The sequence below is a fragment of the Somniosus microcephalus genome, chromosome 2, assembly GCF_052327205.1.
Source record: "Somniosus microcephalus isolate GS21.2 chromosome 2, FLI_Smic_1.0, whole genome shotgun sequence".
Taxonomy (NCBI): domain Eukaryota; kingdom Metazoa; phylum Chordata; class Chondrichthyes; order Squaliformes; family Somniosidae; genus Somniosus; species Somniosus microcephalus.
Genome location: NC_140988.1, coordinates 182,450,060 through 182,594,238, shown reverse-complemented (window position 1 = coordinate 182,594,238; position 144,179 = coordinate 182,450,060).

Below are 144,179 nucleotides of genomic sequence, written 5' to 3'. Positions count from 1 at the left end.
GGATGACGACGTCACACCTGGACGACTGTCAAAAATGCTAACTGATGCAAAAGAAATGTTCCAGGAGGGACTAGGAACACTAAAAGGAATAACAGCAACAATCAAAATAGAGGATAATGCAAGCCCAAAGTTTCTGAAGGCCAAACCAGTGCCTTATGCGATCAGACCAGCGGTTGAAGCAGAGCTGGAAGGGTTGGAACGTTCAGGAGTACTGTCCAAAGTGGACTGGAGCGAGTGGGCTACACCCATCGTCCCTGTAATGAAGAGGTCATTGAGTAATACGCCTGGGGAACCAAAGAAGATCCGCATCTTTGGGGATTTTAAGGTGACAGTGAACCCAGTCCTTCACACGGTGCAATATCCGCTTCCACGAATTGAGGATATTTTCGCCTTGCTATCTGGTGGTAAACGCTTCACCAAAATTGATCTAGCCCAGGCGTACTTGCAAATGGAGGTAGAAGAAACTTCGAAACATTACCTTACGATCAACACCCATAAAGGTCTCTATCAATACAACCAGCTGATGTTTGGAGTAGCCTCGGCTCCGGCTATCTGGCAAAGGGCGATGGATCAGGTCCTGCAAGGGATTCCAGGGACCCAGTGTTATTTGGACGACATCTTGGTTACGGGCGAAAATGACGGTGATCAGCTCGCTAACTTGGAGAAGGTGCTCGCCAGATTAAAGGAATATGGGCTTCGAGCTAATCGCCACAAGTGCGAGTTTTTCCAGAAACAGATCTCATATTGCGGCCATGTCATCGATGAAGAGGGGTTACATAAGTCCTGTGACAAGATTGAGGCAGTCGTCAAGGCTCCAGCACCGGAAAATGTGTCACAACTGAGGTCGTTCCTCGGGCTGGTAAACTATTACCACAAGTTCTTACCAAATTTGTCTACGGTACTACACCCACTGAACACCCTACTGCAAACAGGGGTGCCATGGAAGTGGAATGACGAACGTAGACGAGCTTTCCAGAAGTGTAAAGAATTGATCACATCAAAAGAGGTGTTGGCCCATTCAACCCAGCACTACCAATTCGTTTGGCATGTGATGCATCACCCTACGGCATTGGAGCGGTGCTGTCGCAGAAATTCCCAGACGGGTTGGAGAGGCCAGTGGCCTTTGCGTCTCGGTCACTAACCTCAGCCGAGCGCAACTACGCCCAGATTGACAGGGAGGCCCTCAGCCTAGTATGGGGAGTAAAAAAATTCAACCATTATCTGCATGGGCAGAAGTTCACCTTGCTGACTGACCACCAACCACTTGTCTCCATCTTTAATCCTAAGAAGGGCGTGCCAGTAATGACTGCACAGCAGTTACAAAGATGGTCCCTGTTTCTAGGGGCGAATCAATATGAAATAGAATATAAGGGCACGAAACAGCATGGGAACGCTGATGGGCTATCGCGCCTGCCACTGCCTACGGTGGAGGAAGCACCAGCAGTGGACCCTATCGAGATATTTGATTCATCGATAATTGAACGATTGCCAGTAACAAACGCGGATATAGAGAAGGAGACCCGCAATGATCCGACGCTGTCACGGGTATATGAATTGACGGTGAGGGGATGGCCAACACATGGCGACTCACTGTTGCCAGCATTCTCATCCAGAAGAGAACAGCTGTCAGTATGCCAGGGGACAGTGATGTGTGGATCCAGAGTGGTGATTCCACCCAAGTTAAGGGAGAGAGTGCTAAAGGAGCTACATGAAGGTCATCTGGGGGGAGTGAAAATGAAAAGCCTTGCTAGGGCTTATGTGTGGTGGCCGGGAATCGATCAACAAATCGAAGACCTAACTAAGAGCTGCTTAGGATGACAGAAGGTCCAAAATGCACCACCACATGCCCCTCTACACCCATGGGAGTGGCTCTCCTCTCCATGGCAATGGGTGCACATTGATTTCGCTGGTCCATTCATGGACTCAATGTTCTTAATAGCAGTGGATGCTCATTCAAAGTGGCCTGAGGTGATAAAGATGTCTTCAACCACTACAGAGAAAACGATTGCAGTCCTATGGACCATTTGCCAGAAACGGTTTGCCGGAGCAGATCTGCTCTGATAATGGACCACAGTTTGTGTCCGACGAGTTCCAAAAATTCATGAAAAGGAATGGGGTAAGGCATTACACATCCGCCCCGTATCATCCAGCCACCAATGGATTGGCTGAGAGGTTCGTACAAACCTTTAAGAAGGCGATAAAGGCCATGTGCGATGAGGAAATTCCACTACAGCATAAGATGGACAATTTCTTATTAGCCTACCGAAACGCGACACATGCAGTTACCAACCAGACCCCGGCCATGATGTTCTTTAACAGAAGGTTGAAATCTCGTCTGGATTTGCTCAGACCAAATGTGCGAAGAAATGTTGAGGACAAACAATTCCAGCACATCAACGAGAAGCCGACAAGGAGCTTCAATGTAGGGCAACCAGTCTTGGCCCGTGACTATCAAACAGAGACGTGGCAACCCGGAACGATATGTACAAGGCAGGGGCCATTAATGTACACAGTGGATGCCGGGGAGAACATTGTGAGACGCCACGTCGATCAGATCTTAGCGTCATAGGAAGGCGTCAACCCATGTCTCGAGTACCTGGGGATGAACCCGACATACCGGTAGCATCTACTTCAGACCCAGTAGCAGTGGAACCCGATGAACTACCTGATGAAAAGGGGTCAGAATCGCCTCTGCACCAAGAACAAGAACCTCTGGAAAGGCGCTATCCCGAAAGGGTCAGGAAGCCGCCCCAAAGATTGAATCTATAAATGGACTTTTTGTTATTGAATGTACATGTAAAAATGTAATTGTTATTTGAATATTAAGGGGGTATTATTAATCTAAAAAGGGAGGAATTGTAGTGTATGTGCTTTAAGTCAGAACTACTTTTTACAGCCCCTGTATACTGTAGTACCGGCAATAACCACACCAGTATATAAGCTGTGCGCATGCCTCTGTACTCCAGTCTAGAGATGACCCTCCTCCAGTAAAGACCTGGGCCTAGAAATTCAGTATAGCCACTTTTGGGGCGGTAAAGTCGGGCGGCCGCTAAAGTTTGCGCCCGCCGGAAAGTGGAGGGCAGTTCGCCGAAATTCAGTAGCTTTGGCCAAGGAGTTTGCTCGAGCGCTAAAACTGGCGATGCACGGCTATCCTTAGGCACTAAGCTGGCGGTGCAGACTGATACCGCCGAGGCCGGGCGCAGCGCAGGTGCGGTCATGATTTGATTGACAGCAGACACCCTGGCGCCGGCCAGCTCTTAAAGGGGGAAGGGTCGACTTGGTCTGCTGCCACGCCCTGGATCCTGCAGCCCTCCAGCTAGGCCTGAACACTGCTGCTGGAGAGAAATAGCGCCAGGAAGGATGGAGAGGGCCCGTGAGCGAGCGCAGCGCTTCTCTGGCCATGATTTAAAGGTGCTGGTTAGGGCTTTGGAGAAGAGAAGCCATATCTTGTTCCCGGACAGTGGCAAGAAGCCTCCCAACAGGGTGTACAGGAGAGCCTGGAGGGAAATCGCCCAGAGGGTCACAGCCACCTGCGATGTCCCCCGGACTGTTGTCCAATGCCGGAAGAAGTTTAACGACCTCACTTGGATTGTCAGGGTGAGTACCCTTTCCAGTGTCCTCCTCATCCTTGCATGTGCACCTCACATTATGGGCAAAGGGACCTCAAAGGCCTAATGGCCAGCCCTCATCCAGCAGCTATGGCACTGGCATGAACATCATTTGCACTTTCTGCACTTTACACACTGGCCAAGCTATTCGACCATGGGAGGCAGTGCACACAACAACAGGGCACCACACTGGGCAAGCTATTCGACCATGGGAGGCAGTGCACACAACAACAGGGCACCACACCGGCCAAGCTATTCGACCATGGGAGGCAGTGCACACAACAACAGGGCACCACACTGTACTTAGAAGCCGTCCTTTCTCTTGCAGGCCAAGCTGGCCCAGAATCTGAAGAGCCGGACTGACACCGGGGGAGGCCGTACCCAGTTCCAGGAGCTCAGTGACCTGGAGGAGCGCGTGGGTCGGCTCATGGGTGCCCGGGTGATTGGCCCCGTTGCAATTGGAGATGCCGACCCTGTGCTGGGCCCCAATGGTAAGAACATGACCTTTTGGACCTCTCTCGTTCCCCTTGCGCTTCAGATCTACATCCTTTGCCACTGTTCGACCAATGCGCAGAATACCACCACTCATGCCTCCCTCGCTGACGCCCTGTCCTCACTCTAAAGCTACTCTTGTGCCTTCCTGCTTTCAGCTGGTGAGGAGGAGGTCCCTGAAGCTGCGAGTGTCAGTCCCTCGGAACAGGAGGACGAGGAGGAGCAAGAGGAAGGCGGCCCATCGGGGGAACCCTCATCCACACCAGGGGATGGCAATGGAGGGGACACGCCTTCCCTGGAGGAGAGCCAGGGGGAAGTGTTGCAGGGGAGTGTAGCTCCTGTGCCCAGTGGCGTCCAGCCACGCGGGAAGGGTCAGGCAGCATGGCTGCCTTCTCCCCAGAGGGGGGAAGTGTTGCAGGGGAGTGTAGCTCCTGGGCCCAGTGGCGTGCAGCCACGCGGGAAGGGTCGGGCAGCTCGGCGGCCTTCTCCCCAGAGGGAGAGTCCGGCCTCCAGTCCGGAGACGGTCCTCGCCCAGGAGGTGCGCCTCCTTGATCAAATGTCCGCGGACTCGGATCGTCGGCACACCGAGTTCATGGGGGTTGTGGCATGGTTGCCTGAGGCCATCGAGTCCCTGGCTCATAGTGTGTCCGATTTTGGGGCCTCACAGGCCAGGGGTTTCGAACAACTCGTGGCAGCACAGGCCAGGGATCTGGAACAATTCGGGGCATCACAGGACGCGATTCGGGAGCAATTCGGGGCATCACAGGACGCAAGTCGGGCACAATTCGGGGCATCACAGGACGCGAGTCGGGCCGAATTCGGGGCATCACAGGACGCGAGTCGGGCCGAATTCAGGGCAGCACAGGACGCGAGTCGGGACGACTTCAGGGCAGCACAGGCAGCGAGTGGACAGTTGATCAGTGGTGCCGTGCAGTCACTGGCTGGTCTGATGCGGGCACAGACCAGGGCAGTATGGGCACTCACTGCTGCCACACTCGCTGTGTCACGCAGGCATCGCCAGGGCTCCCGCCGCGCTGCTGCAGCACAGTGGTCTGGCCTTCACCAGATTGCTGTGCTTGCTGCAGTGCCAGCCCGGCCGAGTGCCAGTGTCTCTGGCGAGCAGCGAGCGCCTGGCATCAGCCAGCTTGCCCCCATTCCTGCAGCCGCCACTGCCACTCCCCCAGCAAAGCTGCGACGAGCTACTGGAGAGACTGATGCTGCCCAGCCACAGCTGCAGCAGTCAGCAGCCGGCCCCTCGAGGGCCAGAGCTCGTCTAGGCCGACCCCCAAGGGCATCTGCCGTCACGCAGTGTGCCCCTCAGGAGCCTTCCCCCAGCCTTGCAACACCCACAGGGCCCAGGTTGAGGCGGAGCAGCAGGTCGGCCAGGGGCCGGAAAAGGCTGGACAAGGACTCGCCCTCTCAGCACACAAAGTAGAGTGTGTTGGCAAATGCTTTTTTATATGGGGGTGCTTGTGTCGTCTATCGGGGGAGGTTCTTTTGGTAAGGCCGAGGATGAGGGCCATTTGGATGGACAAGTTTTGTTATTCCTCCCCAGGTTGTGGGAGTGAGATATGTATTTGAGTGTTTTTTGGGGGTGTTGTCTGTTTTTGGGTTTCATGTGGGAAGGGCCCTGAGTTTGTTCAATAAAGCTTTTTCTTTATTCAGCTTGTCCATGTGTGATGTTTCAAGTGTTTGTTGCGTTAACCGGCTGAGGGCTTGCGGAGCGGCTGCATTCATGTGCCTTCATTGCCACAAGCCATTCCCTGACAGGGGGCCTAGAAGTGTCATTGAATAAGCCGCCGGCGGACGGCCCTTGGACCTTGTGGCTCCCTCCTGGGCTGGTACTCCTCCTCCTCCTCCTCCTCCTCCTCCTGGTCCTCCTGCTCCTCCTCCTGAGGTGGTGGTCCAACGTGAGGTGGCAGTGCCTGAGTCCTGCGGATAGCCAGGTTGTGCAGCATGCAGCAAACGACGACGAACTGGGAGACTCTATCCGGCGAATACTGCAGAGATCCGCCGGAGCGATCCAGGCAGCGGAACCGTTGCTTGAGGATGCCAATCGTTTGCTCTATGATGTTTCTTGTGGCTTGATGGCTTTCGTTGTATGCCTCCTCAGCAGGGGTCCTGGGCGCGCGGAGCGGGGTCATGAGCCATGTACACAAAGGATAGCCTTTGTCCCCGATAAGCCATCCTCTTGGGGGAGGCTGTGCCTGGAACATGTCAGCCACAGTAGTCTGGCGCAGGATAAATGCATCGTGGCTGCTGCCTGGGAAGCGGGCATTGACAGCTAGGATGCGCTGCCTGTGGTCACACACCAGCTGTACATTGAGGGAATGGTAGCCCTTCCGGTTGCGGTAATCCTCGGCATTGTGGATAGGTGCCCGCAAAGCCACATGCGTGCAGTCAATGGCGCCCTGCACCATGGGGAAGCCCGCTGTTCTCGCAAATCCGACTGCACGCTGCTCCTGCCTCTCTAGGGTCATGGGGAAGGAGATTAATTGGTGTCTCCTTGTGAAAAGGGCATCGGTGACCTGCCGGATGCAGCGATGCACGGCGAACTGGGATATGTTCGCTATGTCCCCAGCAGCGGCTTGGAAGGAGCCGCTTGCATAGAAGTTCAGAGCCACCGTGACCTTCACTTCCACCGACAGAGACGTTTGGCACATCAGCTGTGGACGCAGATCTCTGTGAAGCAGCTGGCAGATCTCTGCAACCACCTCCCTTCTGAAGCGCAGCCTCTTAACACACTGCGCGGCAGTCATGGTGAGATAGGACACCTGCTGGCGGTATTCCCTGAGTGGGTAAGGCCTACATTGCCGACGCCTGATGGCCCCTCTGCGTCTAGGCATGGCTGCCCCTCTCACATAGCGTCTGCGAGCCCTTCGCACATAATGCTGGAACTGAGGGTTGGAACCCCATGCAGCCCCCATAATATACTTGCAAACAGTGAAATCACAATGAGTCAAATTTCCAAGCTCTGGCCAGAAGCCAAAAATACCTCTCCTATGTTGGCCCAAATCAGTAAGGTCTCTTCCTTGGTCTCTGTCCAGAAATCCGTTGCACTAAAGTCATTGGAGCAAAATGGCTGGCCTTTATAGTTCAGTGTAAGTGCCCTTTAATTAGCGCTCCCCGAGGCCCGCAGGGCCTCTGCTGCGTTCCACTTCACAGTTCTTAACAGCGCCACGCCCACATTGGGCGGGCGCGACTGAAGTTCCGGTTTGGGGCGCACAAAGGGCGTTGCACGACGAAATGACGTCATAAGTTGCGCGCGCAGCTGAGCGTGCGCAAACACTTTGCGCCGGCGCTAAATGTCTACTGAAGTTGGGCGTAGGCGCAGATCATTCTGCGCCCGGGCGCTAAGTGCCTAGCGCTCGAAATCTACTCCTCCTATGGCGCTAACGGCTGGCAAACGCAACTGAATTTCTAGGCCCTGTTGTTTGTTATATACAACATCCATGTAATTCTTTATCCACTGAACCACGGATCTAACATAACCTCTTATATTTTATTGCTCCATTCTTGGTTCTTCCTCATCAATAGACACTCTGAGCCTCACTGTATCCTTTACTTTCAAATGTGACTCCCAAATTTAATTTATTTCCACGGCTGCATCTAACATGCTCATTATCTTTTGTTTGTGTCAAATTATTCCTTTCCCTTCAACAACTCATTATTCCCTATAAATCCCAAGTCCACCCAAGACTGCAATACATTTTCCATATTTGGGAAGCCTCTCCTAACAGCGTTTTTAAACTTCGGCACCGGATTCAAGATGAAACTTGTCATCTGCTATGCAGACCCTTTTCCCTCTAACTTTCAACATATCTCAATCTGAAGCTTTCTTTTCTCTTTCTATTTTAGTAATATCACTATGGTCAGTGGTCCACTGGATTTTCCTCATTCTCTTTCCTCTGAGCAGCAAATATGCTGCCCTACACACTCTTCCACTTCCCGCCATCCTTACTATGTTAAAATCAGGACTTGTCACACTGTCTCCTACTTGAATTCATTCTCTCTCAGGGCCTCAAAACTGTGAGGCTCTTTACCTCCCTCAGTTTTCCTTTCTTCCTATAGTCAACAAGCTTTTAAAATCCAAATGTGCTGTCAACTAATTGTTTATCAATCTCATTTTGTGTTGTACTTTTTTCAAGCCTTGTGATACACTATAGAGCTTGTCCCCTCATCTAGGTTTCTCTGTAAAGAAGCATGTGGTTCTATGTGTATGAGGTGCTGTCAAGAAAGTTTGTGAAATTGTGTGTGCTTTTTTATAAAGCAACGAATGGTGCAGTCACAAAATTGTTATGCATGTAAATAATTAATTGCATTAACACCCTTCAATCAACATTATCTTCAATTGACAAATGTCATATAAATTCTCTTTGTACAATAATAAAATTTGTAATCATTTGCAGAGCTGGGAGAGAAGGAATGTTATTCTGGTTAATATGATTTTTATTTTGTCTGAGGTTGTACAGCTATAGACTAGCTGATAAATTAGGAAAAAGAGGTGTTACTCTGAGTTATCAAGGAGTCTTTGAATTGTACAGAGAAAGAAAAACTTGCGTAAAGCAAAGAAGAACGGGTGTTGGGGTAAATAAAGATTAAGAACAGTGGGGTAAAAATATAAAGTAAGAAAACAGGAAGTTAGTACAGTGGGCATGTACAACCCATCCGCTATATCATGAAACAGCATGATTCCTCCCCAGACATTGAGTTTTTGATCTTTTCCCATGGGACAGAGTAGATTGTTGGGTGGGTTTATTTATTCCAGATATTAATAGGCCAGTACAAAGTCCACAACATTAATTCCTCACCTCAGACTGCTTAGTATATCCCACTCCCCAACATTGCCCACTCCACTGCACTGCACTCCATCAGTTTGGTTAAGAGTGCCAGTGGGAGCTTTCCTGCCTGCTTGGCTATTTAAAGTTGCTTTCCACTGGACAATTTGAAAGAAGGTAAGTACCACTTAAAAAAATCAGTGGCAGGAATGGACTGGAAAATTAGAGATTATTCAAAAAACATGAGAAAGAAAGGACGAAATAAGAAACAAATAGAAAAAATTGTTAACAAATTAAAAAATTGCAACAAAATGTGTACAAGAAAAGAACAAAGGGGGAAAAATTTGTGTGTAACAATTCGTGTCACCGGCAACTTGAGTTAACGGCCACCAAAAATGGCTGCAGCGCTACCATAGCAAAATTGGCTCTGGGGGTTGGCGATGTGGAGCGCAGCGCTAACTTACCATGCAAAGCCCTCCTGGTGGCGTTAATGGAGGCCTCCGACCAAAAGTTCCCATCCACAGTCGGCGTTGCTGCTTCTTACAGCCTGTGGAAGCGAGGCTGTGGAGTTCGAAAGGCATTGTGGGCAATTAAAATGGCTATGAATTAAAGGGGCAATGCATTCAAAACTAATAAAAATTTAAAATCAAAAGAAAAATGCATTTTTCAGCCCTTACTGCCTTTCAAAAAAAAAATACATTTAAAGTAATTCCCAAATGACAGTCTTCAGCTCTTAAAGCTGAATTGTCTTCCACACCTACAAAAATGGTAAAAGTGCTTCAGCACTAAAAAAAAATGGCTCAGCAAACCAGGGAAGGGGCACCCAGGGTCTCGCATGCAGCACTCCAGCTTTATGCAGGGGATCAACACTACAAGAGAGGTCCTCTACCCACAGAGGCCAGGAGGCCCTTCAGAAAGAATGATGTGGGACCAGATCACCGAGGCCGTTACTACCAGCAGTATCGCCCCACCACTTGACTCCAGTGCCCAAAGAAGCTTCATGACCTCAGACCACTGGTCAAGGTCAGGTAATGCACCTTCAAAAGCCATCTCCTACCAACAGTATCACTAGCCTCACATACTGTTCAATGCATGACTCTCCCACCCTCCCTCACCTACCAACAATCTGTATCAATCATGAGGCACATCTCCCATTCCTAGCCTCACCTTACCCTCTTGGAGGAGATGCTACAGGCCATTCTTGGCAGGGGCATGGCTGAGCCCTTGGCCAGTGGCGAGGCTGAAAGGATACAAGATGCTGGTATCCTCATATGTTACCCTCCTTCTTGCATATACCTCTTGCTTTCCCGCCCTCCCCTCACCACAACTGCACCCTTGTACCTTCCTCATTTCACACACCCAAGAAATGCAGCCAGTGGGTGACCAAGAGGAGGGAGAGGAGAGTGAAGAAGAATAAGAAGAAGAAGATTGATTTCACACTCCCAGCCACCAGCACCTCAAGGTCTACCAGCAAGGCCATTTGCAGTGTTTCCACTGAAAGGCAGCAGTCTCCCACTAGCCATGCTGCAGCCACTGGGATAGCACTGTGTGACATCAGTAGGATAGGCAAAGGCACACATAAGACAGTCACTAAGGGTAATGAGTTGATTTCTTGATGTCATATTGGATGGATAGATATATAAACTTGGGTTGGAAAGTTTGCTTTGTGGTGGCTTTTATTTCAGCATCATGACCAAGAGGACACTGTGATGGTCAGTAACAGAGGGAAGGTAAGGTATGGGACAAATGTTGAAAGGGGAATTGGGGTTGTGGTCACTGGAACCGCAGGCGGATGATTCCATCCCGGATATCCCAGCCACAAAGGGGCTGTCTGGGATGCATCCTTCCATCTGCTTCCTCCTCTTTTGCTTCCTCCTCTTTGGCTTCCTCCTCTTCTGCTTCTTCCTCTTCTGTGTCTTCCTCTTTCTTCTGTGAGCAGGTGCTATAAATCTGAAATGCCAGTATAAAATGCTGGAAATATTCAGCAGCTCAGGCAACATCTCAACCTGAGACTTGAACTCTGTTTCTCTCTCTATGGATGTTGCCTGACCTGTTGAGTATTTGCAGCATTTCTGTTTTCTCAGATGCCTTCCTTTACCATCCGAGGCCTTGAAAGCATCCAGCAGCACTCCCTACGCTCCTGTACTTAAAAAACTTGTAACATTTATTGCAGCAAGCCAGTACTTAAATAACATTTTTTTTAAAGCAGTCCAAAAGTTTAAATGCAAACTTACCTGAAAATGTATGTGCTGCTCTTTTGCTATTTTTTGCCGGTTATGGGCAGTGTTAAGCCCCTGAATTTTTAGCCCATAATGCTAAAAAAAAACAACAAAGGCACAAAGAAAACTAAATTAAGACATTTTTAAAATATTGGTCAGGAAGAAAAAACAAACAGATAAATTGAGAGATAATTGCAAAATACTGCGGATGCTGGAAATCTGAAATAACAACAGAAAATGCTGGAAATACTCAGCAGGCCAGGCAGCATCCGTGGAGAGTATTGCAGGAGAAACAACTATTAGAATTGAAATGCATGTCTTAGTTAACCATTGCTACCATAATAATCCAGTTGAAAATGCTTTTGTGTGGAGTACAGTGTTCAATTGTTTCAGTAGAAATTTCAGGCAAAAGTGACATATGGACAAGGGATTCCCTTCCTATTACAACGTATTACAAAGTATTTACAGCACAAAAACAGGCCTTTTGGCCCAACAGGTCTATGCCGGTGTTTATGCTCCATATGAGCCTCCTCCCACTCTTCTTCATCTAACCCCACCAATATACCCTTCTATTCCTTTCTCCCTCATGTGCTTATCCAGCTTCCCCTTAAATGCATCTATGCTATTCACCTTAACTACCCATTGTGGTAGCGAGTTCCACATTCTAAGCACGCTCTGGGTAAAGAAGCTTCTGCTGAATTCCCTATTGGATTTATTAGTGACTATCTTACATTTATGGTCCCTAGTTCTGGTCTTGCCCACAAGTGGAAATATCTTCTCTACATCTACCCTATCAAACTCTTTCATAATCTTAAAGACCTCCATCAGTGCACCCCTCAGTCTTCCCTTTTCTAGAGAAAAGAGATCCAGCCTGTTCAATCTTTCCTGATAGGTATATCCTCTCACCTCTGGTATCATTCTAGTAAATCATTTTTGTACCTTCTCCAGTGCCTCTATGTCCTTTTTATAACATGGAGACCAGAACAATCACAGTACTCCAAGTGTGGTCTAAACAATGTTCTATACAAGTTCAATATAATTTCGCTGCTTTTCAAACACAACTTCTCTGCTTTTCAACAACAACAACAACTGGTATTTATATAGCACCTATAACATAGTAAAACATCCCAAGGCTTTTCACAGGAGCGTTATCAAACAAAATTTGACACTGAGCCACATACAGAGATATTAGGGCAGTGGCGGGAAATTGACGGCCTGCGGGCCATATCCGGCCCACCAATGTATTCAATCTGGCTTTGAGGCCGAATGTCCACTGTACCTAACCCCTAGCCTGCCCCTGCCCCACATAATGTCAGGAGGTGGGTCATTGTATCCGAGGCAGCAGGGGACTCATAACCACAAACAGAGGCGGGCAAATCGAATCTGCCGTTCGTGCATCAATGTATCTGGCTCTGTTCCATGGAGGAGTCACCAGATTTCCAGTTTCACCCCCCACCTGCCCTTTGATCTGCAAGCTACCTGTGAGCCCTGGTTTAGTGGTTGTAGCTGGAAATTACACGGATGAGGCCCGGCCATCAAAATGGCTCGGTCCTCTTGGCGAGGGCATTGGACAGGCAGCACATTGCACCGGTCACCTGATGTCCACCCAGAATGAAAATCGGCCCCAAGAAGTCTAAGCTCAGCAATCTCACAGCAATGTCAAGCATATCCAAGATCCCAAATCAGCTGCAAGAGAAGTATATACATTCCATTCTTGCTGGTGTGGCAGTTACAATTGAACCTTTCTTTGAAAATGAGCATGACTGCATGATATGATCTGTGGGCCTAGAAATTGAGTTTGCGCTGCGCCAGGGCTTTAGCGCTGGAAGTTAGCGCCGGCGCTAAAGCCCTTTGCGCGTGCCAAAAATTCAGTAGCGCCGCGCCCAAATGGCTGCCGGCGCTACTGAAGGGTTTTAGCGCCTGAAAACTGGCGCAACACGCCGCATTGCGGCGCTATTCCGGTGCTGCGGCGCCCGCTGCGGTGCAGCAGGCTCAGGAAGTGCAGGCCTCCTCCTTCCGTTAAGGAGGAGCTGCCTGCACCCGGCCGCGGCCCGCGCAAATCTCATCAAAAATGAGCCCGGCACCTCGGACAAGTGCCGGGCTTGCATCTGTTCCGGGGGGGGGGGGAGTAGTCCGGGGAGGGAGCTGCGGGCAGGCGGCCGGCGGGAAAGCGGCCGGCCGCCGCGCCTCCTTAAAGCGCCGGCGCAGACTCCGGCAACACTCATTTGCCGGAGTCTTAGTTGCGGCTGCCACTGGTGAGGCGGCCGCAACTGAATTTCGGCTTGGGGCCGGGTTACCACGGCAACCAGGACGCTGCGCACACCGATGACGTCATCGGTGCTGGCGCAGCGCTACCGGTCTACCGCCGCGGAAGGGCGCCAGGCAATTTAGGAACCGGCGCCAATTGCAGCGCTAGGCCCTCTAGCGCCGCAAAATCGGTGCTAAGGGCACTGAATTTCTAGGCCGTGGTGTTTAATGTGCTTGGGAAGCCAATCATATTTGGAAATATGCAACTGAAACCTGTATTTATTGAAAATATCAAATCTACCTTATTCAGCTTACTGATGCATCTCAATGGCAAGAGCATTGTAATAATAAAGGTCTGCAAATCAGTGCTGAATTTGAGATTTCCAATAAAATCAACCTAAATGTTTCACAAATCCAAGATGTTTCAAGAGTTTTCAGTGCGGCGGACCATACTGGATTATGATAAATATATTTGGACAACATCTTCAAGCACATTGCCTGACCCTGACGCAAGATTGTCTTCCACATTACAAGTTGTCTTAGCCTCTTCAGCAATGCACATCTTAAATTGAGAGAAAAGGTAATCACGTGTATAGGTTTCTTCATGCACAATGCACCTCCAGTTTATTCCCATTTGGTCACTGCATGTGCAGAGATTACTGCTTTGCTATCAGATCACATGAAATAAGTCAGAATTAAAGCAATTGCGGTGTTAAGCGTAGCTCTAACAATATTAAGGATCAGAACAAAACTATTGTAAGGAGAAATCAGCTTGTGTTGTGTTTGGAAACAGCAGGGGGTAATTTTAATCTAACGCACCGACGGGAAACTAGTGAGATCAGATCGGCCACTTGTTTTACACCCCACCCGATTTCACTTTCTATTGAAATTAATGGACAGTAACTTCAAGGAAGGTGTAAAACAGGCAGTCAATGCAATTCTGTCAAATGGGTGAGATTCAAATTACCCCCAGCATACCTGAACTAGAAGGACAACTACCAAAAATGGACAAAAGGAAAATAAAATAATATGGAAACAGCTTGAGCAGTTCTGCAGCAACATGAATGCCCAAATGGGATGCTATATGCTTTTTAATCTCCCACACTATTAATCTACAAAGTACATCTCTAATTATCATCAACAGCAAGCTGCAGTATCACTTATTGGAATATGATTGTTTGAATAAATAAGAGTTTAGCTGAAGAACTACCTACATTTATTTTACAAATATAGTATTTTCTTACATTAAGCAAACCCTTTTAGGTTTTCTCTTTTGACTTTAACGTTTTGTTGTGTGTGCTTTTTTCTCCTTCGTTCCCTGCACATAACTAATGCTGAAGAGGTAATTACAGCCCTAACCCTTTTGGGCTATCCCAGATCAGGCGTATTCCCCAGACATTCACCCTCAACTTAAGTTAGACATAGCCAAATTCCATAAGACGCTTAAATGGGTCTAAAGGTTCAGACTATCTCTCCCTAAAGGAAAGGAATGACTGAAGATGTTACCGTCCTCCAGATAGTACTTTTAATAAGTTGAACTAGACTGTAACCTTCCAGATATTATGAGGGTCCGGAATACTCCCCCAGAATTCTGCAATTCCTTACAAAAGAGTGTACAGAATTTGGGTTCATGAGTTTATACAGAATTACTCTTTGAGACAATTCTAAAAATATATAGTTTTATTTAAGAGCCGACATTCAGTTAACAGCTGTTGAATCAGTCGCAACATTAACAATTCAAAATACAATTAGTTTACATTTCTTATTTCTCAGAGATCCTTATTCTCAAATCTTTACTTTGTTACATTTCTTATTTCTTACTTATTTCTAAATCCAGAATATCCACCAAAATCAATTACTTTGACTTCCCGAGACTTATAGTTGAAGACTTACAGAGATGCCTCTGAAGAGTTGAGAAACGCTTTGCCCATTCAGCGAGTTCGGACTTTCTGTTGAAAAGGTCTATGTTTTATACTCCTTTGGCAGTGGTTTCTTCTTTGAAGTTCTCTGCTGATGTCAGCTAATTGTCTTATTCATACCTCTTTTGAATGCTTTCTATTCTTACTGTCAATTCACCTATTGCATGCATAATTATGTCTCTACCATTAGGTGTTCCAAAAACCATCGTAAAAACAACATGACAGCTATCTTTATTTGATGTCATTCTTACAAAATGCTTTCATTCAATTCGTAATATTGGCTTTACTGGTTTTTTAGCAGATATTGTGACTCCTTACTGCTCCAAGTTCAATACAAACACAATGGGCAGGATTTTCATTGAGCCGTGGAGGCAGGATTGGTGGCGTGTGGGGGATTAAAATCGCGAAAACTGGCGGGTGTGACCATCCCCGCCTCCATCCCACCTCCGAGCAATTTTAATTCATTCGTGTCTAATGGTCCCGTCTCCGTCCCAATCCAAGAGGCGGGATAGGCCGTTAAGGCCCTTAACAAGCACTAAATTGCCTCTATAATGCCATTTTGAAAGGCCTTTGCCATTTTAACCCTTTTCCCACATGAAACACGCCTGGTGTGAAACATGCCGGTGAAACCTGGCGGGAGCATAATTGGATTGCTGTGGGTCAACAATTAAAGAGGAGATTTGATCAGCCATCATTTGCAGGTGGCAGGACTTTGTTGTCTCAGGTCTGGAGGAACTTTTAGAAGGCTTAACCACAGCTGTGGAAGTTTGGAGCCTGACACCCATCTCCAGTGTGACCTCCTGGGAAACCGCTCTCACCACATTCACTGAGTGCTTCCTCAACTGAGGCATATGCCAGAAGCATGGGAGCCATTTATTTCCTTCCCTTCTGGGCATTAGATGAGCTCGAGCACCAGCCGTGGCACCAGCAGAACCAGGAACAACAGCAGCACCAACAGCAGCAGCAGCAACAGGCGCGCCAGGCTGCTGCTCACCCACCTGAAGCTGCACAGGCCAGAAGGGGCCAGCGCATGGAAGCTCGTCGGCGCAGGAGATACCCCCCAAACAGGGTCTACAGACACAGGGTCAGCTACCTCAACATGTCTGAGCAGCAGTGCTGCTCCGACTTTCGCGAGAGGTAGTGGGTAACATCTGTGCAATGCTACAGCAACACCCGCAGGCCAGAGGACCAGGTGGACAACCCTTACCAGTGGCCATCAAAGTTACCACTGCACTCAACTTTTTTGCCTCAGGCTCATTCCAGGGATCAGCAGCAGACATCAGCAGTGTCTCCCAGGCAGTCGCACATACTTGCATCATGCAGGTAACCAATGCCCTCTTTGCCATCGCGCACAATCACATCCATTTCACCAAGGATCAAGCAAGTGTCACGGCATGTGCGGTTGGATTAGCTAATCTGGCAGGCTTTCCAAGGGTGCAGGGCATCGTGACTGCACACATGTGGCCCTTAAGGCACCCCATGGCAATCCAGGTATTTTTGTCAACCGCAAGGGCTTCCACTCCCTTAACATTCAGCTGGTGTGTGACCACAAGAAGGAAATTTTGCATGTTTGTGCCAAGTACCATGGCAGTTGCCATGACTCCTTCATACTGCGCCAGTCTAGTGTGCCTCCACTATTCAGTCCGCCAGACCAACTTAACGGATGGCTACTTGGAGACAAGGGATAGCCACTGAGGACGTGGCTAATGACGCCATTGAGGAGACCATCCAACAAAGCAGAGGAGAGCTACAACTCCAGCTACATGTCCACCAGAGCCATAACCGAGCAAACCATCAGTTTGCTGAAGATACGCTTCAGATGCCTGGATAGATCCGGTGGAGCCCTGCAGTACTCAGCAGCCAGGGTCTCCAGAATCGTCGTGGTTTGCTGTGCACTTCACAACATGGCACAGCGTTGTGGCTTGCAGATTCTTGAGGACCAAGTGGCTCCTCACATATCCTCCTCAGATGATGATGATGATGACGATGATGATGATGAGGAGGAGGAGGAGGAGGAAAGTGAAAACGAGCATGCTGCAGAGGCCCATCAACCAGCAGCAGCATTACATGAGAACATTGCTGCCCGGGATGCAAGGAACGCACTCATCTTGGCCAGATTTGCTGAGCCTAGCCGATCAAGTACTTTTGCCGCGCAGCTTCTTACTAAGCATCGACAATGGCCAAGACCCTACGGATTCCTAGCTATTTGACCAGCATACTGACAATTGCAAGTAATCCTAAGCCCTCAATGTGAAAGTTCCATTCGCGAAATGACACATGCCACAACTACTATTAACATTATTAATCTGATGGCTTTTTCTAACAATACATCAAATTTCACCCAAGTGACTACCCTTGTGACTATTTGTGCAGAATCTTTCCCTTACGTGTGCTCCTACGTGGTGCTTCCCCTGTGGCTTCAGCAGGTGTGGAGGGCCCTTGCTCACTTTCCTGCTGCTCCTGTCTCGACAACTTTGGTGGGCGACCTCTGGGGTTGCGAGCCTGTGAGGGCTCGTCAACAGTCTGCTGCTCCTGTGGCTGTGCAGGGGTTGAGACGCCGCTCTCAGTTGGGTGTGGACTCTGGTGGGGCTTTGACCGAGGGCTCTGCAGTGGCATGGAAGTGTGAGCGCTTGGAGAGGAACCCCCACTTCCTTGATGTCTGCCACCAACTTCCCTCTCATGGGTCAGGTCCCCCTCAGCACCTGCAAGTGGCTTGAGAGCATCTTGCTGCACATCAGGGGGGCCATGGGAACCTGTATCTGCACTGGCAGTCCTACTCAGAAGGACTTCCATGAAGGTCTGGTTTCTCTGTTCAATAGATGACCATTGCTCCTCCAGAGATGTCATTCTATTCTGAACACTCACCATGTTTTCTGCACTCTGGCGACTTATCACCTCCATGGCCGCAGCCATCCTCTCATCTACTGTAACCATCCTTTCGACGGAGGTTGCCATCATTTTCACGGAGGTTGCCATCCTTTCCATGGTGATGCGTTCATGCGCCAATGACTCCACAAAGGCTCTGCTCATGTTCTCGATGGACTCCTCCATTCGCTCCACACTCGCAGCGACCCTGGAGACAAAACCTGCCAGAGACTCCTGCATCTGTTCCTGGAGTTCCATCACCTCTGATCTTACGGATGGACCCAGAGGCAGAGGGTCGACATGCAGCTGAGCCGAGCTGGCAGAGTCCTGCGCCCTCCGACAAGCACTCTCCACTGCTGTCCCTGTCTGCACAATCTGCTGATGCTCACTTGTGAGCTGTGATACACCAGGTGACAACACTACTCTATGTCCCGAATGCCCCACCAAGGTGTGAGTGTCTGTGCTGGTGCCGGGTACTCTGAATTCTGCTGATGCTGCGCCCTCAGAGGTTGCAGCTTCCTCTGAGGAGTCTGGCTGCTCAGGCTGTTCCTCCTGATTAGTGGGGACGGCTGCTTGTGATGGTCCTGTGGGGGAGTAAAGAAAAGAGTCAGAGATGTGATGCCAAGGTTACATGCACATTGCATATTGCAGATGCTCATAAGTCCATCTGTTAGAGCGTCAGAATCATTATCAGTGACTCATGCAATGTCAATGAGAGAGATTGTAAACTATTCTGTCACCAGCTTGCTGTGTTGCACCCGTCTTTCTGTCCCCCACTTATGCATCTTCCTCAACTCCAATGATTTCCAAGACCGCCTACTCCCAGGGGGTGAGGTGGGCTAGTGAGGGTGTCCCTCCTCCTGTCTTCGCTCTTTCTCTTTTGTTGTGAGCTCTCTTTTCCTGCAATGAGGGAGACAAGTGGAGGTTGAGTGAGAATGAAAGAGTGAGAGTAGAGATTCCGTAGCATAGATACTTAGAAGGAGACAAAGATGGAGTGAGGTGGCAAGACAAAGGGCCCTCCCTGTGTGTTGTCAGTTGTCTGCATAGGGAGTGTGAGGGCTGCATAGTCGAATAGTTAGGTGAATGTGACCATAGAGAGAAAGGGAATGTGTAAGTGTGCATGGATGTCAGTGTCAAGTGGGATGTGGAGGAAGAGATTGCTAAAGCTGTGTGCTGGTGAGGAAAGGCAATGGGGATCAGATTGAGGGTGATGGGAAAATCATACTCACTTTTCCAGTGCGCTGAAGGTCATGAAATCTCTTCCTACACTGTATCCAGGTTCTGCGGGTCATTGTTAAGGAGTTGACCTCCTCTGCCACCTGTATCCACACGGACTTGGTCTGCTGGGGAGGCTTCTTCCTCCCTGTAGACGGGAAGAGCACCTCCTTATGTGCTCTAGCTCCATCAACTAATGCCTGCAGGGCCACATCATCGAATCTGGGAGCAAACTTAGCTCTCCCGCTGCTCATGTGCCTCCAGGTCCCTCCCACACCAAAGGCCAAAAGGTTGGCAGTCTGCAGAAGATGCAAGGCTTGCTGTAGGCCTTAAATGCAGCAGCAATGATGACGTCATTGGAGGCGACTTTCAGACTGGATAAACTCATTTGCCAAGGGTTCCCACATGTTGGAACTCAATTGGGCAATTAAGTTAAATTCGCATCAATCTCCCACATCGATTTACATTCATGTGGATAACACGAAATGCGGATTACATGACCCCAACCCGCCCCTGAATTAAAATCCAGCCCAATGTAATTGCTTGGTGTCATCTATTGAAGTTATATCTTCAAAGTCTCCTTGTTGGTATGGTTTTTACTACATATAAATCAAAGCCACTTTAACTGAATGTTTCATGCTTTTCTAGCTATCTCAATTGGTTGCATATTTAATCGTGTTTCCTGTCATCCAAATTTAACATAAAAACTATTTGACCAGCAGGTGTTTCTTTTACTTGATGTCATCTTTTCAAAGGCACTTGCCTCTTTTAATGTTTGTGTTTCTGTTTTACGTGTTAGTTTGTAACACCTTAAACTGGGCCTTCTCATTGTGTTGGTTGGAAACCGTAAACCTTTCGGAAGCACCAATGGTTTGCTTCAATCTTTCATTGTTTTAGTATTTTTAACTAATTCCCATTTCAAAGCTTGTTTACAACTTTGTTATCAACTGATCTTTATCTCAGAAGCCTGTATCTCTGTTTACAGCCTTTAGATTTTTAAACCCATGTTCCTTATGTATTAATAATGTCAAAATTCTGTTCATATTATGGTGTATCTTTCTGAAATATGGCGCATTCCCTCACAATGCATTCTCAGCTGAAAGAAAAGGTAGGCTACTTGCCCGCAGATCTCTGACAGTGCCATTCTACTGTGACGCATGGTATCTCACCCTCTAAAATTACTTCCTTGTGGGGACATGCTCATTTTCTGTTGACCCCTTCTTTCTTCCTGATAGTCCAGTGGAGATTAAGGACTTGCTGTGTGAGGGACAATGGGCATAAACCCACATCCCACCATTCTTTGGTGCCATTTGTTGAACTGGCATGCTATGCCATCAGTCTCCATTAATTAATTCTTCAGTTCTTCAGTTTTTTGAAGCAGGAACAGTGGCCAGCAAGAGCTACTTGCGCTTCAAAAGACTCGAGCTGCTCTGCTAAACAGCCACATAGACTTTCAGTACAACATATGATCATTTGTAACGGAAGATTTTACTCTTTTACACTACATTTTGTGTATTTAGGATAGTATCTGACTACTATCTGAATGTATGTTTATAAATTATTGGGAGGGTAGAAGTGGGAGTGATGTTCAACTCTATGAGTTAGCCTGTTTCAAATTTATCAATTTAACACTTTGCTTTCATCAACGTATGCGGTCCCTTTAAATATGCTGTGCAGTATCTCTTCTAGCGGTAGGAGTAGGTGAGTGGCCTGCGCGGGACCTTGCGATTGGTGCACGACCATGCGGCCACACACCTTACGGGGAACATTGGTGTGTGGCCCTCAACAGCTTACCAAAACATGTTAAATGGCCCTCCAGCCCAAATAATTGCTCACCACTGTATTAAGGCAGATGACCAAAAGCTTGGTCAAAGAGGTAGGTTTTAAGGAGTGTCTTAAAGGAGGAATGAGAGGTAGAGAGGCGGAGAGGTTTAGGGAGGGAATTCCAGAGTTTAGGGCGTTGGCAGCTGCAGGCATGGCCACCAATAGTGGAATGATTAAAAACGGGGATGCTCAAGAGACCAGAATTAAAGGAGCACAGATATCTCAGGGGATTGTAGGGCTGGAGGAGATTACAGAGATAGGGAGGGGTGAGGCCATGGATGGATTTGAAAACAAGAATGAGAATTTTAAAATCATGGCATTGCTTACCCAGGAACCAATGTAGGTCAGCTAGCACATGTGTGATGGGTGAACGGGACCTGGTGCGAGTTAGGACATGGGCAGCAGAGTTTTGGATGGCCTCATGTTTATGAAGGGTAGAACGTGGGAGGCCAGCCAGGAGTGTGTTGGAATAGTCAAGTCCAGACATAACAAAGGCATGGATAAGGGTTTCAGCAGCATATGAGCTTCGGCAGGGACGGAGTCGGGTGATGTTCCGGAGGTGAAAATAGGCAGTCTTAGTGATGGTGCGGATATGTGGTCAGAAGCTCATCTCGAGGTCAAATAGGACATCAAGGTTGGGAACAGTCTGGTTCAGCCTCAGACAGTTGCCAGGGAGAGGGATGGATTCAGTGGCTAGAGAACGAAGTTTGTGGCAGGGACCGAAGACAATGGCTTCAGTCTTCCCAATATTCAGTTGGAGGAAATTTCTGCTCATCCAGCACTGGATGTCAGACAAGCAGTGTGACAATTTAGATACAATGGCGGTGTCAAGAGAGGTGGTGGTGAGGTAGAGCTGGGTGTCGTCAGTGTACATTTGGAAACTGACGCTGTGTTTTCGGATGATGTCACCGAGGGGCAGAATGTAGATGAGAAATAGGAGAGGGCCAAGGATAGATCCTTGAGGGACACCAGATGTTACGGTGCAGGAGCGGGAAGAGAAGCCATTGCAGGTCATTCTCTGGCTACAACTAGATAGATAAGAATGGAACCAGGCTAGTGCAGTCCCACCCAGCTGGACGACGGTGGAGAGGCGTTGGAGGAGGATTATGTTGTTAACCGTGTCAAAGGCTGCAGACAGGTCGAGAAGGACAAAGAGTGATAGTTTACCTTTGTCACAGTCACATAGGATGTCATTTGTGACATTGATAAGAGCCATTTTGGTACGGTGGCTGAGGTGGAAACCTGATTGGAGGGATTCAAACATGGCATTCTGGGAAACATGGGAATGGATTTAGGAGGCGACAACACCTTCAAGAACTTTGGAGAGGAAAGGGAGGTTGGAGATGGGGCTGTAGTTTGCAAGGATGGTGGGGTCAAGGGTTGTTTTTTTAAGGAGAGGGGTGATGACAGCAGATTTAGGACAGTACCTGCGGAGAGAGAACTGTTAACAATATCAGCTAACATGGAAGCCAGGAAGGAAAGCTGGGTGGTCAGTAGTTTAATGGGAATAGGATCGAGGGAGCAGGAAGTGGGTCTCATGGACAAGATGAACGTGGAGAGGGCATGAGCGGAGGTAGGAGAGAAACTGGAGAAATATGTGAGTTCAGGACTTGCCAGGGGGGAACCTTAGAGGAAGTTTGGCCCGGTGAGCAAGGGGAGGGAGGGAAGTGGCAGAGGCAGCTGAACGGATGGTCTCAATCTTAGAGACAAAGAAGTCCATGAGCTCCTCGCACTTGCTGTTGGAGGTGAGGGTGCGAGAGACAGGGGAGAGGGGTTTAAGTGTAACTTCTCTGCTTTTCAAACTTTCTGTATAGCGGCTTGATAATAATGCTACTACTGTAATTGTATTGAATTCATTATGGTATTTTTACAGATCAACCATCATTACTTTTGCTTTATCTGATTCCCATAAGCATTTCCTTTGTTTTAAAAGAGGGATTGGATGGGGAGTTAAGAACTAACATACATGCAACCTAGCACTTAGAATTCCAAATATACTTACACCCTCAACTACAACAACAACAACAACTTGTATTTATATAGCGCCTTTAACGAAGTAGACGTCGCAAGGCGCTTCACAGCAGCGTTATCAATCAAAATTTGACACTAAGCCACATAAGGAGATATTAGAGCAGATGACTAAAAGGTTGGCCAGAGAGGTAGGTTTTAAGGAGCTTCTTAAAGGAAGAAAGAGAGGTAGAGAGGCAGAGTGGTTTAGGGAGAGAATTCCAGAGCTTAGGGCCTCCATAGATGAAGGCACAGCCACCAATAGTGGAGTGATTAAAATCAGGGACATGCAAGAGGCCACTAGAGTTTCCTGCTGAATATATATTGTCCTTTATGTCTTTTAAACCATGCTAGAATTCTCATCAATCTGCACTGGCAAGAGGTTTTCATCCCTCCAAATGCAATATGTTCAAAAGGTTACTCAAATGTCCTGCTAAACAGTTTATACACTTAAAACAAAATCACTGACGAGCACCTCATTTTAAGCTATTTATATGAAGAATAATAACAGAAACCTGTGAATGATTCCAAGGTGATAATCCCATTGAGGTATTCAGGTGATTTTATATACAAAGGTTTATAACTACATCTGAAGTCCATAATGAGATTACTGCCTTGAAATCACTCACTAATTTTATAATACCTACAGTGGAGTTGGTGGGAGCAGTTTTGATCCATTGTTGCTGGGTTTCTTTTGTGCAGTTGACATCAACAACCAGAGCCATCAGTACAGATTTTTTTTCAATTAATTTTTTCACGGGATGTGGGCATCGCTCGATGACCAATGGGTGTGATGCCAGCAGAATTGCCAGTGTAGTTTGCCTGTAAGTTTTCTGTGCCAGTATTTATAAATAATGTATTTTTACCCTACTGTTAATTAGCCTTGTATTTCTTCAAGATTGCCTGCAATCACATCTCAGTTGTGAAAAGAACAGCACAGTGATCAGCCTGCTCGGACACCTCTCCCAGTACTGCTTTGCTTGATCCTTTGGAGATGTGTGATGCTGTCTCGGCATGACATCCCATCCAATTTGTCTGGCTCCTATTGCACAAAAGCAAGACACGCTGTACCTGAAATTTCCCTGATTGGTGCAACTCAGATCAGGATCTGAGCCAAATTTGAATTGAGCCTGTAGTCTCTTCACTCCATGGCACAGAGTGTTAGCGTGTAACACCACCAAACTGTATAAAATCTGTCATGAGGCCAATAGAGTGTTGAAGCACACAGCAAAAACAGTAGAATATGTCAGGGAAAATCATGATCAAACTGCATAATGCTCTGCTCAGACCACACCTTGAGTACTGTGGCCGGTTCTGGTCACCGAGGAACAAGAGAGATATTCAAGTGTTGCAGGCAGTGCAGGAAAGAGCCATGAAGCTGATCCTTGGGCTGGAATCTTAATTGGGATGTGGATCGGGAGCAGGGATGCTAGAAAGCGGTTGGGAAACCCAGGAGAACAGGTTTCCTGCAGGTCCTGCCGAATTTAACAGCAGAGCCTGATTAGCACTTCCAAGCTCTGTTTCTCACCTGCAGCCAGGTAGATGGAGAGGCTGGCTGGCTGCGGGCGGGTAGGCCTGCGGCACTAGGCTGCAGAGAGAAGAGAGGGAGTGATCAGGTGGGGGCTGATCGGGGGCTGGAGGATCGGAGTCAGAGAAGCATCGGTGGGGGGGCGGAAGAGGGTGCGGGGGGCAGGATTGGGATCAGCCGGAGGAGCATTGGGATGGGGGGTGAGAGAGGATCGGGGCTGGAGGATTGGAGATGGGTGGAAAAGCATCGAGGCTGGAGGGGGAAGTCTGGGAAGGCAATCAGGGGCCAGAGGGGGTTTCGGAGGCCTGGTGGAGAGGATTGCATGCCTTGTGGGGGGGAATCGTAGGCCTCGGGGTGGGATATCGGAGGCCTCGGTGGGGCATCGTAGGCCTCGGGGTGGGATATCGGAGGCCTCGGTAGGGGTGGGGATCAGAGGCCTTGTGGGGGGCTCGGGGGCCTCGTGGGGGGACCGGAGGCCTCGGGGGGGGAATCAGAGCCGTCATGGGGGGATCAAATGCCTCTTGGGGGGGATCGGGGGCCTCGTGGGGAGGATCGGAGGGCTCGGGGGGAGAACGGAGGCCTCGTTGGGGGGGGGGGGGAGTGGTGATCGAAGGCCTCCTGGGGGGATCGGAGGCCTTGTGGGGGCGGGGGTCCGATCGTGGGGGGTGGGTGAGGCAGGGACACTGGATTCAGCAGGTAAGTGCACTTATCTCCTGGATCCAGCAGTCCTCACCTTACTTTAGCTGGTGGGTACCCCGAAGCATGAGAAACCCAACCAGCCAGATTTAAATTTGTAATGGTGGTTAAATCTGAGGCATACCAATCTCATTATAATATTTAAATAGGCAACCCGCCTTCTGGGAGCAGGTTGGCTACCCGTCCCCCGTCCCGCCTCTGTTAAAACTGGAAGTGGGCGGGCTGGAGATGGGTTGAGGTTGGGATTCAGTTTTTTAACACTTTAACCTCCCACCCGACAGCAGCCCACCTATTTTTTGGGGGTTAAAATCCCCTCCTTGGTGTCAGTGGACTAAGTTATGAGGAAGGACTGAATAAACTTGGGCTTTTCATCCTGAAAAGGAGATGTTTGAGAGGTGATCTAATAGTTATATCAGAATGTGAACAATATAAAAGGTAAATTCAGAATATTACTTTAAATTGTGAAAATAGCACAAGGGGACAAGTGGTAAAATGTAAATTTAAGACTGATATCAGGAAGTTCTTTTACACACAAAGAGTAATCAACACGATGAATCGACCCCTGGAAAGAATAGTGGAGATGAAAACCCTGAAATCATTTAAGAAACAGTTAGATGCTGCATTGGGAAGACTGGAAGGTCTCTCTGGATGGAAGAATTAAGATGGACTGAATGGCCTTCCAGATCAGTAATTATCTTATGATCTTGTGATAAAGAAATACCCCAGTGTGTATGTAGCATAATTACATATGATACCTTACCGAACAAATCGTCTTATAAACTGAACATCCAGCTTGCTCAAATATGCATTGTGCAGGAGTTATTGGGGCGACCATCACTGCATTTCCTAAAAATAGCTCAAGGAATAAATGTGCTCTATATCCATTTTCCTAAATTGTATCTTTATTTCAGCCTGAGAAATATATATTCACCAGGAGGATTCCCCCCGATCGGCCACTGTGACTTGGAAAGAAGATTGGCAGAAGCCTTGGATACATTGTGTAAAGAGGAATTTCACCAAAGTTACAGTGAGTGGCTGTGAATATGGGTAGGGGAGTTTATATATGGAGGGCAAGGTTCAGGGAGGACAGGAGAGCATTAAATTTAGAGGAGAGAGGGCAAAGGAAGTTTAAATGGAGATTGAAAGCATTGAGGATGAGGAGGCAAAAAGGAGTAATTTTGCCTCCAGACAAGTTCATTGATCCCCTCCAGGAACAATACTTTAGTTCAGGTTAAGCTTCGGGCCTTTTAGAAGGCTTCCAACAGACTCACGCCGGCTCTCAGTTGAAGCCTTATGGGCTGCAAAGCGTCATATTTCTGGGGTAACCTGGAAACTGCTGCAGACCCGTACCCCTTGATGTAAGGGGGCCGGTGTAAGATCCATCTATGCCCCACACCCCGCAGTTTACTGAAAAATGTCTGGTGACAAAAAATGGTGCATAATTATGGTGAACCAGGTTCCAACCCTGGAATTTTGGGGCTGTAGTATTTAAAAGTGCAACAGAACAGACCCAGGGCCGAGAGGCCCATTTTCCTAACAGAACAGACCCAGGGCCGAGAGGCCCATTTTCCTAACAGAACAGACCCAGGGCCGAGAGGCCCATTTTCCTAACAGAACAAACCCAGGGCCGAGAGGCCCATTTTCCTAACAGAACAGACCTGTAGTGATCAATAGCATGTCATTCTATAGTGGATACTAGGTGGAGCCGTAGAGCTGTATATAGCTGTATGTATAAAACTACACTACCCAGCTATATATTATATTAAGACTACATTACCCATGAGGCTAGGCTACCCACAAGGCAGCAGTCAAGATGGAAGCCTCTACAAGATACTGTACAAGTCCACATGGGCTCAATAAAATAACTAGCAAAAGCTAGCTGTGTTCATAATAAGAATGTCTATTTATTAATGAACATAACATGGTACCAGGGTGGTGAAGATCTGCTGAAAATTGTGAAAAGCGACATGGAGAATTTGAAGACACCAGAGCGTTTGAAACTCACAGAAAAAATCGACTACAATTGGCAGACTTTTAAACAGCAATTCGAACTCTACATTGCAGCCATCGGATTCGGTACGAAGCCAGACGCAAGGAAGACAGCGTTGCTGCTTACGGTTGCAGGCCCACAGGTGATAGAGGTATTTAATACATTTGTATTTAATCCAGCGGAGAACAGAGACAAATTAGACGATGTGCTACAGAAATTTGATGCACATTGTTCTCCCAAAAAGAATGAGACGTATGAAAGATACATCTTCCGTTCTCGGACACAGCAACAAAATGAGACTTTTGAAAGCTTTATAACTGATCTGAAACTGAAAGCACAGACATGCAATTTCTCTGAGCTCAAAGCATCCATGATTCGTGACCAGATTGTGTTTGGTATTCATGATAAAAAAGTCAGGGAACGTCTGTTGAGAGAAACTGAACTAAATTTGGAAAATGCGGTGAAAATATGCCAAGCCAGCGAGCTAGCTCGAAAGCACGCGCAGACTTTCAGTGAAATCAGAAATGAAAAGCAATCGGAGGATGAAATTTTTAATTGTAAACGCTGTGGTTACAAACACCAGTTAAGACAATGCCCAGCGTTTGGAAAAATGTGCACAAAGTGTAATGGAAAGAATCACTTTGCCAAACAATGCTTTTCAAAAGTACAAACTAAGAAAGGGCAACGAGTTAATGTAATTGAGGACACTGATTTAAGTGAGACATTTTTTGTAGGAATGGTGTCATGTGACAATATCAAAAAGGATACAGAAAATGTGCAGCCCTCAGAAATGGACAATGCTGAACATAAAGTTAATGCAGTAAAAGAGGACAAATGGATGAACCCACTGCAGGTAAATGGAGCATTAGTTACCTTGAAACTAGACACTGGGGCAAAAGCAAACTTAATCAGTATGAGTGACATTAACAATATGAAAGAAAAGCCCAAAATACAGAAAAAGTCAGTACTACTGAAGGACTATAATGGACAGAAAATAGATAGCTTAGGTGTATGCAGACTTAAAGTGACAGTCAAAGACAAAGTGCATCATCTCATGTTTTCTGTTGTGGCTGAAAGGCTTGATTCACTACTGGGTGACAAAGCTTGTGAGGACTTAGAACTGGTCAAAAGAGTCTACCGTATAAACTGTGCCATAAACAGACCAGATGACTCGATGGATACTGTAGTGAATAATTTCCAGGATGTGTTCAAAGGATTTGGAGTTCTACCATTCACTTACAAGATCCAGCTAAAGCAGGATGCTCAGCCAGTGATACATGCTCCACGAAGAGTTCCAGCACCCCTGCGTGACCGGCTCAAGAATGAACTGGACAGAATGACCACACTAGGAGTCATCAGGAAAGTCGAAGAGCCAACAGACTGAGTTAACTCCATGGTGTAATGATATCAGCAATAGAGATGGTATTTGCCTGTTCGATTATGATGCCTTACCAGCATGATTGCATGTATTGATTGCTTGTGCCTGACGAGCAGAGGGCATGTGACAGAGACAAGCAAGGCAGTTCAGTTTAGTTTCAGTTTTGTTCTAGATGCATCACTAGCATGATGTCTCCTGTAAATGCTGTATAAAGAGTTGAACAGACTTTAGATTAAAACTCATTCTCTTTCATGAATGTCTCATCATTGAACCCACAAAGAAATCAATACATGGTGTCAGAAGTGACTGAAAGAGATGAAGAGAAAAAATCTGAAGTTAAATCAGCTCTCCACATATTAGCAAGCCAAAAGAGAACATCGTTACTTACCATTAGAGAATAGCTAACGAAGTGAAAAAATGGAAGGTTTACACCCACCGGCGAAGCTTCAGTTAACAGGTAATGTGGCTGAACATTGGAGGAGGTTCAAATAACGTGTGGGTTGTATTTAGCGGCAATCGGAGCTGACGAGAAAAGTAATAAAAGGAAATCGTCACTGTTCTTACATGTCGTGGGTGATGAAGCGCTGGAGGTGTATAATAACTTCACATTCGCTGCTGATGGAGACAAAATGAAACTAGATAAAATAATGGAACAGTTTGAGGCCTACTGCATACCTAAACATAACGTGACATTTGAGTGGCACAGATTTTTCACATGTGTACAGAAAACGGGAGAGACTATTAATCAGTATGTGATTGAACTGAGAAACAGAAGCAAATCGTGTGAATTTGGGGGACTGACAGACTCGCTGATAAAAGACAGACTGGTGTGTGGTATTCCAGATAATGGTCTAAGGGAAAGCCTGCTAAGAGAGCAAGATCTAGACCTGGGAAAAGCCATAGCACTGTGTAGGGCTACAGAGACTGTGAAGTTGCAGGCAAAAGAGCTGTTCAGTGACAATAGCTGCAACGTGGATGCAGTGAGAAAGAACGGACACAAACCGTTTAACAAAACGAGCGCCAATGTGAAAAAAGAGGCGTGGCCAGCGAACAAAAATGAAAGGGACAATCGAAAGTCATGTAGTCGATGCGGTACACAGCATCCACCAAGAAAGTGTCCAGCATATGGTAAAACATGCAATAGTTGCAACAAGAACAACCATTATGCCCGTTGCTGCAAGAACCAAGTGCAACAAAGCAAGGTCCATGCAGTAGATGAAAGCGACATAGAGGAGTTCTATGTAGATGTTGTGTCTGAAAACAAAAAAGAAGAAAGAGACTGGATGTTGACACTAAAAGTGAATGACATACACGTTCCATTTAAATTGGATACTGGAGCACAAGTTAATGTGATATCAGAGACTGATTTTAAGAAAATTAGACCCAGACCAAAGATACATGGAATAAAAGTGAAAGTGACAGGATACTCAGGTACTGATATACCAGTGAAAGGAAGATGCATTGTCAAAGTAACACACAAGGACAGAGAGCACACGCTAGCATTAATCGTGGTGCCAAAGGATGCGCAAGCCATACTAGGTTTAAAAGCCTGTGAGAGACTGAACCTGGTAAAGAGAGTCCTCGTTGTGGAAAGCGAAGGAGAGACAGTCTATGATGAACTCATGAAAGAGTACAACGACCTATTTAAGGGTCTAGGCTGCATTCCAGGAGAACACACGATCAGAGTAGATAAAAGTATGACACCGGTCATACATCCATGCAGAAAAGTCCCGTTTGCTCTTCAAAAGCAACTGAAGGCAGAGTTGGACAGGATGGAAAGCCTGAACGTGATTCAGAAGATAGATGAGCCAACTGAATGGGTGAGTTCCCTCGTCGTAGTGGACAAAAAGAATGGAAAGCTCAGAATTTGCCTGGATCCAAGAGATCTAAACAGAGCAATAAAGAGAGAGCACTTCAAGCTTCCTACACGTGAGGAAATCATGGCACAGTTTGCAAATGCAAAGTATTTCAGCAAGTTAGATGCATCATCAGGATTTTGGCAGATGAAATTGACGAAGCAAGTTCAAGACTGTGCATGTTCAACAGTCCATTTGGCAGATACAGATTCCTAAGGTTACCATTTGGCATTGCCTCAGCTCCTGAAGTGTATCACAAAACTATCCATATGATCTATGAGCACCTGGAGGGAGTTGATACATCAATGGATGACATCATAGTATGGGGAACCACGAGAACTGAGCATGACGAGAGACTGAAAAAAGTGCTGGAAACAACAAGGAAAACAAACCTGAAGCTGAATAGAGAGAAATGCCAGCTCGGGGTGACAGAACTGACATTCGTGGGAGATATCCTTAGCAGTGAGGGCATCAGACCAGATCCCAGAAAGGTGTCCGCCATTGGGAATATGCCAAAGCCACAATGCAAAAAGGACGTGCAGAGGTTTAATGGAATGATCAACTACATGGGGAAATTCATATCCAACCTCTCAGAAAAGATGGCGCCACTGAGAAGACTAACTGAAAAGAACATAGAATGGGAATGGAATCATGAGCATGAGAAGTCATGGAGCGATCTAAAGAAACTGCTCACAGAGGAACCAGTTCTGAGGTTTTATGACCCAGCGAGACCCATCAAGATATCATCAGATGCATCACAGAGTGGGCTCGGTGCCGTTCTTCTGCAAAAATATGACTACTGGCAACCTATTGCATATGCATCGCGCTCAATGACAGACGCGGAGACGCGATATGATCAAATAGAAAAGGAGCTGCTCAGCATCACATACGCCTGTGAAAGATTTCACCAGTTTGTGGCAGGACAAGCAATCAGTGTAGAGACTGACCATAAGCCCTTGATTGCATTGTTCCAAAAGCCACTAAATAGCTGTCCGCTTAGAATACAAAGAATGATGATCAGGCTGCAACGCTATACACTGAATGTTGCGTACACACCGGGTAAGCTGATGTATACAGCAGACACGTTGTCCAGAGCTGTTGACCCAAGTGAGCCCGCAAACACCACAATGGATGAAAAAGTGAACGCCTACGTGGACATGATCACAAGTGCACTGCCCATAGCAGATGCAAAAATGGAGCTCATAAAGACTGAGACAAACAAAGATGAAACAATGAGACGACTGAGAAAAAGCATCTTGGATGGATGGCCCAACATGAAGCAAGACTGCTCACCTGACATGGCAGAGTACTGGAACTGCAGGGCGGAATTATCAGTGGTCGAAGACATCATCTACAAATTAAGTAAAATAGTTATCCCAAAGAGTCTGAGAAAAGAGATGTTAAAAAAGATCCATGGAGGACATCTGGGAATCGAAAAGTGTAAGAAAAGAGCACGAGAGGTGATGTACTGGCCACGAATCAACCAAGGTGTGACAAATGAGGTGTCAAACTGCACAATATGCCTGAAATATCGAGCAAGCAATCCGGTAGAACCACTAAAGCCACACCCAGCGCCAGACAGACCTTACCAGAAGGTAGGCGCTGACCTATTCGTATGTCAAGGGAAGGACTATCTTGTAGTCACAGACTATTACTCCCTGTATCCAGAGGTTTGTAGACTGTACACCACCACTGCAGATGCTGTGATAACATGTATGAAAGCCATATTCTCCAGACATGGCGTGGCAAGCGAGGTCTTCACAGACAACGGACCCCAGTTTTACAATGCAAGTTTCCGACACTTTGCCAAAGAGTGGGACTTTGTCCACACAACGTCAAGTCCTCACTTTCCACAGTCCAATGGTCCAGTGGAAAAATCGGTCCAGACAGTGAAAAGACTGATGTACAAGGCAAAAGACAGTGGAACTGACTTCTACCGGAGCATGCTTGTATACCGCACAACGCCGGTCGAGTGTGGTATGTCACCAGCCCAACTCCTGATGGGACGTCGGCTAAGGTCAAACCTACCCATCCCGGAGAACCTCCTGAAAACAAAAGAGGGGGAGAAAGTGAGGAAGTTCAAAGAACAACAGAAAGAAAAGCAAAAGTACTACTATGGCAGAGGAACACAAAACCTACCTGAACTCCACACTGGTGACCAAGTAAGGTTCAAAGACAAAACAAACACATGGACTCAGAAGGGAACTGTCCTGAGTGAAGTTCAACCAAGATCATACACCATTCAGACAGATGAGGGTGCTGTTCTGAGAAGAAATCGTCGAGATCTTCTCATGGGACCAGCCACAGCAGGTCAAGAGACTGATACTGTTGAACAACCTGATCACACAGCTGAGAAACCATCATCTGAGGCAACAACTCAGATTCAAGGACAATCAATCAGAAAATCCTCAAGACACGTGAAGCCTCCTGAGAGACTCATTGAGCAAATTTAAGGACTATTGTTATAGAAGGAAGTAATGTTATCTTATTCTTTCTTCAAGTTCTAGTGTATTGACATATTTCATGTGAACACACAAAGCAAGGTTAAAAAACCTTGATCATGATAATGATAATGTAAGTTCATTAAGTGTTACAGTTAAAATGCAGATTAATACAAAGAAAACATGTTGTTAGTTAAAAGTAAAATACTTTTGTTTTAAGAAAAGGAGATGTAATGATATCAGCAAATAGAGATGGTATTTGCCTGTTCGATTATGATGCCTTACCAGCATGATTGTATGTATTGATTGCTTGTGCCTGACCAGCAGAGGGCATGTGACAGAGACAAGCAATGCAGTTCAGTTTAGTTTCAGTTTCGTTCTAGGTGCATCACTAGCATGATGTCTCCTGTAAATGCTGTATAAAGAGTTGAACAGACTTTAGATTAAAACTCATTCTCTTTCATGAATGTCTCGTCATTGAACCCACAAAGAAATCAATACATATGGTATGTGTAAAGAAAAAGAACAATGATCTAAGAATATGCATGGATCCAAAGGACTTAAATGCAAACATAAAATGTGAACACTACCAGATTCCCAAGCGAGAAGAAATCACCAGTGAAATGTCAGGTGCCAGATACTTTACAAAGCTCGATGCCTCACAAGGATTTTGGCAACTAAAACTGGATGAAGAGAGCACTAAATACTGTACCTTCAACACACCATTTGGCAGGTTGTGGCAGAGCCACCAAGGGTCTCAGAACAATTATTAATAATCCCTTTAACTACAGTATAGTGCAACCGCGGACTGCACCTTTAAAGTGCCTGTTAACTGTACTGTATGGTGTTTTCCTGCACCCCACGTGATGACGTCATGACGCTGCTCACGTGACCACCAGTGGCGCGAAGAACATGATGATGTCATGACGTCAGCTTCCAGAATCTTCCAGTAGTCGTCAAGTGCCCAGCAAGCTTTATAGACCTGTATACTGTTTCTCCTGTAGTTTCCCTGCTAACTTCGTTGTTCATTAAAACCTGTTGATTTGATTCATCGAGTCGAATACTTTATTCAGCTAGGAACCTCCGTTCCTACATTGGTGACCCTGAGCTCATCGGACAACTTTCGTCGAGGATGAACACGAACGCTGTCGCCCTTAAACTGCCGCAGTTCTGGGAACAGCAGCCAGCAGCATCGTTTTTCCAGGCAGAAGCACAGTTCGCTCTCCGGGAGGTCACAACGGATGCGACCCGTTATTATTACGTGGTTGCCGCTCTCGACAGTGCCATGGCCTCGCAGGTCGTCAGCATCCTTGGAAGCCCACCGGAGGAGGGCAAGTAGGAAGCGCTTCAAGCCCGTTTGCTACAGGTATTTGATCTTAATAAGTCGGAGCGGGCACGCAAGCTTATTTCCATGCCCGGCCTCGGGGACTCAAAACCGTCAGAGCTGATGAGTCAAATGCTCACGCTGGTGGGTGCGGAACCCCAATGCTTTTTATTCCGTGAGCTTTTCCTCTGCCAGCTACCCGAACCGGTTCAGGCGGCATTGGCCAACACAGCCATCACAGACGGTGCTGAACTCGCTGCAGAGGCAGACAAGATATTTACTGTTACTCAGCAATGTTGTGCAGCCGCGAGGCGCTTTTCCCCCACGCGAGAGAAAGCCAGCCCGCCCCCAGCAGGATGATGCGCATACCACGCCCGTTTTGGCGCCAAAGCTCGATGCTGCCGGCCTCCTTGCAGTTTCCCTCAAGAAAACAAAAAAAAAACTCCAACAAGCCCGCGTCCTCCCGGACGGATGACAAGGTCTAAAAAGCACAGCAAGTTAGCCATGGTGGCGGGCTCAGCGGGCAAACTCATTTATGTTACGGATTCCGTTACGGGCCGCCGGTTCCTGTGCGACACTGGCTCACAGTGCAGCATCCTCCCAGCTTCAAAGCTGGACCTACTATCCGGCAGCCAAGGGCCTTCCCTCGTGGCAGTAAATGGCGCGGCCATGCGTACGTTCGGGAAACGGACGGTAAACTTAACCTTCGCCGGTCAACGTTTTGTCTGCAACTTTATTACAGCCAAGGTCTCACAGGCCATCCTGGGGGCCGATTTTTTCTGCGCCAATGGTCTGCTGGTCGACGTCCAACACTGCCGACTCATTAATGCGTCCACATTCCACACAGTGCCCTGCCACCGCAGCACCGCCGTGTCCTGGTCGGTGGCCTGCACGGTTCCGTCGCAAGACGGCTTTACGCGCCTGCTCGGCGAATTCCCGGAGCTCACCAGGCCCACTTTTTTGGCTTCAAGCACACGGCACGGGGTGGAGCACCATATCTCCACGACCGGAGCACCAGTTTACGCTCGGGCGCGGCGATTAGAAGCCGGCAAGCTGGCAGCCGCAAAGGCTGAGTTCCAGACCATGGAGCGCCTCGGGATCATCCGGCATTCGGACAGCCCTTGGTCTTCCCCACTGCACATCGTCCCCAAACCAGGCGGCGGATGGCGACCTTGCGGGGATTACAGAAGCTTAAATGATGCCACGACACCGGACAGGTACCCGATTCCCCACATCCAAGATTTTTCGGCTCATCTGGCTGGAAACACTATATTTTCGAAAGTGGATCTCGTTCGTGGATATCACCAAGTTCCGGTGCACCCTCCAGACGTCCCCAAAACGGCAGTCATCACTCCGGCCTTTTTGAGTTCCTCCGCATGCCATTCGGTCTGAAAAATGCTGCTCAAGCATTCCAGCATTTGATGGACTCTGTATTACGGGACCTACCCTTCATTTTTGTCTACTTGAACGACATCCTCATAGCCAGTAAGGATTCAACAGCTCACATGGCCCACTTACGTACACTTTTTGCCCAACTCAGCCAACACGGCCTTATTGTCAATCCGGCCAAATGCACGTTCGGAGTATCCTGCATTGATTTCCTAGGACACAGGATTACCCCAGAAGGCGCCGTCCCACTAGCCACCAAGGTAGAGGCAGTTACCGCATTCCCGCAGCCTCGCACGGTCAAATCCCTGCAAGAGTTCTTGGGGATGGTAAATTTTTATCATCGTTTCGTCCCCAAAGCGGCCCGGTTGATGCAACCGCTGTACGAAGCACTAAAGGGAAAGTCGGGCAAGGATGTTCTCACTTGGCCACTGCAAATGGACCAGGCGTTCCGCGATACCAAGGCGGCGTTGGCAGAGGCAACTATGCTGGCACACCCACGTCCGGGCGCGACTGTGGCCCTCACTACGGATGCCTCCGACTACGCCATCGGAGCAGTTCAAGAGCAATGGGTCAATGGGGGTTGGCAGCCGTTAGCCTTTTTCAGCCGCCAACTGCGCAAGAACGAGCGAAAGTATAGCACTTTTGACAGAGAGCTGCTAGCCCTGTTTTTGGCCATCAGGCATTTCCGTTTCCTCCTAGAAGGACGCCCGTTCACTGCCTTCGTGGACCACAAGCCGCTCACCTTCGCTATGGCCAAAGTGGCGGAGCCTTGGTCAGCTCGGCAGCAGCGCCACCTCACGTTTATATCCGAATTCACGACGGATTTGCGGCACGTGTCGGGCAAGGATAATCTCGTGGCAGATTGCCTTTCCCGAGTCCCAGTCCAGGCAGTCCACCTGGGCATCGATTTCGTCGGACTGGCAGGGGGTCAACTGGCAGACCCAGAAGTACAAGCGTTTAGGACCACGCCTTCCAGTTGGCAGGTTGCAGACATGCCGTTTCAAGAGGCAGGAACCACGCTCTTGTGCGACACATCCATGGGAGTGCCCCGGCCCATCGTGCCGGTCGAATGGCGCAAGAAGGTATTCCAGGCAATCCACGGGTTATGTCACCCGGGGATGCGGGCTTCTCAACGGCTAATGTCCCGCAAATTCATTTGGAAAGGCATGCATCTGGACGTCCGGGACTGGGCAAACAATTGCGTCGATTGCCAAAAGTCCAAAGTTCACCATCACGCCAAGGCCCCGCTGGCAAACTTCCCGGTGCCTGAGTGCCGTTTCAACCACGTTCACGTGGATTTAGTAGGCCCCCTTCCCAGGTCATGTGGATTCACACACCTCCTGACAGTCGTAGACCGGACCACCAGGTGGCCAGAGGCGATTCCATTGGCCGCCACCACCGCAGCAGACGTAGCCAGGGCATTTCTTTCGTCGTGGGTAGCTCATTTCGGGGTGCCATCGGACATCTCCTCGGACCGCGGTCCGCAATTCACCTCAGAGCTGTGGAACGCAGTGGCACAAGGCCTGGGTACCAAGCTGCACCGTACCACCTCGTACCATCCGCAGGCGAATGGCCTGTGCGAAAGGTTTCATCGGTCCCTCAAAGCGTCCCTCCGTGCCAGCCTGCGAGGACCCAACTGGGTGGATAGGCTCCCATGGGTGATGCTAGGCCTCCGGACAGCACCAAAGGAGGATCTTCAGTCTTCATCGGCTGAGCTGGTTTATGGCCAGACACTCAGAGTGCCAGGTGACTTCCTACCTCCACACACCGAACCATGGTCTGCAACTCAACAGCTCCTACTGCATCAGGAGGCGGCTAGGAATTTCCGGCCCATCCCAACCTCGCAGCACGACCTGCAGAGGCCTCACGTTCCGACAGAGCTCATGAGTTCGGACTATGTCTTTATTCGGCAAGACGGTCACAGAGACCCACTCAAGCCGCCATATACCGGACCCTTTCGTGTCATCTCATCAGGGGAAAAGTTCTTCACAGTCGAAGTCGGTGGAAAGTCTGATACTGTTTCGGTCGACCGGCTCAAACCAGCCCACCTGGATCGGACTGAGCCTGTCGTGGCTGCCCAACCGCCTCGCCGTGGCCGACCGCCATTAGCAACCAGACCAGCTGTGCATCAACCCACCGTCGAACAGCCCGATTCGTCCTCCGACGCGCCTGCACCTCTGACCACCATTTCTGCCTTGCCCAAGACGCCACTTCTGTCGCAATCCGGCACTGGTTCTTCGAATAACACCCCGTTCCCGCTGCCTGAGTTTCGCCGCCATTCGACCAGGATCATTAAGCCTCCTACTCGGTTGACAATGTCTGTTAAAGTGGATTCTGGGGGGGCGCCTGTGGCAGAGCCACCAAGGGCCTCAGAACAATTATTAATAATCCCTTTAACTACAGTATAGTGCAACCGCGGACTGCACCTTTAAACTGCCTGTTAACTGTACTGTATGGTGTTTTCCTGCACTCCACATGATGACGTCATGACACTGCTCACGTGACCACCAGTGGCGTGAAGAACGTGATGACGTCATGACGTCAGCTTCCAGAATCTTCCAGTAGTCGTCGAGTGCCCAGCAAGCTGTATAGACCTGTATACTGTTTCTCCTGTAGTTTCCCTGCTAACTTCGTTGTTCATTAAAACCTGTTGATTTGATTCATCGAGTCGAATACTTTATTCAGCTAGGTACCTCCGTTCCTACAAGGTATTGTTTCCTCAGAATGCCTTTCGGGATAATATCTGCATCTGAAATCTTTCATAGAGCGATGGAACACATAATTGAAGGTCTGGAAGGAGTTCGGGTCTATGTTGATGACATCATCATCTGGGGCTCCACTCTGAAAGAACACAATGAGAGACTGACTAAAGTGCTAGAGAGCATACGCCGGAATGGACTGAAGCTCAACAAAGCCAAGTGTCAGTTTGGCGTCCAGTAAGTCACTTTCCTAGGAGATAATCTATCTGGTAAAGGAATAGAGCCAGATATAGAAAAAGTAAACGCCATACTCAAAATGCCCCGACCCACTGACAAAAAAGGAGTGCTACGCATCATGGGGATGATAAACTTCATTGGAAAGTTCATTCCTAACTTGTCAGCCAAGACAGCCTGTCTGCGAGACCTGCTACATAAAACAAATGAGTTCGCATGGACAGAAAGACATGAACAAGAGTGGATAAACCTCAAAACAGTGCTGACAACCACACCTGTACTCACCTTCTTTGACCCAACCAAAAGAATCAAAGTGTCAATGGATGCATCAAAAGATGGCCTAGGTGCGGTCTTGCTACAAGCAGAGGGTGAAGATTGGAAGCCTGTTGCCTATGCCTCCAGGTCTATGACTGATACTGAGTGTCGATACGCCCAGATTGAAAAGGAATGTCTGGGCTTGGTAGTTGGACTAGAAAAGTTTCATGGCTACATATATGGACTTCCCACCTTCACAGTTGAGACAGACCACAGCCCTCTGGTTGCCATCATAAAAAAAAACCTGAATGAGATGTCTCCAAGGATTCAACGACTCATGATGAAGCTGCAAAGATATGACTTTGAACTGATCTACACACCAGGCAAATACAGAGTGTTAGCAGATGCACTATCCTGAGCACCCACAATGAGTCATGTGAGCTCTACTGAAGAAGACGTGGATGTTCATGTGAGTATGGTCACTGCTGCGCTGCCCGTGTCAGACACAAAATCAAAGCAAATAGCAGAAGAAACAGTAAAAGATACAGTATTACAAACAGTAATAGAGAACATTCATCATGGTTGGCCAAAAGGTTCCTGTCCAAAATATTTTCACATAAGGTCAGAATTGAGTGTCGCAAGTGGACTATTACTAAAACAGAACAGAATAGTCATTCCACAGGCTCTACGTCAAGACATGCTCAAAAGGATTAATGAGGGACACCTCGGAATTGAAAAATGCAAAAGGAGAGCAAGAGACACTATTTATTGGCCTGGCATAAATAAGGACATTGAGAACATGATAGGCAAATGTGAGACATGTCAGAAACACCAAAACAAACAAGCAAAGGAACCAATGATAGTAGCTGACATACCAACAGCAGCATGGCAAAAGGTTGGTATGGACCTTTTTCATTTAAATGGTAAAGACTATCTAATAGTGATTGACTACTATTCTAACTATCCTGAGATGGCACTGCTCTCAAGCACCACAGCAAGCAGTGTCATAATGCATGTGAAATCCATCTTCGCCAGACATGGAATTCCCAGAATTGCCGTTAGTGACAATGGTCCGTGCTTCAACTGTAAGGAGTGGCAACAGTTTGCAGCACATTATGACTTTCAGCACATCACATCCAGTCCTTTGTATGCTCAGTCAAATGGTAAGGCAGAGAAAGGTGTTCAAGTTCTCAAGCAGCTACTGAAAAAAGCGACAGAAAGCAAGCCTGATCCTTATCTCGCCCTGCTGAGCTACCGAGCCTCACCTTTAGACAGTGGTTCTTCACCTGCTGAACTACTAATGGGTCGCAAGTTGCGCACCACACTACCCTGCTGTGCAAAAGAACAGCAAAGTGAGGAACTGAGACAGAGACTTCAACTGTTAAAGCTGAAACAGAAATCATACTATGACAAGTCATCCAAAACTCTAAAACCATTGACAAAGGATGATGTTGTCAGGATTGAGGATCCAGATGCATGGAACAGGAAAGCTACAGTTCTTGAGGAAGTAGGACCAAGGTCATACACTGTTAGAACTGAGGAAGGACAGATTCTCAGGAGGAACCGCCGTTCCCTCCTAAAAACACAAGAGACTATTCAAGACCAGATTGATGACAATGCCGCAACTGCATCTTGTCATTCACCGCCAGAACAATCTCATGAAGACACATCAGACTTACCCATGTTGAGAAGATCCACACATGAAGTAAAAGAGCCTGATAGACTTAATCTTTGAGTACAATGTAAAGCTTTGAAAATGTGTTGACTGTTTTGAAAATGTTTATGTTTATAGAGCACTAACAAAAGTGTTACTGATATTATCTTTATTGTTTTCTTGAAAGTTGATTGATATTGATTTTGTTAAACCTCAAAGAAAGGGGGATGTAGTGATCAATAGCATGTCATTCTATAGTGGACACTAGGTGGAGCCGTAGAGCTGTATTTAGCTGTATGTATAAGGCTACACTACCCAACTATATATTATATTAAGACTACATTACCCATGAGGCTAGGCTACCCACAAGGCAGCAGTCAAGATGGAAGCCTCTACAAGATGCTGTACAAGTCCACATGGGCTCAATAAAATAACTAGCAAAAGCTAGCTGTGTTCATAATAAGAATGTCTATTTATTAATGAACATAACAAGACCCAGGGCCAAGAGGCCCATTTTCCTAACAGAACAGACCCAGGGCCGAGAAGCCCATTTTCCTAACAGAACAGACCCAGGGCCGAGAGGCCCATTTTCCTAACAGAACAGACCCAGGGCTGAGAGGCCCATTTTCCTAACAGAACAGACCCAGGGCCGAGAGGCCCATTTTCCTAACAGAACAGGCCCAGGGCTGAGAGGCCCATTTTCCTAACAGAACAGACCCAGGGCCGAGAGGCCCATTTTCCTAACATAAGTTTCTTTTGAAGGAGAAGATCCTGCCTGACAAACATCCTTTTGCTTCTTTGAAGATTTTACAAATAAAATGCAACATCCTCAAAGAAGTAAGGGAAAGTAAGCTGTGAGGAGGACGCAAAGAGGCTGCAAAGAGATATAGACAGGTTGACTGAGTGGGCAAGAACATGCCAAATGGAATACAATGTGGGGAAGTGTGAAGTTATCCACTTTGGTAGGGAAAACAAAAAAGCAGAATATTTTTTGAATGGTGAGGGACTGGGAAATGTTTGCATTCAGATGGACCTGGGTGTCCTTGTACATGAACCACAGAAAGTTAACATACAGGTACAGCAAGCAATTAGGAAAGCAAATGGCATGTTAGCTTTTGTTACAAATGGATCAGATAAGAGTAAAGGGCCTAGAAATTCGGTGGCGCCCCATTTGGGGTGCCAAGCTCGACTGGGCGCCAGAATTATCGCTCCGGGCGGAGCCGCTTGCACCAGCCCGATATTCAGTTTCAGCGCCCCAAACGGAAGCGGGACGCTGCTCGAGGCGCCCCGCGTCCCTCTTGGGGCACTGAAACTGAATATCACAGTGCAATGTGCTGCAGCGCCACATGCTGCGGCACGGCGCGCTGCAGTACTGCAGGCCTTCCTCCCCTTCTTAAAGGGGAGGGGCCTGCACTAGCGCGATCGGGGATCGCGAGTGCCGGCAAAAGAGCCCGGCACCGAGGAGAGGTGCCGGGCTCTTGGGACACACTGCCCGGGGGGGGTGCTTGGGAGGCCGGGGACGGCGGCGCGAGGAGGTGCTGGCAGGCGGCCAGCAAAAAAAATGGCCGCCCCGCACCTCCCCTTTAATTAGCGCCACTACCGCCGCAGGTCGGCCCCCCTGAACCGGTCGCAGATTGCGACCGGCATTACAGTGGGGGGCGCGACCCAATATCGTGATCGGGGCGGTAGCGGGGCGCCGCGCACACCAGTGATGTCATCGGTGGTGGCTCAGCGCTACAGGCTAACGCCGCCATTAGCGCCCCACTAAATTTTGCGGGGGGCGTGGCCAGTGACGCTAAAGCCACTAAGTGCCCTCTTTGGGTGCTAACTGGTGGTGCAGCCCACCAAATTTCTAGGCCAAGAAGTCTTACTACAATTATACAGGGCATTGGTGAGGCCACACCTGGAGTATTGTGTACAGTTCTGGTCTCCTTACCTAAGGAAAGACATACTTGCCTTAGGGGGAGTGCAACGAAGGTTCACTAGCCTGGTTCCTGGGATGAGGGGATTGCCCGATGAGGAGAGATTGAGTAGACTAGGCCTATATTCCTTGGAGTTTAGTAGAATGAGAGGTGATCTAATTGAAACATATAAAATTCTTAAGGGACTTGACAGGGTAATTGCTGGGAAAATGTTTCCCCTGGCTGGGAAATCTAGAACACGGGGGTTACAATCTCAGAATAAGGGGCGGCCATTTAGGACTGAGATGAGGAGAAATTTCTTCACTCAAAGGGTTGTGAATCTTTGGAATTCTTTACCCCAGAGAGCTGTGGATGCTCAGTCATTGAGTACATTGAAGACAGAGGTCGATAAATTTTTGGGAACTAAGGGAATTAAGGAATATGGGGATAGTGCGGGAAGGTGGAGTTGAGGTAGAAGATCAGCCATGAACTTGTTGAATGGTGGAGCAGGCTCGAGGGGCCAAATGGCCTATTCCAGCTCCTATTTCGCATGTTCTTATGTTAAGTAAAGGAGGTTTGAGAAATAAAGTGAGACCTGAAACGTTAACTCGACCTTCCTCTCTCCACAGATGCTGCCTGACCTGCTGACTGTTTCCAGCATTTTCTGTTTTCATTACAGAAAATGCAGCATTGTGATGTGAGACTGGAGTAAGTGTTGAGTGGAGTCCCACAGAGGTCTATTCTGGGACCCCTATTGTTTTTAATCTACATAACTGATGAAACCAACTACAAGCTGGTCAAATTTGATGACTCAAAAATAGGGAGAACAGTGGAGACAAAGGATACAGCAAAAGATGATAGATTGGTTTTACAATTGGGAAGACAGATAATAACTGAAATCTAATAATGATAAATGTAAAGTATTATTTACATCGGTCAAAATATGTGGGACATAGTATACAATGAATGGAACTGAATTATCACAAGGAGTACTAGAAAAGGTCCTGAGTCTATCATTAACACATCACTGTCAATGTCCACGCAATGGGGCAAAGCAACTAATCAAAAGTCTAATATACAAATGTAAATTTTGAAAGACTGTGCTCTACATTTTCACTGGTGCGCTGGGTGGAAATAGGGTGATAACATGTCTAAAGTGGTGGGGAAACGCTTACTGCCCCATTCCCACTCCGAATCCATCACCAGCATCAGAAGGGTCTACCACTGGATGGCTGGAGTCCTTGCCTCAATCAGGCGGTTGTCTCAATTAGCAGCAACAGTTCAGAAAGTTTACCTTATATAGCCAGAGCAGTAGACAAGTCGATGCCATACTGGTCTTATCACACTTAGAATACTGTGATTCTGCGCTCAGTTCTGGTCAACATGCCAGAAATAAGATAAAGGGCTGATTGTATCCATTTGTCCGTTACCCCATCGCCCCCCCCCCCCCCAATGCAGGGTGTTAACGAGGCACAGCATTGCCCAAGTGCACCCCTGGTGCAAATCCACACTCTGGCAGGACCTGGCTCTGGGACCCAGGATGGAAATAAGGTTGCCAACTCTGGTTGGATGTATTCCTGGCTGTTTCATCACATGACTTCCCACCTCCAACTGCCCTATCCAGTCAAATAGCCCTAGTTCCCATCTCCAATATTTTTATCATAACTAAAACAAAAGTTTTCAAAGAAAATGAACGCGCGTACAATTTAATTTTATGCCCGTATGATTTTTCTCCTGGGTTGCCGCAGCAGTATCTGGGAGATTAATCTGTAATTCCTGGAGACTCCAGGATAATCTTGGAGGGTTGGCAACCCTAGACGCAAACAAACCGCAGGCCTGAGAAGTCTACAGTTGTAGCCCTGGCTGCCAACCTTGGGGTCTTCTGGCTGCTGCTGGAGGGCATCAACAAGAAGGGACAAGGCCTGAAGAGCTTGTTGGGGAAGTAAAAAAGTTGCTTAGCTGTTGTGGTGCTCCTCTTTGCTTTGCTTCTAAGCAACCCTCAGACCTGAGGAAGATCCTGGTGCAAGCCCTACTGGGTGCGGAATGGTCAAGAAATCCCCCTCATGTTTCATCACCCTAGTGTTGCTGAGCTTGTGTCAATTGCAAGTGCAGGATCCAGGTCTGCCCATTGAGAAAAGACCTAGAAATGCTGGGCAATATAGAGGTAGTGGAGACCTGACATAGCAGATCTCTGCTCCCTTTAGCTCTCTGTATTGACTAGGAACTAAGGGCTAGATTTTCAGTCGCTTGCGCCAGCAGTTAGCGCCTTAAGAGAAGTGATTTTCGGGCGCTATGCGTGTAGCGCCCGGGCGCAGCGCAGTTTGCGCCCCGCCCCAAATTAAGTTGCCCATTAGCGCCGGCGCAAAGTTTAGCGCCCGCCCGGATGCGCGCGCAGAAAATGACGTCACATCCTCGTGCAACGCCCTTTGTGCGCCCCGATTCCAAACTTCAGTTGGACCGCCCCATTGTGCGGCTGGCGGCCGGAGCGTTTGGAAAAAGGAACGCAACACAACCAGCGCGGGCCCCGGGGGGCGCAAATTAAAGGGGACGTACTCTCCAGTATAAAGGCCAGCCTTTTTTCAGAAAACACTCTTGTGCAACGCATTTCTGGAGACACAACAAGGAGGATAGCTAACTGGTTTCAAGCAGCAAGAGCCAGGTATTTTTGGACTCAGGCCAGAGCGCTGCAAGTGGCCTTTTGGAAATTAGAGTGTTTGCCAGGATTTGATGGGGGTTGCATGGGGTGCCAACGCGGAGCTGCAGCTCCATGTCCGTAGGGCTCGCAGACGCATTGTGAGAGGGGCAGCCCTGGCTAGAGGCAGAGGGGGCTACAGGCGTCGGCCACGTAGGCCTTACCCAGTCAGGCTATACCGCCAGCAGCGCTCCTACCTAAACATGAGTGCCGCGCGATGTGTTAAAAGGCTCCGATTCCGAAAGGAGGTGATTGCAGAGATCTGCCACCTGCTTCGCCGAGATCTGCGGCCAAAGCTCAGGTGCAGGACGTCTCTGTCGGTGGAAGTGAAGGTGACGGTGGCATTGAACTTCTATGCCACCGGCTCCTTCCAATACGCTGCTGGGGACATAGCAAACATCTCCCAGTACGGCGCGCATCGCTGCATCCGCCAGGTGACCGAAGCACTGTTCAGAAGGAGAAGCCAATTCATCTCCTTCCCCATGGCCCTGGAGAGCCAGCATCAGCGCGCATTGGGATTTTCCAGACTCGGGGAATTCCCCTTGGTGCAGGGCGCCATTGACTGTACGCATGTGGCTTTGCGGGCCCCTCTGGAGCATGGCGAGCAGTATCGCAACAGGAAGGGCTACCATTCTCTGAATGTGCAGCTGGTCTGTGACCACAAGCAGCGCATCATGGCAGTCAATGCCAGCTTCCCAGGCAGCAGCCACGATGCCTTTATCCTGCGGCAGAGTACTGTGCATGACATGTTCCAGGCACAGCCTCCCCCAAGAGGATGGCTACTCGGGGACAAAGGCTATCCTTTGTGCACCTGGCTCATGACCCCGCTCCGCGCGCCCAGGACCGCTGCTGAAGAGGCCTACAACGAGAGCCATCAAACCACCCGCAACATCATCGAGCTAACTATTGGGGTCCTCAAGCAGCGGTTCCGCTGCCTTGATCGCTCCGGAGGAGCTCTCCAGTATTCGCCGGACCGGGTCTCCCAATTTGTGGTGGTTTGCTGCATGCTACACAACCTGGCTATCCGCAGGACTCAGGCACTGCCACCTGACGTTGGACCAGCACCTCAGGAGGAGGAGCAGGAGGAGCATGAGGAGGAGGAGGAGGAGGAGGAGGAGGAGCAGGAGTACGTTCCCAGGAGGGAGCGACCAGGGCCAAGGGCCGCACGACGCCACCTTATTACACGGTACTTCTAAGCCCCCTGTCAGGGAATGGCCAGGGGCCATGAGGGAAGATGAATGCAGTCGCTCCGCAAGCCCTCAGCCGGCGAAGCCAACAAACACTAAGAAGAACAACCATGGAGACTGCATGAATAAAGATAATTTTTTATTACACAAAAATGAAAAGCCCTTCCCACATGAATCCCCAAAAGCAATAAACGGGCCCCACAAAAAGCCCAACAAACGACTCACTCCCACAAACTGGGGAGGAGCCACTCCACCTTTATTGAAACCGGGCCTCAACGTCGGCCTAACGCAAAAAAAAAGCCCTCCAAAAGCACAACCATGGGCAAAATAAAGATGGCCACCGCCATATTAAAGGAAAGCTGGCCACACCCTCTACTGAGTGGCCCGCGAGGGCGAGACCTTGGCCAGCATTTTGCCTCCCCTGCCCTGCCTGCTGCTCCTTCGCAAGCTCTGCCCAGTGGCTGCTGCGAGGCTGGGGGAAGGCGCCTGAGGCTCAGATGCCCTTCCGCCAGATGCCGCTGGGGGGCGGCCTACACGGCGTTTGGGCCTCGAGGGGCCGTCTCCTGAGTGGCGCACCTGAGCCTGGCCACCATCAGCTGCAGCCGCTTGCCCTTGACGCCCCAGAGGGGGAATGGCGGCGACGGATGGCGCAATGTGGGCCAGCTGGCGTCTGGGATGCGCTGGCTGGTGCTGTGGCGCGGTGGCACTCGGCCGGGCCCGCACTGCAGGATCCGCAGCAATCAGCCGACGGCCGGCTTGCTGGGATGGTCCAGCGCGGCGCCTGCCCTGGCGATGCCTGCCTGAGACAGCGCGTGTGGCAGCAGTGAGTGGCCCTGTGGTCCTGGTGTGCGCGCGCATCACATCCGCCAGGGTCTTGACGGCATCAGTTAGCATGCGGCCAGTCGCGGCAGTTGCTGCCCCGAACTCGCGCACACTGGTCGCCAGCGACTCGATGGCCTCAGGCATGCGCCCCACCACGCTCATGAGCTCCGTGTGGCGCCGGTCCGAGTCGTCGGCCATCTGATCGAGCTTCCGCACCTCCTCCGAAGTGAAGGTGTCCGGACTGGAGTCGCGACTCTCCCGCTGGGGAGGAGGGGGCCGAACTAGGGGACCCTTGCCGCGTTGGTGACGGCGAGTGTGCCGAGCAGCAGCACTCCCCTCTGATCCTTCCCCCCTTTGGGGGGAAGGCCGCGGGCCACGCGCACGGCTGCTGGGTGGCTGGACGCCACTGGTCCCAGAAGCTGCATTGCCCTGCGACAGTTCCTCCAGGCACTCGTCCAGTGAGGAGGTGTCGAGCATTTCCTCCTCTCCTGCGGGACGTGACTGTTCCCCCGAAGGTCCGGCTTGCTCCTCCTCCTCCTCCTGGTTGGAGGTGCTGTCACTGGCAGCCTCAGGGTCCTGGTCGTCACCAGCTGAAAGCAGGAATGCACAAGAGTAGCTTCAGAGTGAGGAGACGGCGTCAGCGAGGGAGTTAGGACTGGTGGCATTCAGCGCATTGGTGGGACAGTGGCAAAGGAGGTAGCTCGGATGGGCCAGTGCGACGCGAGAGGGCCAAAAGGCGAGGTCCTTACCATTGCCGGGCAGTGGAGGGTCGGATACTCCGCACGCTGTGGGGACAATCACACGGGCTCCCATGAGCACACACACGCGCTCCTCCAGCCGAGTGAGCTTCTGCAGCTTGGCGCGGCCACCCCTGGCACGGGCCTGGCGATTAAACGCTACTTTAGCCTGCAAGAGAAAGGACGGGCTGTAAGTGCGCAGTGAAGCCCTGATGTAGTGTGCACTGCCTCCCATGGTGGAATAGCTTGGACAGAGTGAAGCCCTGATGTACTGTCCACTGCCTCCCATGGTGGAATAGCTGGGCCAAAGTGTAGAGTGCCGAATGGCCATTTGATGCTCATGACTGTCCCAATGCTGCTGGCTGAGGGCTGGCCAAAAGGACTTTCAGGTCCCTTTGCCCATCATGTCAGGTGTACATGCAAGAATGAGGAGGAGACTGGAAAGGCTACTCACCCTCACAATCCTGGTCAGATCGTTGTAAGAGGTTGGTGGAGCGCTAAAAGAGGCGTTCCACTACTCTCTTTAGGCGCTAAGCCGGCGGTCCAGAGGGATAGCGCCCAGGCGGGGCGCAGCACGGGTGCGGTCATTTTTGCACTGACAGCAGACCCCGTGGTGCCGACCAGCTCTTAAAGGGGGAAGGGACGAATTGGTCTGCTGTCACGCCCTGCACACTGCAGCCTTGCAAAGAGGCCTCAACACTACTGCTCAGCCCCAGGGAGTCATGGCAACGCCAGAGAAGGCCCGTCAGCGTGCCCTGCGCTTCTCAGAGGGTGATCTGGACATAATGGTCACAGCTCTGGAGGTGAGGCGCAAGATCTTGTTTCCAGAGAGTGGGAGGAATCCAACCCACCACGACTACACCAAAGCCTGGAAGCAGATCGCCCAGAGGGTGACGTTCACCGGCGAGGCCCCCAGGACCCACACACAATGCCGTAAGAAATACAACGATCTGACCAGGATTGTGAGGGTGAGTAGCCTTTCCAGTCTCCTCCTCATTCTTGCATGTACACCTGACATGATGGGCAAAGGGACCTGAAAGTCCTTTTGGCCAGCCCTCAGCCAGCAGCATTGGGACAGTCATGAGCATCAAATGGCCATTCGGCACTCTACACTTTGGCCCAGCTATTCCACCATGGGAGGCAGTGGACAGTACATCAGGGCTTCACTCTGTCCAAGCTATTCCACCATGGGAGGCAGTGCACACTACATCAGGGCTTCACTGCGCACTTACAGCCCGTCCTTTCTCTTGCAGGCTAAAGTAGCGTTTAATCGCCAGGCCCGTGCCAGGGGTGGCCGCGCCAAGCTGCAGAAGCTCACTCGGCTGGAGGAGCGCGTGTGTGTGCTCATGGGAGCCCGTGTGATTGTCCCCACAGCGTGCGGTGTATCCGACCCTCCACTGCCCGGCAATGGTAAGGACCTCGCCTTTTGGCCCTCTCGCGTCGCACTGGCCCATCCGAGCTACCTCCTTTGCCACTGTCCCACCAATGCGCTGAATCCCACCAGTCCTAACTCCCTCGCTGACGCCGTCTCCTCACTCTGAAGCTACTCTTGTGCATTCCTGCTTTCAGCTGGTGACGACCAGGACCCTGAGGCTGCCAGTGACAGCACCTCCAACCAGGAGGAGGAGGAGGAGCAAGCCGGACCTTCGGGGGAACAGTCACGTCCCGCAGGAGAGGAGGAAATGCTCGACACCTCCTCACTGGACGAGTGCCTGGAGGAACTGTCGCAGGGCAATGCAGCTTCTGGGACCAGTGGCGTCCAGCCACCCAGCAGCCGTGCGCGTGGCCCGCGGCCTTCCCCCCAAAGGGGGGAAGGATCAGAGGGGAGTGCTGCTGCTCGGCACACTCGCCGTCACCAACGCGGCAAGGGTCCCCTAGTTCGGCCCCCTCCTCCCCAGCGGGAGAGTCGCGACTCCAGTCCGGACACCTTCACTTCGGAGGAGGTGCGGAAGCTCGATCAGATGGCCGACGACTCGGACCGGCGCCACACGGAGCTCATGAGCGTGGTGGGGCGCATGCCTGAGGCCATCGAGTCGCTGGCGACCAGTGTGCGCGAGTTCGGGGCAGCAACTGCCGCGACTGGCCGCATGCTAACTGATGCCGTCAAGACCCTGGCGGATGTGATGCGCGCGCACACCAGGACCACAGGGCCACTCACTGCTGCCACACGCGCTGTCTCAGGCAGGCATCGCCAGGGCAGGCGCCGCGCTGGACCATCCCAGCAAGCCGGCCGTCGGCTGATTGCTGCGGATCCTGCAGTGCGGGCCCGGCCGAGTGCCACCGCGCCACAGCACCAGCCAGCGCATCCCAGACGCCAGCTGGCCCACATTGCGCCATCCGTCGCCGCCATTCCCCCTCTGGGGCGTCAAGGGCAAGCGGCTGCAGCTGATGGTGGCCAGGCTCAGGTGCGCCACTCAGGAGACGGCCCCTCGAGGCCCAAACGCCGTGTAGGCCGCCCCCCAGCGGCATCTGGCGGAAGGGCATCTGAGCCTCAGGCGCCTTCCCCCAGCCTCGCAGCAGCCACTGGGCAGAGCTTGCGAAGGAGCAGCAGGCAGGGCAGGGGAGGCAAAATGCTGGCCAAGGTCTCGCCCTCGCGGGCCACTCAGTAGAGGGTGTGGCCAGCTTTCCTTTAATATGGCGGTGGCCATCTTTATTTTGCCCATGGTTGTGCTTTTGGAGGGCTTTTTTTTTGCGTTAGGCCGACGTTGAGGCCCGGTTTCAATAAAGGTGGAGTGGCTCCTCCCCAGTTTGTGGGAGTGAGTCGTTTGTTGGGCTTTTTGTGGGGCCCGTTTATTGCTTTTGGGGATTCATGTGGGAAGGGCTTTTCATTTTTGTGTAATAAAAAATTATCTTTATTCATGCAGTCTCCATGGTTGTTCTTCTTAGTGTTTGTTGGCTTCGCCGGCTGAGGGCTTGCGGAGCGACTGCATTCATCTTCCCTCATGGCCCCTGGCCATTCCCTGACAGGGGGCTTAGAAGTACCGTGTAATAAGGTGGCGTCGTGCGGCCCTTGGCCCTGGTCGCTCCCTCCTGGGAACGTACTCCTGCTCCTCCTCCTCCTCCTCCTCCTCCTCCTCATGCTCCTCCTGCTCCTCCTCCTGAGGTGCTGGTCCAACGTCAGGTGGCAGTGCCTGAGTCCTGCGGATAGCCAGGTTGTGTAGCATGCAGCAAACCACCACAAATTGGGAGACCCGGTCCGGCGAATACTGGAGAGCTCCTCCGGAGCGATCAAGGCAGCGGAACCGCTGCTTGAGGACCCCAATAGTTAGCTCGATGATGTTGCGGGTGGTTTGATGGCTCTCGTTGTAGGCCTCTTCAGCAGCGGTCCTGGGCGCGCGGAGCGGGGTCATGAGCCAGGTGCACAAAGGATAGCCTTTGTCCCCGAGTAGCCATCCTCTTGGGGGAGGCTGTGCCTGGAACATGTCATGCACAGTACTCTGCCGCAGGATAAAGGCATCGTGGCTGCTGCCTGGGAAGCTGGCATTGACTGCCATGATGCGCTGCTTGTGGTCACAGACCAGCTGCACATTCAGAGAATGGTAGCCCTTCCTGTTGCGATACTGCTCGCCATGCTCCAGAGGGGCCCGCAAAGCCACATGCGTACAGTCAATGGCGCCCTGCACCAAGGGGAATTCCCCGAGTCTGGAAAATCCCAATGCGCGCTGATGCTGGCTCTCCAGGGCCATGGGGAAGGAGATGAATTGGCTTCTCCTTCTGAACAGTGCTTCGGTCACCTGGCGGATGCAGCGATGCGCGCCGTACTGGGAGATGTTTGCTATGTCCCCAGCAGCGTATTGGAAGGAGCCGGTGGCATAGAAGTTCAATGCCACTGTCACCTTCACTTCCACCGACAGAGACGTCCTGCACCTGAGCTTTGGCCGCAGATCTCGGCGAAGCAGGTGGCAGATCTCTGCAATCACCCCCTTTCGGAATCGGAGCCTTTTAACACATCGCGCGGCACTCATGTTTAGGTAGGAGCGCTGCTGGCGGTATAGCCTGACTGGGTAAGGCCTACGTGGCCGACGCCTGTAGCCCCCTCTGCCTCTAGCCAGGGCTGCCCCTCTCACAATGCGTCTGCGAGCCCTACGGACATGGAGCTGCAGCTCCGCGTTGGCACCCCATGCAACCCCCATCAAATCCTGGCAAACACTCTAATTTCCAAATGGCCACTTGCAGCGCTGTTGCCTGAGTCCAAAAATACCTGGCTCTTGCTGCTTGAAACCAGTTAGCTATCCTCCTTGTTGTGTCTCCAGAAATGCGTTGCACAAGACTGTTTTCTGAAAAAAGGATGGCCTTTATACTGGAGAGGACGTTCCCTTTAATTAGCGCCCCCCGGGGCCCGCGCTGGTTGTGTTGCGTTCCTTTTTCCAAACGCTCCGGCCGCCCGCCGCACAATGGGGCGGTCCGACTGAAGTTTGCAATCGGGGCGGCCAAAGGGCGTTGCACGAGGATGTGACGTCATTTTCTGCGCGCGCATCCGGGCGGGCGCTAAACTTTGCGCCGGCGCTAACGGGCAACTTAATTTGGGGCGGGGCGCAAACTGCGCTGCGCCCGGGCGCTACACGCATAGCGCCCGGAAATCACTTCTCTTAAGGCGCTAACTGCTGGCGCAAGCAACTGAAAATCTAGCCCATAAACCTTTCTCGTACTGCAGAGGCTACTCAGATAAATCAGAATGATATTACTCACTACAAAGAGGATATCAGCATAAGCTCTCAGTAGTCTTCCACACACTATTATATCTCCATAAAGCAATAAGTTCCTTTATGTGGGATTAAAACTTTATACTTTACATACTTCAACTGTTTCTAGAGATGCATGTGCAAGGGCTGCTCAGTGCAATTTAAAAAAAAATTCTATTAGTATAAAATGACAATGAATGCTACACTATAAGCAAAAACATTTCTTTATATATTTTTGACTAGAAAAGTTAAAAATTTACAGTAAATAATTTTTACTAAAATGAGGACAAAAGCTAAATGTGTGTGTGTGCACGTGTATTTAAGAATATATATTTATTATAAACTGAGTGTATAATATACAGTGACTGACTGTTTTTTCATAACCTCCTCAATCCACCCTCTCCCCAAAATGTAATCATAGCCAGCTAAGACTTCTTCAATCACACAGATTGCTCCTGTGTACTTTCACTTGGCCCTACTTCAGTCGCAGGTTATCAAATCTTTGCTCACTTGCTGAATGAACTAGGTGCTTTATTCTTATCTATTTTGTATCCTGTGTTCCTAGTCACAATGAAAAATTTAAGCTATTCTCATCAGTTTTCTTCATTGAAAAATTAAAATGCAATGGTGATTATACAAACTACTGTGACTTTGCATTTATTAAAAATAAAGGTATTTGTTTTCCAGAGGCCATGTTAGACATTTTTAAATGTGGAAACAGTCCTAATGTTGCATGATGCCAAAGAGTCATACAACCTGTTTATTTACTTCCAAGTGATGAGTGTTTTGGTAAATTATCAGATAACATCAGTACACACTGTTCCATTATCTGAACCATGGTATGATCATGAAATAAATATCCAAAATGTGCTTTGACTATAAACAAGTTCTCATAGAGTACTCTGTCAACCTGCACTCTATCTGCCAGGCTACCAGACTGCCTATAACTTTTTAATTTTTAACTAGATGATTCCTAGTTTCAGCCTGTGCACTGTGAAATATTCATTTAGCTATTGTCACTACCAAGAACTGAAATTCTGTTTCACTTTTCCAACATCATTTGTCTCCAGCTCTACCTCTCCCCCAGGGCTCCTGAAATCCTTGTGCTTGCCTTTATCACTTTGAGGCTCATCTGCTTCAGTGCTCTCCCACAAATTACCCGGCCTCCCTTCCTCTCACAAATGACCACTCTTTCTGAATACCGCAGCCCACACCCTCACCCACACAAAGTCCTGCACTCTATCATCGTGGTCCTGTCAAGCTCTGCTGATCCCCATGTACCAGTAAATCGACTTCAAGATCCTCGTCCACATCTTCAAATCTCTCATGTCTTCACCACACCCGACTGTGCTTTCTCCCTTACCATATGCTCTGCTCCTCTGACACTGGGTTAGTCTTTATTTCACTTCACCATCAGTTCCCAACCTTTCAGTCTCTGCCCTCTGAAACTCTGTCCCCTAAATTCCTCTTCCTTACTAATCCCCTCTCTGAAAAGCCAAAACTATTTTCTTCAATGCATCTTCAGCTCTTTTCCTAACATTCTCAGCTTTTCATTTTTCCTGAGATGTCCCCTGATTTTCATCTGCCTTTTAAGACACTTTGGCCTAGAAATTGGGTATAGCCCCGCTTGAGGCGCTAGAACTGGCGGTGCGCTAAGTTTATAGCCAGACGAAACTTATCGCTGCCTGGCGAGATATTGGGTTGCATCGCCCCCAAAGGGGATTGAGGCGCTAATTCAGCCGTTGCACGGTGCTCCTAAGGCGCAAAAGTTCAGGCGCTACTCAATATCGACGCGGACGGGCGCAGCGCAGGTGATCTCAATTACGGTAAACCACGAGACTTCCAGGCGCTGGCCGGCTCTTAAAGGGGTGGGTCAGTCAGCCTGAGCTTCAACACCCAACGCCCTGTAGGCCTCAGAATCGGCGCTCGCCCTTCTCTGGCATTAGAAACTTGTTCAGCATGGAGAAGGTTAGAGAGAGAGCAGAGCGCTTCAGCACTGAGGCTCTGGACCAGTTGGTGGCTGCAGTTGAGCGCCGTCGGGATGTCCTGTATCCGGACAATGGCAAGAGGCCGAATCAGAAGGCTTACCGACGATCTTGGAGGGAGGTTGCTGTGAGGGTCAACTCCAGCAGCATGGCGACCAGGACCCCTGTTCAGTGCAGGAAGAAATTCAACGACCTCACACGGATCGTTAGGGTGAGTGGTGGTTTAGCAAACTTCTGATTCCTTCCATCTGCAGCTGACTTTGGGCACTCTGTTGCAATGATGCCCCAATGGCCATCTGCCAGCAAGCACCCATGGCCCTTTCTGGCCACACACATGGACAGATGTCTCAAGGCCTCATGTAAGGGCTCTTGCACCATGGGGGGCATGCGATGATGTCTCAAGGCCTCATGTAAGGGCTCTTTCACCATGGGGGTCATGCAATGATGTCTCAAGGCCTCATGTAAGGGCTCTTGCACCATGGGGGGCATGCGATGATGTCTCAAGGCATCATGTAAGGGCTCTTGCACCATGGGGGGCATGCGATGATCTCTCAAGGCATCATGTAAGGGCTCTTGCACCATGGGGGACATGAGATTATCTCTCAAGGCATCACGTTACAGAACTTCCCCTTCTTTCCCCTGCAGTCCAAGCTGGCGACGATCCGAAAGGAGCAGCGTCGAACCGGTGGCGGACCTCCACAAGTGGTCACTCTCACGGATCTGGAGGAGAGAGTGCACCAGATTCTTGGAGGACGTCTGTCTGGTCCTGTGACCACTGCATCTGCCGACCCCATTTCCGACAGCGAGGGTAAGACTCTTACCTTTTTCACCTGTTGCCTTCCACTTGGTCCCCCCGCCAGCATGCATCCTCAGTGTGCAGCCATGTCAGAGCCTTGCCGCAATCTGGCATGCCTTTCAGCAAACCTGTCCTTTTGCTAAAGCCACTCTTCCACCTCCCTACTTTCAGATGAATCAGCACCAACTCGGGCTCAACGCACTGAAGCTGCCAGTGCCAGTGCCACCGGAGGCGAGGAGCAGGAGTAATCCGGACCAGCCGTTGCAGAATCCGGGGAGCGGACACATCTACAGACTGGGGATAGTAGTCCCCTGGAGGGGAGGGGGGGATGCTCTGAGGATGAACCAGTTGCCGGACCAAGCGGCATGCAGCAACGCAAGGGGGATAGGCAAGTTCGGCCACCGTCTCCCCGGAGGGCAAGGCAGGTAGTGATGACTGCTGCACAGAGTGCAGATGAGGTGCGTCGCCTGGCTGAAATGAGCAAACAGGCCCGGGTCAGACACACGGAGCTGATGGCTGCAGTGGAGAAGATGCCTGAGTCAATAGATTGATTGGCTAAGAGTATGTTGGACTTCGGGGCAACAATGGAGAGGACTCTCCAGGGCTTTGGGGCAACAATGGGCAGGACTCTCCAGGTCTTCGGGGCAACAATGGACAGGTCTATCCAGGGCTTCGGGGCAACAATGAACAGGACTATCCAGGGCTTCGGCCCAACAATGGAGAGAACTGTCCACGGCTTTGAGTCGGCTATGGAAAGGACTGTTCAGGGCTTCGGACAATCCCTGGAAAGGTCTGTCCAGGGCTTGTCCGAGGCAGTGGAGCGGTCGGCACCTGCCTTGTCCGAAGCAATGGGAAGAACTGTCCAGGCCTTCTCCGAAGCACTGGCACCTGGCACACAGGTCCTCACTGTTGCCACGCAGTCACTTGCTGGGCTCCTCCACACCCAGATTGAGGCAACGCGATCTCTCACTGCAGCCACCCTCTCTGCATCAGTTAGGATCATCCCGGGCCCTTCCAGTCCCATACAAGGCCAGGAATCAGCGGAGCATGCAATTGTGGCGGATGAGCCGAGCCGCTCCCCTCAGATAGCCAGTGTGTTGTCCAACCATGGTGCAGGTGTCTTCTCTCGGCAGGAGACCATTGCACATGCCAGCGCTGGGACGTCTGCATTGCAGCTGCCACCACCTGCAGGGCACACTGCTTCCAGCCACGGCCACATCAAGCATCCTGCGTCCGCACCCTCCAAGCCCAGAGGTCGGCCAGGCCGTACCTTGTGGTGTATGTAACCTGTTCCACCTTAAGAGAACTTAAGCCTGGCCCACCTTAAGAAAGGTACTATTTTCTTTGGCTGCTGTATACGTAATACCGGTGGTGACCACACCGGTATATAAGCACAGTGTAATAATATTGTATTCAGTATAGTCCTACCTCCAACCTGTTGAATTTACTCTTGTGGTCTGTGTAGTAATTCTCACTATAACACACAGACTTAACAGTGGCGACGAGTCCGATTCTTACCCTGCTGCAGTAATTTCCACGGCGACTTCGTCCACAGACAGGACGTCGAAGAGAGGTTTCCACCCTCATCACCTATGGGAAGACACGTCGAGTGGCAGGCATCGAGCAACCGGAGTGCAGAAGACATCCTGACCTCGAAGCCTCCATCAGCGACTGTCAGCTTCTTCTACTACCTCGTGGTGGGTAAGCCGGGCAGCGATGCGACAGAAAGTCAACCGCGTTGGCTGTACAGACGGGGCTGGGAAGACGGAGGAATAAGGGCGGTGATGTCGATCGCGACCAGAGATAAGGGCCGGGCCGCTTTCGAGCGAGAGGTGCAGCGCGGGACATCGATCGCGACCGGAGATAAGGGCCGCATTCGGGCTAAAGGCGCAGCGTCTGGGGAAACTGAAGGCGCGAGAGCCGCGGTGAAGCGGAGACAGCGTCGGGGGACGGGTGAAGACCGCCAAGCGCGGGAAAACCGCCATTTTGTGGGCGGAGGATGACGGCAAGAGCGGGAAGCCGCCATCTTAGATAACATTAAAAATACGATAAATTGCTACGATGCCTAAACATGGGAACATTAATGCCTTCGACAGTGATATAGAAGACTGGGCTATGTATGTAGAACGCATACAAAACTATTGTAAGGCAAATAAAATTCCTGAGACAGATAAAGCACTAACATTACTAAACTTAATGGGTGCGAAGACATACGGGCAATTGAAACACCTGTTATCACCAGATGAACCGGCGGATAAGACGTTCGAACAGATTGTTACTGTCCTAAAAAATCATCTTTGCCCCACGCCGCTGATGCTAGCGGAACGATTTAAATTTTACGATAGAAGACAGCTGCAAAATGAAAGCAATGCTGAATATTTGATGGAATTACGTAAGCTAGCAAAATATTGTCAGTTTGGAACGGGACTGACAGAGGCACTTCGAGATAGATTTGTGTGTGGTTTATTTAAACAGGATACACAAAGGCGACTGCTCGAGGAGAATGAGCTGTCTCTCGAGAAGGCGGTCACTATGGCAGCAGCACATGAGGCCGCAGCGAGAGGCACGGCAGTAATGCAGCTACGGCCACCGGAACTAGGTACAAACAAATTGGGTTTGAGTTCTGTCAAATGTTATCGTTGTGGAAAGACAACGCACGATCAGAACCAGTGTTGGTTTAAAAACCAAGAATGCAGAATGTGTGGCAGGTTTGGCCACATAGCTAAAGTATGCCGGTAGGAAAGAAGACCAGCAATAAAAAGTCACCGCAAGGAAAATATGCAAAGGTACACAAGGTGACAAAGAACAGTTTGGCTGAACAGAAGTCAGATTCAGACGCTAGCAGTAATGAACTGGATAGCTTAAGAATACACAACGTTGGTAAGGATACAGACCTCCAGACAATTTGGGTCACTCTTAAGATAGCAGGAGTCCAAGTAAAAATGGAATTAGACACTGGATCGGCATTGATGGTCATGAATAAGAAAGATTACAGAAGGTTATTCCAACATATTCCCTTACAGGATACGGAGATTATATTGAAAACGTACACGGGGCAAAGAGTGTACCCCATCGGAAAAATAGAGGTAGAAGTGGTCCACAAGGGCGAAGGAAGCCAAGTAATGGACTTATATGTGCTACCTGAAGGAGGTCCACCACTACTAGGATGGGAGTGGATTAGGAAAATGAATATGGACTGGCACTCCTTGAAAGCACTAACGGTAGATTCCGGGGAAACAGCTGTCAAACCTAAACGATTGTCCAGAATATTGGATGAGGCTAAAGAGGTGTTCCAGCCGGGACTGGGAACACTGAGAGGAATTACGGCAAACATCAAGATTGATGAACATGCACAACCAAAATTTTTTAAAGCCAGACCGGTACCCTATGCAATACGACCTGCGGTTGAAACGGAGCTGGAAGCACGAGAACGTTCAGGGGTACTGTCTAAAGTAGATTGGAGTGAGTGGGCTACGCCCATTGTTCCCGTTATGAAACGTCCTGCGAACAATAAGCCAGGAGATCCAGGGAAGGTTCGCATCTGTGGAGATTTCAAGATCACCGTTAATCCGGTGCTTCACACGGTGCAGTATCCGCTTCCACGGATTGAGGATATTTTCGCTTCACTGTCTGGCGGGAAACACTTCACCAAGATAGACCTGGCGCAGGCGTACTTGCAGATGGAGGTTGAAGAAGAGTCACGCCAATACCTCACGATCAACACGCATCGAGGGTTGTACCGGTACAATAGGCTGGTTTTTGGTGTGGCATCGGCTCCAGCAATTTGGCAGAGGGCCATGGAGCAGGTATTACAGGGAATTCCAGGCACACAATGTTACCTGGACGACATTCTGATCACAGGTGATGGTGATGAACAGCATCTCGCTAACTTGGAACTGGTGCTCAACAGACTGAAAGAGTATGGACTTAGGGTAAATCGGCAGAAATGTGAGTTCTTCCAGAAGCGGATCTCGTACTGTGGTCATGTCATTGACCAGGAGGGGCTTCATAAGTCTCCTGACAAGATAGCGGCAGTTGTAAAGGCTCCCGCTCCGGAGAATGTCTCTCAGTTGAGGTCGTTCCTAGGATTAATTAACTACTACCATAAATTTCTGCCAAATCTATCCACGGTGCAGCATCCGTTGAACGCTCTTTTACAGAAAGGGGTACCATGGGACTGGGGCGAAAACTGTAAGAAGGCATTTCGCAAAAGCAAAGAATTGATCACCTCAGAGGAAGTGTTGGCTCACTTCAACCCGACACTGCCTATTCGGTTGGCTTGTGATGCTTCTCCATATGGTATTGGGGCAGTACTCTCACATAAATTGCCAAATGGCATGGAAAGGCCAGTCGCGTTTGCATCCAGATCATTGACCTCCGCTGAGCGCAACTATGCGCAGATCGATAGGGAGGCCCTTAGCCTTGTATGGGGAGTGAAGAAGTTTAATCATTACCTACAGGGCCAAAAATTCACACTTCTGACGGACCATCAACCGTTGGTGTCCATTTTTAACCCTAAGAAGGGTGTTTCGGTGATGACAGCACAGCGTCTCCAGAGATGGTCTCTTTTCTTAGGGGCACATCAATATCAGATAGAATTCAAAGGTACGAAACAGCATGGCAATGCTGATGGCCTGTCGCGCCTGCCACTACCTGAAGATGAAGACACGACGGAAGTTGACCCTGTTGAGTTATTTCATTCGACCATTATCGAGTGTTTACCTGTCACCAACGCAAGTATTGAAAGAGAAACCAGGAACGACCCGACACTGTCCAGAGTCTACGAGGTGACAGTGAAAGGATGGCCAACACGGGGTGATCCTCTGTTACCGGAATTAGTAAAAATTCTGAGGAGGAGGAATTCCTGGAATGTTTTCGGGACGGTTATCTGGACCAATATGTCGAGGAGCCGACTCGAGATCAGGCCATTTTAGACTGGGTATTGTGCAATGAGAAGGGACTTATCACCAATCTTCTTGTACGAGGCCCCTTGGGTCAGAGCGATCATAATATGATCGAGCTCTCAGTCGAGATGGAGAGTGAGGAAATTGAATCAGAGACTAAGGTCCAGAACTTAAATAAAGGGAATTATGAGGGTATGAGACGGGAATTGGGTAAGATTGATTGGGTGGTGTTTCTGGGGGGATTGACAGTGGATAGACAATGGCAAGCATTCAAAGATAGAATGGAAGAATTCCAGAACATGTTTATACCGGTTTGGCATAAAAATAAACCTAAAAAGGTGACTCAACCGTGGATAACGAGGGAAATTAGGGACAGCATAAAATAAAAAAAAAGGGCATATCAACTGGCAAAAAAAAGCACCAGACCGGAAGATTGGGGGCAGTACAGGATACAGCAGAAGAGGACAAAGGGATTAATCAGGAAGGGGAAAATAGAATACGAAAGTAAACTTGCAGCAAAAATAAAGACAGACTGCAAAAGCTTTTATCGGTATATCAGGAGGAAAAGACTGGTAAAATCCCAAGTCGGTCCCCTGCAGTCCGATTCGGGAGAATATATAATGGAGAATAAGGAAATGGCAGACCAATTAAACTCATACTTTGGTTCTGTATTCACAAAGGAGGACACAAATAACCTCCCAGGAATATCGGCAAACATAGGGACTAATGAGAGGGAGGAGCTGACAGAAATTAGTATCTCTAGGGATATGGTGTTGGGTAAGTTGAGGGGACTGAAGGCCGACAAATCCCCGGGGCCTGATAAACTACATCCTAGGGTACTTAAGGAGGTGGCCCTGGAGATAGCAGATGCTCTAAGGATCATCTTCCGGAACTCCATTGACTCGGGAACAGTACCCGTGGATTGGAGGGTAGCTAATGTTACCCCAATATTTAAAAAGGGGGGTAGAGAGAAAGCAGGGAATTATAGACCAGTAAGCCTTACATCGGTTGTGGGCAAAATGCTAGAGTCCATTATTAAGGATAAAATAGCGGAGCACTTGACAAATGGGGAAAGGATCGGACAGAGTCAACATGGATTTACAAAGGGTAAATCGTGTTTGACTAATCTGCTGGAATTTTTTGAGGAAGTAACTGGTAAAATAGATGGGGGAGAGCCAGTGGATGTGGTGTACCTTGACTTCCAGAAAGCCTTCGATAAGGTTCCACACAAAAGATTGTCATGCAAAATTAAGGCTCATGGGATTGGGGGCAAAGTATTAACGTGGATAGAGAACTGGCTGGCGGATAGAAAACAGAGAGTTGGAATAAACGGCTCGTTTTCAGAGTGGCAGGCAGTGACCAGCGGGGTGCCGCAAGGATCTGTCCTGGGACCCCAGCTGTTCACAATATATATAAATGATCTGGATCAGGGAATTGGATGCAATATTTCCAAATTCGCTGACGACACTAAACTAGGAGGAGGGGTGGGCTCTGATGAGGATGTCAGGAGGCTACAGTGCGATTTGGACAGGTTGGGGGAATGGGCGGATACGTGGCAGATGCACTATAATGTGGATAAATGCGAGGTTTGGGTAAAAACAGGAGGGTAGATTATTATCTAAATGGCAATAGATTGGGAGATGGGGAAGTGCAGAGGGACCTGGGTGTTCTTGTGCACCAGTCACTGAAGGAGAGCATGCAGGTGCAACAGGCGATTAAGAAGGCAAATGGTATGTTGGCCTTCATATCAAGGGGGTTCGAGTATAGGAATAGGGATACCTTACTACAGCTGTACAAGGTGCTGGTGAGACCGCATCTGGAGTATTGTGTACAGTTTTGGTCGCCCCATCTGCGGAAGGATGTTCTTGCCATGGAAAGAGTGCAACGGCGATTCACCAGGCTGATACCTGGAATGGCGGGAATGACCTACGAAGAGAGATTAAATAGTTTGGGCTTGTACTCACTGGAGTTTAGAAGATTGAGAGGGGATCTCATCGAAACATATAAAATTATGGCAGGCCTGGACAGGCTGAATTCAGAGAGAATGTTTCCAATGGCCAGGGAGCACAGAACCAGGGGCCACAGTCTAAAAATAGCGGGCAAATCATTTAAAACAGAGATGAGGAAGAATTTCTTCACTCAAAGAGTGGTGAGCCTGTGGAATTCCCTGCCACAGAGGGCTGTGAAGGCTAATTCAATAAATATTTTCAAGAGAGAATTGGATATATTTCTGAAGGCTAAGGGGATTAAGGGTTACGGAGAAAAGGCGGGGACGGGGTACTGAACTGGTAAGATCAGCTATGATCTCAGACGAGGATCAGCAATGATCTCATTGAATGGCGGAGCAGGCTCGAAGGGCCGAATGGCCTACTCCTGTTCCTATCTCTATGTTACTATGTTACTGTCCAGAGTCTACGAGGTGACAGTGAAAGGATGGCCAACACGGGGTGATCCTCTGTTACCGGCATTCTCGGCAAGGCGAGACCAGCTGTCCGTCTGCCATGGTACTTTGATGTACGGGACAAGAGTGATTATTCCTCCCAAGTTAAGGGAAAGAGTTTTAAAAGAACTACATGAAGGTCATCTGGGGGGAGTTAAAATGAAAAGTCTTGCTAGGGCTTACGTATGGTGGCCGGGTATTGACCAACAGATTGAGGAGTTAACGAAAAGCTGCGCTGGGTGTCAAAAAGTGCAAAATGCACCTCCGATAGCACCGCTACACCCATGGGAATGGCCTTCAGCCCCATGGCAACGCGTACACATTGACTTTGCTGGTCCATTCATGGACTCCATGTTCCTAATCGCGGTGGACGCACATTCCAAATGGCCAGAAGTCATCAAGATGAATACCACTACTTCAGAAAAGACAATTGCGGTGTTAAGAACAATATTCGCAAGGAACGGATTGCCAGAACAGATCTGTTCGGACAACGGACCACAGTTTGTATCGGAAGAATTCCAACAGTTCTTAAAGAAGAATGGAGTTAAACATTATACCTCTGCCCCATATCATCCGGCGACAAACGGGTTGGCTGAAAGATTTGTCCAGACATTCAAAAAGGCTATTAAGGCCATGAATGATGATCAGATTCCGCTGCAACACAAGGTCGATAAGTTCCTGATGTCATATAGAAACGCCAATCATGCCGTGACTAACCAAAGTCCTGCTATGATGTTTTATAACAGGAGGTTGCGGTCCAAGTTGGACTTGTTAAAACCAAATGTGCGGAGGGAAGTGGAAAACAATCAGTTTCGGCATATTAACAGCAAGACCACTCGAACTTTCGACGTAGGACAACCAGTGATGGCAAGGGGCTATGGAAACGACAAATGGCAGTCCGGAACAATCCGGGCCAGACAAGGACCTCTGATGTACACCGTAGATATTGGTCATAATGTGATAAGGCGTCATGCGGATCAACTGGTAGAGTCGAGAGCAAGGGTCGAACCCATGGTTGTGACAGAGACAGCTGTGGAAGACGTTCATGAACCTAAAGCATCTACCTCGGCCGAGAATGTATTTGATGATGATGACACCCAATACATTGGCAACCAACTAGAGGAGGCACCTCAACAACAAGAATCAGAGACCACTGAAAGGCGTTATCCAAGCCGAATCAGAAAGCCTCCTGAGAGACTGAACCTTTGAACTGTTATACCTGAAGTTATATATGTATATATGTTATGTTTATTTGGGGATATGACTGTTAAGCTAAAAAGGGAGGATTGTGGTGTATGTAACCTGTTCCACCTTAAGAGAACTTAAGCCTGGTCCACCTTAAGAAAGGTACTACTTTCTTTGGCTGCTGTATACGTAATACCGGTGATGACCACACCGGTATATAAGCACAGTGTAATAATATTGTATTCAGTATAGTCCTACCTCCAACCAGTAAAGACCTGTTGAATTTACTCTTGTGGTCTGTGTAGTAATTCTCACTATAACACACAGACTTAACATACCTCAGGGGCTTCTGCGCTTCCACACAGTCAGCAGGCGTCCCCCAGCCTTGAGCCCGCCACTGGGGTCCAATTACGTAGGAGCAGCAGGGAGGGAAGGGGCCGGGTGCGAAAGAGAAGTCATTCTTCCTCAAGGGGCCAGTTGTAGAGGGAGGTGCTGAGACGTTTCTTTGTCCAAATTCAAGGACACCCTCACGTGTTGTTATATTTGCAGAAGGTTTGTTGAGTTTTGCGGCTTTGCCAAAGAGTTCACAGTTATTTTGTAACTTATGGTTTCTGTTGACATTACGTTGTTTTGCTGTAATGAAAGACTTTTGTGCCAATAAACAGAAGTTTAAACGTGGCATGGTGCACGTGACTACTTTCAGTGATGCTGGCATTCAGAGGCCGTAAAACATCCAAAGTGCGCCTGAGTTAAGACTCTCATCATTCCGCCAGAGGGGTCTCGAAACGAGTCCTGATGAGCCTCTGATGTATGGCCCTTCCACTTTCAGCAGCCCTTCCATCTTCCTCCTCCTCCTCCTCCTCCTCCTCCTCCGCCTGCACTTCCTCCTCCTCCTCCTCCTCCTCCTCCGCCTGTGCTTCCTCCTCCTCCTCCTCCTCCTCCTCCGCCTGCGCTTCCTCCTCCTCCTCCTCCTCCTCCTCCTCCTCCACCTGCTCTTCCTCCTCCTCCTCCTCCTCCTCCTCCACCTGCTCTTCCTCCTCCTCCTCCTCCTCCTCCTCCTCCACCTGCTCTTCCTCCTCCTCCTCCACCTGCTCTTCCTCCTCCTCCTCCTCCTCATCCTCCTCCTCCACCTGCTCTTCCTCCTCCTCCTCCACCTGCTCTTCCTCCTCCTCCTCCACCTGCTCTTCCTCTTCCTCCTCCACCTGCTCTTCCTCCTCCTCCTCCTCCTCATCCTCCTCCTCCACCTGCTCTTCCTCCTCCTCCTCCACCTGCTCTTCCTCCTCCTCCTCCTCATCCTCCTCCTCCACCTGCTCTTCCTCCTCCTCATCCTCGTCCTCCTCCGCCTGCTCTGCTGGTCGTTGAGGGACAGCTGGAATTGGCTGGGTGCGTCGATTCGCCAAGTTGTGGAGCATGCAGCAGACAACGACGAGGTGTCCCACTTGCTGCGGCGAGGACTGCAGGGATCCCCCCGAATGTTCCAGACATCGGAAACGCTTTTTGAGAACACCAATAGTGTGCTGTTTACTGTGCCTGGTCGCCTGATGGCCGCTGCTGATCAGCTCTTCTGCTGGGGTGTCGGCCACACGGAGTGTTGTCATCAGCCATGGACAGAGAGGATAGCCCTTGTCCCCAGTAAGCCAGCCTCATCTTCGAGCCAGCCCCTCAAAAAGGTTACAAACTGAGGTCAACCGCAGGATAAAGGCATTGTGGCTGCACCCTGGGAAATGCGCGGTGACTGCCATAATGATTTGGCGGTGGTCACAGACCAGCTGCATGTTGAGGGAGTGCAACCCCTTGCGGTTGCGGAAGTCCTAAGGATGATGGCATGGCGCCCTCAAAGCCATGTGTGTGCTGTCAGTCGCCCCCTGCACCATGGGGAAGTCCACAATAGAAGCGATACCCTGCGCGCCCTCTGCCAGCTTGTGCAGGGTCAGAGGCAAGGTCATGAATTGACGCCTTCGCCTATAAAGGGCATCTGTAGCTTGCCGGATGCAACAGTGGACTGCAACCTGAGCGACAGTCGCAATGTCCCCAATGGCTGACTGAAAGGATCCGTTGGCACAAAAATTGAGGCCATCAGTCAGTTTAGCGATCACGGACAGAGAGGTTCTGCACCGTTCACGCGGCTGCAGATCCTGACCAAGCAGGTGGCACAGATCAGTAACAATGTCCCTCCAGAATCGGAGCCTTCCCAAACACTGCTCCTCCGACATGTCAAGGCTTGTCACCTGCTGCCTAAAGACCCTCGCAGCATCCCGTCGGATTGGCCGACCTCCATTGCCCCTCCTCCTTCTGGCCAATCCCGGCCCTCTCTCCTGCCGTCTCTCTGCCCCTTCACAGTGTTGGGCGATGAGGCCGTTGCCCTCCAAAGAAGCTCCCATTCCGATGCCAGTTGGTCAAAAGGCTTTTCGGTGTAGTGCTGCAAGTGCTTCAGACAGGTTTGAAGGTCCCAAGTACTCTAAAGCTAAATTCCCAAAACTCCACTCCACAGTAGCTCGCCAACTCTCTCCAGCAATGATCACAATGAGCAGGCCAAGTGGCTGAAGATTCTGCACTAGAGCTGTCCCCTTTAAATAGCGCCCCCCTACTCCGAGAAGGGCCTGCTAGCCCTCCCTCGAACTGTCACTAATAGCGCTAGGCGTTAAGGCTCCGGGCGCCACCCAATATGCGCTCAGGCGCTCCTAGAAGGCGTTGCACACTGAAATGACGTCAAGATCTGCTTGCGCTCGCGGGCGCGCAAACACTTAGCGCAGGCGCTAAATGTATAGTCAATATCTGAGTTGTCGCTATCTTCATAGCGACCGCCCCAACATAGGGTATCGCCCCAATTCTAGGTCTCTTTAGGCGCTCAGCGCCGGCGCTACGAACCGAATTTCTAGGCCTTTGATTTTGGCTTTCTGTAAGTGATGACTACTGTAGAAATCTAAGTTGTAATCACAATAGAATTGGCTTCTATGATTGAAGGAAAAAATAGCAAATTTGAAACTAATTCAAGACATTAAAGTTATTTAAAAAAAAGTTAAATCTTTAATTATACATATTTATAAATGTTTGCAAGTTTCCCTGAGTCACCTAAAGCATAATTACACCTCTCGTGTATGACGTATAGTCACTTGGTTGTTATCTCTCCTCCAGTAAAGACAGTTTATTGGGGCCTATTTTTCTCCTCCCCGTTGCCTGGGTGCAAGTCAGGCAGACCATAACCAAAGTATGATTTTTTAAAAATTAAGTAGAAGTCCTTACCAGTCCAATCCCATCCCCTTTTTTTGATATCCAAATCCTGACAATTCCGCAAGAGCATGACAGAAATGCTCAAATATAGCCAGTTAATTCACTCACAGCAGTAAAACATTCTCCTTATTTTTTTAAAAAAGAGGTTGCACCCTGTCTTGCTGAAAATAAACATTTACAGATGCAGGCATAATCTGGAAGGATCCTTTTGAGGAAAACAATTTTTTAGAAACTTAATTTAGCAGCTTATTTTTCATATATAACAGTCAACTTTACACATTCACTCAAGGTGTATATAAGGAAATTGTGGGCGTACTCTCATTCAGAAGGTTGTGGGTTCAATTCCCACTCCGGAGACTTGAACACAAAATCTCGGCTGACACTCCAGTGCAGTACTGAGGGAGTGCTGCACTATCGGAGGTGCCGTCTTTCGAGTGAGACATTTAACCGAGACCTTACTTGTCGTCTCAGGTGGGCATAAAAGATCCCATGGCACTATTTTGAAGAAGAGTGGGTGAGTTCTCCCGGTATCCTGGTCAATATTTATCTCTCAACCAACATCACTAAAACAGACTATCTGATCATTTATCTCATTGCTATTTGTGGGACCTTGCTGTGCGCAAATTGGTTGCCACATGTTCGCCAATATTACAACAGTGATGACAATTCAAAAGTACTTCATTGGCTATAAAGCACTTTGGGACATCCTGAGGTCGTGAAAGATGCATGTTCTTTCTTTCTTCCTAACAATCCAGAGTAGAATGCCTGCAATTTCCCAATATGTGTGGCTTGGCAGGTGAGGCTCCATGTCAGGAGTGCAATTTTGTAAAATCAATCCTATAATGTAACACTGGAAGCCTTAGCACAGGAGGTGGAGAGGAGGAGGCCCTCCAGACAGACACAGCAAAGGCAGTGGGAGCAGATAGCCACAGAGTTCAATGCCAACGGCGTTGCTCCGAGTACTGGATGCAGTGTCAGAAGAAGTTCAATGACTTCACATGAGTGGTCAAGGTAAGTGAATACATCTTCAAATACCATATCCCACAAACCGCATGACTAGCCTCACACACTACTCAATTCACCATACCCTCATTACTCACCTACCAACTATCTCTATCAATCGCGACCCATACCTCACATTCATATGCTTCATCTCAGTCTCACATACTTACCACTACTGCAAGCCTCATACCCACATCTCACAGCTTGCACACACTTCCAGCTATTCAACCATGACAGCCACATCAGCCAAACACATTGCACCACACTCACTGACATACTTCCTTCTCTCTTGCAGGACAAGGTGGCTCACAACCGTAGGCAGCGGCAGCTAACCGGAGAGGGACAGCCATGCTTCCATATCTTGACCCCACTCGAGGAGACAGTGCTCAGCATAATTGGAGTGGCTGTGACTGAGGCCCTGGCCAGCAGTGGCACTGACACAATTGAAAATGACGGTATGCTCATACCTAATCCTCCTTCTCACATCCCACTTCCTCCTCATCCCACAATCTCTTCTGACTTACAAGCTGCAGATGGTGTAAGCATGCACCTCTTGCTTCCACCCACCGCACCACCCCCCCACCCCCACCACCCTACCTTCACCATAACCCTACCTTTGTGCCTTTCTCATTTCAGAGAATCAAGAAATCCAACCTGACCAGGCAGTGGTCGAAGAGGAAGAGGAACCGGAGAGTGATAATGAAGAAGAAACATCGTCACTCGATCTGACACTCGCAGCCACCAGCTCTGACACTGGCGCTGTGCAAGACTTTAGAGGGTAGCCTAGAGGCAGTATCTGCACATGAAGAGTCACCAGGCATAAGTGGGCTGCAGTCAGGGCAGGAGGAAAGGGTAGCCCAGGTGCCAGATCCCCAGAGGCCGATGGCGCACATAGGTTCTGCTGCACAGGAATTAGATGAAGACTTTGATGGGGCGGCCTACAGAACAAAGCTGATGGGTATGCACAACAAAATGCTTGGTGCATTGGCAGGCCTACCAGAAATCCTGAATGCAATGTCAAGGAGCATGGAGGAGTCCAGCTCCAACCTTGCACAGGGCTTTGCGCAGAGCTTGGAGCCCATCCTTTCCAGCGTGAACGGGGTAGGCATGATTGTGGAGCCAACCATGATGAAGTGTCTGATGGCCAATGTCTCAGCTTCCACACTATCGTACATAGGGAATGCATACTATCCATCAAAGTATCTCCATAATTTTCATTGCTGCTTTATTTAAACCCATGAGAGTTCCAGTACAGCTACAACATTGGCATCTATCCGACTATGTGGAAAACTGCCCAGATATGTCCTGCCCACAAAAAGTAGGACAAATCCAACCCGGCCAATTACTGCCCCATCAGTCTACGCTCAATCATCAGCAAAGTGTTGGAAGGTGTCATCGACAGTGCTATCAAGTGACACTTACTCACCAATAATCTGCTCACTGATGACAAGTTTGGGTTCCGCCAAGACCACTCATCTCCCTCGTTACAGCCTTGGTCCAAACATGGACAAAGGAGCTAAATTCCAGAGGTGAGGTGAGAGTGACTGCCCTTGACATCAAGGAAAGTATTTGCCCGAGTGTGGCATCAAGGAGCCCCAGTAAAACTGAAGTCATGGGAATCGGGGGGGGAAACGCTCCACTGGCTGGAGTCATACATAGCACAATGGAAGATGATTGTGGTGGTTGAAGGTCAATCATCACAGTCCCAGGACATTGCTGCAGGAGTTCCTCAGGGCAGTATCCTAGGCCCAAATATCTTCAGCTGCTTCATCAATGATCTTCCCTCCAACATAAGGTCAGAAATGGGGATTTCGCTAATGACTGCACAGTGTTCAGCACCATTTACAACTCCTCAGATAATGAAGCAGTCCATGCCCGCATGCAACAAGACCTGCACAAAGATCAAAGCTTGGGCTGATAAGTGGCAGGTAACATTCATGCCATAGAAGTGCCAGGCAATGACTATCTCCAACATGCAAGAGTCTAACCACCTCCCCTTGACATTCAACAGCATTACCATCGCCGAATCACCCACCATCAACAACTTAACTGGACCAGCCACATAAATAATGTGGCAACAAGAGCAGGTCAGAGGCTAGGTTTTCTGTGGCGAGTGTCTCACCTCCTGACTCCCCAAAGTCTTTTCATCATCTACAAGGCACAAGTAAGGAGTGTGATTGAATACTCCCCACTTGCCTGGATGAGTGCAGCTCCAACAACACTCAAGAAACTCAACACCATCCACCACCTTAAACATTCACTCCCTCCACCACCGGTGTACCGTGGCTGCAGTGTGTACCATCTACAAGATGCACTACAGCAACTCGCCAAAGCTTCTTCGGCAGCACCTCCCGAACCCGCAACCTCTTCCACCTAGAAGGACTAGGGCAGCAAATGCATGGAAGCACCACCACCTCCAAATTCCCCTTCAAGTCACACACCATAAGTAGTTGAAAATATATCGCCGATCCTTCATCATCGCTGGGTCAAAATCCTGGAACTCCCTACCTAACAGCACTGTGGGAGTACCTTCACCACTCAGACTGCAGCAGTTCAAGAAGGCGGTTTACCACCACCTTCTCAAGGGCAATTAGGGATGGGCAATAAATGCTGGCCTTGCCAACGACGCCTACATCCCATAAACGAATATTAAAAAAAGTTAGCTGATAAATAACAGATTCCTGCCCATGATTAACCACATGACGTGTTACCAGTCTTAACCAGAACAAAAGGGGAAGAATACATAGCAACTATAAGCTATAAGAGTCAGTGGGCTAAAAATTTAGCTGCGTAACGTCCATTGTTTGGGTGCTATGGGTGCTGAATTTGCTCCAAAATGGCGCATATTTGTGGTGTAGGCCGCGCCGGACACCATTTTGGTGAGGATGTTAGCGTTGGTGTAAGGAGCGTGCGCCATAAGTATGCAGAGTAGGCAGATTGTGACATCAATCAGCTTGTAACTCTGAGTTGATGCCGGCGCTGCCATTTTTAACCTCAGCACTGAAGCTAATGCCCTTTCTTAACCTCGCAGAGCTGAACATGCGTTCTACACTAATATTTAGATTGTTAACTACTAGGCGAACAGTTATTATATATTTTGGTCTACCTACCTCTTTACCCTTAATTATCCACTAACCCACCTACATGACACATTACAATGATATTGTTTTCGGTTATTGGGGAACTACATTGTACTGAATTACCAAACATTCTTTAATTTTATATGAAGGTAAGTTTCTGTGGTGGTGAAGTTTGTCACCTTAGCGCCGGCTGATAAGGCCGATTTCAGAGAAAATATGGCTTCCGCCCACTTCCGGCGCATCCCACAATGACTGCCATTTTGTGCAGGTCGGCAGTGGAGCTGTTGCCTGTGTTCGCTAGAGAAATAGTAATGAGGCAGATCATGATGTCAATCAGTGTGTAATTGCTAGAGATTATTGGTAGGTGAGTGATGGGGGTGTGGTGCATTGAGCAGTCTGTGAGGCTAGTGGTGCAGATGCTGGGATATGGCATTTGAAGATGCATTCACTGATCTTGACCACTCATGTGAGATCATTAAAATTTTTGCGGAACTGATCCAGGCCCAGGGGGCAACACACGTGGCATTGATGACTTGTGCTATTTCCTCCCACTGTTTTCTGGCGTGCTGCCTGGAAGGCCTCCTGCCCCCCCACAGGTAAAGTACCTGGGCCTAGAAATTCAGTTGTTAGCGCCAGCCGCTAGCGCCTTAGGAGGAGGAGTAGTGGGGCGCGAAGCGGCTAGCGCCCGGGCGCGGTGCGATCTGCGCCTCTCGCGAACTTCAGTCAAGATTTAGCGGCGGCGCAAAACCGCAGTGCCTGCTCAGCTGCGCGCGCAGATCCTGATGTCATTTCATGGTGCAACGCCCTTGGTGCACCCCGAACCGGAACTTCAGTGGCGCCCCCCTTCTGTGCGCCTGGCGCCCCCAGCGACTGGTTGAGTGGGACGGTTCCCAGTCGCTGTGGGGCACGGGGGGCGCTATTTAAAGGGGACTCTTCCTGCATTCTTTGTGGCAGCCATTTTGTTCCACTCCTTCTGTGTGAGAGAGAGAGATTTGGAGAGAGACAAAGGGAGAGAGCTTTCTGCTTTGACTCAGCGCTCGCACAGGTACTTCTGGCTTCAGGCCAGAGCTTTGCACTTGGATTTAACCTTCAGTGCCATAGACTTGAGTCGCCACATATAATGGGGGCTACAATGGGTGGAAACATTGGGTTTCTGCATTGCATTCAAGGGGCTCAGAGACGCCGAGAGAGAGTGCCAGTCATAGCCAGACGGAGAAGGGCCAACAGGCGTCGGCACAGGAGGCCTTACCCACCCAGGGTCTACCGCCAGCAGTTCTCATATCTCAACATGTCTGAGGAGCAGTGAGTTCGGAGGCTGCGATTCAGAAGGGAGGTGGTCACTGAGATCTGCCACCTGCTTCAGAGAGATCTGCAGCCACAGTGTCTCTGTCGGTGACAGTGAAGATGACAGTGGCTCTCAACTTCTATGCCACCGGCTCCTTCCAATCCACTACTGGGGACATTGCCAATATCTCCCAGTTCGCGGTGCATTGCTGCATCCGCCAGGTGACGAATGCCCTCTTCAGAAGGAGACGTCAGTACATCTCCTTCCCCATGACCCCGGACAAGCAGCAAGAGCGTGCAATGGGATTTGCAACAATAGCGGGCTTCCCCATGGTCCAGGGCACCATTGACTGCATGCATTTGGCTTTGCGGGCACCTCTACAGAATGCCGAGGATTACTGCAACCGGAAGGGCTACCATTCGCTCAACGTCCAGTTGGTGTGTGACCACAGGCAGCTCATACTAGCCCTCAATGCCCGCTTTCCAGGCAGCAGCAAACACAAATGAAGATGGTTGTGGTGGTTGGAGCTCAATCATCACAGCCCTAGGACATTGCTGCAGGAGTTCGTCAGGGCAGTGTCTTAGGCCCAACCATCTTCAGCTGCTTCATCAATGACCTTCCCTCTAACATAAGGTCAGAAATGGGGATGTTCGTTGATGACTGCACAGTGTTCAGTGCCATTCACAACTCCTCAGATAATGAAGCAGTCCATGCCCGCATGCAACAAGACCTGGACGACGTTCAGGCTTGGGCTGATAAGTGGCAGGTAATATTCGCACCTCAGAAGTGCCAGGCAATGACTATCTCCAACATGCAAGAGCCTAACCACCGCCCCTTGACATTCAATGGCATTACCATCGCCGAATCCCCCACCATCAACATCCTGGGGGTCACCATTGCCTAGAAACTTAACTGGACCAGCCACATAAATACTGTGGCAACAAGAGCAGGTCAGAGGCTAGGTATTCTGCGGCGAGTGTCTCACCTCCTAACTCTACTCACCGCTTGCCTGGATGAGTGCAACTCCAGCAACACTCAAGAAGCTCGACACCATCCAGGACAAAGCAGCCCACTTCATTCGCACCCCATTCACCACCTTAAACATTCACTCTCTCCACCACCGGCATACTGTGGCTGCAGTGTGTACCATCTACAAGATGCACTGCAGCAACTCACCAAGGCTTCTTCGGCAGCACCTCCCAAACCCGCAACCTCTTCCACCTAGAAGGACATGGGCAGCAGACGCATGGGAACACCACCACCTCCAAGTTCCCCTCCAAGTCACACACCATCCTGACTTGGAAATATATCGCTGATCCTTCATCATCGCTGGGTCAAAATCCTGGAACTCCCTACCTAACAGCACTGTGGGAGTACCTTCACCACACGGACTGCAGCGGTTCAAGAATGCGGCTCACCACCACCTTCTCAAGGGCAATTAGGGATGGGCAATAAATGCTGGCCTTGCCAGCGACGTCCACATCCCATGAACGAATAAATAAATTTTTTAAAAATTTAAAAAGGAACAGGCCATTCAGCCCAACTGGTCCATGCCAGTGTTTATGCTCCACACCAGGCTTCTTCCACCCTTCTTCATCTAATCCTATCAGCGTAACCTTCTATTCCTTTCTGCATTATCTGTGTATCCAGCTTCCTATTAAATGCATCTATGCTATTTGCCTTAACTACCTCATGTAGTAGCGAGTTCCACATTCTAACCACTCTCTGGGTAAAGAAGTCTCTCCTGAATTCCCTATTGGATTTATTAGTGACTATTTTATATTTATGGCCCCTAGTTCTGGTCTCCCCACAAGTGGAAACATCTCCTCTATGCCTACAATTCCTCTTTTATGTATATATCTTGAACATAATGGTTAAGGAAAAATTCCATATATGCAACCGCCTAGTGAACATATTTATACACTTTCCAATATTTTTCAAAACTTTTATCAGAAATGCTTTATGTATTTGCATTAGAGTGCTATTATTCATAGGTTTTGAGGGGGGAAAGTTAACACAAAGGGCCCTCCTTTGAAGAAAGAGCTGGGTACCAAATGATTATTGTTCTGATTCAAGATTTACTTTGCTATTGTGCAACGTGATGAAACACTGATTGTTATCACTAGTGGATTTCAATCTATTTACTGTATATCTTCACCAGTGAATCTGCCAGGGAAATAAGTGAATGGAACTTTTTTTTAGATAAATATAGAATCCTGTAGGTGCAGGATTCAATGAGAAATTCAGAATATCACAGAGAAACAGTATGAGAGAGGAAAGAGAAGAAAGCTGAATGGAGGATTATTGTAATAAATCATTGGCCCAGAAATTCGGGTCCCCACGGGTGAGTACGCATGGGGTACTCACCCGTAAGCCCAATGGAAGTGCCGGTTTCGTGCATGCACTGTGCATGCATGGGAAACCGGCACTTCTGTTCCCCTGAAAGAAGGGGTTAATAGCTGGAACGTGTGTGCAGGAGAGGCAGCGCGTGCACATTGAACTTACGTTTTTTTTGCAGGTTTTCCCGGGAAGGTAAGTCTCCAGAAGTTGGACATGTAAAAAGCAGTCGCAAGGCCTGCTTTTTACAAGGTAAGTGGTGAATTAATTAAAGTTAAAACATTTTTTCCACAGGTTTATTATTTTTAAATACTTTAAAGAAAGGTAAGTTTATTTTTAGCCCCATTAGAAAATAAAATTATTTTTTTCAAGAATTTAAATTATTGTTTAAAATAGTTATTTCATGTAATTTATAGTTTATTTTAAAAATGTGATGTTTTAAAAAAATTTATTTGAAGATTTAGTGATGTTTTGGGGCTTATAGTATTTATAGGTTTGACAGGTCTTCCTGTCAAACTTATGAATGAAGCATTCCCTACTACCATTGGCTCTCCATAGCCCACGTGATCCCAGGGGATGCATCGAACTAACTGCACCCCTGGGATACGCAAGCACTGCACGCCGGCAGTTGGCGGAGGCCCAGGATCACAATTCCACGGGGGCCCACAGCTCAACGGCCGGCGCGCAAGGTAAGTGCAGGTCGGGGTCTTGCACCCGCGGGAAGCCCTCAACCTGAATTTCTGGGCCATTATATTCAGTTTGAGAGCCACACAGTTATGGAGTAGTTTATGTAGTTCTGATAGGTATTATGTGAGGAAATTATGTGAGACATTTTGGCAAGTAATTTTTAGAGATGCACCAACATCTTGCAATAGAGTTAAATTTGTTTCTTACAATGAAATACCCCTTCTGTCAGACCTTAGTATGGCTATGACCTTGTGAAAATCTGTAAGGTGTCGACAGCAATAAACCCTCACAAGTACAATACTTGGCAGTCAAAGTGTAGCAAAGCAAATACTGGCTTATAATCAAAAGTCACACCATTTTAATTTCCAATGAACGTGACATGAAATACCTTTAAATTTTTACCAGAGTGTGAAATCTACCACGTGAAAGTACTAAAAGCGTGAAAGCAAACATTGAAAAAGTACATGTTCAAACTTTATCAGACTCAAATTAAATGCTTAAATTAATATAATTTACTGTGTAAAAAACAGATTTGTTTGCTCACCTTACAGGCCAACAACCAATCATTTTCAGAATGCTATTATGATATGATTGAATTGAATTAATAAAGAGTAAGTGCAAATTGTGTTGAAAGGCTTGGTAAAAAGGAAAGAAGGTGAGACCATGCAGATTTTATTTTTTGCACTTTGAAATACAAGTCACACAGGCCATCAAAGAGATACATGCTGGACCTTTAATCAGCTTGAAACTGCTGGCTGTGCTGATTTAATTTTCTTATTGAATCATTCTATCTGCAAAGTGTTTGCAGGATGACATACCCTCTCGCAGCCCTCAGAGTATCAGCTGCCAAATCTGTGAGGCAAGGGATGTCAAAGGAGGCGGCTTATGTCCTTTCCCTAAAAGTTAATTAACAATTCAACCTCTTATGAAATGAAAAGAAACCAGAATCCATGTAAAATAGAGTTGGCTGGTGTCAGCTGCGCTTCTGTTGATAACCCCTCCAGTCCTATATACATGAGGCACATTGTCAAATGTGTCTCCAACTAACCAAAATTGCTTTAATAAATACTTTTCTGTCTGCAAGAGTAAATGTGACATGTGAAATGATTTTTGCAAAGAAAATACGTGGCTTTAGGAAAACTTGAGAAATCTGTAATTCTGTATTTTTGTATTTTTAATTTGAGTTATATGCTATGTTAATTTTTCCCTTTCCGGTCTCCACCTAGCTAATTAGATTTGAATACATTTATGCTGGAGTATATGTCCTTTAATTTAACTGCTTATTTTGACCTCCATCAAATTAGTGATCACCAATTACATATTGTTGTCATATATGTTTCTATATCTTGGAAAGAGACCTTCACTGTCAGTTTCAAGCATAAGCCAAGGTGATTCTTTAACAAATAACTTTCTCTTATGAGGATTTCACCTTTGCATGTTGTTACTTGAACCCCAGATTAGCGTGTATGTGTAAATTGCTGGGACAACAAATTTAGAAATTCCTCAAATGAGGCAGATTAGAGGACAAGGAAAATAGTCCACAGGAAATTCTGCACAATTACAATTTACAAAATTAGTGCAACATATTACCATTCCTCCTCAACCATTCCCAGATCATTCAGTTTGCATTCCACCACATATGCTACACTGAGATCAAAACATGGAAGACCAAAGCCATCCTCTTATAAATCCTTATTCTCAAAGAACCTCAATAAGTTACAGATGGAAGATTGAAATTATACATTTCTAATCAGTTGCAACCATAATAGCCTCAACTGGAGTGAGTTACAGCTCAGGAGTTTTTTTTTGGATGAATTATGGCAGAAGAGCCTGTGCAACTTAGAAAATAGATCTAAGGCAGGTTCATTTATACAATTCACAATTGAACATCATTATTTACTGAATTTTGCTATTCAAGATGCACATGCCAAGAGAATAGGCTAAATTTTTACTTTGAAGAGTGTGTAGGTTTGCGAGCAGGTGGGCAGTTAAAAGCACTGAAATTGACAGCACTTTGAGAAGCCAGCTTCAACCCGTCGGTTTCCACCTTTAACTCGGACGCATCAGTGAGGACATCCGTACCACCCGCGCCATGACAGGAGCTGACAACTGCGGGACAGACCACCGCCTAATCCGCTCTGTCATCTCCATCGATGTAGCCCCAAAACAGCGGTGGCAACAGAAGCAATGCTGCAGGAAAATCAATGCTGGAGCACTCAAAGACCCTACTAAGAAAGCACTATTCAGCCGGCGCCTCACAACCAACCTGGCAACTCTCAGTGATTCAGAGACACAGAGTGTCCACAGCACCTGGTCTGCACTCAAGGCCTCCTGTGAAGAGACGCTTGGTCACTCGGCCAGGAAACACCAAGACTGGTTCGACGAGAATGACCAGGAGATCCAGGAGCTAATAAGCCACAAATGCAAGGCATTCCTGATCTGGAAACAGCAACAGAACTTGAAAGCAAGAAAGCAGATCTACAGACGCCTGAAGGCCGAAGGCCAACAGAAAACTCGTGACCTAAAGAACAGATGGTGGGTGGAGAAAGTGCAGGAGATCCAGCAGCTAGCCGACAAACACGATGTGCGTGGATTCTTTAGCGCAGTCAAGACCAACTACGGCCCAAGCACCCAAGGTCCTACCCCACAGTGGGCCAAGAACAGAGAGGTACTCATCAAGGAGAGAGAGGCAGTCAGTGCCCACTGGGAGGAGCACTTCGAAGATCTCCTTAACCGAGACTCTGTCTTCGATGCGAGTGTCCTCAACTTCATCCCACAGCATGCTACCCACCACCACCTCAGCGCAAGCTCAGCCCGGCATGAGGTTGAAAAGGCCATCCGACAACTGAAGAATAACAAGGCCTCAGGAGCAGATGGAATCACCGCTGAGGCACTAAAGCATGGCGGAGAAGCACTATTGGCGCGAATACATGAACTCATTTCTCTTATTTGGAAGGAGGAGCGCATGCCACGGGATCTCAGAGATGCTGTAATCGTGACCATCTTCAAGAAAGGTGACAAGTCCGGTTGCGGCAATTACAGAGGAGTCTCCCTGCTGTCTACCACAGGGAAAGTGATCGCAAGAATCCTCCTCAATCGCCTTCTCCCAGTGGCTGAAGAGCTCCTCCCAGTTTCGCAATGCAGATTCCGCCCACTAAAGGGCACAATGGACACAATCTTCACCACGCGTCAATTACAAGAGAAATGCAGGGAACAGCACCAACCGCTGTACATGCCCTTCTTTGACCTCACAAAGGCCTTCAACACTGTCAACAGTGAGGGATTATGGAGTGTCCTCCTCAAATTCAGCTGCCCTCAAAAGTTTGTCACCATCCTCTGCCTACTTCATGACGACATGCAAGCTGTGATCCTGACCAATGGATCCACCACAGACCCAATTCACGTATGGACCAGCGTCAAGCAAGGCTGTGTCATCGCACCAATGCACTTCTCGATCTTCCTGGCTGCAATCCTCCATCTCACCCTCAGTAAGCTCCCCGCTGGAGTGGAGCTAATCTACAGAACAAACGGGAAACTGTTCAACCTCCGTCGCCTCCAGTTCAGATCCAAGGTCGTCCCATCCTCTGTCATTGAATTAGAGTATGCAGATGACGCTTGCGCCTGTGCACACTCGGAGGTTGAACTCCAAACCATCGTCAACACCTTCACCGAAGCGTACGAGAGCACGGGTCTTACACTAAACATCCGTAAGACAAAGGTCCTCTACCAACCTGCCCCTGCCACACAGTACTGCTCCCCGATTATCAAAATCCATGATGAGGCCTTGGACAATGTGGACCACTTTCCATACCTTGGGAGCCTACTGTCAACAAGGGCAGACGTCGATGACGAAGTCCAACACCGCCTTCAGTGTGCCAGTGCAGCCTTCGGTCGCCTGAGGAACAGAGTGTTTGAAGACCAGGACCTCAAACCCAGCACCAAGCTCATGGTCTACAGAGCAGTAGTGATACCCGCCCTCCTGTATGCTTCAGAGACATGGACCATGTACAGCAGGCACTTCAAAGCACTGGTCCTGCAAATCCATTGGCAGGATAGGTGCACAATGTCAGTGTTCTCGCTCAGGTCAACAACCCCAGCATCCAAGCTCTGACCACACTCGATCAGCTCCGATAGATGGGCCACATCGTCCACATGCCTGATACAAGACTCCCAAAACAAGCGCTCTACTCAAGATCGCACAAAGTGGAGGAGAAGCATTCAGGAAGGCGCTGATCACCTCGAGTCTCTTTACCGGGAGCAAGCGGAAGACAAGCACAAACAGTGGAAGGAGCGCACGTCAACCCAAGCAACCCACCCACCCGTCCCTTCAACCACCATCTGCCCCACCTGTGACAGAGTCTGTAGGTCTCACATTGGACTCATCAGTCATCTGAGAACTCATTTTTAGTGTGGAAGCAAGTCATCCTTGGTTCCGAGGGACTGCCTAAGAGAGAGAGTTTAGTCAGCATGCCAGAAACCCCCTCAGGAGAGGAAGGTGACCTAATTAAAGCAGTTTAGACCTCGTTAAGAGGCTATCATCAGCCTTTTTTCATTGCAGCTTTTATTGGCTGTCCACAGGATTCTCAGGCTTGCTGAACGTTGCCAGTGAAAGTAAGGCAAGAGCACAGCAGCAATTGTGAGAGTTGAACAAATAATAGTTAAAAAAAAAATCACAAAAATATTCACACCTCACATCTGCTTCCTTGCCTAAGTGAAAGGCTCTTGCTGACAGCATTTGTGCTGTGAGTTTGCTTTCAGGAGTTTGCAGGTGATTTCTACAACTTTGGAACTCACTCTCACCACATTGCTAGTCACTCTCACTACATTGGAGGATTATGCCTCTGATCGCCACTTTACCTGACATCTATCAGATTAGCATGGGTGCTGCTTATGCTGTTTCACCTTGGAGCTCAGGTATGGACCAAGATGAGCCCTGGCAGCAACAACACCAGCAACACCAGCAGGAGCAGCAGCTGCCTGTTCCTCACCGACCTGCCACTCCAAAGGAGAGAGGGGATGAGCACAGGGTGCACCTTGCAGGAGGCAATACCCCCAACACTGGGCAGAGGATCAGCTTCCTGGACATGACTGAACAGCAGTGCCTCAGAAGGCTCAGGTTATCGCATCAGGTTGTGGCAGACATTTGTAGCCTGCTGGAAGAAGACCTACTGCCAAATGGACCTGGTGGATACCCGTTACCAGTGGCTGTCAAAGTCACCACTGCCTTCAACTTCTTCGCCTCAGGCTCCTTCCATAGAAGATAGGAGCAGGAGTAGGCCATTCGGCCCCTCGAGCCTGCTCCGCCATTCAATGAGATCATGGCTGATCATTCAAACTCAGTACCCTGTCCCTGCCTTTTCCCCATATCCCTTGATCCCTTTAGCCTTAAGAAATATATCTAACTCCTTCTTGAATATATTTAATGAATTGGCCTCTACTGCCTTCTGTGGTAGTGAATTCCACAGGTTCACCGCTCTCTGGGCGAAGACATTCCTCCTCATCTCAGTCCTAAATGGCTTACCCCTTATCGTTAGACTGTGGCCCCTGGTTCTGGACTCCTCAGCCATCGGGAACATCCTTCCTGCATCTAGTCTGTCTAGTCCTGTTAGAATTTTATAAGTTTCAATGAGATCCCCTCTCATTCTTCTAAACTCCAGCGAGTATAAGCCCAATCGATCCAATCTCTCCTCATACGTCATTCCTGCCATCCCAGGTATCAGTCTGGTGAATCTTCGCTGCACTCCCTCCATGGCAAGAACATCCTTCCTCAGATAAGGTGACCAAAACGGCATACAATACTCAAGATGTGGTCTCACCAAGGCCCTATACAACTGCAGCAAGACATCCTTGTTACTGTACTCGAACCCTCTCGCTATGAAGGCCAACATACCATTTGCCTTCTTAACCGCCTGCTGCACCTGCATGCTTAGCTTCAGCGACTGGTGCACAAGGACACCCAGGTCTCGTTGCACTTCCCCTTCTCCCAAACTATTGCCGTTCAGATAATAATCTACCTTCCTGTTTTTACCACCAAAGTGGATAACCTCGCATTTATCCACATTATACTGCATCTGCCATGCATCTGCCCAATAACGCAACCTGTCCAAATCATACTGGCGTTTCTCAGCATCCTCCTCAAAGCACACACGCCCACCCAGCTTTGTGTCGTCTGCAAACTTGGAGATATTACATCTAGTTCCCTTGTCTAGATCATTAATATATATTGTGAATAGCTGGGGTCCTAGGACCGATCCCTGCGGTACCCCACTAGTCACTGCCTGCCACTCGGAAAAAGACCTGTTTATTCCAACTCTTTGCTTCCTGTCTGCCAACCAGTTCTCTATCCAAGTCAGTACCTTGCCCCCAATCCCATGTGCCTTAACTTTACATGCTAATCTCTTATGCGGGACCTTATCGAAAGCCTTCTGAAAGTCCAAATACACCACATCCACTGGTTCTCCCTTACCTATTCTACCAGTTACATCCTCAAAAAATTCCAGTAGATTAGTCAAGCACGATTTACCTTTTGTAAATCCATGTTGACTCTGTCCAATCCTGTCACTATTTTCCAAGTGCTCTGCTATTACATCTTTTACAATGGACTCTAGCATTTTCCCCACTACCGATGTCAGGCTTACCGGTCTATAATTCCCTGTTTTCTCTCTACCACCTTTTTTGAATAGTGGGGTTACATTAGCTACCCTCCAATCCATGGGTACTGTTCCAGAGTCTATAGAATTTTGGAAGATGACCAGCAGTGCATCTACCATTTCTAGGGCCACTTCCTTAAGTACCCTAGGATGTAGATTATCAAGCCCTGGGGATTTATCGGCCTTCAATCCCGTCAATTTCCCTAACACCATTTCCCTACAAATACTGATTTCATTCAATTCCTCCCTCATTAGACCCTATGTTCCCCGACATCTCTGGGAGGTTATTTGTATCCTCCTTTGTGAAGACAGAACCAAAGTATGTATTTAATTGGTCTGCCATTTCTTTGTTCCCCATTATAAATTCCCCTGATTCTGACTGCAAGGGACCTACACTTGACTTCACCAATCTTTTTCTCTTCACAATATCTATAAAAGCTTTTACAGTCAGTTTTTATGTTCCCTGCAAGCTTACTCTCATACTCTGTTTTCCCCCTCTTAATTAATCCCTTTGTCCTCCTTTGCTGAATCCTAAACTGCTCCCAATCCTCAGGTTTGCTGCTTTTTCTGGCCAATTTATATGTCCTCTCCTTGGATCTTATGCTATCCCTAATTTCCCTTGTTGGCCACGGTTGAGTCACCCTTTTTGTTTTATTTTTATGCCAAACAGGGGTGAACAAATTCTGTAGTTCATCCATGCGATCTTTAAATGTTTGCCATTGCCTATCCACCATCAAACCTTTGAGTAACAGATCCAGGGAACTGCAGGAGACATTTGCAGGATTCGCTGTCGGCCGCCCACAAATACATCACCCAGGTGAACATGTTTGACAAGTGAGGCACTTATGTACAATTTGCCACTGATGAAGCCAGTCAGACTGAGTGGGTGCTCAGCTTTGCAGCTGTGGCTTGCTTCCCACAGGTGCAGGGTGTCATTGACTGCACACATCTGGCTATCAAGGAACCCTCAGATCACCCAAGAGTGTTTGTGAACCGTAAAGGCTTCCACTCCCTCAAATTGCAGCTCGTATGCAACTACAAAAAGATCATCATGCACATGTGTGCCAGATTCCTAGGGAGCTTTCATGATTCATTCGTCCTGCACCAGTCCACTCTCCCTCAGCTCTTCGCACCTCCGACCAAACTTATACACTGAAGACATGGTTGATGACATGCTCAAGGAGGCCAAGCAATGAGGCTACAATCAAAGCCAAAAGACGATGAGATGTGTAATAGATCAAGCCATCGGGATGCTGAAGATGCGCTTCAGGTACCTGGACAGATCTGGAGGAGCCCTTCAATACGTATCAGCTAGGGTCTCCAGAATGATCGTGATATGCTGCACTCTGCAAAACAAAGTGCAGCAACGAGCATTGGAGCTGCAGGAGGAGCAAGGAGCAGAGCGCAGAGCCTCTTCAGAAGAGGAGGAGGAGGAGGAGCAGGAAGAATATGAGGAGGAGGAGGATGAGAAACCTGCAATGTGGCACCAGCAGTGATTTACATTGCTGCCTGGGAGGCCTGGGATGGCCTCATAATGGCACAATTTAGTTAGGTTGCACCAGTGCACCCATATGGCACTCAGACGCTGAACCAAATCCCCCCGCCCCCACCATCATCACAAAGCAGTCCTAAAATGACCAAACTATTCCTGTCACACACACCCATTGCTCAAATTTAATAATGTCTTAACATTCACTCCAACTAACAAGGCCATTTGCCAGGCAGCAGGCAAAAATGGGCAAGACGGGAAAGTGATGCAAAGAAATAATTTTATATGGCTCAACAATTCAACAGAACCTTAACCATCTAACATTTTATAACACACCCATGGGCATACCCTTGTGCATCTACAATTGTTTCATCTTTCTCTTCTTACAACTCCTATGCCGTGCAACCCCTGTGGTTTCAGCAGAGGTAGAGGCAGCCTGCTCACTTCCCTGCTCTGACTGCTTAGACACTTTTGGTGGATGTCCTGTGGTTTTGGAGCCTGTGAGGGCCCCGCCAAAGGCTGCTACTCCTGCACATGTGCAGGAACTGACTCGGCCATTGGGATACGAGGCAGCATGTGGGGCTCTAACTGAGGCGGGGGGGGTGGGGCAATGGGGGAGAAGTGGGAGCGCTTTGAGCAGAGCCCCCATTTCCATGTCCCCTCTCACCATCATCCCGCTCATGGTCCACCCACACTTCCCTACTAGCAAGGAGCTGGAGAGCACTTTGCTGCACATCAGTGGGGCAATGAACGCCCAAGTCTAGGTTTCTATTTGTAGAGATTTGCATATCTCTGGTAAACAGGTTCGAGTGCAAACCAATACGGTGGGTATGTTATGTTTAATTGGAGTTTCGGACAGAATATAACACACTAGTAATACAAAAACATATGACTGTGACAAGTAGCTGGTACCAGAACCGATCGGACAGCTGGCATGCGCAAACAACTCTTCTTATTCGTTCTCCTTCTTGTCTCACGTGTCTGTCTCTCTCTTCCTCTGAATTACCCAAGAGTGTTAGACTAGGGTCCACATGGGTCCACTCTCTGAAGAGTGTTAGACCACCGTTTCCACTCTTGGGAGCCCCTTGCTCCACGGTCTGAGCTAAGAGTTCTTTAGCTCTTTCTTTTATTCTCTTTTTAGGGGTGGCCTGAGGTAGAATAATGGGCAAGACCATTTAACCTGTAGAGGTTCCCCTTAAAACAAGGTGCCCAATGGCATGTCGAGTTCTTTGTCTAAACTTACCGATGAAGACCCTCCCTCAAGGGGTCTTCACAACCATTACACATGCTTTCTGTACTTGACCAATCATGGCCTTACAGCATGTTGAGGACTGTCTTCCCTTATCTCCTCCGGCCCTTTCCTTCCAAAGCAATAGTCTCTTATCTCATCCTGTCTTGTCCCCCCTGGTGCAGCCAATGCATGTACCAGGCACAGTTTTGGGTCATTAAATCAGAGGCCCAAGCCAGAGCTGTCTTACTCAACCAGCCACCATCCAAACTATCTCCCCTTAATCTAACAGACTATTCCATCCTTAACTCCCATAAATTCCTTCCATTCTGTGCCCTTGAAACTAATTAACTTTTCATTATCTTCACAAGCAGCTCTGTTAAACAAACTCCAAATTCTACCTTAGCATTATAATATGGTTATTAGTAATTGTAAGAGCCATAAAAGCTTAAGAAAATACTTTAAAATAGTGGCTAAATGGCATAATACAGTTAATTTACCTGAACGACTTATTGTATTAAGAAACCCCCTATTTTCTTGCTCCAGTAGTATAGTCCGACACCCCCTTCATTCTTGCCACAATGGAACAGTCCCTAAGCCACACATGGGTGCAGCCATCTTACAGTTTTAAACTGCACGTGGTGAAAGAGGCAGAAGCTGTGAGGTTTGGAGCAGTACAGTTTTTGACCGTGTTCGTTTATACGTGTTTGCTTTGTAATTCTGTTTGTTAAGTGTTATAGTAAACCATTTAAAAGACAAAGCTACGTTTGGGAACGTTTTATTTCGACACACGTCTACTCGATGTTAAAAGCCCCACAGCCCAGTGGCCTGCCTGTTTGGAAACTAAGAAGCGCCACTTCATTAGTCAAAAACTAGCTCCCTAAGAAGGAAGGGACGGAATCGTCGGCGAACGTATACATGAATGGCCACGGAGCCGGACGACAATTTAAGAAAGCGAAGGTACAGTGACTGTTACTTGCTTTGTTCATTCTGTTGAGAAGCTAAATAAGAGCTGCGGGTAAAATGGCCGAGGCCTTACGGAGCCAGGAGCTTCCCCCAGCCAGAAGGATTGCTGGCCAAAAGAGGGAAATAAAGCTCACCCCAAAGGCAAGGGAAGAGAAGTTACATAGAAGCATAGGTGCAAGGAAGGCTAAATTAGTTCAGATAACTGGAAAAATGAAGATAATTGATCGTCTCATGGAAGATAATGCTAATATTAAGAAAGCTGAAGACATGATGTATTACGATTTCTCCAAGCTGCATGAAGAATTTAATATACTCAATGAAGATGTATTAGCACTTCTGTCTGAAGAAGAGGGAAACACTGATCAGCACGACTGGTTTGATCTTAAATCAACCAGCATTAAGGACTATATCAAGGCCACGGAGCAGTGGATGTTAAAAATTCGTCAAGATGCTGATACAGCAGAGAAAGATAAGGTTGACGATGAAGTCGGACCAGACGATAGCATTTCAGAGACTTCCGCCAGACCGAGCAAAAATCAAAAAGAAGGTAGCTCTGTTTCTGGACGCAGGTCAGTCGCTTCTACCACAAGCTCGGCGCGACGCATGAGAGCGGAGGCTGAACGGGCGGCGTTGATGGCGCGCGCAGCATCTTTAGATGAGAAGCAAGCTCTTGAACGGGAAGAGGCCCAACTGCAGGTCCAAGAGGCCCAACTGCAGGCCCAACTGCAGGCCCAACAGGCCCAACTGCAGGCCCAACTGCAGGCCCAACAGGCCCAACTGCAGGCCCAAGTGCAGGCCCAACAGGCCCAAGTGCAGGCCCAGCGGGCCCAGGTGCAGGCAAAGAAAGAACGGCTGGAGATGAAAACAGCTATCGAGGTCTCAGATGCCAGGTTGAGTGCGTACGAAGATTATGAAGGCTCACGGGACGGCGGGAGCCACTGCCAGTCAACGTTGCCACATAGAGTTGGATCCAGGGCACCTTCAAGAGTTACAACAGAGCCCGAAAGCAATTCCCCGGCATTACAGCGTGGAAGAGTGGCCTCTCCACTAACAGGAGCACGTGATGCTACCCCAGACGTCAGACGGTCTAGACTAGACCCTGCTGATGACCACCAGAGGCCTGAAGACACAGGGAGAAGCCTATACCGAGTGATGCAACGTCAGAACGAAATTACAGAGATGCTTGTAAAACAACAGAATCTGTTTCGACTCCCTCAAAGAGACATACCAGTGTTCCAAGGCGACCCACTCAAGTATAAGCCCTTCATCAGATCCTTTGAACAAGCCATTGACTCCAAGACAGAGAGCAGCAGTGATAAGTTGTACTACCTGGGACAGTACACCAGTGGTAAACCACAAGACCTGGTCAGAAGCTGTGAACACATGAGACCGGACCGGGGATACATAGAAGCCAGGAAGTTGCTGCAGGAGCACTATGGTAATGAGCTGAAGATAGCCACTGCATATATCGAAAAGGCTACCAAGTGGCCACAGATCAGATCGGAAGACGGAGAGGCATTGAACGCATATGCTCTCTTCCTCATAGGATGTCGCAACACCATGGAGGATGTTGAATTCATGGAAGAGATGGACAATCCTACGACTATGAGAATCGTCATCTCTAAGCTTCCTTACAGGATGAAAGAACAATGGAGAAGAACAGCCTTTGAGATAATGGAGAGACGGAAAAGTAGAGCCAGGTTTGCAGACTTAGTGAATTTCATAGACAAACAGGCTAAAATTGCTAGGGACCCATTGTTTGGAAACATCCAGGATGTCAGCCCGACCACCGATGGAAGAGTGAAAGCCAAGCCTGCTGAATCAAAGACTCTCAGGAAAGGTGGTTCCAGAGGAAGCAGCTTTGCAACTATCGTCACTCAGGCCGAGGAAGAAAGGCCCCAGAACTCATCTCCCAAAAAAAGCAGCACAGTGACGCCTGCTAATGCCTTTCAGAAGCCATGCTTATTCTGCCAGAAGAATCATACATTGGATTTCTGCAGCGACATCAAAGCACAGCCACATAAGGACAGAATCGAATTCCTGAAGTACAACGGCCTATGTTTTGGATGTCTCTCTCAGGGGCACCTGAGTAGAAACTGTAAGCAAAGAACAACATGCAGAGAGTGCACTCGGAAACATCCCAGTCTGCTGCATATCCATAAAGAAGAACAAGTCTCTAAGAAGAGTGAAGAAAACAATACCGACGAGAAGGTTGTTTCAAGTGCTCTGGTGTCGCTAGAACCAGAGACTTGTGGACTCACTGGGGCCGGTGACAGTGACTGTATTCTTGCCATCATACCAGTAAGGATCAAGTCTAAGAGGAGTGAGAAGGTTGTGGAGACTTACGCCTTCATGGATCCAGGTAGTTCAGCAACGTTCTGCACAGAATCACTCATGCGACAGCTGAACGTTAGAGGCAGAAGAACAGAAATCCTATTACGCACCATGGGTCATGAGAAGTCAATGCAAAGTTATATCCTGTCAGACCTAGAAGTGTGTGGACTTGAAGAGAAGGACTTCATAGACCTGCCTAATGTTTTCACACAGAGGGAGATTCCTGTTAGAATAGGGAACCTAGCCCTGCAGAAGGATGTGGATAGATGGCCCTACCTAGAAAAGGTGCGTCTCCCATACATTGAAGCAGAAATTGGCCTATTAATTGGAACCAATGCCTACAAAACTATGGAGCCATGGCAGGTGATAAACAGCAAGGATGACGGACCCTACGCCGTCAGGACAGCCCTTGGATGGGTAATCAATGGACCGTAAGGAGAGATGATGGCCACAAGTCGAACAAGGAGGAACGACAAAACGTCACAGTTAATCGCATCTCTATCGCAAGCATTGAAGAGCTGTTGATACAGCAGTTCAACGCAGACTTCTCAGAACGCAGCTGTGAGGAAAAGACAGAGATGTCACAAGAAGACCATCAGTTCATGGGTTTGATGACAAGGTCTACACAGTTCATTGATGGCCACTATCACATTGGTTTGCCACTGAGAAGACAGACCGCGAAGATGCCGAACAATCGCTGCATAGCAGAGCAACGCGCCATCAGTCTAAAGAGAAAGCTGAACAAGAACCCCGACTTTCACGAAGACTACAAAGACTTCATGAGAAACATCATAGCGAAAGGCTATGCCGTAAAAGTGCCCGAAGAACAGTTGAACAGAGACGATGGAAGGGTCTGGTACATTTCTCATCACGGGGTGTATCACCCAAAGAAGAAAAAGATCCATGTAGTGTTTGACTGCGCCGCCTCATTCAGAGGAACTTCATTGAATGACCAGCTGCTTCAAGGTCCTGATCTTACTAATACCCTCATTGGCGTCTTGACTAGGTTTAGACAAGAGCTCGTTGCCATGATGGCAGACATAGAATCAATGTTCTACCAAGTCAGAATCCCTGACGAAGATGCTGATCTTCTGCGTTTCCTTTGGTGGCCAGATGGTGACGTTAGTGAAGCGATGGTGGAATGTAGAATGGCCGTACACCTGTTTGGAGCCACATCATCTCCCAGCTGTGCAAGCTACGCTCTCAGAAAAACTGCAGAAGATGGCAAGGGCAAAGCACCATCCGAGGCTGTGGAGACAATCTTCAGAAACTTTTATGTCGATGACTGTCTGAAGTCCGTGTCAACAGAAGACGATGCCATCGCACTGTCAAGAGACCTTAGAACTCTGTGTTCGAATGGAGGATTCCATCTGACTAAGTGGATAAGCAACAGCAGAGCAGTTCTAGCTTCTATCCCAGAAAAGGAAAGAGCCACTGAAGTCAAAGATCTGGACCTGAGCCACGATGTCCTTCCTATCGAGAGAGCTCTTGGTGTACAATGGTGCATCGAGTCAGACACGTTCAACTTCAGGATAATGGTGAACGAAAGACCATCCACAAGACGAGGGATTCTCTCCGTGGTCAGTTCCATCTACGACCCTCTCGGATTCCTGGCACCACTCATTCTGCCGGTGAAGCTGATGCTACGAGAGCTGTGTAGAGACAAGAGAGGATGGGATGAAGATATCCCAGAAGGCCAAGCTCAGAGATGGCACAGATGGCTGACAGATTTGCAACAACTTTCTAGCTTCAACGTCAGTAGATGCATCAAGCCCGCGAGTTTTGGAGTTACAAAGACGGCTCAACTACATCATTTCTCGGACGCCAGTGAGGACGGCTATGGCACGGCTACCTACCTCTTGCTGACAAATCAACAGGGCCAGAAACATTGTGCCTTCCTCATGGGAAAATCCAGGGTGGCTCCGCTGAAGCAGGTCACCATCCCGAGACTGGAATTGACGGCAGCGGTTGTTGCAGTTAAAGTTGACCAGGTGATGCGTAAAGAGTTACAGCTCCCATTAGAAGAATCTGTCTTCTGGACGGATAGCACGACGGTGCTGAAGTATATAGAGAATGAGAAGATACGCTTCAAGACCTTCGTAGCAAACAGAATCTCATCCATTAGAGAAGCTACACAACCATCTCAATGGAGGTATGTAAATACCTCATTAAACCCAGCAGATCAAGCCTCACGGGGATTGAAGGCTGAAAACTTCATGAGGAGTGAAACTTGGATACAAGGCCCAAGTTATCTGCTGGAAACAGAGAGATCATGGCCAGAAAGACCAGATATGCCAAGTCAGATTACTGAAGACGACGTCGAAGTCAAGAGATCAGTCACAGTAAATTTCATAACTACGAAAGAGAACTTTGACACAGTGAACAAGCTTGTTAACCATTTCTCAGGATGGCACCAGTTGAGGAAAGCAGTTGCATGGTTTCTAAGGTTGAAAGAGTTGCTGCTACACCTGAGCGGTAAGAGAAAAGAGTATCGAGCCACTATCAGTCAGTCTGAAAGTAACCCTGATAAGCAGAGAATGCTTCTACAGCAGTATATGCATCAGCACAAGACCACATTGAGCAAGAATTCATTGACCGTGGAGGATTTGGCCAAGGCTGAGAAGGAGATAGTTTGCTTCAGTCAAAGACAAAGATACCCAGAAGAAACCGAAGCTCTACAGCAAAATACTCCAATCAAGAAAGGTAGTCATATCTACAAGCTGGACCCTACACTGCAAGATGGAGTACTGAGGGTGGGAGGGAGACTAAACAAATCTGCTATGCCAGAGGAGGCCAAGCATCCTGCTATCCTTTCTAAGGACCTCCGGGTTGCTACTCTCATTCTTCAGCATATACACCAGAGTATTGGACACAGTGGGAGGAATCACGTGCTTGCGAAGCTAAGACAAAGATACTGGATTCCAGGAGCTAATTCCGCAATAAGAAAAATACTCTCTGAATGTATTGTTTGCAGATGGTTACACGCTAGAGCTGGGGAGCAGAAAATGGCAGACCTGCCTGAAGACCGTTTGTTACCAGACAAGCCCCCATTTACAAACGTAGGGGTGGACTATTTCGGGCCTTTCGAGGTAAAGCGAGGACGGAGCCTTGTCAAGAGATATGGTGTGCTTTTCACTTGTTTGACCATCAGAGCAGTTCATATTGAGGTGGCACACACGCTTGACACTGATTCCTGTATTAACGCCTTGCGGCGCTTTGTCTGTAGAAGAGGACAGGTGTCCATTATGCGTTCTGATAATGGCACTAATTTCGTCGGAGCGGAGAGAGAACTATGGGAAGCTATTGAAGGTTGGAATCAGCTTAAAATACAGGAAGCCATGATGCAAACAGGAATTAAGTGGATCTTCAATCCTCCGGCTGCATCCCACCACGGGGGTGTCTGGGAAAGACAGATACGCACCGTAAGAAAACTACTCAGTTCTGTACTGAAGCAGCAAGTGCTGGACGACGAGGGACTCCAAACCGTTCTGTGCGAGGTCGAAGCCATCATTAATGACCGACCGATAACTAAGACATCAGATGACCCCAATGACCTCGAAGCCCTGACTCCGAACCACCTGTTGTTGTTGAAAACACAGCCAGCCATGCCCCCGGGAGTCTTCAAAAAGGAAGATCTGTATACCCGTCAGAAGTGGAGGCAAGTTCAGTATATGTCAGACCTCTTCTGGACCAGATGGACAAGAGAATACTTACCTCTGCTACAGGAGCGTCAAAAATGGTCCAAAATAAAGAGGAACTTCATCGTCGGAGACATTGTCTTAATTGTGGATGATTCAGCCCCTAGAAATTCTTGGTTGATGGGAAAAATAATTAAGACCATGCCAGACTCCAGAGGCGTCGTTCGTCGCGTCTGTTTGCAAACCAAGACCAGTACCCTGGAGAGACCGATCACAAAGCTCTGCCTGCTACAAGAAGCAGCGTGAAAAGCTCCTGAACGAAAGAAAAAAGTGGACACTTGTATTGTAAATATGTTGAACTCATTAGTTTATGACTCTTAATGTTTGAGTAATTGATATGCTTCATGTGCCTAGTCAATTAGGGGCCGGAATGTAAGAGCCATAAAAGCTTAAGAAAATACTTTAAAATAGTGGCTAAATGGCATAATACAGTTAATTTACCTGAACGACTTATTGTATTAAGAAACCCCCTATTTTCTTGCTCCAGTAGTATAGTCCGACACCCCCTTCATTCTTGCCACAATGGAACAGTCCCTAAGCCACACATGGGTGCAGCCATCTTACAGTTTTAAACTGCACGTGGTGAAAGAGGCAGAAGCTGTGAGGTTTGGAGCAGTACAGTTTTTGACCGTGTTCGTTTATACGTGTTTGCTTTGTAATTCTGTTTGTTAAGTGTTATAGTAAACCATTTAAAAGACAAAGCTACGTTTGGGAACGTTTTATTTCGACACGCGTCTACTCGATGTTAAAAGCCCCACAGCCCAGTGGCCTGCCTGTTTGGAAACTAAGAAGCGCCACTACAGTAATAATGGAAGTAACATAGTTTGGGCCTTCATTGGCCAAATTAAAGACACAACAACAGAGTCAAAATCCTAAACTTACAAACAACAGGCAGCTAACCTGGCAGGGCAAGGCTATGCCATGGGTCCCTGTATGGAATGTTACGTCATCTAAACTAACTAACTGAAGAAATTTTGTCTCAAAGTCTAATACAAGCCTCCAGGAAAACAAAACATACACAGTTCCAGTAAGACACAACTTATACATTAACCCCTTACTTGTCTCGAGCAGAAACATACAATCATTTAATAACAGTATTGTTCGCATTACAGTTTCATTCACATAACCATATATATTTTTAGGCACCCCTAGTTTCTAACAGACTCATCCTAGATATGGCTGCAATCAGAGTCTGCAGGCTGTTGTTTACAGCACGCATACACTCGCTTGATTGGCACATTTGCTGCTCCATGCTGGTGGCCACCCTTTCCATGGATGAACACATCATAGACCTGGCCTGTGACATCATCCTGGTCATGCTAGAGATGGACTCCTCCATTCTTCCTACAATCGAGCACATCGTGGCTGTAAAAGCTGCCAAAGCTTCCTGCATTTTCTGTTGCTCCTCAAGAATCATCCGCTTCGTCAATGGCCCCAGAGGTTCAGCATCTTCATCCAGCTGAGCACTGCTTGGAGCATCCTGCACCCTCTGACGAGGACTCTCCACTGCTGTCCACCATCTGCTCTTGCTCACATGTGACCTGTGAGATACCAGGTGACAACACTACTCTCTCTCTTACTGGACTCACTGATGTGTGTGTAACTACGCTGCTGCTGGGTGTACTGGGTCATGTGACGGTACACCCTCAGAGACCGCGGCCTACTCTGAGGAGTCGTCTTCCTCCACTGGCTGGACAGTGGCGGGGGGAACCTTTATGGGCCTGTGGGAAAGTAAAGACATGAATATAACCATTCTGACAAGAATGTTGTAAGTTACCATTATGCACATGATCATATTTCACTAGCTGCTGACATCAAGTCACCATAAGTGATTGTTGTATGTCATGTGGCTGTATATTTAATTCTGTCACCAGGTAGCTGGGAGGTCCCCCTCGCTCCATCTCCCACTGCCAGCAGCTCTGCAATGTGGTTCAGCTTGAGGGCCTCCTCCTCTGCTGAAGTGAGTGGTGCCATGATTGGAGGGTTTGCTGCCTCTCCCGGGTGGTCTGTGCTCTCTTCTCCTGTAAAGAAGGAAACAAGAGACCTTTGAGTGAGAGACATTGAATTAGTGGAAGGGATGGATGGGCAACATCTGTTGAGAGTGACTATGAGGGAGAGGTATTACATTGCATTAAGATGAGGGTGAGTGTCAGTGGTGGATATTCAGATGGGGATGTGAGTAAGTGCATAGACAGAGAGGGATGGGTGCACTTGCAAGGTAGGTTGGTGTGAGGAGTGATGTGCAGGAGTAGGCTTGGGAAGGCAGAATGATGGGGTTGGGGTGATACGCACATCAGGATGTAGGGCAATGTGACATTGTACTCACCCTCCCTGACCTCATGGGGTTGTTAAAGCATTTTCGACACTGGATCCAAGTCCTGCCAACAATACTCCTGCGGCTCACTTCGTCAGCAATCTCCAGCCATGCGGTTTTAGTCTGAGCAGCTGGCCTCTTCCTTCCATCAGCAGGGAAGAGGATGCGCTGCAGGCCCTGACTCCTTGGAGTAATATCTCCAAAGAGGCATCACTGAATCTTGGGGCTGCTTTCTGTCTTTGAGCCTGCATAATTAAGTTTTGAGTTTTATCAAATTGTTACAACACAACTAACTCACTATTCCACAACCTTCTACCTCCATCAGTCTTCAAGTGACATCAGTGCATGACTGCTTTAAATAGCTCAGCTGAAGTACAGTTATCTGTGACGTCATCGGACCCGCTCCAGTTAATTGGTCGGGAAACCTGGGAGTCTGATTCAACTGCAGTGGCTTCATTAAAAAGCCAGTACAAAATGCGCCTCTCCAACTTCCGGGTTTCTGACGTGATCCACTGTGTCCCCCCTCCACCCCCCTCCCCGATGCCATCGGCAGGCAAAGGTAAAAATTCAGCCCAATATGTGACAGAAACATTTTAAAGAAACTAGCATTGTCAAACATGTTTTGCATATGGTTGTGTAGAGTTTTAATTCAATGTTGTGTGTGTATATGTGTGTATGTCTGTGGTCCTAGTTCCTAAATTTAGCTTTAGGCTGATTTTAAGAATTTCTGCAGAGCTCTTTTGCAAGTTGTTGGTCCTAATAGCAGAATACAATATGGGCGGCGTAAATAAGCACTGATACTGATAAACAAAATATTTTGTGCAATTGGAATGTTTCTCCACGCTCTCTTTTCTAAATCTCTCACATCTAATCTTATATCTATATCCCCTTATTCTAGATCTCAATCACTGGACTGAAACAGTATGGGCTGAATTTTTCCAACCTCGGCGGATCCGGGGCGGGTAATGTCTGTGACGTGTGGGGACCCCGCATTTGTGTCGATCCCAGCCTCTGACAAGATATTCCATTGATGGGGCTTGTTAAGCATGCCCTGCGAGGTTCCCGGCCAGTTAATAAGTGGATCTGATGATGACGTCATTTGATGACGCGTCACCAGCCGGTTTCCTTAAAGGGGCCATGTCAACAATCATTTTGACAGTGTTGACGTGCTGCAAACACTGACAAGCACTGCACAAAGGTGCATAGCTGCACCCAGGTTCTCCCATTACTCCCTCCATATGCTTATGGAGGGAGTCACTGCATGCAAGGAGGTTCTCGTCCCTTCCAACGGGCGGAAGAGACCTCCCCAGGAGACCAACGCAGCCTGGATACACATTGCACAGGAGGGCACAAGCAGGGATGTCATCAAGAGGAACTGGCTGCAGTGGCACAAACCTTTCAATGATCTCAGTAGATCACGAAACGTTACTGCAAAGCCACGCTCAGCCTCATCCTGCTGTGCCACTCATCACATCCCCATCATTCTGCCTTCCCTACCCTACTCCTGCACATCCTTACTCACACCAACTTACCTTGCACCTCCACTCATCCCTCTCTATCTACATTATCAGTTCCCCATCTCATTAGCCACCCCTCACACTCACCCTCATCCTTGTCCAATCATACCAACTAACAACACACAAGGGTAGGCATTTGGGTGTTATCACTAATGTTCATGTAAAGTTTCTGTTAATGTGTTGTCAAACAATGAAATCTTTATTTTCAACACTTTGCCTTCTTGGACAGATCTGTGTGTACCTTTGGAAGTGGCTTCTTCTTCTTCTTCTTAGGCAGTCCCTCGGAACCGAGGATGACTTGCTGCCACATTAAAAATGAGTTCGCAGGTGACTGATAAGTCCAATGTGGGACCTACAGTCTCTGTCACAGGTGGGGCAGACGGTGGTTGAAGGGGCGGGTGGGTGGGGTGCTTGGGTTGACGTGCGCTCCTTGCGCTGCCTGCGCTTAGTGAGTTGCAGTGAGACATAACGGTAACCCCCCACCCCCAATGGTGATGAGTGTGAAAGGAATGGCTTGGACATTGTAGGGATGCTTTGTGTGGTTGGTGTGGGGTCGTGCCAACCTGGCGCATCATGTACAGGCCAGGGTGTACAGCGTCAAGTGAAGTAAATTTGGCCATGGTGAGGCCATCCCTGGCCTCCCGGGCAGCAATGTGCTCGGGTGCTGATAACCTGCATCCTGCGCAGCATCAGGTGATTGCGGAGAAGGCTGGTGCTGTTGTTGGTGCTGCTGGTGTGCCCGGTGATGCTGGTGTTGGGGCTGATTGTGGTGAGATTCTGAGGACCAAGGTGAGATTTTTTTCAAGGGCACCGATGCTGATGGACTTGCTGGCAGCTGAAGTTGAGATGATAGAAGCGATCTGTCAATGGTGAGAGAGGTTGCTCCAAGGAAGTGACACTGGATAGAGAGTTTGCTACAAACACTTCAAACCTCCATAAAGCTGAAAAGTGTATTCCAAATTCTGAAGGCTCCAGCCTCTAAGATTGGAAAGTGACCAGCTGTGAAATGGTAGGTTCTATACCACTTTTGCAGCTGTCAACTATTCACAGAAATGGAAAGTTATTTAAAACCTGACACACTTACCTGACGAGATACCTGAGCGATGTGAACCTCGTGGAAAACTTGGGGAAATGTTTTGTACCTGGTAAAATGCTGATTAAATTGCTTTAAACGCCCTCTTAACAATCTGAATTGCCTGACCCGCCGCTTGGTGCCGTGTCTCCAAAGCGCAGGCAGAGCTGGCACTAGGGAAACTCACAAGGAGGCGGGTTCAGAGCGGGATACCGCCCCGCTGTCAATCCTTTTGATTTTGACAGCAGACCTGCCTCTGAACCTGCCCTCTGAGCGCCGGCAAAATTCTGGCCTATGTTTCTATCTATTCTGTCCTATCCCTTCATAATTTTTAACACCTCTATCAAGTCATCCCATAATCTCATCTGTTCTAATGAAAACAGCCCCAATTTTTAAAGACTTTCTTCCTATTTGTATTTTCTCATACCAGGCAGCATCCTAGCGAATCTTTACTGTGCCTTCTCCATTGCCTCAACATCCTACCTATAGTGTGGAGCCCAAAACTGTGCCAACAGTACTCTAACTGTGGTCTTTCTCAGGTTTTGTTTAGATTCACCATTACATGTCGCTTTTTTTTGTGAGTTGGGTTGGGGGCGGGGGGGGGGCAGCGAGGGGTGCTGGGAGGGCAGGGGGGGCGGGGGGGCAGGGGGGCAGGGGGGCGGGGGTTTCCTCCATGATCCTACCCAAAATTGGACAGGATTGTGGCAGACAAAAGACCAAAATTGGGTGGTGAGGCTTGCCACTCCCTCAAGGCTCCAACCCCTCCCCTGCCCCTATTCCAACTCATTTTCCTAGGATCTCAAAACTGTAAAGCCTCATACCTCCACCAGTCTTCATTCCCTCTACAATCTAAAAGCTTCTAAAACACAACCTTGGTGTCACCTCATCATTATATAAAGAACAGTGTCTCTGTAAAATCAGAAAGTGTGGCCTTGATATTTACTTGGGGCTGGGAAGAGAACAGGGGAGAGGATTTTCGAAAGGGAAACCCAGAAGTAAGGTTTTCCAGAATGTCCTGCCGAAATTAATAGTGGGACAACTTTTAACATTTTTTCAACAGGTTTCCGGCCCGACAACAAGCCAGATTGACAGGCGGGAAAGCAGCCAGGGATCAGATGCCAACTTGTTGGGCCGGGTGCAAACACTCCTGCTCCTCCTTGACCTCAAGCAGTGCAATAAAGGCACTTACCTCATGGATATGGCCCTTCTCGCTCCTTTTTACCTGTTGGGATTCCAGAGGCCAGGAAATCCCAGCCTCTATGGCCTAGAAATTCAGTTGCGTTCGCCAGCCGCTAACGCCATAAGAGGGGTAGATTTGCAGCGCTAGGCACTTAGCGCCCGGGCGCAGAACGATCTGCGCCTACGCCCAACTTCAATTGACATTTAGCGCCGGCGCAAAGTGTTTGCGCCCACTCAGCTGCGCGCGCAGCTTATGACGTCATTTCGTCGTGCAACGCTGTTTGTGCGCCCCAAACCGGAAATTCAGTGGCGCCCGGCCAATGTAGGTGTGGCGCTGTTAAGAACTGTGAAGTGGAACGCAACAGAGGCCCTGTGGGCCTCGGGGAGCGCTAATTAAAGGGCACTTACACTGACCTATAAAGCCCAGCCATTTTGCTGCAATGACTTCAGTGCTTTGGATTTCTGGACAGAGACCAAGGAACAGAGCTTACTGATTTGGGACAACATAGGAGAGGTATTTTTGGCTTCTGGCCAGAGCTTGGAAATTTGAACCATTGTGATTTAACTGTTTGCAAGTTTATTATGGGGGCTGTATGGGGTTCCAACCCTCAGTTCCAGCATTATGTGCGAAGGGCTCGCAGACGCTGTGTGAGAGGGCCAGCCATGCCTAGACGCAGAGGGGCCATCAGGCGTCAGCAACGTAGGCCTTACCCACTCAGGGAATACCGGCAGCAGGTGTCCTATCTCACCATGACTGCCGCGCATTGTGTTAAGAGGCTGCGCTTCAGAAGGGAGGTGGTTGCAGAGATCTGCCAGCTGCTTCACAGAGATCTGCGTCCACAGCTGATGTGCAGGACGTCTCTCTCGGTGGAAGTGAAGGTCATGGTGGCTCTGAACTTTTATGCAAGCGGCTCCTTCCAAGCCGCTGCTGGGGACATAGTGAACATCTCCCAGTTCGCCGCGCATCGCTGCATCCGGCAGGTCACCGATGCCCTTTTCGCGAGGAGACACCAATTCATCTCCTTCCCCATGACCCTAGAGAGGCAGGAGCAGCGTGCAGTCGGATTTGGCAGGATCGCGGACTTTCCCATGGTGCAGGGCGCCATTGACTGCACGCATGTGGCTATGCGGGCACCTATCGACAATGCCGAGAATTACCGCAACCGGAAGGGCTACCATTCCCTCAATGTACAGCTGGTGTGTGACCACAGGCAGCGCATCCTAGCTGTCAATGCCCGCTTTCCAGGAAGCAGCCACGATGCATTTATCCTGCGCCAGACTACTGTGGCTGACATGTTCGAGGCACAGCCTCCACCAAGGGGATGGCTTATTGGGGACAAGGGCTACCCTTTGTGTACATGGCTCATGACCCCGCTCCGCGCGCCCAGGACCCCTGCAGAGGAGGCATACAACGAAAGCCATCAAGCCACAAGGAACATCATAGAGCAAACGATTGGCGTCCTCAAGCAATGGTTCCACTGCCTGGATCGCTCCGGCGGATCTCGACAGTATTCGCCGGATAGAGTCTCCCAGTTCGTCGTCGTTTGCTGCATGCTGCACAACCTGGCTATCCGCAGGACTCAGGCACTGCCACCTGACGTAGCACCACCACCTCAGGAGGACGCGCAGGAGGACCATGAGGAGGAGGAGGAGGAGGAGGAGGAGTACCAGCCCAGGAGGGAGCCACAAGGTCCAAGGGCCGTCCGCCGGCGGCTTATTGAACGACACTTCTAGGCCCCCTGTCAGGGAATGGATTGTGGCAATGAACGCACCTGAATGCAGCCGCTCCGCAAGCCCTCAGCCGCTTAACGCAACAACCACTGGAAACATGACACCTGGACAAGCTGAATAAATAAAAAGCTTTATTTAACAAACTCAGGGCCCTTCCCACATGAAACAGAAAAACAGACAAGACACCCAAAAAACAGTCACAAAAATATCTCACTCCCACAACCTGGGGAGGAATAACAAAACTTGCCCATCCAATTGGCCTTCATCCTCGGCCTTACCAAAATAAGCCCCCCCCACAACACAAACACCCCCATATAAAAAAAAACGTTGCCAACACACTCTACTGGGTGTGCCGAGAGGGCGAGTCCTTGTGCAGCCTTGTGCGGCCCCTGCCCGACCTGTTGCTCCGCCTCAACCTGGGCCCTGTGGGTGTTGCAAGGCTGGGGGAAGGCTCCTGAGGGGCACAATGCGTGACGGCAGATGCCCTTGGGGGTTGGCCTAGACGAGGACCGGCCCTGGAGGGGCCGGCTGCTGACTGCTGCAGCTGTGGCTGGGCAGCATCAGTCTCTGCAGCAGCTCGTCGCACCTTGGCTGGGGGAGTTGCAGTGGCAGCTGCAGCAATGGGGGCAAGCTGGCTGATGCCAGGCGCTCGCTGGTCGCCAGAGACACTGGCACTCGGCCGGGCTGGCAGTGCAGCAAGCACAGCAATCTGGTGGAGGCCAGACCGCTGTGCTGCAGCAGGGCGGCGGGTGCCCTGGCGATGCTTCCGCGACACAGCGAGTGTGGCAGAAGTGAGTGCCCGAACTGCCCTGGTCTGTGCCCGCATCAGATCAGTGAGTGTCTGCACGGCACCACTCATGAACTCGCGACTCGCGTCCTGCACTGCCGCGAGTTGCTGGACACCCCTGTCCTGTGCTGCCGCGAGTTGCTGGACACCCCTGTCCTGTGCTGCCGCGAGTTGGTCGACACCCCTGGCCTGTGCTGCCGCGAGTTGTTCGACACCCCTGGCCTGTGAGTCCCCGAAAGTGGCCACACTATGAGCCAGGGACTCAATGGCCTGAGGCAACTGCCCCACAACCCCCATGAACTCCTTGTGGCGGCGCTCAGAATCCGCGGACATTTCATCTAGGAGGCGCACCTCCTGGGCGAGGACCGTCTCCGGACTGGAGGCCGGACTCTCCTTCTGGGGAGAAGGCCGCCGTTCTGCCCGACCCTTCCCACGTGCCTGGACGCCACTGGGCCCAGCAACTGGCCTCCCCTGCAACACTTGCCCCCTCTGGGGAGAAGGCCGCCGTTCTGCCCGACCCTTCCCACGTGCCTGGACGCCACTGGGCCCAGGAGCTACACCCCCCTGCAGCACTTCCCCCTGGCTCTCCTCCAGGCAAGACGTCTCCCCTCCATTGCCATCCCCTGGCGCGGATGAGGCTTCGCCCGATGTGCCGCCTTCCTGTTGGTCCTCGTCGTCCTCCTCTTCCAAGGGACTGGCACTCTCAGCTTCAAGGACCTCCTCCTCACCAGCTGAAAGCAGGAAGGCACAAGAGTAGCTTTAGAGTGAGGACAGGGCATCAGCGAGGGAGGCATGAGTGGTGGCATTCAGCGCATTGGTCGGACAGTGGCAAAGGATGTAGATCTGATGCGCTAGGGGAACGAGAGAGGTCCAAACGGTCATGTCCTTACCATTGGGTCACAGCACAGGGTCGGCATCTCCAATGGCAACAGGGCCAGTCACCCGGCCACGCATGAGTCGAGCCACGCTCTCCTCCAGCTCACTGAGCTCCTGGAACTGGGCACGGCCTCCCCCGGTGACATTCTGGCTCTTCAAATTCCGGGCCATCTTGGCCTGCAAGAGAAAGGACGGCCTCTAAGTACATTGTGGTGGCCTGTTGTTGTGTGCACTGCCTCCCATGGTGGAATAGCTTGGCCAGTGTGGTGCCCTGTTGTTGTGTGCACTGCCTCCCATGGTGGAATAGCTTGGCCAGTGTGGTGGCCTGTTGTTGTGTGCACTGCCTCCCATGGTCGAATAGCTTGGCCAGTGTGTTAAGTGCAGAAAGTGCTATTGAGGATCATGCCAGTGCCATAGCTGCGGGAGGAGGGCTGGCCATTAGGCCTTTGAGGTCCCTTTGCTCATAATGTGAGGTGCACATGCAAGGATGAGGAGGACACTGGAAAGGGTACTCACCTTGACCATCCGAGTGAGGTCGTTGTACTTCTTGCGGCATTGGTCACCAGTCCTGGGGACATCGCTGTTGACTGACACCCTGTGGGCGATTTTCCTCCAGGCTCTCCTGTACTGCCTCCTGGGAGCCTTCTTGCCACTGTCCGGGCACAAGATCTCTTTGTACCTTTCCAACCCCCTAACCAGCACCCTCAAAGCATGCTGGGAGAAGCGCTGCGCTCGTTCACGGGCCTTCTCCATGGCTTCAGGCGCTATTTGGGTCCACCAGCAGTGTTCAGGCCTAGCTGCAGGGCTCCACTATCCAGGGCGTGGCTGCAGACCAAGTCGACCCTTCCCCCTTTAAGAGCTGGCCGGCGTCAGGGTGTCTGCTGTCAATCAAAACATGACCGCACCTGCGCTGCGCCCGGCCTCGGCGTTATCAGTCCGCACCGCCGGCTTAGCGCCTAAAGATAGGAGTGCAACGCCAGTTTCAGCGCTCGCCCAAACTCTTGGCCAAATCTACTGAATTTCGGCGAACTGACCTGCACTTTCCGGCGGGCGCTAACTTTAGCGACCCCCCGACTTTACCGCCCCAAAAGTGGCGATACTGAATTTCTAGGCCCATGTGTTAAAAATAAAAATTAATTTAAAATGGAGGCAAACAGCCTTCTTAAAGGATTTCAGTGACTGGGTTGGTCGCCCGGCACCCGAACCACCTCCATTAAAACCGGAAGCGGATCAGTGACCAGAGGTCATGGATTCAAAATCATTGGCAAAAGGTCTAGAGGGGAGATGAGGAGTGTTGTGTATGTAACCTGTTCCACCTTAAGAGAGCTTAAGCCTGTTCCACCTTAAGAGATGTACTACTTTCTCAGGCTGCTGTAGACGTAATACCGGGGGTGAACACACCGGTATATAAGCACTGTGCAGTAATCTTGTATTCAGTATAGTCCCTACCTCCAACCAGTAAAGACCTGTTTTTATTGTTACTCATTAGTCTGTGTCTTAATTAACTAAATAATTCACAGACTTAACACTGGCGACGAGTCAGGTTCTTACCCTGCGGCAGTTATTCCACGGCGGTTGAAGAGAGGTTTCAAACCACACCACCCCACTGGAAGCGACAGGCATTAGGACCCTGAAGCCTCCATCAGCTTGTGAACCGGAGTAGAAGACAGGGCTGGGGAAGACAGAGGTACAGGGCGATAGCGATCGGCAGATAAGGGCCGGGCCGCTTTGAAGTGAGGGGCGCAGCCGGGCCATCGATCGCAACCACCGATAAGGGCCGCACTCGGGCTGAAAGGGCAGCGGCTGCAGAAATTGAAGGCGCGAGAGCCGCGGTGCACAGCGCGGGCCATCGATCGTGATCGGGAGATAAGGGCTTTGGAGTGCGAGGCGCAGCCGGGCCATCGATCGCAAGCACTGATAAGGGCCGGGCCGCTTTCAAGTGTGAGGCGCAGCCGGGCCATCGATCGCATCCGCTGATAAGGGCCGCACTCGGGCGATCGCGGCGAAGATAAGGGCCGCACTCGGGGGCTGAAGGGAGACGGCGTCGGGGGACGGGTGAAGACCGCCAAGCGCGGGAAAACCGCCATTTTGTGGGCGGAGGACGACGGCAAGAGCGGGAAGCCGCCATCTTTGATAACAAGTAACGAAAATAAAATCTGAGAAATTGCAAATCTACAATGCCTAAACACGGGAATATTAGTACCTTTGATAGTGACCTCGAAGATTGGGCCATATATGTTGAAAGAGTAAAAAATTATTGTAAGGCCAATAAAATTCGTGACCAAGATAAAGCTCTAACATTATTAAATTTAATGGGTGCGAAGACATACGGGCAATTGAAACACCTGTTATCACCAGATGAACCGGCGGATAAGACGTTCGATGAGATTGTTACTGTCCTGAAAGATCATCTAAACCCCACGCCGCTGATGCTAGCGGAACGATTTAAATTTTACGACAGAAGGCAGCTACAGCATGAAAGCAATGCTGAATATTTGCTGGAATTGCGTAAATTAGCGAAATATTGCCAGTTTGGAACGGGACTGACAGATGCACTACGAGACAAATTTGTGTGTGGTTTATTTAAACAGGATACACAAAAGCGACTGCTCGAGGAGAATGAGCTGATGCTTGAGAAGGCGGTCACTATGGCAGCAGCACACGAAGCCGCAGCGAGAGGCACGGCAGTAATGCAGCTACGGTCACCGGAGCTCAGTGCACACAAATTGGGTGTGAGTTCTGGCAAATGTTATCATTGTGGAAAGACAACGCATGATCAGAACCAGTGTTGGTTTAAAAACCAAGAATGTAGAACTTGTGGTAGGCTTGGACACATAGCTAGAGTATGCAGGTCAGGGAAGAAGACCAGCAACAAGACGTCACCGCAAGGAAAATACGCAAAAGTACACAAGGTGGCCGAACAGGAGTCCGATTCAGACGCTAGCAGTAATGAACTGGCTGGCTTAAGCAGTATTGAACTGGCTGGCTTAAGGGTACTCAACGTTGGTAAGGGTGCAGACCTCCAGACAATTTGGGTTACTCTTCAGATAGAAGGAGTCCAAGTAAAAATGGAATTGGACACTGGATCGGCATTGTCGGTCATGAATAAGAAAGATTACAGAAGGTTATTCCAACATATTCCCCTACAGGATACGGAGATTATATTGACAACCTACACGGGGCAGAGAGTGTACCCCATCGGGACAATAAAGGTTGCAGTGGCCAACAAGGGCGAAGGAAGTCAAATAATGGACTTATATGTGCTACCGGAGGGAGGTCCACCACTACTAGGCCAGGAGTGGTTTAGAAACATAAATATGGACTGGCATTCGCTAAAAGCCATAAAGAGTGAGAACTCGGTGCAGATAATCAGCCCAGACTCTAGAACTGATGATGGTAAGAGCAACCCATGTGCAAAAGACAAAGTTTCAGCACAGAATTCCACTGAGCAACAACAACATAGTTTAACAGAGAATTCTGAGTCTGTCAAGTCTACTGATATGCACATTTTTGAGGGACACTGGGCTCGAACTCAACTCCATTTCAAACTACAACAGCAATTAGAACAAATGATTCGCCGTTTTGAGCAAGAGATGAATGAAATAAAAAAGTTCTTTGTTACAGAGTGGGAGAATCTGGAAAGGCAACAGAAGCAACTGATGGAGAAAATGGAGCAGGAGCACACCAACCATCTGCGCGAGGAGGCCGAACGAATCAAAGCTGATTCAGGTTCTGAAGGTGCGTGCCATAACCTGGTGTCAGAAGAGTTAACGGTCAGCCAACTCCTTCATATGCTGAGGGACAAGACTCTGAAATGGGAAAAACTTGAACACGAGCTGCGATCTTCAAAGGAAAAGGGTTCGGAGCTCTCAAAAGTCATTGAGATGGCTGATGTGACGACACAGACTGAAACGACTGCAACAGAGCAGCCATTGGATGCCAAAAGTACGCTGACTCACGTCAATGTAGAACAACAGACCGCTGAAACAGCTGCTCCGGTAGAGGGATTGCATAGTCCGATCAATCAATCTCCAAAGGAAGTTGAAGTATTAAAATCACAAATGAGGTCACTAGTAAACGACTTGCTGAAAGCCCAGAAAAAGCTGGATGCAGAGGTACACATGAAGAAGTCTCTTCAGGAAAGATGTCTGGATTTGGAACAAGAGCTGGCTAACGTCCAGCTGGGTATGGAGGAAATAGACGACCCTCTCACTGGTCTAGCTCAGGACGACGCCGAATATTACCATGACCTGGTGGACGACACCGAATATTACGATGTCCTGTCCTGCCCAGCTTGTAACTTCGACTCCCAAAGTGCAGAAATCATGGAGGAGCACCAAAAGTCTACGGAACATCGGGAGAAGCTGGCTCTACGACGGAAACAGGAGGAAGAGAAGGAGGAACTGCGCATGCAGCTGGCAGCTGTGGCAGCTGACAATGGAGCCCAGAGAGTCTCCAAGAAGCAGAAAAGGAAAAGTAAAAACAGAAGATGACCCATCTGAACCATTATCACCTCTACCAGATCACACACGTGGTCCCTCCGAACGGAGCCAAATCAGTTCGGAAGTTCAAGCTGTTAAATCCATGAAAGGACTATTGAATGAGTAACGTGAACCGACTACACCACAGAGATTGAATCTGTGAACTGTTTTCCGCAGAGACTGAATCTGTGATATGTTACGTTAAACATGAAGTTATATATGTATATATGTTATTACGTTATGTTAAATGGAGGGATGACTATAAAGCTAAGAAGGGAGGAGTGTTGTGTATGTAACCTGTTCCACCTTAAGAGAGCTTAAGCCTGTTCCACCTTAAGAGATGTACTACTTTCTCAGGCTGCTGTAGACGTAATACCGGGGGTGAACACACTGGTATATAAGCACTGTGCAGTAATCTTGTATTCAGTATAGTCCCTACCTCCAACCAGTAAAGACCTGTTTTTATTGTTACTCATTAGTCTGTGTCTTAATTAACTAAATAATTCACAGACTTAACAAGGAGAAATGTTTTCACTCAGAGAGTTGTCGGGATCTGGAATATTCTACCTGAAAAGGTGGTGGAAGCTGATTCCATAAATAATTTTAAAAGGGAGTTAGACAGGTACTGGAGGATGAGGAACTTACAGGGTTACGGACAAAAGGCAGGGGTGTGGGTCTGAGCATGACTGATCTTTCAAAGAGCCAGCACAGGCACGACAGGCCGAATGGCCTCCTTCTGTGCTGTAAGTTTCTACGATTTGGTAGTTATATTGGGGTACAGTAGTCAGTTTCTTAGTAAATTAAGAAACAAATTATATTCAAAAGCCTTTAAGGCTTGTAAACGAGCAGAATTAGCAGAAACTCCCATTGGTGATTAATTCATCCTGAGGGCATGGCCAGTTTTGTGGGTGGGGCCTGCTTCTAGCATGATGATTTTTAAACTAGCGCAAAATATCATGGAGACTTGAGTTGAGCTGAACGCAATTTGCACTTAAAATTTCACAATCTTTTACGCTGGTTACGCCAATTTCAGGTCAAAAAACCAGCGTAACCGAGTGGAAACTCCAGTCCATAGACTTCAATCTATCAACAGTATGGCTGTCTAATGTTGTTAACCGGTCAGGTTTCTCCAAGTCTAATCCGCAGACAGTTAATGCTGAATTACTGTGACATAACTGAGATGCCTTTGTAATCTCTGTTATTTACATAAGAACATAAGAACATAAGAAGTAGGAGCAGGAGTAGGCCATACGGCCCCTCGGGCCTGCTCCGCCATTCAATAGGATCATGGCTGATCCGAACCTAGACTCACGTTCACTTCCCTGCCCGCTCCCCGTAACCCCTAATTCCCTTATCTGCTAGGAACTGTCTATCTCCGTTTTAAATTTATTTAATGTTGCAGCTTCCGCAGCTCTCTGAGGTAGCAAATTCCATAGATTTACTACCCTCTGAGTGAAGAAGTTTCTCCTCATCTCAGTTTTGAAAGGGCAGCCCCTTATTCTAAGATTATGCCCCCTAGTTCTAGTCTCACCCATCAGTGGAAACATCCTCCCCGCATCCACCCGATCAAGCCCCCTCACAATCTTATATGTTTCGATAATATCGCCTCTCATTCTTCTGAATTCCAATGAGTAGAGGCCCAACCTACTCAACCTTTCCTCATAAGTCAACCCCCTCATCTCTGGAATCAACCGAGTGAACCTCCTCTGAATTGCCTCGAGAACAAGTATATCCTTTCTTAAATATGGAAACCAAAACTGTACGCAATGTTCCAGGTGTGGCCTCACCAGTACCCTGTATAACTGAAGCAAGACTTCCCTGCTTTTATACTCCATCCCCCTTACAATAAAAGCCAAGATTCCATTGGCCTTCCTGATCACCTGCTGTACCTGCATACTAACCTTCTGTGTTTCATGCACCAGGACCCCCAGATCCCTTTGTACTGTAGCACTTTGCAGTTTCTTTCCATTTAGATAATAACTTGCTCTTTGATTTTTTCTGCCAAAGTGCATAACCTCACACTTTCCAACATTATATTCCATCTGCCAAATTTCTGCCCACTCACTTAGCCTGTCTATGTCCTTTTGCAGGTTTTTTATGTCCTCCTCACTCACTGCTTTCCCTCCCATCTTTGTATCGTCAGCAAATTTGGATACGTTGCACTCGGTCCCTTCCTCCAAATCGTTAATATAGATTGTAAAGAGTTGGGGACCCAGCACTGACCCTTGTGGAGCACCACTAGTCACTGATTGCCAACCCGAGAATGAACCATTTATCCCAACTCTCTGTTTTCTGTTAGATAGCCAATCTTCCACCCATGCCAGTATATTGCCCCCAATCCCGTGATTTTTTATCTTGTGCAGTAATCTTTTGTGTGGCACCTTGTCAAATGCCTTTTGGAAGTCCAAATACACCGCATCCACTGGTTCCCCTTTATCCACCCTATTTGTTACGTCCTCAAAGAATTCGAGCAAATTTGTCAAACATGACTTCCCCTTCATAAAACCATGCTGACTCTGTCCGATTTAATTATGCTTATCCAAATGTCCTGTTACTGCTTCCTTAACAATGGACTCCAACATTTTACCAACCACAGATGTTAGGCTAACTGGTCTATAGTTTCCAGCCTTTTGTCTACTTCCCTTTTTAAATAAGGGCGTTACATTAGCAGTTTTCCAATCTGCTGGGACCTTTCCTGAATCCAGGGAGTTTTGGAAAATTACCACTAATGCATCCACAATCCCTACCACTACTTCTCTCAAGACCCTAGGATGTAAGCCATCATGTCCAGGGGATTTATCCGCCTTTAGTCCCATTATCTTACCGAGTACCACCTCCTTAGTGATTTTAATCGTGTTTAACTCCTCCCCCTCTATAGCCCCCTGTTTGTCCAGTGTTGGGATATTTTTAGTGTCCTCTACTGTAAAGACTGATACAAAATATTTGTTCAGCGTTTTTGCCATCTCCATGTTCCCCACCACTAATTTCCTGGTCTCGTCCTCTAAGGGACCAACATTCACTTTAGCCACCCTTTTTCTTTTTATATAACTGTTTATTTTGTTAATTTATTTTGTTAATTAACCTAATCTACTAATTATTTGTGTATTCAATGTTTAAATTCAAATGCTGGAATATGGACTTGATTTTAACTCCAGGTGGATTCCCCGCTCAGGCCTGAGTTAAAATTACAGTCGGGTCTCAATGATGTCATCGGGCCACAACACGCATGTGTAAAGAAGGACCCTGTTAGCTCCAGGTGTGTGCGCTTGCTGGCTGCTCAGGAAAGCAGGCTAAAATTGCAGGAGATGCGATCATGGCAGCTTTTGGACAGGTTAGAGCCGAGACGATTTGAACTGCCCACCCGTCAGGTTTCTGCTGAGTGAGTAGGGTTAAAATCACCTCATGTCTAGGGTTAATAAACAATTGTTAGTTCAGATTTTTGTTGCTTGACTTTATCTTTGATAATTGTCAAGAAAGGGTTAATTCGCTCACTGGTAATGTAAATGCTAGTATCATCTGAACTGGTTGATGCAAGACAGTTTGACAAGCCAAACTTAGGCATCATTAACTCCTAGACATTGACATGGGTGGTAAACCCCAGACGATTTCTTGACTAGGAGTTAAGGTAAAGGGTTAAGAATTCATCTGGTTCCCTTGATATATATTTTTGTCAGGGCATCAATCCCAACGTTCCTACAACTATGGGCCTTGACCCTTCACCTGGATTTCTCAATTTGAAACAAAAAATCATCAGTAAACATCCAGATATAACTCAGTAAGCAAGTCAAAATTACATCCCAGGCCACAATCAAAGGCTAGCAGGGTGGGGGAAGAATAATAAATAGAATATAAGAAACATGCTTTGTTTTTTTGAAGTATTTATTTTCATTGTTATTTGTCTGGGTTGAGATCTCCTGCTTTAGTGGTCCTCGTGCAAGCCAGGAACTCAACGTGGGAAATTCGCAGCCTAGAACTTCCTGATAGATGCTCCCAGCAACCACCAGGCTGCACTGAGGTGAAAAAAATCACAGCTCTGGTGTTTATTTATAAAATAAGTTGTGTGTATTTTTGAAGGTCAGGACAGTTGTCAGATATGGGGCCACACCTGCAAGCACCACACTGTTCAGGTTCTCATCTCAGCTGGGGTGTTGTGGGAAACGATGTGGTTGACTCTAGGCAACTGATGGATGGACAATAAATGCCCACTTGCCAGTGTTGCCCACATCCCAAGTAGAAATTTTAAAAACTGCCAAACAGAATTTAATGCATGGGGTGAGGGAAGAAAAATCGGAACGATATTCATCGCTGGCCACTCTTGTGCATTGCCTAGCAGCCAGTTTCAAATGGCCACTGGTAAAAGGATGGTACCATAATATTTGTTTGCTGCCTTGGCTATGGATACTGCATAGAATGAGCAGAACCACTGGGGCACAGGGGGAAAAGGCTTTCCAGGTAAAAAAAACTGTTTATTAGCATTGTTTGGATTTCTATTTTATTCACAATGAAGATCAGATCTTTCCTAATATAAGAAGCTTAAGGCACTATTAGATTGATTGATTTGAAAAAAGGTCACATTAGCGCTTTTGAATCCTATTTATTGAAAACTGATTAAAAATTACCCAAACTATTTCATTTGGCTCCCCTAACACCTATCATCATACAGATAAAGAGGAGCTATCATTCTACATAGCTTTGCTGTATTTTAACAGGGTTCCAAAGGTGAAAGGAAATGTGTCACTCAGTCCCTTCGTTAATATTTTCCTAATCAAATATGCAAGCATTTATATTTATTCCACTCCTGTGCCAAGAACCTGGAAATTCACCTTTTTGGCAAGCATAAGACCTGATTTTAACCCCCACTCCCTCCTGCCAGTTGGAACAGTGCCTGTCCGTTCCCAACATGCTCCCCCATATTAACTTACTTGAATTCAGGTACGGAAGGCTGCCGATCCCAGAGGAGTGTGGGCATAATATAAATGGCAAAATTGCGTCCTGATGACATCATCGGGATGCGCATGCCATTTTAACTGCAGGCCCAACTAAAGCCTGCACACTCTCGAAACCACCACGGAAAGCTGGAGGCAGGTGGGATCCTGGTCACAGGGGGTCACTGCAAGTACAATTTTTTTTTAACTCATTAATGTTTCCTTGTGAGTCACAGGAGCAGGATTGCCCCTTCTGGCCCCATAAGGAGACCTTTGGGCCTCCCCTGCCCCATACATCCCCCTCCCCCCCACCGATTGCAAACTTTCCTGATCCACCACACCCCACCCCCCATTATTGACTTACCTTGCCAGGGTTCCTGGCGGCGACCTGACGTCCCACAAATTTCGACTCCTGCCCACCAGCAGTGACATCATTCCGACCGGCTTCAGGCAGGAGTCCATACCAGAGCGTCCTAATAAGGCACGAGAGTTAAAATCTCCTGGGCATCGATGACACGAAAATTGGTGGAGTGGTAAATAGCGAGGAGGGAAGCCTCAGGCTACAGGACGATATAGACGGGTTGGTCAGATGGGCAGAACAGTGGCAAATGGAATTTAACCCTGAAAAGTGTGAGGTGATGCATTTTGGGAGGACTAACAAGGCAAGGGAATACACAATGAATGGTAGGACCCTAGGAAGGACAGAGGATCAGAGGGACCTTGGTGTGCATGTACATAGATCCCTGAAGGCAGCAGGACAGGTAGATAAGGTGGTTAAGAAGGCAGATGGGATACTTGCCTTTATTAGTCGAGGCATAGAATATAAGAGCAGGGAGGTTATGATGGAGCTGTACAAAACGCTAGTTAGGCCACAGCTGGAGTACCGTGTGCAGTTCTGGTCGCCACACTATAGGAAGGATGTGATTGCATTAGAGAGGGTGCAGAGGAGATTCACCAGGATGTTACCTGGGCTGGAGCATTTCAGCTATGAAGAGACACTGGACAGGCTGGGGTTGTTTTCCTTAGAGCAGAGAAGGCTGAGGGGGACCTGAATGAGGTGTACAAAATTATGAGGGGCATAGATAGGGTAGATAGAAAGAAACTTTTCCCCTTAGTAGAGGGGTCAATAACCAGGGGGCATAGTTTCAAGGTAAGGGGCAGGAGGTTTTGAGGGGATTTGAGGAAAAACATTTTCACCCAGAGGGTGGTTGGAATCTGGAACTCACTGCCTGAAAGGGTGGTAGAGGCAGGAACCGTCACAACATTCAAGAAGCATTTAGATGAGCACTTGAAACGCCATAGCATACAAGGCTACGGACCAAGTGCTGGAAAATGGGATTAGAATAGACAGGGCTTGATGGCCGGCGCGGACACAATGGGCCGAAGGGCCTCTTTCTGTGCTGTATAACTTTGGGGGAAAAATTCAGTATCGCCCCTTTTGGGGCGCATTTATCGACCGTGCGCAAAGTTTAGCGCCTGGCGTTAATTATCACCTCCGATGGCAAACTTGGCTTTTATCGCCCCTGGAGGTGATTGGAGCGCTTCACACCTGTCTCTCTCTCTCTCTCTCTCAGAATGCATGGTGCAAAAATGTCACCAACAAAAAAAGGCAGGAAGTGGTCACCTTTAAATAGCACTCCCCTAGTCCCTTTCTGACTGCAAAACGCTCCCCTCAACCTGTCGTTGCTAGCGGCAGGTGGTAAGGCAGGGGGCGCCACTCAATATCCGGTCCGGGGCGCTAATGGGGCGTTGCGCACTTGACTGACGTAATGATCTGCCGGCGCAGGAGATCATGGCGGTAGTGTTTAGCGCCGCCGCAAAATGTCTAGTTAATCTCGCGAGCGGCGCTAACATCGCCGCGCCCGGGCACTAGTTGCTTTGTGCCCCATTAGCGCCCTCTTAAGGTGCTAACGGGAGGCGCAAACAACTGAATTTTTCCCCCTAAGACTCTATCACATTCTGGATTGGCACCGGATGGATAGGCTACCTGCTTCTGCCACCTGCCCTGAGTTAAACTCAAGAGATTTTAATTTATTATATTTTTTAAGAATTCCTTTAAAAACTTACATTGCTTGACCAGAAACAATTCTTGGTGATGCATAATGTAAATAATGTAAGAATTATTTGCATTACTCCCAGCTTAATCTTCTGAACAGTGGTAGGGATCTGGAGTTACCAGTAGGGTCTGTATGAGTAATAGTGATTCAGGATGTAGTCTAGAATGAATAAGGAGGTTTGTTCGCATGTAAAGGTGAAACATGGATCTCTCTTCTCTTGCATGTATTATGTCCAGGGCACCTGCTGAAAAAGATCAGCTAAGAGATTTAGGCCCCGAAAAGTAGTGTCCACCACTGCTCTCCAGCTAGTTTGCTGGGTCGATTGAAGGGCACTTTTTCCTTGGGGAAGGCAGGCACAAGCGCCACTGCTGTGCATCTCTAGTGCCCACCTTCTCCATGCAACTGGAAAATCTGGCACCTGGACCCCAGACTCCGGCTATGTAGCCCAGCCCACTATGCCAATCAAGAATTTTATTAAATTTAAAAACAAACTGCACGTTTTTTCAGGTGCGCAGGCCGCTTCCCTGGCCCACTTCTATGAGGCCCACTTCTGCCCATCTGGAGGCTGGTACACCTCATCTCCTTCAATGTACCAGCTTCTTGTACAATGCCGGGTGGCAACTGAACCAGTAAAACAAGAACTCATGGTGTAGGGAGTCCCCATTCCTGACTCCACCTCATCCCTGATGCCTTTTGCCTTGTAAAGGACAAATGGAGTTACGGCAGGATATTCAGGTCCATTGTTTTGTGTATGACCAGGCTTTAGGTATGGGTGAATTTGAATTTTAACTTATGCAATGAAAAATTAGATATCTGGTAGGTCCTGAAGTGCTGCTTAAATTCTGAACCATATCATTCAGTATTTCTAAAGTACTGTAATTTTACTGGAGAAATTGTAGACGATTTGCAGTACATAAGCTCAGACAGCTAGGAAAGTTTGATATATGGGCCAATACTGCTGGAGATTTAATTTTTTTTTAATCAAGGAAGAAGAGCAGAAGTGCCCATTTTTACCTGTTTCTTTTTCCCCATGTTTTATAATAAGCTTTAATTAAACAGCCGATGAGCTGAGGAGAGAGAAATTAAAACAAAACCCCAGAACAACTCAGGGACTCATTAGACTAGCGAGATGTAAAGAAAAGGAAAGTCCAAATTTTAAGCTAACCCACCCAGCGGGAACAGGGCAGGTTCAGGTGAGACGCCTGTTTTACACATACGAACATACATACGTACGCTCGAACATACATACGAATTAGGAGCAGGAGTAGGCCATTCGGCCCTTCGAGCCTGCTCCACCATTCAATAAGATCATGGCTGATCTGATTACTCCACATTCCCGCCTACCCCCGATAACTTTTCACCCCCTTGCTCACCAAGAAGCTATCTACCTCTGCCTTAAAAATATTCAAAGCCTCTGCTTCCACCGCCCTCTGAGGAAGAGAGTTCCAAAGACTCACGACCCTCTGTGAGAAAAAATTTCTCCTCATCTCTGCCTTAAATGGGTGGTCCCTTATTTTTAAACAGTGACCCCTAGTTCTAGTTTCTCCCACAAGAAGAAACATCCTCTCCACATCCACCCTGTCCAGGCTCCTCAGGATCTTATATGTTTCAATCAAGTCATCTCTTACTCGTCTAAACTCCAGCGGATACAAGCCTAGCCTGTCCAACCTTTCCTCATAAGACAACCCGCCCATTCCAGGTATTCGTCTAGTAAATCTTCTCTGAACTGCTTCCAATGCATTTACATCCTTCCTTAAATAAGGAGACCAATACTGTACACAGTACTCCAGATGTGGTCTCACCAATGCCCTGTATAACTGAAGCATAACCTCCCTACTTTTGTATTCAATTCCCCTCGCAATAAACAATAACATTCTATTAGCTTTCCTAATTACTTGCTGTACCTGCATAGTAACCTTTTGTGATTCATGCACTAGGACACCCAGATCCCTCTGCACTCAGAGCTCTGCAATCTCTCACCATTTAGATAATATGCTTCTTTTTTATTCTTCCTGTCAAAATGGACATTTTCCCACATTATACTCCATTTGCCAGATCTTTGCCCACTCACTTAAGCTATCTATATCCCTTTGTAGCCTCCTTAAGTCCTCTTCACAATTTATTTTTTTACCTATTTTTGTCATCAGCAAATTTAGCAACCATACCTTCAGTCCCTTCATCCAAGTCATTTATATAAATTGTAAAAAGTCGAGGCCCCAGCACTGATCCCTGTGGCACACCACTCATTACATCTTGCCAATCAGAAAATGACCCATTTATGCCTACTTTCTGTTTCCTGTTAGCTAGCCAATCTTCTATCAATGCCAATATGTTACCCCCTACACCATGAGCTTTTATTTTCCACAATAACCTTTGATGTGGCACCTTATCAAATGCCTTCTCGAAATCTAAGTACAGTACATCCACCGGTTCCCCTTTATCCACAGCACATGTTACTTCCTCAAAGAACTCCAATAAATTGGTTAAACATGACTTCCCTTGCACAAAACCATGTTGACTCTGCTTGATTATTTTGAACTTTTCTAAGTGCCCTGCTATAACGTCTTTAATAATAGCTTCTAACATATTCCCTATGACAGATGTTAAGCTAACTGGCCTGTAGTTTCTTGCTTTCTGTCTCCCTCCCTTTTTGAATAAAGGAGTTACATTCGCTATTTTCCAATCTAATGGAACCTACCCCGAATCTAGGGAATTTTGGAAAATTAAAACCAACGCATCAACTATCTCACTAGCCACTTCTTTTAAGACCTTAGGATGAAGGCCATCAGGATCTGGGGATTTGTCAGCCCGCAGCTCCAACAATTTGCTCAGTACCACTTCCCTGGTGATTATAATTTTCTTGAGTTCCTCCCTCCCTTCCATTTCCTGATTTACAGCTATTGCTGGGATGTTACTTGTATCCTCTACAGTGAAGACCGATGCAAAATACCTATTCAATTTAACTGCCATCTCCTTATTTTCCATTATTAATTCCCCAGACTCACTTTTTATAGGACCAGCACTCGCTTTGTTAACTCTTTTCTTTTTTAAATATCTATAGAAACTCTTACTATCTGTTTTTATAGTTCTAGCTAGCTTTCTCTCGTACTCTAATTTTTCTCTCCTTATTAATCTTTTAGTCATTCTTTGCTGTTTTTTATATTCTGTTCAATCTTCTGACCTGCTACCCATCTTTGCACAATTATATGCCTTTTCTTTAAGTTTAATACTATCTTTAACTTTTTTAGTTAACCACGGATGGTGGGTCCTTCCCTTGGAATTTTTCTTTCTTGTTGGAATGAATATATTCTGTGTATTTTGAAATATCCCCTTAAATGTCTGCCACTGCAACTCTATTGACCTATCCCTTAACCTAATTTGCCAGTTCACTTTAGCTAGCTTTGTTTCATGCCCTCATAGTTGCCCTTATTTAAGTTTAAAATACTAATCTTGGACCCACTCTTCTCTCTCTCAAACTGAATGTAAAATTCAATCATATTATGATCGCTGCTACCTAGGGGCGCCTTCACTATGAGGTAATTAATTAATCCTATCTTGTTGCATAATACCAGGCCTAGTCTAGCCTGCTCTCTGGTTGGCTCCAGAACATGCTGTTGTAAGAAACTATCCCGAAAACATTCCATGAACTCTTTAGCTATGCTACCTTTGCCAATCTGATTTTTCCACTCCATATGCAGATTATAGATTATTGCCATACCCTTCTCACAAGCTCCCATTACATGGACCATGACCACTGGCTCCTCCCCCTCCCACTGCAAGTTCCTCTCCAGCCCAGAGCAGCTGTCCCAAACTCTGGCACCGGGCAGGCAACACAGCCATCTGGACTCTCGCTCTTGGCCGCAGAGAACTGGATCTATCTCCCAGACTATGCTGTCCCCAATTACCACTACATTCCTATTAACTCCCCCCGCTTGAATGACTTCCTGTAATGCTCAATGGAGCATAAAATCGGGTGGGGTGTAAAATGAGCGTCCAACCTGAACTCACCCTCTTCCTGTTGTGTGGGTTAAGTTAAAATTGAGGCTAAAATGTCAGAGCTGCTGAATTCAATCCCAGCAGCCTATACGTGTTCACCCCACGCATTGTGAGAAGTGTTACATTGGCTTGGGACAATATTCCATGTCACCATTTTTTATGCTTTAATTTGCGATCTGCCTACTATATAAATAGAGGTGTACATCATAAACTTGGCTATGCGTTTCATGTGCCAGTAACCTATTTGTAGAAAACTAATCAGCATGGTAATTATTAAATAAAAAGTAACAACTTGCTTTTAAATAATGCCTTATCAAGCCCAACTGGGTTCTAGACACCGGACTTAGGTACAGGCGGCGATGCAGAAAATAGAGTAGACAATTGGTTTGGTACAAGAAAACCGTAATTTTATTAAAAGGCACAACAATAATACAACACTGGAAAAATCACTAGAATAATTACAGGCATATAAAGTTACACTTAGTTGGGAATGGGGAACACATGGCACATCGAGGGAACAAGCACATTAAAAATCACCCTACCCTTGTCCCACTCCCAATACCTAACTAGATTACGCTATGAGGGACCAGGGATTAATGCTCACCAATGGGGTTTCCTTGACAATTCAAAACCTGTTGATCAAGCCGGTTGTGGTTTTGGGGTTCGCTCTTGTTGTCCTTTGGGGTCTGCTGTTGTCACGTGGTCACAGGGCACGGCGATGGTGTCGTCTGTGTAAAGTACCCTCCTTTTTCCTCCATTAGAAATATGGTGTAAAGTCTTTCTTTGGGTACTTTACTTTGCAGGAATGGTTGTTCTTCTGGTGGTGGTTTGGTCGCTGACAGTTTTGTTGTGGTTGGGGCCCGGTTGGCGGTTTATATTGCCACATTGATATTACTACCCATGCTTCAAACGCCAGCTTATAACTAGGCTGGGGTGTGTACCCGCTCATCCCCAACGCTTCTTTTTCGCTGCCTTTCTCTGCCTTATCAGTTTTTACCGTTCGTCTCTTCTTGTCTGCCCTTCTCTGCTTTATTGGTTTTGCCGTTCGTCTCGTCTTGTCTGCCCGTTTGTGGCCCCATGTGTCCTGTGTCTTTTTGGATTCAGGTCCCGTTCTCCTCCCGTGTTTTGCCCCTGGTGTAGTAATGGGCGTCCTCGGTGTCGAGCAGCGCGGAGAGGGGGAAGAGAGCCCGCAATGAGGCGAGAGGCAAGAGAGAACGGAGAGACCAAGAGACCTTGTCTACCGGTGGGCCTACAATTATACCCGATTCTTCATCCCTTATCCGTGCGCCAAATCAGGTCAGTCCTTTGTCTAACTTTTGGCGGGCTCGTCCAAAGTGATTACAGTCATCCACTTTAGTGGCTTTTCGGGCGGTTGTCTCCTGGTTTAATGGCTTCAATATCCTGGCTGTTTGTTATTTATGAAATGTAATCGTCTTTTCTGGCTTGGTGGCCACATTGATCTGTTACCGTTTATTTATGCAAAAAGTTAATGGCCTCAAGATTAGGTCCATCCTGACTTGATCTGTTCCAAGATGAAGAATGCATATACTGTATTTACCTAGCTGTCTGGCTTCACAAAGTCGTTCACAGATCCATGCATGTTAGGTTTCGTTTCAGGTTTTGAAAGGGCCTGCCTTTTGCAGGGCCTTACTTTTAAAATCATGTAGGTTTTGGTCACGAGGTTTCAGAAGCCATTTCGGGTACCCTTTTTAATAACTTGTTCTTGCAGGGTCCCTTTTATCCATAACTTTCGGGGAATGTGGGAATTTTGAGAACCCTACACTCCCCCCTGTTGATACTAAACTCGCTTTAAGTATCATCCTGACAAGGTGAGCAAAATTCCCGACCCTCCATAGTCAATCTTCCCCTGTAATTACCTATCTATGATCCCCTGACACATGCATTTATCATTCTGTAAAAATGTAGTGTACATAAACATACACAGACAGAATACAGTCGTTTCACACATCCAAGCATGGAGGGATCCAACACCCCTGCACCACTTGGTACACATACATCTTTATTAAAACAACACGTCGGAAATCTTTATTAAAACCAACGAAAAGAACACAAAAAAACAACAATTTTTATTCAGAAACACAAAAAAATTCAAACAGGTGTATCTCCCTCCACCTTAACATAGTGCTCCTTCCAGGTCCTTTGGTTTCAGAATTCTAGTATTTGGCCTTTTCCCTTGCACTGAGTGCACACTAGATACAATACTATTCCCAGCTGGCAAACCACGAGGATGTGGGAAGCCAGTCTAATCCATGAAGGGACCTCTATCTTTTCAAAAATGTACCACAAGGGTGGAATCACAATGTCCAGTATCTTGGCCCCTATCTCTACGGTCTTCTGCTCCAGAGTGTAGAAATGTTTCTGTGAGACTATTACTGCTTTGAGTATTTTGGTAAGATCTTCTGGGAGAGCGGGTATTTCATAGCCGAAATGCGCTACATACTTTTGCAGGTTGGTGAAATTCTCTTTTACAGTGAGGTGAACAGTGGAGGGTTCAGGAATGGGGACAATTCGTTCCTGGGCCACTTGAACTTCTGCCTCGGGTTTAAAGCAGAAACTGTTGTCACTTACCAGACACCAACTATGCTGTCCATGCTGGTAGTGGGGCGCACCTGTGGTGACACAATATGTCCCACCTCCTATATATGCTACCTGTGGGGGAACATGGTCTTGTGCCATTACCTCCATGGTACAGTTTATAGGTTTTGTGCCAGCAGCTTTAATCCCACACTGTGATTTTGAATAGGCATTCAAGTGCTGGGGACACAGTATTATGTGTGCTCCCCGGCTCCGGCACCCCAAGAGGTCAGTACCTGTCATAGCGTGCTCCCACTTTATGACATAATGTGGGACCGCTGTGAAATGGATGTGTGCACCCCCTTGAATGACTCCAATGTTCTCTACCCTCTATACCGGCGCAGGTTGGGCTGTCCCACCCATGACTGACATCCTTACTACTATACCCATGATTGTATGGTTTGAACGTCCACAATCTATTGGGACTGGGTAGGCCTCAGAAGCTAGCCGGTGTTGACACGGGCTTAATGCATTCTCAAATGGATGGAGGGCTGCGAGGTGCTTGTTGCTGATCCAGGAGGGGACTAAACCCTGTTTTAAATCTTCCAGGTTACTGCGGCCCTTGTCCAGCAACCATGCCCCATACAGTACGCACACCTCGTTCTGTGCAGCCTGATCTGAAGTATTTCTGTCCTCTCTTATAAGGGCATTCACAGTCTTTGCGTGCTTCTCCAGCTCAGCTATTACTTCTTTCAAATGGACCGTCATGGCCTGGTCCTCATGTAACTCTGAGCCTACTACCTTATTTTCATCCATCAAGATTTTCCTCAATTGAGTTTTTAAACCGTTTATCTGTGTCTGCAATTCTATGTCATCCAGGCTGTTGATGACAGAGGACCCTGTGTTAAACATTGTAAAAACATCATTCCAGGCACCCCTTCTTTGTCTCCCCGTATTTCCAAAAAACTCATTGTGTGTGGTGCACAGTTCGGTTTTGTCTACATTGGCAAAATCAAACTGTAGAATTTCCTAAACATCTCTTTTAACAGGGCCTGGTATAGCTGTTCTGTCTCCTTGGGGCACCACTCTGGTAAGTGTACCTCGGTAAGATTCAGGATCATGGAAGCTACCGCGTCGTGTACTCCCTGGTAGAGCATCTGATCCGTCGGCACTAGTACCAGGCCATTCCCTGGTCCCTTGGTGGTGGCGGGGCACCCCTCTCTGTGTGTCCTTGCTGCCTGGGTCATGGGCAGGGGCTTTCGGGGGCAGGTCACAAGTTCAGTGGCATTGACTGGGATCGGGGAGTATGGGACCGCGCATGCCTTCAGGCTGGAATCCCACTCCACCCCCTCCCCGGCATCTTGCCATTGCCGGTGGAAAATGATGGATATGCCTATGGGGCAGACCTTCTCTGACCCCCACATACAGACATAAATCCCCTGATCTGGTTCCCACCACTTGTCCCAGCAACCACTCAATCCCCCTGTAATCGTCCAATGGGTATTGTTCCCCAATCGTTCCCACTTGACTGCGGGGTTTCCCATATTCTTGCTCAGTTTCCTGAGCCACCACCACCTAGCCAAAGGAATCTGTCCCTTGCATGTTAAACATACACGTTTCCCTACGGTGACGCTGACCCTTGTGGCAATGACCTGTACCCTGGGGCACAGGAGGGAGGCCTCCCCGTATGTGAACCCAGTCTGGCTGGAGTACTGAGTCGAATTGGACCCCAGCCACCCTGGCCACCTTCCCTCGTGGAAGTAAATGGCGAGCTCCTCCACATCCCATTCGCCACTTCCATCGGTATCTGTCGGTGCTCTCTCTCCTGCGCACCCATAGATGTGGGAGTCCTCCACGTCACCTCGCTTTCCAATGCTCATTCCTATCAATGCGAGTAGGAGTATGCCCCACTTCATCCTGAAATCCTCTCTGCAAAGAGATACAAGAACATACGGCCAGGTCCCGAGGAAATTCTCTGGCTTGGGCGAAGCATAGTTGAGTCTTGCGACCTCGACTCAATATACAAAGGGGGAGAAATTGGGTATAGCCCTGCTCGGGGGGCTAGAATTGGCGAAGCGCAAATTTTATCGCCAGGCGCAACTTATCGCCACCTCCAGCGATATTGGGTTGCTGCGCCCCTGAAGGTGATTGCGGCATTAAATCAGGCGCTGCACGGGACTCCTAAGGCGCTAACCTGGTGGCGCTACTCAATATCTGGGCGGACGGGCGCAGTGCAGGTGCTGTCAATAATCGATGACCACGAGACATGCTGGCGCCGGCCAGCTCTTAAAGGGGCGGGTCCTCTAGGTTCAGCAGCCACACTCATCGCCCTGTAGGCCTCAAATTCGGCGCTGTGCAATCTGAGGCGTTGCAAACTTTGACCAGATGGAGAGGGTGAGGCAGAGAGCGGAGCGCTTTTCCCAAAGGGCATTGGATGCTTTGGTTGACGCAGTGGAGCGCCAGCGAGCAGTGCTGTACCCTGACAATGGCAAGAGGCCTCCTCAGAACGAGTACCGCAGAGCTTGGAGGGAAGTTTGTCAAAGAGTCAACTCCGGCAGCGTGGTGCCCAGGACTCCTGTGCAATGTAGGAAGAAGTTCAACGACCTCACTCGGGTCGTTAGGGTGAGTGGCTTGTTGGCAATCTTCTTCATCCCTCCATCTGCACCTGACTTTATGGCCAGAGGGTGCGCGATGCCCCAATGGCCATCTGTCAGCCAGCACCCATGGCCCTTTCTGGGAATGCACACGCACATTCAACTCAGGGCATCATGTAAGGGCTGATCCACCATGGGGGGGCATGAGATGACAATTCAGGGCATCATGTAAGGGCTGATCCACCATGGGGGGGCATGAGATGACAACTCAGGGCAGCATGTTTCAGAACTTCCCGTCCTTTCTCCTGCAGGGCAAGCTGGCCAGGAACCGGAGGGAACAGATTCGTACTGGCGGGGGCCCTCCTCAGCTGCAGGAACTGACGGACCTGGAGGAAAGAGTCAACCAGATTGTTGGAGGCCGGATGATTGGTCCTGTCACCACTGGAGCTGCCGACCCCATTGTGCACAGCGATGGTAAGGTCATCACCCTTTTGAACTCTCTCCTTCCACTTGTTCCCCCCACCAGCATGCTTTTTCAGTCTGGACCCATGTCAGAGCATTGCAGCACTCTTGCATCCCTTGCTGCCACCCTGGCCTTTCGCTAAATCCACTCTTCAACCTCCCTGCTTTCAGATGCTGCATCACCAGCTCAGGAGCTGGGCCATCTAGCTGCCAGGGACACTGACTCCGGAGGCGACGAGCAGGAGGAAGCCGGACCATCCATCCCACCCTCAGGCGAGCCAGCCCATCTGCAGACTGGGGATAGTGCTTCCCTGGAAGGGAGCGGGGGGGATGGACCTGAGGAGGAACCAGTTGCAGGAACCAGCGGCCTCCAGCAGCGCAAGGGGGGTAGGGAAGTTCGGGAGCCATCTCCCCGGAGGGCACGTCAGGCCACGATGACTGCTGCACAGAGCGCAGAAGAGGTGCGTTCCCTCGCAGAAATGAGTGCCCAGGCTCGACTCAGGCACACTGAGCTGATGGCTGCAGTTGCAAGGATGCCTGAAGCCAGCGAGTCACTGGCAAGGAGTGTGCAAGACTTCGGGGCAGCACAGGAAAGGAATGCCCAGAGCTTCGGGGCAGCCCTGGAAAGGAGTGCCCAGGGCTTCAGGGCAGCCCTGGAAAAGACTGCCCAGGGCGTGGGGACATCACTGGAAAGGACTGTGCGGGGCGTCGTGACATCACTGGAAAGGACTGTCCAGGGCTTCACCGATGCACTGGCACCTGCCACGCAAGTGCTGAGTGCTGCCACGCAGTCTCTCGCTGGCCTCATGCAGAGGCAGATTGAGGCCAAACAAGCACTGACTGCTGCCACCCTCCATGGATCAGGCAGGATTACCCGGGGCCCTTGCAGCACCACAGCAGGCCAGCAATCTGTGGACCAGCCGATGGGTCCGCATGCTGTGGTGCTGCCCCGTCAGAGTGCCAGTGTGTCGGCCGAACACGGAGCAGGTGTCCGCTCTCAGGTTGTCAGCATTCCTGATGCCAACGCTGGCACATCTCCACTTTAAAAAAAATGTTTTATTCATTGATGGGATGTGGGCGTCGCTGGCTGGCTAGGCCTGCATTTAGTGCCCATCCCTAATTGCCCTTGAGAAGATGGTGGTAAGCCGCCTTCTTGAACCGCTGCAGTCCATATGGTGTAGATACACCCACAATGCTGTTAGGAAGGGAGTTCCAGGATTTTGGCCCAGTGACAGTGAAGGAACGGCGATACAGGTCCAAGTCAGAATGGTGTGTGGCTTGGAGGGGAACTTGTAGGTGGTGATGTTCCCATGCGTCTGCTGCCCTTGTCCTTCTAAGTGGTAGAGGTCGCGGGTTTGGAAGGTGCTGTTGAAGGAGCTTTGGCGAATTGCTGCAGTGCATCTTGTAGATGGTACACACTGCAGCCACAGTGCGCCGGTGGTGGAGGGAGTGAATGTTGAAGGTGGTGGATGGAGTGCCAATCAAGCGGGCTGCTTTATCCTGAATGGTGTCGAGCTTATTGAGTGTTGTTGGAGCTGCACTCATCCAGGCAAGTGGAGAGTATTCCATCACACTCCTGACTTGTGCCTTGTAGATGGTGGAAAGGCTTTGGGGAGTCAGGAGGTGAGACACTCGCCGCAGAATTCCCAGCCTCTGGCCTGCTCTTGTAGCCACAGTATTTATATGGCTGGTCCAGTTCAGTTTCTGATCAATGGTAACCCCCAGGATGTTGATAGTGGGGGATTCAGCGATGGTAATGCCATTGAATGTCAAGGGGAGATGGTTAGAGCCTCACTTGTTGGAGATGGTCATTGCCTGGCACATGTGTGGTGCGAATGTTACTTGCCACTTGTCAGCCCAAGTCTGAATGTTGTCCAGGTCTTGCTGCATATGGACACGGACTGCGTCAGTATCTGACGAGTCTCGAATGGTGCTGAACAGTGTGCAATCATCAGCAAACATCCCCACTTCTGACCTTATGATGGAGGGAAGGTCATTGATGAAACAGCTGAAGATGGTTGGGCCTAGGACACTGCCCTGAGGAACTCTTGCAGTGATGTCATGTGATTGAGATGAATGACCTCCAACAACCACAGCCAACTTCCTTTGTGCTAGGTATGATTCCAACCAATGGAGAGTTTTCCCCTTGATTCCCATTGACTTCAGTTTTGCTAGGGCTCCTTGATGCCACACTCGATCACATGCTGCCTTGATGTCAAGGGCAGTCACTCTCACCTCACCTCTTGAGTTCAGCTCTTTTGTCCATGTTTGGACCAAGGTTGTAATGAGGTCAGGAGCTGAGTGGCCCTGGTGGAACCCAAACTGGGCTTCAGTTAGCAGGTTATTGCTGAGTAAGTGCCGCTTGATAGCACTGTCGATGACACCTTCCATCACTTTGCTGATGATTGAGAGTAGACTGATGGGACGGGTTGGATTTGTCCTGCTTTTTGTGGACAGGACATACTTGGGCAATTTTCCACATTGCCGGGTAGATGCCAGTGTTGTAGCTGTACTGGAACAGCTTGGCTAGGGGCGCAGCTAGTTCTGGAGCAAAAGTCTTCAGTACTATTGCTGGAATGTTGTCAGGGCCCATAGCCTTTGCAGTATCCAGTGTCTTCAGCCGTTTCTTGACATCACGTGGAGTGAATTGAATGGGCTGAAGACTGGCATCTGTGATGCTGGGGACATCAGGAGGAGGCCGAGATGGATCATCCACTCGGGACTTCTGGCTGAAGATAGTTGCAAATGCTTCAGCCTTGTCTTTTGCACTCACGTGCTGGGCTCCACCATCATTGAGGATGGGGATATTTTTGGAGCCTCCTCCTCCTGTTAACTGTTTAATTGTCCACCACCACTCACGACTGGATGTGACAGGACTGCAGAACTTTGATTTGATCCGATGGTTGTGAGATCGCTTAGCTCTGCCTATCGCATGTTGCTTCCGTTGTTTGGCATGCAAGTAGTCCTGTGTTGTAGCCTCACCAGGTTGACACCTCATTTTTCGGTATGCCTGGTGCTGTTCCCAGCATGCTCTCCTGCACTCTTCGTTAAACCAGGGTTGATCTCCCGGCTTGATGGTAATGGTAGAGTGAGGGATATGCCGGGCCATGAGGTTACAGATTGTGGTTGAATACAATTCTACTGCTGCTGATGGCCGACAGCGCCTCATGGATGCCCAGTTTTGAGTTGCCAGATCTGTTCGAAATCTGTCCCATTTAGCACGGTGGTAGTGCCACACAACACGGCGGAGGGTATCCTCAACATGAAGACGGGACTTCGTCTCCACAAGGACTGTGCGGTGGTCACTTCCACCAATGCTGTCATGGACAGATGCATCTGCAACAGGTAGATTAGTGAGGACGAGATCAAGTAGGTTTTTCCCTCTTGTTGGCTCCCTCACCACCTGTCACAGACCCAGTCTGGCAGCTATGTCCTTTAGGACTCGGCCAGCTCGGTCAGTTGTGGTGCTACCGAGCCACTCTTGGTGATGGACATTGAAGTCCCCCACCCCACTGCAGCTGCCATCACCTGCAGGACAGACTGCTTCCACCCAGGCCCAATTGGAGCAGTCAGCATCCGGCCCCTCCAAGCCCAGAGTCCGTCGAGGCCGTCCCTCAGGGGCATCAGCATTTTCGGAGAGTCAGCAGGCATCTCCCAGCCTTCATACAGCCACTGGGGTCCCATTACGAGGAGCTGCAGGGAGGGAAGGGGCCGTTCTCGCAAGAGAAGTAGATCACCATCAAAGGGGAAAGAGTAGAAGGGGCTGCAGAAATGTCATATTTCTAGAAATCAAGGCCGTGGATGCTGGTCTGAATGTTAGTCATGTTTTGGATAGTCTCCCGGGTGTGCGAGCCACATGTTCTGAATGTTAGTCATGTTTTGGATAGTCTCCCGGGTGTGCGAGTCACGGATGTGTTAGTGTGTTAGTTAAGCTTTCAGTTACCATTGCTTTGTCATGCTGGAAGGAAGCACAGTTTTCAAAATAAACAAAGAATTTTAATGTCATTGGCCATGTTTGCTATTTACAATCATTGTGGCCTTCATAGGCTTTGGGTTATCCGAATGGTTCCATTCGTGGTCTTCGAATGGCACCAAGCAGTCCGTGAGAGGGGCCTAGAACCGACTCCTTATCAGCCTCAGACGGACGGCCCTTCCACTTTCTCGGACCCTCCCGTCTTGGTCCTCCTCCTCCTCCTCCTCCTCCTCCTCCTCCTCCTTCTCCTCCTCCTCCTCCTCCTGCTCCTCCTCCTGCTCCTCCTCCTCCTCTGCTGGTCCTTCAATGTCTGCTGGCATTGGCTGGGTGCGCAGGGTGGCGAGGTTATGGAGCATGCAGCAGACAACGACGAAGTGGGAGACTCTGCCTGGTGAGTACTGCAAGGCTCCTCCCGAATGGTCCAAACAGCGGAACCGCTGCTTGAGCACGCTGATTGTGTGCTCCACAATGTTCCTCGTCGCCTGATGGCTGACGTTGTAGTGCTCTTCTGCAGGGGTGCTGGGCGTAAGGAGCGGGGTCATCAGCCATGGGCACAGTGGATAGCCCTTGTCGCCGAGAAGCCAGCCTTCTGGGTGAGCCTGGGCCTCGAAAAGGTCAGCGACTGAAGTCTGGCGCAGGATGAAAGCGTCATGGCTGCTCCCTGGGAACTGTGCATTGACCGCCAGGATCAGCTGCCGGTGGTCACAGACCAGCTGCACATTCAAGGAGTGGAATCCCTTGCGGTTGCGGAACTCCTCAGGATTTTGTACAGGCGCCCGCAAAGCCACGTGCGTGCAGTCAATGGCGCCCTGCACCATGGGGAAGTCCGCTATTGCCGCGAAGCCCTCTGCGCGCTCCCACTGCTTCTCCGGTGTCACATTGAAGGATATGTACTGACGCCGCCTTTTAAACAGGGCATCTGTAACCTGCTGGATGCAGCTATGCACCGCAAACTGGGATATGTTGGCAATGTCCCCAGTTGCTGACTGGAAGGAGCCGGTCGCATAGAAATTCAATGCCACTGTTATCTTCACAGAGAGGTCCTGCACCTTACCTGCGGCTGCAGATCTTCCTGAAGCAGGTGGCACAGCTCAGTCACCACCACCTTTCGGAATCGCAGCCTCCTAACACACTGCTCCTCCGACATGTTGAGGTAAGAGAACTGCTGCCTGAATACCCTGGCAGCGTAAGGTCTGGTGTGGTGACATCTGTTGGCCCTCCTCCGTCTGGCCATTCCTGGCCCTCTCTCCCTCCGTCCCTGTGCCCTTTCCAGATGGTCGAGCAGCAGGACGTTCCCCTCCAAAGCAGCCCCCATAATAACAGGTCAGCAGAAATTAAATAGGGTGTAAACGCTCACCAGCAGCAGGGTGATGGGATGAAGGCTGAAGGTCCTCTGGCAGCGCTGGGTCACTAGTGAAACGGCTCAAAGTTCAACTTTGTAACTCTGTGTAAATCTCAAATAAGTTGTGCTCCCAAAATGGCTGCCGCTTTTATACCAGTGCAGTCCCCTTTAAATAGCGCCCCCCTAAGCCCGAGAGCCACTGGGGAACATTCCAGGAAGCTGTCCTTATTAGCGCCGGGCGGAACAGAGGGGGGCGCCACTGAATTTCTGGTCCGGGGCGCCAAAAAGGCGTTGCACACTGAAATGACGTCATGATCTGCCTGCGCCCGTGAGCGGGCGCTAAGATTTAGCGCCGGCGCTAAAAGCCCACTCAATATGGCAAGAGGCGCTGGGTTCACTGCGCCCGCCTGAAAATTGGGTAACGCCCCAATTCTCGGCCTCTTTAGGCACTAATCGCTGGCACTAGCAATCGAATTTCTCCCCCAAACACTCTTAACAATACTACTACTATTTAAACTACCCATCACCTCATTTAAACTTAAACTAAACACCCAAACTTAACAATACTAAACTTAAAAATTACGTAAACTATGTACATCTGCCGCCCGTCTCTGGGCGGCCAGCCTAATCCCTGTTCGGGCTGCGGCACACCGCTCCCTTCAGTGTGGCCGCCCTGATGTGCCTCAATAATCCCGAGACTCGATGTTAGCGAAACAAAACAAGGCTTTTATTAACTTAGAAGTGGAGAGAGGTATCTTCCCTGGAGGTCTGCAGTACTGGCTGTGAGGCCAGACTGAGCTGGCTTACATAGAGACCAGGTATGGGCGGAGCCCTACACACAACACATTCCATACATTCCAATACACAATACAATGGTGAGGAGAAACCTGAAACCAACCACAGTCACAGGCAATACAATGGTAAGGGGGAACCTGAAACCAACCACAGCCACAGGCAGTGATGAATGGAATATTTCATCACATTCACCCCTTCTATAGATTTAGTCTGTTCGGGGGTTTGGTAGTCCTCTGCGACCGACGTGGCTGTTGTGGTGTCGCGGGTGTCGGCTGGGTGTCCTCGGTGGCCTCCTGGGTCTCTGCCGGGGGTGCCGCCAGGGTTGTTGAAGGGGTAGTTGGTGGGGGTGCCATTGGTCGATGTTCTTCCGGGGGTGATGAAAGAGTAGTGGGTGGGTAAGAGTTGCTGTGGTCGTTGTTGCTGCTATTGCCGTGGTTGCTGTCGTTACCGGCTGGGGCGACATCTTTTATTGACACGGTGTCCTCCCTTCCGTCGGCGTGCCGGACATACGCGTATTGGGGGTTGGCATGGAGTAGGTGCACTGGCTCCACGAGAGGGTCCGTCTTATGGCCCCTCACATGCCTTCGCACGAATACCGGACCCGGGGTGGAGAGCCATGACGGCATGGATACGCCTGAGGTGGATTTCCGGGGGATGCTAAACATTCGTTCATGAGGCGTGGCATTAGTGGCAGTACACAATAGCGACCGTATCGAATGGAGCACATCTGAGAGGACTTCCTGCCAGCGGGAGATAGGGAGGCCCTTGGTCCTTAGAGCTAGAGTGACTGCTTTCCATACTGTCCCGTTCTCTCGCTCCACTTGACCGTTACCCCGGGGGTTGTAGCTGGTGGTACGGCTCGTGGCGATACCCCTGGACAGCATGTACTGGCGTAGCTCTTCACTCATGAAGGACGCCCCCCTATCCGTGTGGATGTAGCTCGGCATACCGAACAGGCAGAACAGGCTGTTGAGGCATTTAATGACCGTGGCGCTGGTCATGTCTGGGCAGGGGAAGGCGAATGGGAAACGGGAGTATTCGTCCACAATGTTCAGGAAGTAAACATTGCGGTCGACGGACGGGAGGGGGCCCTTGAAATCTAAGCTGAGCCGCTCAAAGGGCCGTGTAGCTTTGATTAAGTGGGCTCTATCAGGGTGGTAGAACCGAGGCTTGCACTCAGCGCAAGTGCGGCAGTTCCTGGTCAGAGACCGAACTTCCTCAATCGAGTAGGGTAAGTTGCGGGACTTTATGAAGTAGAACAGCCGCGTGACCCCTGGGTGGCAGAAGTCGTTGTGGAGGGTCTGTAGCCGATCCCTGGTGGCGCTGGCACACATCCCTCATGAGAGGGCATCTGGGGATTCGTTAAGGGCCCCTGGCCGGTAAATGATGTCATACTCGAAGGTGGAGAGCTCGATCCGCCACCTAAGAATCTTATCATTTTTGATCTTCCCCCTCTGTTTATTATTGAACATAAACGCTACCGACCGCTGGTCGGTAAGTAGGGTGAAGCGTTTGCCGGCTAGGTAGTGGCGCCAGTGGCGCACTGCCTCCACGATGGCTTGGGCCTCCTTTTCCACGGAGGAGTGTCTGATCTCGGGCCCTTGGAGGGTCCTCGAGAAGAAAGCTACGGGCCGCCCCGCCTGGCTGAGGGTGGCCGCCAAGTCAAAGTCAGACGCATCGCTTTCCACTTGAAATGGAGTGTTCTCGTCCACTGCCTGTAGCGTGGCCCGCTCAATATCCTGCTTAATGCTTTTGAAGGCGGCGTGGGCCTCAGCAGAGAGCGGAAAAGAGGATGCTTTCAAGAGGGGGCGGGCTTTGTCGGAGTAGTTGGGGACCCATTGGGAATAATAAGAAAATAACCCCAGGCACCTTTTCAGGGCTTTGGGAGTGTTGGGCAGGGGCAGCTCCCGTAGAGGGCGCAATCGGTCGGGGTCTGGTCCGATTTCCCCATTCTCCACCACGCTGCCTAGTATGCAGAGGCGCGTGGTGTTGAAAACGCACTTGTCCTCGTTATAGGTGAGGTTGAGTTTTTGTGCGGTTTTCAGGAACCTCTCGAGGTTCGAGTCGTGATCCTGCTGGTTGTGACCGCAGATGGTGACGTTGTCGAGGTAGGGGAAGGTTGCCTGCAAGTGGTGGTCATCGACCATGCGATCCATCTCCCTCTGGAAGACCGAGACCCCATTCGTCACCCCAAAGGGGACTCTGAGGAATTGGTAGAGGCGTCCGTTCGCCTCGAAGGCGGTGTACGGGCGGTCCTCTGGTCTGATAGGGAGCTGGTGGTACGCTGACTTGAGGTCGATGGTGGAGAACACCCGGTATTGGGCGATTTGGTTCACCATTTCTGATATGCGGGGTAGCGGGTAGGCGTCTACTAGGGTGTACCTGTTGATCGTTTGGCTATAGTCGATCACCATCCGTTTCTTCTCGCTACCCCTTACCACCACCACTTGGGCGCGCCACGGGCTATTGCTGCATTCAATAATGCGCTCTTTCAGGAGCCTGTCTACCTCGGTTGCGATAAACTGCCTGTCCTCCCAGCTGTATCTCCTGCTTTTGGTCGCTATTGGCCGGCAGTTAGGGGTAAGGTTCGCGAATAGCGAAGGCGGCTTTACCTTCAGGGTAGCCAGGCCGCACACTGTGAGGGGCGGCTGGGACCCACCGTACTTGAGCGTGATGCTTTGGTGGTTGCACTGGAAATCCAGGCCCAAGATCACGCTCGCGCATAGATTCTTCATGATTAATACTTTAAAATTATCGTATACAGTCCCGTTAATGGACAATTGTACTGTGCAGTAACCCAGAATGGTCGATGTCTGGGTTTTATCAGCCATAGAGATGGTACCCCGAGTAGGGACCACCTTTAGGGAGAGTTGTCGTGCCAGTTCCGGGTGGATAAAACTCTCCGTGCTTCCACTGTCAATTAAACATTTAACCCCGCACCCATTTACCTCGATGTCCACCATTGATTTGGATAGCGGGTGGGGCCTGGTCTGGTCCACTGTGACCGATGCCACTGTAGGGCCCTGATCGAGACAAGATGGCGTCCGCGCTGTCTGCTCACAAGATGGCGGACCCCACGAGGTCGGGCAAGATGGCGTCCAAGATGGCCGCTCCCACGGCGCACACGCGGCGGTGGCGGGTTTTGGTTTTCCAGCGGGGTTCCCTCTGCACACCTTCCCAAAGTGCCCCTTCTTACCGCACTTAAAGCAGGTGGTGCCTTTCGCCGGGCACAGGTTTCTGGTGTGCTTTGGCTGCCCGCAGAAGTAGCAGTTGGGTCCCCGACGCGTCACGGCTGTCGTAGGGCTTCTGGGGGGAGAGCGGGGCCCCGACGGTGTCGGGCTGCCGGGCGGGGAAGATGCCTTCCAAGATGGCGGCGCCCTTGGTGCACACGTGGCGGCGTGGACGGCGCGGGCTGAAGAGTAGGCATCCGAGTTTCTCTGGGCCACATCCAGGGATCGCGCGGTGTCCGCAGCCTGTTTCAGGTCCAATCCCGTTTTTTCCAGCAGTCTTTGCCGGATGTAAGTGGAGCTGAGGCCTGTGATAAAGGCATCGCGAACAAGCTCGTCGGTGTACACTGCGGCTTTTACATCTCAGCACTTGCAGTCTTTGCCAAGCATTTTCAGGGTGCCTAGGAACTCCTCCACCGATTCCCCAGGTCGCTGTGCACGAGTGGCGAGCAGATGCCTAGCATACACCTCATTCGTAGGCTGCTGGTAATGCGCCTTTAAGATGTCGCAGGCGGCCAGGTACGTGTCGGCGTCTTGGATGAGGGGGTAAACCCGGTGGCTTACCCAATTCCGCAGAATTCCGAGTTTCATACTCGCAGCGTCCGTAGCGTCTTTGACGGCTGCGGAATTGTCCAGGAAGAATTCCATACACATAAACCAGTGTCCGAAGCGTGCTGATGCGTCCGGAGCATGCTGATCCAAATCCAAACGTTCGGGTTTCAGGAGTTGATCCATTGTGTTGAAAAATAAGTTAATAAAATTGATGTGCCTCAATAATCCCGAGACTCGATGTTAGCGAAACAAAACAAGGCTTTTATTAACTTAGAAGTGGAGAGAGGTATCTTCCCTGGAGGTCTGCAGTACTGGCTGTGAGGCCAGACTGAGCTGGCTTACATAGAGGCCAGGTATGGGCGGAGCCCTACACACAACACATTCCATACATTCCAATACACAATACAATGGTGAGGAGAAACCTGAAACCAACCACAGTCACAGGCAATACAATGGTAAGGGGGAACCTGAAACCAACCACAGCCACAGGCAGTGATGAATGGAATATTTCATCACACGCCCCGCCCTGTACTTTCGGTCCCTCGCAGCCTGTGGCTGCTGGCTGGGGACCTCTGCCCTCAGACCGATCCCTGACTCGAGAGGCTGCCCTTTTTAAATGGGGAGCTGGTGACCATGGTTTCCTTGGCTGGGGCGTCCGTGGGGACCTTCTGGGGACTTTGACGGGTGGGGTTTTTCTGGCTGGTGGGCCTTTAACCCGAGCCACTGCCCCCTCCTGTGCGGTCTGTGGGCTTACCACTACCACTGGCTGGGGATCTTCCTCCTCAGGCTTCACCCCTCCTGAACCTGGGCTAGGGGCAGGTAACTCTTCACAGCCTGGTGCTGCAGGCTGAGTGTCCTCGCCCTCAGGTCCCAAATCTGGGTCCAGGGCAGGGTCTTTGCCCTCGGGTCTCACCTCCTCTAAACCTGGGTCAGGGCGGGGTCTTCGCCCTCGGGTCCCACCTCCTCTAAACCTGGGTCAGGGCGGGGTTTTCGCCCTCGGGTCCCACCTCCTCTAAACCTGGGTCAGGGGCGGGGTCTTTGCCCTCGGGTCCCTCCTCATCTGAATCCCAGAAGAGTGGGGGAGTGTCCAAAGCGGTGGGCGGGATGGCCCCTCCCCTTAAACAAGCCACTGCACCTGCCTGTGCAGCCTGTGAACTTGTTCCCGCTGCAGGCTGAGGATTTCTATCCTCAGACCTTGCCCCAACTGGCTGTTCTCTTTTCTCGGGCATAAGCAGTTTACACTGAATAATATGGAACCATTTGGTGCGTCGAGGCATCTTAATGGCGTATACCATGGGACTGGCCTTGTCTACAATGCTGTAGGGCCCCATGTATAGCGGTTCTAGACTTCCTACCCGAGCAAAATTCCTCACCATGACCTGATCCCCTATTTCCAACTCGTGGTGTTTTTGGGGTTCTAACAGCAATCGGTTACTCCGATGCTGCTTTCCCATGTTCCCAGCCGCCTGCCCGTGGACCTGCTTAAGGTGCTCAAAGAGGTTTCAGGTGAACCTGTCCCGGTTTACTTCCCTGAGCTGACCTTCTGTGAGCACCGGGGCTAGTACATGGGTGGGGGTCCACATAACCCTGCCAGTCATCAGCTCGTGCGGGGAGTACCCCGTGCTTTTTGACTGACTGGCTAGGATCCCCATCAGGACCAGCGGTAGGACCTCGGCCCATTTTCTAGGCGAGTCCACCATCTCTTTCCTCAGCCTTTCCTTTAAGGTCCTGTTCATCCTCTCCACAATCCCTGAGGACTGTGGGTTGTGTGCAACGTGTCACTTCCCCTCGATGCCGAGCAGCATAAGGGTATTCTGCATTACCTGCCCGGTAAAGTGACTCCCTTGGTCGGACTCCACATACTGTGGTAGCCCCCATCGCGAGAACACTTCCTGGACCAGTATCCTGGCTGTACCCAGAGCTGTTGCTGTTCTGCCGGGGAAGGCTTCTACCCATTTCGTGAACACATCTACCAGGACTAGACAGTACTTATAGCCTCCCTGGGCGGTGGGCAGGGGTCCGATGTAGTCGACCTGTGTCGTCTGCCATGGTCCCTTTACCCTCCTAATGTGTCCCATAGGTACCTTCCTTTTGTGGGGGTCGGGGTTATTAGCAGCGCACACCAGACAGCTGGCGCAGAACTCGCGGATGTCTTCCCTGAGTCCTGGCCACCATCCCGCCTGTTCCACCCGCTGCCAGGTGGTCTCAGGCCCGGGATGTCCCGCTCCTGGACCCTCGTGGGCCAATTGAAGGAATTCCCTCCGGTGCTGCTGTGGTACCACCCATTGTTCTCCCCTAAACAGCATGTCTTCTTTCACAGAGAGGGCTGCTGTGCCGTAAGGGCCCTCTACCCTTTTTCCCTCAGTCACTGCACTGAGGACTGCCTTGAGGACGGGGTCTTGGGTTTGGACCGTCTTAAGGTCCGGGGCTAAAGCTACCCCTGCACTTCCTTGTGTCCCACCCCTACCTCTGACTGCCGCCATGGGTCTGGACCCATATGGGTCCCAGAAAGTGCCTGTGTGGGCACCCTCTTTAGCGAGCATGTCAGCCTGCTGGTTGCCCTGACTGCGGGGTTCTGTGGAGGAATGGGCCTTCACCTTATGGATGAAAACCTCCCCTTCCTCCCCCACTGCTGCTAAGATTTTCTCCAGCAGGGGTTTCACTGTGAGGGGTCGCCCGTCGGCGGAGGTGTATCCGTGGCGGGACCAGATGGCCAGGTACTCCGTACACGAATTGCATGTGAACATGCTGTCCGAGCAAATCGTGTATGGGGTAGGGAAGATTTCGGGGTGTGTAACAATGTACACTACCGCGGACAGTTCAGCCTGCTGGGCGCTCATGGTGCTGGGGAGCTTAATCGCCAGGGCAATTTTTGCCGCTGGGTCATAAACTCCACACCCTGTGAGTCGCTCGCCAGCAGATACCGTGCTGGAGCCGTCCACATAGATTTCGCGGCCCGTGGGGTGTATCCCGGCTCGCAAACCTATGTCCACTTTACAAACCCCTTCTATGGAACACCGGTGGGCTGTTCCAGGATATACCAGGTGGGCTGCAAGCTTTGGCTCGCAGAGACCCTTCACCTTTAGGTCCATCTGTGAGAGGAGCAGGTTCCAGCGAGCAATGCGGGCACTACTCACTGTCCCATCCTTGATCCTCCCATCCAGGAGCATCTGGGTGGGTGTGTGATGGGTGAGGAGGGTGATGGGAGAGGTGCCTGTGAAGATCAGCGATCTTTTCACAGCCCAATGTGTGGCCAAGAGGTGCCTCTCACAATTGGAGTAGCTCTTCTCCACATCCGTGAGTATCCTGGAGGAGTAGACCACCGGCCTCAGCCTGCTGTGCCAATCTTGGAGAAGCACAGCACTCAGGCTACCCCCGCTGGCTGCTACCTCCAGGAAGAACTCGTTCCCCCCATCTATGGCCCCTAGAGCTGGTGTGGTCTGCAGGTCTTTTTTGAGCCTGGCAAATGCTGCCTGGCAACCCTCATCCCAAGCCCACACCACTCCCTTGTGTAGGAGTTGGAGCAGAGGGGCTGCTGTGGCTGCATAGTCCTCAATAAAGTCTCTGCAGTACCCGGTTAGCCCTAGAAACGACCTCACACCCGTGACTGTGTTGGGGATGGGTAACTCCTGTTCCGCTTCCCTTCTAGCCTTATCTATGGCCCTTTCCCCAGTGCGTACGGTCAGGCCCAGGAATTTCACCTCCTGCTGGCAGATCTGCGCTTTCTTTGGGTTTACTTTAAAACCCTATTGCTTGAGCAGCTGCAGCAGTTCGGCCAGTAGTTTGCCATGCCCCTCTCTCGAATCAGTGAACAGGAGCAGGTCATCCACATACTGTACCAACTGTCTGGGCTGGCTGAAATCCTTTAAACTGTTTGCCATGCACTGGTGGATGATGCTGGGGCTGTTGTGGAAGCCCTGAGGCAAATAGTTCCAGGTGCACTGTTGCCCTTTAAACGTAAAGGCAAACTTATACTGGTCCTCCCTCCTTAAAGGGATGGACCAAAACCCGTTGGAAATATCCAGCACCGTGAAAGTGGTCGCGGATGCTGGGATACTTCCCATCAGGTCGGCAACTGCTGCTATCGTGGGTGCACAGGCTGGGATGTTGCTGTTGAGCACCCGATAGTCCACGGTGGCCCTCCAGGAATTGTCCGGCTTTCTAACCGGCCACAGTGGAGAGTTTACATGGGTGGCTATCGGTCTCAGGACCCCTTGCTGTACTAAGGAGGACATGGCTGCTTCCATGTCTGGCTCCACTTCCCTGGGGAAGTTATACTGTTTTTGTGGTCGGGCCATGGGGTCCCCGTCTACGCTGGCCTCAAACCCGTTGACCCTCCCGCAGTTGTGTTTGTGAGTGGCAAATGTGGCTAGGTGGGCTCGCACAAATGCCCGGAACTCCTCTGGGGTATTGCTGACCATGAGCTCGAGGTTAATACCCTCCTTAGGCTTCATGGTGCACAGGGTCCCCTTCCCATCTTTCCCTGGGATGACTACTACTTCGCCTTCCTTTCCTGTACTTGACCCCATAGGCAATGATTTCTTAAATCCACCAGGATCCCATGGCCTACAATAGAGCGGAGCGTACCTAAGCGAATGGCGAGCAGGATGGAAAATGAGCCGGCCTGTTCTCTGCCTGTGAATCCCGCCAGACTGTATGGGACCCCGCTAGATAGAGGTGAGGTGGTGGGGTTAGCTGAATGGACCATGGTGCATGATACCCCCATGTCCAACAGGTAGGTCCCCTTCACCTTTTCTACCTCCATCTCCACGAGGGGTCTCTTCCATACATCATACCGCAGGGAACACAGGTAAACAGGCTGCGCTGGCTCTAGTCAGGGCTGTGGGTTGGTTGGGGCTGACGGGGTCAGAGCACCGGTAGCAGCTGCTACCCTCCCTTGGCCAGTCAATAGGGACCTCATGGTGTCCAAAAATGACTCGACCGCGGCGGGAGGGATCCCTGCCTCTATCTTTTGGGCTGGGCTGTGGAACTCTTTCCCTTGTTATCTTTCCAAGGGTTTTTGCACTCCTTCCTCCAGTGTCCATCCTTCCCACACCCGTAGCAATTGAGCTTTGTGCTCGAAGGGTTATCCCTTCCTGATGCCACTGCTTCCTACCCTGCCTGGGTTTTACCTCATGCACCTTCCCCTTAGGCGGGTGTGCATCGGTACCCCCACCGTTCTTATAGGCTAGGGTCAACTGTCTGATCACCATCAGTTCGGTGGTCAGGGGATTCCTAGGGTCGAACCAGACTTCTGCCTTGCCCGGACCTGTGGCAAGCTGTTTGCCACCAGGCAACGGAACCAGTGGACCAGCTGATCCCCGTTCAGGAGTGCCCGGTTAGGTGTCCCAGGACAGGCACTCCAGTACACCGGCCATAACATGTCCGCGAAAGCTTGCGGGGTTTGCCCTGCGCGCTGTACTGTCTTCTCCACACAGGAGAAAGGACCTCCCTCATTCATCCCCATGGCCTCCAGAACTTCAGCCCTGAGCTCCTCATACACGCTCTGACCCCTCTTACACGCGTCAGAGAGGGATTGGAGGAGCTTACTCTCCAAAGAGAACAGTAGCATTTTAGCCTGCTCAGCACCATCGCATTCGTTGATGCTGGCTGCCTGTTCCACTTCCCTGAAGTGGATCGAGGGGTCTCCCTTTTTCGGCGAGCTTTGGGATATGGCTCACCATAGCCCTAAGCTGTTGGGTGCTATAGGGTAATACGAACTGGTTTTGGAGGGGTCCCACGTCCTCGCCATTAGCGGGTGGGCCGGACCTCTGATGCCGGGCTGGGCACATCGGGCCTGGTTCCAGCCTCTCTTGCGGGGGTTGTTCCACCTCCGCTTCTACCCCTGACTTCACCCCCCCTTGCTGCCAGACCTCGCTAAAACCTGGCGCTACGGGTGGTGGGCGTGGGACCTCCTGTTCCTCAACCGGGTCGTCCCTTGGCACTACCCGTGGTGTCTGAACCGTTCTCCCCAGGTTCCCTGTAAAGTCGACCTGAGCTGCCTTTGGGCTTATGAGGCACACCATGCCCTTTGCCCTCGTTAGTGCAAGGCTCAGATTCTCTATCTGTTCCTTGCAGGGGCCATGATCTGCGTCTTCAAACCCCTGTTCACTTGCCAACTTATAGGCTGCCTTTACTTCTTTTACTTTCTCCTCCTGCTCTCTTACTTGTCTCGCTAGGCGGGCGTTCTTTTCCCGCAACCTCAACTCACTGCTCTTGGCTTCAGTGACCTGGCACTGTAGGTCTTCCAACCTGGCCTTATGTTCTCCCATTAATTGTACCCTTTCCTGATTCAGGGCCTGCAATGTTACCAGTAACTTCTCCCCTGCTAGAGCCTTGGCCTGGACCGCCAGGGCTGACTCCCTTATCTCAGCTGCCTGTGCTGCAACGAGCCTGTCCAAAAGCTGGACCTGCTTCTTGAAGCACTTCAGCCAGACTGCCTTCTCTAGGGATTTCTTGTGCTCCTTCCGTTCTGTCCACTTAGCTGCGGCATCTACTGGAAGCCCAGCCTTTAACAGATTGGTGATCCACTTCTTCGTGATATTCACCTTGCTGAACACATAATCAGAAATCCTTTCCTCCATCATGGTTTGCTCTTCTGAACCATTGTCTACTGTATCGCACCCCTGTTGCCGGTGTCCTGCCGCGGTAGGCATTTCTGTAGGGGGTGGCGTGTGCCCAGTTAGCTCTGCCCCTGACTGTCTCTGAGTGGTTCGAATCGCTCCCACACCCCTGGGTTCTAGACACCGGACTTAGGTACAGGCGGCGATACAGAAAATAGAGTAGACAATTGGTTTGGTACAAGAAAACCGTAATTTTATTAAAAGGCACAACAATAATACAATACTGGAAAAATCACTAGAATAATTACAGGCATATAAAGTTACACTTAGTTGGGAATGGGGAACACATGGCACATCGAGGGAACAAACACATTAAAAATCCCCCTACCCTTGTCCCACCCCCAATACCTAACCAGATTAAGCTATGAGGGGCCAGGGATTTATGCTCACCAATGTGGTTTCCTTGACAATTCAAAACCTGTTGATCAAGCTGACTGTGGGTTTGGGGTTCGCTCTTGTTGTCCTTTGGGATCTGCCGTCGTCACGTGGTCACAGTGTTAAGCTAGATTAATCCCATACTGCCTTACCAATGCCTTGCAAAGCATGATGGACTGCTTGACATGGGTGAAGAGTTTAAATGTAAAAAAACTGATGCAGGACTGTGGGAATGCAGTACAAATAGATAAGAAAGAACAGGAGCAAAATGTTCTACTCCCTAACCGCACATAAGATAACTGGTGGAGACAGTCTCATGGTCACTATTTGTTGAAAGTTAAATGTGAAACTTAAGCAAAACTCTGTAAAAAAACAAGTGACTTGTGGAGCGCGTGATTGCCTAGTTTTCTGTTTTCTCATGACTTGCAATTTATGAAAATGTATAAATATTGTAGCCCCGTGAGTCTAGGGGCGCACTCTTTGGGAGGCATACTTGTGTGCAAATGCAATTGGGTTTCTCAGAGTGAAGTCCAGGTACCTTAATAAAACTTTACTTATTTTACAGTTTCTGACTTTGTGTATTACTGAGAAAGTAATAGACTGACCGGCGTGTTTAGTCTCCTAAAGCAGCGAACCCTGACCCCCAAGTTAGGGGTAGATCCTCCTCACAGAAGCGAGGGGTTAACAACAGGGCGTGGCGATGGTGTCGTCTGTGTAAAGTACCCTCCTTTTTCTTCCGTTAGAAATACGGTGTAAAGTCTTTCTTTGGGTGCTTTACTTTGCAGGAATGGTTGTTCTTCTGGTGGTGGTTTGGTCGCCGACGGTTTTGTTGCAGTTGGGGCCCGGTTGGTGGTTTATATTGTCACATAAGAACATAAGAACATAAGAAATAGGAGCAGGAGTAGGCCAATCGGCCCCTCGAGCCTGCTCCACCATTCAATAAGATCATGGCTGATCTGATCCTAACCTCAAATCTTCTATCACTCTGCATCCACCCGAACCCATGTGATCTCCCGGGAGAGGCGAAAAACCAGATAAAGACCCAATGGCCAATTTGGGAGAAAAAAATCTGGGAAATTCCTCTCCGACCCATCTAGGCGATCGAAATTCTTCCAGGAGATCACTCTGTCCCTATATTTTCTACAGTACTTACCTTCTGTAAAGGCGATCTCCACCCCAGCCAGGAACAGGAATAAAACCATCTCCTGAAATCTAACAGAATTAGAACACAGTAGGAGCAGAACAAGGCTACACGGCCCCTGGGCCCGCTCCACTACCCACAGGGCCATGACCATTCCGAACCCAGACTCATGTCCAATTTCCTGCCCGCTCCCCGTAACCCTTTATTCCCTTTACTTCTAGGAAACTATCTATTTCTGTTTTAAATTTATTTAATGATGTAGCTTCCACAGCTTTCTGGGGCAGCAAATTCCACAAACCTACCACCCTCTGAGTGAAGAAGTTTCTCCTCATCTCAGTTTTGAATGAGCAGCCCCTTATTTTAAGATTATGCCCCCTAGTTCTAGTTTCACCCATCATTGGGAACATCCTCACCGCATCCACCCGATCAAGCCCCTTCACAATCTTATATGTTTCAATAAGATCGCCTCTCATTCTTCTGAACTCCAATGAGTAGAGTCCCAATCTACTCAACCTCTCCTCATATGACCACCCCCTCATCCCCGGGATTAACCGAGTGAACCTTCTTTGTACTGACTCGAGAGCAAGTATGTCTTTTCTTAAGTATGGACACCAAAACTGTATGCAGTATTCCAGGTGCGGCCTCACCAATACCTTGTACAACTGCAGCAATACCTCCCTGTTTTTATATTCCAACCCCCTAGCAATAAAAGCCAACATTCCATTGGCCTTCTTGATCACTTGCTGCACCTGCATACTAACTTTTTGAGTTTCGTGCACCAGGACCCCCAGATCCCTTTGTACTACAGTACTTTCCAGTTTCTTGCCATTAAGATAATAACTTGCTCTATGATTTTTCCTGCCAAAGTGCATAACTTCACACTTTCCAGTATTGTATTCCATCTGCCAAATCTCTGCCCACTTACTTAGCCTGTCTATGTCCCTTTGCAGGTTTTTTATGTCCTCCTCACTCACTACTTTCCGTCCCATCTTTGTATCATCTGCAAACTTTGATATGTTACACTCGGTCCCCTCCTCCAAATCGTTAATATAGATTGTAAAGAGTTGGGGACCCAGCACTGACCCCTGCGGAACACCACTAGTTACTGGTTGCCAATCTGAGAATGAACCATTTATCCCAACTCTCTGCTTTCTGTTAGAGAGCCAATCCTCCACCCATGCCAGAATATTACCCCCAATCCCGTGATTTTTTATCTTGAGCAATAATCTTTTGTGTGGCACCTTATCAAATGCCTTTTGGAAGTCTAAATACACTACGTCCACTGGTTCCCCTTTATCCACCCTGTATGTTACTTCCTCAAAAAACTCAAGCAAATTTGTTAAACATGACTTCCCCTTCATGAAACCATGCTGAGTTTGCCCTATTAAATTGTGTTTATCCAAATGTCCCGTTACTGTCTCCTTAATAATGGACTCTAACATTTTACCAACCACAGATGTTAGGCTAACAGGTCTATAGTTTCCAGCCTTCTGCCTACTACCCTTTTTAAATAAGGGTGTTACATTAGCAGTTTTCCAATCTGCCGGGACCTTTGCTGAGTCCAGTGAGTTTTGGAAAATTATTACCAATGCATCCACAATCCCTACCGCTACTTCCCTCAAGACCCTGGGATGCAAGCCATCAGGTCCAGGGGATTTATCCGCCTTGAGTCCCATTATTTTACCAAGTACCACTTCCTTAGTGATTTTAATTGTATTTAGTTCCTCCCCCCCTAGAGCCCCCTGTTTGTCCAGTGTTGGGATATTCTTAGTGTCCTCTACTGTAAAGACTGATACAAAATAATTGTTCAGTGTTTTTGCCATCTCCATGTTTCCCACCATTAATTTCCCGGTCTCATCCTCTAAGGGACCAACATTTACTTTAGCCACCCTTTTTCTTTTTATATAACTATAGAAACTTTTACTGTCTGTTTTTATATATTTTGCTAATTTACTTTCATAATCTATCTTCCCTTTCTTAATCAATCTTTTTGTTATTTTTTGCTGTCTTTTAAAGACTTCCCAATCTTCCATCCTCCCACTAGATTTGATCTTACTACCCATGCTTCAAACGCCAGCTTATAACTAGGCTGGGGCGTGTACCCGCTCGTCCCCAACGCTTCTTTTTCGCTGCCCTTCTCTGCCTTATCGGTTTTTACAGTTCGCCTCTTCTCGCCTGCCATTCTCTGCTTTATCGGTTTTGCCGTTCATCTCATCTCGTCTGTCCGTTTGTGGCCCCGTGTGTCCTGTGTGTTTTTGGATTCGGGTCCCATTCTCCTCCCACGTTTTGCCCCTGGTGTAGTAATGGGCGTCCTCGGTGTCGAGCAGCGCGGAGAGGGGGAAGAGAGCCCGCGACAAGGCTAGAGGCAAGAGAGAGCGGAGAGACCAAGACACCTTGTCTACCGGTGGGCCGACAATTATACCCAGTTCTTCATCCCTTATCTGAGTGCCAAATCAGGTCAGTCCTTTGTCTAACTTTTGGCAGGCTCGTCCAAAGTGATTACAGTCATCCACTTTAATGGCTTTTGGGGCGGTTGTCTCCTGGTTTAATGGCTTCACTATCCTGGCTGTTTGTTATTTATGAAATTTAATCGTCTTTCCTGGCTTGGTGGCCACGTTGACCTGTTACCATTTATTTATGCAAAAAGTTAATGGCCTCAAGATTAGGTCCATCCTGACTTGATCTGTTCCAAGATGAAGAATGCATATACTGTGTTTACCTAGCTGTCTGGCTTCACAAAGTCTTTCACAGATCCATGCATGTTAGGTTTCGTTTCAGGTTTTGAAAAGGGCCTGCCTTTTGCAGGGCCTTGCTTTTAAAATCATGTAGGTTTTGGTCATGAGGTTTCAGAAGCCATTTTGGGTACCCTTTTTAATAACTTGTCCATACAGGGACACTTTTATCCATAACTTTCGGGGAATGTGGGAATTTTGAGAACCCTACATATTGTGGGAAAATATTGCAGCCATTTTGGCTAACTGCATTGACTTGGTCAGTGACCTCCTCCATGCAACTTGCATCTATGTTTTTACTGGAGGAAGGGCTGCAGTCGCATTCCTTTAGTGCATCTCCTGCAGCAGGACCTCTAATTCTTTAGCACTGAAGTGAGCACTTATATCTGCTGTGCCATTGTGAACAATTATTTCACTTTTCTACCACCACCACAAGTATACATTTGATGGTGAGCTGCAGCACTTTAGCAGCTGCTGCCTTCCTGGATTTTACACACCTCAGCCATGTCTTATGTCACGCGTTTCATGTACCAGTAGCCTATTCAAATTAGGGGGAGGAATTCCTGTTGCCCAATAAAGCACAGCCAACAAAGTTGAGCCTACACAATGGGCCAGCTCAACTCCATTTTTTCCATTGTTGCTAAATTGTGGTTGGAATATACTTTTAAAAACGCATTTAAAAATTGTTATCTTAAAGACCAAAATTAATATCCTTTTACTAAATATACTTAACATGAAGGTTGAAATTGATCAGGTTAGTGATTTTTTCCCCTTATTCTGTACAATATTTCAAGTTAAGAATGACTGTGATGATGCAAATGTGGCTTCTATAGTTGACATAAATAATTTACAGAGATGGTTGCTGAATTATATTGTTAATCACTAGCATTTCAGGAGTAGGCTTTGCATAGGGGGTTCAAAACCTTCAAGGTGATCATCAGGTCACAGAATCATGGA